The 144179-nt window shown below is 34.6% G+C and overlaps 7 protein-coding genes across 9 annotated transcripts in view; 2 read left to right on the top strand and 5 right to left on the bottom strand.

Moving 5' to 3' along the window:
* Nucleotides 1-1013: 1013 nt before the first annotated feature.
* Nucleotides 1014-10103, bottom strand: LOC111049119 (vesicle transport protein SFT2B). Its single transcript, XM_022335126.2, has 5 exons — nt 9852-10103; nt 8866-8939; nt 7306-7475; nt 5226-5343; nt 1014-3268 (listed from the first exon to the last, which is right to left on the bottom strand). The coding sequence occupies exons 2-5, from the start codon at nt 8935-8937 to the stop codon at nt 3140-3142; spliced, it is 489 nt and encodes a 162-aa protein (XP_022190818.1). The 5' UTR covers nt 8938-8939; nt 9852-10103; the 3' UTR covers nt 1014-3139.
* Nucleotides 10104-10144: 41 nt separating this feature from the next.
* LOC111049118 (RWD domain-containing protein 1) lies at nt 10145-26179 on the top strand. The gene is made up of 6 exons (XM_022335124.2): nt 10145-10368; nt 10493-10562; nt 15196-15401; nt 18222-18365; nt 20096-20279; nt 25880-26179. The coding sequence occupies exons 2-6, from the start codon at nt 10493-10495 to the stop codon at nt 25960-25962; spliced, it is 687 nt and encodes a 228-aa protein (XP_022190816.2). The 5' UTR covers nt 10145-10368; the 3' UTR covers nt 25963-26179.
* Nucleotides 26180-30123: 3944 nt separating this feature from the next.
* LOC111049117 (phosphatidylinositol transfer protein alpha isoform) lies at nt 30124-33401 on the bottom strand. Of its 3 annotated transcripts, none has more exons than XM_022335122.2 (2): nt 31968-33401; nt 30124-30607 (listed from the first exon to the last, which is right to left on the bottom strand). In XM_022335122.2, exon 1 carries the CDS (start codon nt 32799-32801, stop codon nt 31992-31994), a length of 810 nt encoding a protein of 269 aa, XP_022190814.2. In that variant the 5' UTR covers nt 32802-33401; the 3' UTR covers nt 30124-30607; nt 31968-31991. The 3 variants fall into 3 exon arrangements, with proteins under 3 accessions (XP_022190814.2, XP_022190815.2, XP_039277001.1); XM_022335123.2 differs by having other exon boundaries at nt 30124-30610; nt 31968-33385; XM_039421067.1 differs by having other exon boundaries at nt 30124-30622; nt 31968-33366.
* Nucleotides 33402-38236: 4835 nt separating this feature from the next.
* On the bottom strand, nt 38237-66481 carry LOC111049116 (mitochondrial tRNA methylthiotransferase CDK5RAP1). The gene is made up of 9 exons (XM_022335121.2): nt 66001-66481; nt 65227-65451; nt 60418-60628; nt 59632-59777; nt 58661-58866; nt 56384-56668; nt 55000-55149; nt 39358-39495; nt 38237-38395 (listed from the first exon to the last, which is right to left on the bottom strand). Exons 1-9 carry the CDS (start codon nt 66287-66289, stop codon nt 38279-38281), a joined length of 1767 nt encoding a protein of 588 aa, XP_022190813.2. The 5' UTR covers nt 66290-66481; the 3' UTR covers nt 38237-38278.
* Nucleotides 46269-53729, top strand: LOC120349856. Its single transcript, XM_039421068.1, has 2 exons — nt 46269-46713; nt 51904-53729. Exon 2 carries the CDS (start codon nt 51910-51912, stop codon nt 53482-53484), a length of 1575 nt encoding a protein of 524 aa, XP_039277002.1. The 5' UTR covers nt 46269-46713; nt 51904-51909; the 3' UTR covers nt 53485-53729.
* Nucleotides 66482-96246: 29765 nt separating the features above from the next.
* On the bottom strand, nt 96247-119480 carry LOC111051069. Its single transcript, XM_022337494.2, has 3 exons — nt 119249-119480; nt 115387-115487; nt 96247-101861 (listed from the first exon to the last, which is right to left on the bottom strand). The coding sequence occupies exons 1-3, from the start codon at nt 119277-119279 to the stop codon at nt 99705-99707; spliced, it is 2289 nt and encodes a 762-aa protein (XP_022193186.2). The 5' UTR covers nt 119280-119480; the 3' UTR covers nt 96247-99704.
* Nucleotides 119481-131093: 11613 nt separating this feature from the next.
* Nucleotides 131094-144179, bottom strand: part of LOC111051065 (serine/threonine-protein kinase ATR-like) — a 14046-nt gene continuing 960 nt past the window's right edge. Inside the window, 2 exon segments of the mRNA XM_039421069.1 lie at nt 131094-133875; nt 140391-140630. Coding sequence (XP_039277003.1) covers nt 133699-133875; nt 140391-140630 — 417 coding nt within the window. The 3' untranslated portion in view covers nt 131094-133698.

The raw sequence follows: 144179 nt of genomic DNA on the forward strand, positions 1-144179 counted from the left end.
CGTAAATGCGCAACATATAAACATGAAGATAATAAAATATAATTTATAAATAATAATAATAAATAAAAAGAGAAATGCAAAACCGTCGACTTGAATCTTAGACCTCACTTCGCTCGGTCAATAAGTAGTGCAAACTTATAAACGTAAACGATGCTATATTGTATATTTAAGTTAACATCAAGGGATGTTAACAAACTATGCTTTTAACCGATGTTAATAATATGGGATGTTTTTACGCCATAAAACGTTATATTATTGCTCCTCGGTATATCCGACCGCCGCCGGTCCCGTGAAGATTGGATATGAGGGGTTCTAATGTATTTTCAATTCCAGGGCCCCGTTTCTAGGACACTAATTGAAGCTAATGAGCCATTAAATCTATAGATTTAATAAGTGTTCAAAAAACAGGGCCTAGATGTATTAAATATTTTGTTTTATTTTGCAGTGCGCAGTTGGCAAACAATAACTATAGTTTTGGTTGTTTCAACATAGATAATCAATCTTTGGATTTTCCTAGCTTGATAATTGCGGTGTAACTACACCCAAGTCAATAAATGATGGGTTGTGACAATTTCAAGTAGTTTTCATTCAATTATAATGATTATTACTAACGCCCTATAATAACTTATGTACAAACAAAATTGAAGGTTGCAATTATTTCTTGATAATTGAAAATGAAGTTCCATGACTCAAAAATGACGTTGAATTGTTTTCCATGTGTTGAACTTGAAGATAACATTGCGAAAACTGAGAATATTCTTGGAAATTAATTCTTTTCTCGGAGTAGTGGATACCCTCAAAAATAACTTATCGTATCCCAACTACAGAAGGTTCTCTTTCATGTATTTAGTGCTCAATTTGCGAAGTACCTGAAGTAAATTATCTCTACTCGAGTGATCCCGTTCTCAGGCACAGTGTCTATTACTACCAGTTGTACAAATTCCAAGAGCTCCAAGCCTTCAATTACTGTATATATTATTTGTTGTAGAAGAAAGAATGACTGTCTCACAACATTAGAATTAATATTGCATTTTATTCAGAGATAGGATGAAAATCAATAACATAACAATACATTATTAAAATACGTAATTCTAAATATTTTAACGTTCATAATACCATAACTTATAAAATGAATGATTGACTTGTTACATGATAACCATGATAGTAGTCCTATCTATCAATGTAAATCATGCTAATATTAACATTACATTTGGTAAGTCAATTACATACTGCTGAATCAGTTGCATTAAAATAATAAATAAGTATTTATCCGTAGTGTAAATTGTAATCACCTATGCTATAACTAGCCTTTCATTTTCAAAAAAGAAATACTTATTTTGAAAAATGATACTCCTATATACTTTTGATGAGCACTCAAAAAAGTAGCATGTCTTGAACTGAACTCAATTTGTTTGTACTCGTAATAATGGCAAAATATGGTTTGCAGAGCACTGTAGCTAAATTCTTCTATCCGAATCCTAACAACTGGACTTCTAGCCCTTTATGATACTGTACAGTGGGAGCTGGTTTGAAGCTTGAATGCACTCATTTAATAAGCATACTTAGGCTCGGTAGCACAAAGTCCTGTTAAGTTTTAATCATGATTGAATGCCACGAGAACAAATCAGAAAAAGCTCCGATTGGTGAAGCCGTGGAGTTTAATCAAGATTAAAATCTAACAGGCTTTTGTACGACCGGCACTTGAACAAAGAGAATCATGAAACGTTCCAGAGACAAATTATTATAGACTACTAGATTATACTATAAATTATAATGATTTTAAAAATACAATAATTTGCACTAGAGGAAAAATTGTATCAGCAAATAATTAGCAAATTATTAATTCGATTTCAATACATACGGTACTCGAAACTGATAATCTATTTTATTTCCATTTACATCTATCAACTCATATTTCCATATTTTTGATTCCAGATTTTGAATTTATGGGATCTGGTTTGATTTCAAGACTCACCACTTTTGCTGAGTGTACTAAGTAGAGTTATAAACTTCCAATTAATAAGAAGAACTATATATTATAATATTTTGTAATTATTTACATCCTTATTAAGTACAAAAATACAATTAAAAGAGATTTATCATTAATTTGGTTTTTGAACTACCAGAAAAGGCACTTTTCTTTGGATGATCCAATGAGAGGGACACCAATTCGGTTTAAATAGAATATAAGGTATCGATAAGTTCTTTACACACTTCATACTAATGACATTCTAATGGAAGACAAAATCCCCATAAAATACTGAAACTCTGACCAAACAGTCGAATATATGAACACTTTGAATACACATCACCAAGCACTTGAAAGCTGTTATATTAAACAATTATTATTTAAAAAAAACAAATTATGATGATTAGACCTTGTGTAGCATAAAATTAATAAAACTTTTCAATGAATAAATCGCAATTTCATGAAAAAGCCATAATATTGTAAAAGAAAACAATCGGCTATAGGTAAGTTGTACAAAAATCGAAATTAAACCACCGTTAAATGACGCATAGCATTAACGTCAGTTTCATTCATGATTCTCGTTGCCTTGGTTCCGTTGGATTACATCATTTTATACTAATTAGTTCTGATTGGATTTCTGTGCAACTCGTCTTAAGAGTGTTTCCATTTGATACAAGAAAAAAACTAAAAACTGGATGAAGCCCATACACTATGGAATTCAAGTTAGAAGACATTAATACAAAAACTATAACTAAATAAATATTATTCCAGGTTCCAATGTCGTTTTAATGACAAAAATTTATGTTTGACAAAAAAAAAACTTAATAAAGAGATTACAACTTCTAAAACCTGAATTGCATCGGAAAACAATAAGTTTATACGTCATTAAAAACATTCAGATTATTTGGGATAAGTCGAAGTAGAAGAAAGTTCATATAAGTATTATAACTCCTTGCATACCCTCGACCTCTTCCAGTTACATAATCTCTCAGTATTGCATGTTTATTTTCAATTCGCCAGCCCCGGTTGCTAGATAATATATGGAATAATTACATAGCTCTTGAATAAGTCACAGAAACAGAAAATAGTCGAAGTAGACATAAAAGTATTGATGTAAGGCCAAGGAATGTTGATAATTGGTTAATATTTTGCTAAACCTACTGGAGATTATCATACAACACAGGTATTCAGTGTCTTCTTCACAAGATCACGAGCATAGGGTATGTAAGACAGTGAATACCATGTCATTGCAAGCCACTGCAGAACGAGAAATATGAACGTCAGTCCTGCATTCTTCAGCTGCAAACAGAAAATCCCAATATTTACTTTGAGAAATTGATACATTACACAATTTTTATAGAATCACTGTAATAATTTGTTAATTAATAAATTAATATTCATCACTAAGTGAGTAAATATTATAATAGAGAAAAGATAGCATACGATGATATCCTATGGAATAGGGTGTTTATGTTCCAAATTTCAATATCTTATGCTTTCTTTTCTCTATGGTATTATTCAGTGAATGTAATTAAATGTAGCAAATGAAGAATGGAAAAACAATCAGGTTCACATAACTACTACAGCTCAATCAACTCAAATTGTTACATGACTCAACTATCTTCAATTCATGTATTGATTCAGAAACATCAGAATGAGAATAAAACTTCACTTCCACTTTTACTTTACTTCAGAATGCAATAAATGTTATTTAAAAAAAGTTTATTCTCATCACCCAAACGTTTAATTCTGAAAACAATTCACAGTACTATTTGATCTGAACATTTGATTTTTCTAAGAGATTGATGTTTAGCAAGAAGAAAACTGAAATACTCAAGAGTACAGTATTACTAACTACCTCCTTGGCTCTACAACCAAGGGTCTTAGCCATGGCCATCATGGCCATGGCCTTTACGCCGATGACTTACAGATTTACATACACTTCGACTTGGACTATTTTACTGACACAATGGACACAATGAATAGTGATCTCGAATCTCTTACAGACTGGACTTACAGACATAGACTCAAAATCAACGAGACAAAATCCAAATCAATAGTTATTGGCTACACTAGACTCATTTCTCGTAGAGCTGTAAACTTCAATGACGGGCCTTTCATTCAAATAAATGGCAAAAATCTTATTTACAGTGACTCTGTTAGGAATTTGGGACAGACGATGAACAAGACTCTTGACTGGACTGAGAAAATCAACACTACCTGCAATAAGGTAATTGCTGGTATTCATTCTCTTAAAAAGGTCAATGACTGTATTCCATTTCATGTGAAAGTAATGATGGTCAAGTCATTGATCTTCCCGTATTTCAACTACTGCGACATCGTAGTCAATGACATGACTGTTGTCTTGTCTGGGCGTCTGCAGAGAGCACAGAATTATTGTCTTAGATTCATTTATAATCTGATGGGGGATGAACATATCACTCCATATTTTCGTTAGTTGGGTGTGCTAAAGCTCAGGCCGATGAGGGAGTACCACATTCTGTTACTAATGTATGAGTTAATTCACACTAGAAGCCCGGAATATCTTGCTTCACTATCGTTGAACGGAGTGTGAGGGGAACCAGACAGGGATCTCAATTATTGGTTATCCGTAATCATAGAACTACTATGTATAATAAATCGTTTCCCGTGATAGCTTGTCGCATCTGAAATGGTTTGCCCTCAGCAGTATTGCTGATCAAGCCCGGTTTGGCGCGGCGGTGTTGCATTGGCTGGGAGCTGGTGATTAGGGTGTGGGTCGGATCAATTTTTAATTTATTTTCTATGTTTCTTGTTCATTATTTTGTTAGCAAAATTATTAAATTATCTTGTTTTTATGTGAACTAAACTATCTTTTCAGCTTGGTGTGCAACGTGTGTGAGTGTGAGTGAACATTATTTGTAAGAATTGTAGTAGTAATTCACATTTGTAATTAGGCTATTATATTTTTTGAAGGATTATTTAAATTTTTATTTTTGTAATATGTATCTCTTTCTATCTTTAGAAGTTTTATTTTTATTATTTGTTTTATGATAAGTTTGATTTTGTAGTGTGCACTTTTTTCTTGTATGAAATGTAATGGGTTGTAAGGCAGAGAGGAACTAGAGTCCTAACTCCACCCTTAATAAAGGCAATTAATCAATTCTCATACACATTGTTCTTACACCTTTCAGAGTAACATATATTATACAGTTAGCCAATATATTTTATATTTGTACAGTATATCATATATTTCGTGAGCTTGCAGATAACTTACCCCTATTGCTGCATATAGAGTCAGGAGAAGCATAACAAGCATCAAAACAGTGGCTATAATCCTCGTTTCTGCAAACATCTTTTTGATCTGATTCACTGGACCCATCAGGAAGCATGTACTGTGGATGAGAGATTGAAGTTATCAAGTATACAGTGAGTTGTGAGCATGATTTTCGTAAAGAAATGAGTTATTCTTTTTGATTACTTCCAATTCACATAGTTCACATGGCAATTGAAAACGTTTTCCTATTCTGTTGAGATCAAGTTTTGTAAGTAGGACAATTTATTGATACTATAAGTACATCACAACTTGTTATATTTTGTGTTCAAGGAGAAAATGAGAAAACGAAACAATTATTGTGACAATTACTCAATTTTAAATTTTCATAATTATTCTATCTTCCATAAAAGAGTTTCTCACTCAAGTGGTATTCAACAATCAGATAAGAATTGGAGGTTTATCGATATATAGATTACTTCAATTTTAAAGAAATAAAGGACTATCCACTACAAATAATTGGTTGAGATTTCTACGATATTTGATTGTATGAATTCATGACTAGTCATAAAACTATGATTTCAAATACGATTTACTACTCGGCTACAAGCAGGTGACGGTCTCATAATTATATGAAATTATTACATGCGAACCTGTTGCTTCGAAAATAAAAAATGTGTTTTCGCATGCATTACAAGTTTCTATGGTTATTCTAACACTCGTTACTCACCGTTGCAAGTTAACTGCAAATCAATGTAAGCATGAAAATTATTGAAAGGTTTCACATTCATGTATCATTAGGCCTATCTGTATTTCCGTTTTTCTACAGTTTCACTTCTCAAATCTACAATATCCTATTCTGAACTTATGTTGATGATTTCAATGGATTAATAAATAAAGCGTCAGCATGAAATTTCGTGAGAAATTCCATTACTTTTATACATATTATTCTTTACAGAGTTTTAATTGAACCTTTATCATCAACATATTTATTCAGATAGGTAACTTGACTTAGTTAATTCATAAGATTGTAATATTGATTGACTCTGAGTATGATTTACAAGAATGTAATATTTTACTTCTATGCTGCGTTATAATAACAATATTTGATCATTGACATTAGAATTTAATTTCACAGAAAATAAATTTTTCAAATCGAAAAATTTTGGAGTTTATTCATAGTTCCATCCGTAGCAGTTTAGAGTTCCAGTTTGGAGATGTTTTCTAATTGTAAGTTTTACTTTTTTACGAATACTGGAGTCTAGAGGAAGCTTTGACCAGTTGATATCAAATTTTGAACACTTTTAAAACAATTCTTAGAACAATTCTACATGTCATGTTCTTACGTCAGCGAAATGACTCATTTCTTCGTACTTTTGCAGATAGTTAAATTGAAAGTAAAAAAAAATTATTGTTAGAATTTATTAAGATTATCAAATATCATTACCTACATACGGTATTAGGTGTAAGGTATTAGGTGTGAGGAATTAAGTGAGCAAAAAACCAACACACGGTAATCAGCTGTATTGAATGAAATTTAGGAGAATCGAGAAAAATAGTTTTTTATTTCATCCTTTTACATGATAAATAAAAATCTCAATATTCGAATTGGATGAGTCATGAAAGATAATAGTTTATATTACGGCAAAGAATTTTATCTATAAAATAGTAAAGAAAGAATTAGCTTATAAACGTTCGGGATAGGAAATTCACGTATGACGTAACGTCTGAACTACTGGACTGGTTAATTTGAAATTTTGCATGTAGATTATCAATTTACAGAGAATGGTTATAGGCCTATTTTAAATACTTCAAGATTTCAGAAGGTCAAGTTTTTAATTAAGACACTTGCGGATCATACCTGCTAGTTATGAATAATATAGATAGTGCGTATTCCTGAAATTAGATGATCCCGAGTTCTTCAGTCCGATAAGCCTATTGATACTTCTTTTAAAATGAAGTGATATTATTGGAAATGCCAATTGAAATGTATATTTTAATTCTACAGGAAATTCTATGATTAAGCAATTTCTGTTTGGAAAATTACAAATTGCAAAAAATGATATTAGCAAAGTAAGCATACCTTAACATGGATACAATGTTGCCAATAGTATAAAAGAATGCGAAATGTGCGACTCCACGATGCAGGAAGAGAGACAGTGACCCCAGTAATGAGATAAATATTCCTAATACAAAACAGACAGCAAATCCTTTGACTCTTGTAGACCAGCTTAGACTATTCGCTGATAAATCCTGCAACATTATTGAAAACCCAGTTAAAATTTAAAATTTCCACAAAACTATAAATTTAATTATATTCACATTTAATTATAAATTAAAGTGCTCACAAATTATAACTATTATAATAACTCGTACTCTTGGAGAATTTCATTTCTGCTAGAAGGGAAAAGTTCCAATACAAAAATTGAAAAAATAACTAAAAATTGGAGATTTATATATCACTGACCATCTAGAGATCGCTTCTGAATTCAATCATGTTTTGAATTTTTAGAAGTTGTTAGAATAACACTGCCATCAGTTCACATGTACAAACTCATTATTTTCACACACACGAACATTTCCAAACATAAGATACGTGCCGATGCACACAACTACATATAACACACGAGGAAAGAACAGACTAGCCACACAGCAACACAGGTTACGACTTTATGACAAGATGCCAACCTGTTTGGGAGCGAAATTACACAATAAGTTACCCCTTCAATTGCGAAACATGACTGACATGAATAAATTTAAAAAATAACTTAAAATAGTCTGTATAGTCTTCTCATATTCAAGGCACAGTACAGCGTAAAAGAGTTTATTATGAATGATACATTGTGTTGAGTATGTTATATTGATATTGTATTTCGTTGCATTCACATTTAATTCACAACCTACATGTTATAATATGTATTAATATCGATTTTAGTATTTGATTAGTTTGTAGATTCATAATTAATGTTAGATTTCAGTGACGATATTCAACTGCATGATGTTTTCGTTTTGCTGTGTTGAATAAAGAAAATATACTATTCTAACATCATATTGTATGGCCTGGTTCTCTGGGATGGAGCTGCGGATGTTGGATGTGTGCTGCTCATGCAGAAAAGAGCCCTGCGGGTCATCTGTGGCACTGTGGGGCTGAAAGACAGGCTCATTTTCGCCCTCTCTTTGTTAGAGAGAGGATATTTTTACAGTATTTGCTCTCTACATTTTTCATCCCCTTTGCAGGACACATACGAATATAGATGAGCTTGCCACCAGGCAGAATTTTCATGCCTACAATACAAGAGAGAGCCATAGATTGACGTACCGTACCAGAGGCTGAGCAGGACACGAACTGGCCTTGCCCACCTATCCACAAGACTTTTCAACAAGCTACCATTAGCAGCATGAGACCGTCCTTGTGGTATCTGTGCTTTATTTATGAAATGTGCTTTACAAAACTTAAACATGAAGTTAACAAGTTTTACAAGTTTTCATTACATACTGAAACACTTTACATGAAACTTAAATACTTAATTAATTATATTTCTATTTGTAGATTATTTCTACTGAATATATTAATCAGAATGAATTACAGAGTCTTAATTATTTTCTATAGTGCAAGTAATAGAACATCAAAGATTCAACTCACAGGTATTATCCCAGTTGTGCTATCATCATCAGCATTGTCATCTCCGCTCAAGACCCTTCTCAACTTGTCCATTGCTGTCACAACAGACAAATAAAAATCAACAACTGATAAATTTGACTAGAATAAAAATATACAGTGAGATTTTTGGTAGGCCTATAAAGTCAGCACCCTATTAACATTGGTGTGCTATCAATTACACCCATTGGTTAATAACTCTATTTGTTTATAGTTCTGCGCCATTTTCGTACTATTTGCTATGTAGAAATAAAAGTTTATTTTATTTAAACAAATTTTATGACTCCATCAATCCTACATGTATGGGTAATGGAAGAATCAGAAAGGTGGAAGGTGAGTAATGAACTAACAGATTATTTAATCTGAATTAGAAAATTTTATCAGTAAACTATTAGATATATTTTCTTAATGAATATAACTTATATTTGAGATATAATTGATCGTTATTATGAAAAATCAACAAGTAATATTATATCATTCCAAAATGACTTTCATCATAGCAATCTACTATAAAAGGCGGTGAAAAAGACTGTCAACTATACAGTAACGTCCTATAATATTACCAGAGACTTTAAAAATGTGTTTCTCACTTTTTAAGGTTGATTTCATGATTCTGTAATATAAAAAGAGAATCCTGTGAGTTATATAATCAAGAATCATAAAAGATAACATTTTATTAGTGAGCGAGAACTTGAAATAGTATTTGTAAATTATTAAGAAATTCTAAATTCACCCATATAATAGGCTGATTAAGAAGTATTTTAGTTTACAAGAAAATTGTAATAAAATCAACATGAAAATAAAATGAGATTATAGGTTAGTAACCCATCACCAGAATCATCTTGTTTTAAAAAGGATTATAGAAAAAATCAATTGTTTAATTTTTGAATAAAATAAGTAAAGATATAGTTGCAATGTCTGAGAACCATCATCAATATAAAGTAACTACTGTAACAAACTGAAATATTTACCGTATTTTGCAACCTAACCTAAAATCTTAGAACAAGCTGGTCGAAGTTTTTTGTAAGATTTTAAAATTATTTGTAAACCAATTTAACAGGTCTACTTTGAATTAAAAGGCTGGAAATTTGAATTCCATAATATAAATAATAATAATAATAGAGTAGGATTTTATGAATTCAGAATATTTCTTAATAATATTTTAAAACGCACAAGTATAGACAAAACAAAAACAACAGATGAGGAGATGAGTGATGACAGGGAGTAGGGACGACATGAGATAAATTTTAGCCTTGAACAAAACAGCTGATCTACAGATGATAGTGAACAACTGAACTTATTTTGTTGTAGATGTAGTTGTAATAGCTGAATATTTGAGGTTATGAACTGAACATTTTATGATAATTTAAAAAAATGTTAATATCAATGTTATCTGTTTACAAATCGGTTTTGATATCAGAAACTTGTTAACAAATTGCTTTTGCTAAAGCAATTTTTAGTAACGAATATTATTGAATCCATCCAATCGTAAGTTCAATCAACACACTTGTAAAGTTTGGTTATAACAGCAGCCACAATTCACGTGTCCTATATTTTAAGTTGGATATTGGAGATAAATACCCCTCTTTTTAATGAATTATTAAAATTTCAGATGGATCACAAGGAAGAGCAAAACAATGAGATCGAAGCGTTGGACTCTATATATTGTGGAGAAATGGAGAGTGAGTACCGCAGCCCATTGTGTTTCATTTATTTCTCAACATAAATTTTCAGGTAGTTAATGATAACATGGAAATAACTTGATTGAAGCACTTCTTTCTTCAAGTAAATCAAAATTCATTTACTCATAGATATTAGCTTTGGAAGCTAAGTTCACCTTGTTTGGGACTCTCAAAGTTATTTCTAAAGTGAGAGCTTGTACTTGTACCTTATAGCCTACCTTCTTTTCCATCCCACGCTTGTGGAATCTATTGCTTTTTTTACAATAAACATCAAACATCAAAACCACTAATTTATTGAGATGGCAGCGATTGAGTAAAATCACACTTAACAGTCTTTACTCTTAACAGGCAGGTCGTTGTATAGGTACAGTACAAAGTTAGGGAAGGAGTCCTTTTTCTTCTTGGTTCTGCTGCATGTTAAGTCAATTTCAAGACTTCTTGTGGTATGTGCATGGAGACCAGCTCTTAGCATATGACTGTCCTCGGTGTTCTTGACATGCAGCAGGCTGGACAGTATAACCTGGTTAAAGACCGTAAGGATTCAAAGCTCAACAAGATTGGCCTACAGTGCTCACGATGCCCCACTGAGATGATCACTCGATCAGAATTGCTTTCTTCTGGAGCATCAGCACACAGCAGTAGTCCATACAAAATATGAGAATGGAAAAGGATGAAGTACACTATAACCTAATCCTTTCTGCTGAGGAAAGCTCTGAGCCTATGCAGTAAGTAGACTACCCATGCCAGCTTGCTGCAAACTATATTGATGTGGCTTGCCCATGTTAACTTTGAATCAATAACTTTTTACATCAATAAATTTAGAACAATTTTATTTTTTCCAATAAATTAGAATATTTTTTCTTAATAAATTAGAATAAATTTATTTTTTCAATAAATTGAAATAAATTTAGAACAATTTTATGAATTCCCTTAAATTCCCAAAATTTCTTGGCCTCGGAAATATTCCCGGAAATATTGCCAAATCATAAGTTCCTTCCCACTGGGAATATTCCCGATCCACATCACTAAGTCTGGGTTAACAAATTTTGTTGATTCTTCTTTATATACATGAGGCAGAGATGTAGGAAGTGTCTGACTACTGTCAGGATGCCCAGCTTGACAAAAATGGTCTTACAAAGTGCATGATATTAGCTTGCAGTTATAATCCTAGCAGCCCGTTTTTGCAGCTTCCTTATGTTCACATCCTTGGCTAAATGACCCCACTTGAGTAAACCATAGCATATATGGCAGTGGAAAAGTGCATATACACCATGACCAGATATGACTCCGTCACATGTTCCATCTGCTTGAGCAACAGAAAACAGATTCGAGACAGTCTCATAGTCACTTGCTGGATATGGCTAGCCCAGCTGAATTTCGAATTCAAGACAAAGCCCAGCAGATTCACAGGTTCCTGATCATGAGGAACAAACTGCAGATGATGTTTTGTGTTTTGTTATCATTCAGTTGGATACGATTTACCTGGAACCATGAAGCTGAAGGCTGCAGATGCTCCGCCTACCTCTCCAATACCTGCTGAAGGTTAATGCCAGTTGACAGCAAAGAGGAGAGTTGAGCCATTGCTGTCCAGGTCATTGATCATTATGATAAACAGGACCGGCCTCAGTATTGAACCCTGAGGTACCCAGAAATTTACAGGGAGTGGACAAGAAGCAGCTTCTCTCAATGACACCAGCTGTACTCTCCCAATCCAAGATATGTCCAAGATTAGAGCAGAGTTTGGGCTGTTTAGAGCCTTGATCAGTCTACTCTTGATCAGTATATGGTGGTTAACACAGTCAAAATCTCTGCTCAAATCACACAAGGTCAGTGCCAGAGACTCACCATCCTCCAAAACTTGACCAATCAGCTCAGCCACTCGAATTACTGCATCAACAGTCTACCTCCCTCTGCGAAAACCGAACTTCTTACCTAAGAAAATGTTATTATTTTATCTCGAAGAACTTTTCAAGTTATAATAATAATATCGAGTGACCTGGCTGGCTCAGGTCTGGCGTCAGAGTTTTCAGGTCGCAACTGATCGATTTCAGGGTCTCTGACATGACCTAACGACTGCTTTTTAGGCAGCCGGGACCGATGATTTAACGTGTCCATCTGAAACACGGGATTGGCCCGTGATAGATATCTTGCCCGGGCCGGGATTTGAGCCCGGGCCTCTGAATCATAAATCCAGCATCTGATCCACTCGACTACGACCACTCCTGTTTTTTCAAGTTGAGGCTTGATAACTTCAACCACCTTTCCAAAGATTGGAGTCATGGATATTGGCCTGAAGCTCTGATGATCATTCTTCTTGTAAACAGGAACGGTTTTTGAGATCTTCAGAAAGTCAGGAAAGATAGCGGATCTCAGGCACTCATTAACTGCTGCAGCAAGAGATTCTGTGATAGCATCCACCACCTCTCTTAGCATGAAAACGGACATTCCATACACGTCAGGGCTCCGGGATAACTTGAAAGAACGGACAATCCTCCTCAGGGCAGGCGGAAGAAAGACAGACGAGCATGCACTAGTGAACTCGTAAACGAGCCCAGCAATGTAGAAGGAGTTTGACATTGACGTACGTCCCCTGCATAGCAACACTCAACACTGGATGCATACCCAAACTGCTGCCTGTGTTCCCTAAGAGTAAGACTGGAATTTCCATAGAGAGAAACTTGGTAACTTGTTTCAGTCTCATTGAAGGCCTAGTAACTACTCAAAAAGACAAGGAGAGTTGATAATTCATAACAATTGGCTAGAAACTATAGTATGTTCAAGAAGGCAAGAGACGATCTAAACAAACATGCGCTTATTAGAGTAGATCATGGAGCAGCAAGGCCGATTTATAGTAGCCATCTTAGTCATAGACCAAACTGAATATTCACAGTACATTATTCAGTGTATAAGCATTGTGAACTGGTCACCTAAGTTGAGCAGTAGACAGCTGTTATAAGTAGCCTAATCACTTTTAGGCTGGTTGCAGACGAACCACAATCGCATGTGGGATGTGGGACCGACATACCACAGAACAAAGGACTAACGTAGAGAGTCTTTCACACTACGTTTGAGAAAACGCTCATTAGTGCGATTGTAGTATAGAATAGAATAAAATGACTTTTTTATTTATGTTGACGTGGCGAATTATGTCCACTTAACCATGTCGTTAGCAAACAATGCAATACAAAATATGCAGAGATAACAAAAAATGAAGCAAGAAATGACAAAAAAAAGTAATAAATATGAGAGATCAATATTGAATAATAAAAGTCTTTTAAAAAATAAGTGTTTTTCAATAAACTCAATCACTTCACTGCTGAAAGAAAAAGCAAAAAATAAATTAAAACGAAATAATAGAAAAGCTACTGAAGAGAACTAATACAGTAAGAATTGGAATCAAAGATGAATTTGTTTATTTCATGTATAGTGAATATGGATATGAGGAAAAAGAACCTGTGTAGACCTAACAGTATTCAATACGTGGGAAAGAGAATAGAGAAAAGTGGGGAAAATCAGATAGCAAATAAGAAGATTTTAAATAGGAAAATTTTTGAAAAGAAAGAGGATAAGATGTAGTTACCAAATCAATACATATTTTTCAGAATTGCAATGCAATACGTTTTGCAGAATAAATGTTTTATGGGGGAAAGCTTCCCCCAGAAGCTAGGGGAAGCGAGGTGATCAAACCAGTGGTACCACAATCGCAAGGAAAATACTCGATACCTTAGCGCGCAATGCCATGTGGACAATGCATTCCATATGCGCTGCGTAGTAGTAGCTCCCACATCCCATGGTTCGTCTGCAACCGGCCTTAGACTTGTATTACATTCAATCACCAGACTAAAAATCTGTTTTTTTTCAGTCACGAAATAAAAAATTAATCAATCAAAATCAATTTTAATTGAATTGAGGCCACCGGTGAGTTGCCTGATAACAATCTTTGACGGCTAGGCTAGTTCAGAAACCAGTGAGGCACCTGAAGAGTAGCCAAAATCTGGTGACAGGCTGCATGGATTCTGGCTGATCGGGCTGGCGATCCTAGTGTAATAAGCACAAGGAGCTAATGCCCTCCGACCCGCTCGGACATTTGGTGACACACTAGAAGTTGCCGGACTGGTGACTTAATGGAATACGAGCCCTATTAGCACACAAGCGACTTTTTTGCTTTTCCTTTTGATTAACAGACTATAGTCCAGTAAATATAGACATGACAGATAGGAACGTGCTTGCAAAGTATGTTGTCCTAGATATGAGACCCTGAGAATATCAAAATCAGAATTAAAATATACTATGCACTACATATTCGTAACCAATGTTCTATATACATTGTGAGACTGCAAGACTGGACTAATACAAACAACGCACTCAAGAATTTTCATTAATCCACTTTTATACTCATACAAGTTAAAAAAACTTCATTTTTAATAAACACTGGTATATTAGATCAATTTCGTTACGATATAAAATTTATGTGACTAATCAAATTATCTCTGCCGTCATGAATGAATAGTTGTTATTGAATTATATCTGCTGAACTTATTACATTATATAACTAGTTTAGAATTTGAAATTTGTTCTCCTTATCCAAAGTAAGTTAGATATTAACTCAATACTATTAACTTGATTTTTGCAGTTATAACGACAGAGCCACTGTATGTGTTCATCATTCCTGTCAAATCTGACAACTATGATGATGACCAAGAGGCCGGATTGCTAGCAAGACTGAAGTTCGAGTACACTCCCACTTATCCTGAAGAAATTCCCACTATCAGTTTAGACGGCTCTGAAAATCTAGAAGAACTACAAGAACAAGAACTACTCGACCACTTAGAGCAACAGGTAAGTTACTTACGCATTCATTATTAGAATGCATTGAGAACTTGTTTTATTTAGCTCACCTTAGAAATAATCAGCACACCGAAAACCCAAGGAATCGCTTCTCTCAACTCATACTGAGAAACACAAAATACATAACAATTTTACTCAAATCAGGTGGTATGTGTAATTATATTGAACTTGATTGTGTAATATAAATTGGAAAGTTGTGTTTTGAGTGCGTAAAACAGTATATATGCTCTTGGCTCGCCGTCTGCTAGTAAAGGTGGTTCCTGTATTATTATATTAGATAACTGATGCTGATAACTGATATTGATTCTTGAACTATTCATAAATATATCTGTCTATCAATTTATTTATTCATCTTATGCTGAAACATAAAATTAACAAATAATAATGATAATTTACCGAGCGAAGTGAGGTCTAAGATTCAAGTCGACGGTTTTGAATTTTTCTTTATGTTTATATTTATGTTCCGCATTTACAGCGAGACGCGGCAATAGATTTTCATGAAATTTGACAGGTAGCCTATGTTCCTTTTTGAATTTCCCGTCGACGTATATATTATAAGGTTTTTTGAAATTTTGCATTTTAAGGATAATACAAAAGGAAAAGGAGTCTTCTTCGAACGCCAATATTATCGTAAAAATCAGATTATAGAATTATTCATCATAAATCAGCTGTCGACTGGATTATTAATTGAATGAAAAAGACTAAGAAATTGACAAAAAAACACAGATTTATTGATACTTAGAAAGACCGGTTCCGGTTATTACACCATTGTCAATCTCTGATAAACTATATTATTCTAGTTATTAATTGCATTCGTCATTGCATGAAATTAAGAAGTGCATTTAATAGTGCATAATTGCAAGCAATGACGCATGCAATTGATAGTCCACACGACCGGTCTTTCTAAGTATCAATAAATCTGTGGTTTTTTGACAATTTCTTAGTCTTTTTCATTCAATATGAATAATTACCACAATATCAACTTCTCAACTACACAAAAAGTGGATTATTAATATTGCATGAAATAAAATTGATATCTCAATGTAATTATTATTCAAAAACCTCGTACCTCTCCCTTGATGTTCACAGCAAATAAAAGAGGAAAGCTGAAATTCTCTACAATTTGAAGCAACATGGCTATTTTACATTGTGCTTTGAATTTTAGAGAGGCTATTGATCGGTCACTGTACATTTCAATATAAGAGTTTTCAAATTATGAAAACACTGACACAATATTGTTGAATAAGCTGTAAGGAATGAGTATAGAAATTTCAGTTTCAGATATTTCACTTGATTGTAATAAATTTATAATAATTTATTAAGAGATTAGTCACACTTTAGTATTATGTTTACTTATGTTTACTTGACACTTTAGTAAAGTAAGCACTTTAAACAGTAGGTGGAGGAAAATATTATTTTCTGATTACTGTGTATCATGTTTTTTTATACTCCAAGCAATTCATAGGTACTGAATTTGAACGTTCATGAGAATTTCACAGATGATTATTATAATAATGTACCTTCGAATATAATGAAAATCTTCATAATGGCAAGGAAAGTTGTGTGAGTGCGCCACACCAGATTTTTCTCTCGACCTTTCTCTGCTTTCAAGTCGGGCTGACCTGTTGTCAGTATGTCTTGAAGGAGATTAGCTCTTGATTTTAGCATTTTTGATACACCAACCCCAACAGCCTTCAGCCATTTTCATACCGGCATTTCGCCGACACGAAGTACAGACAGGATTTACTCTGATGCACAGTATATGAGGAGGCTGTGTTTTATATCTGCGCGAGATCTACTGTTCACAGAACTACTAGTATTAATAAAAATAATCATTTACCAAGCACCTACTAATAGCTTATCGTGTCCGCTTCTATAGAAACATCAACAATAATATTGTATACGGGTATACCTATGGAATGTAATAGACTCTTGTGGATTACATGTTAGAGCTAAATATATTACTAGAGATAGAAGCCAATTAGACTAATAATCACAGACTTTCAAGATTTTACCATCAGTGTTGTCAGACCACAGCTTACAGAACGTTTACTCGCTATCATAGAATAGTTGGATGATTTGTTGGAGAAAAGGGTTGAAAGAAGGATGATGAATTCTCAAAATATTGACTTATTTTAGCATTTGATGGATTCAACTCTGGCCTGCTAACTTGGAAACTTGTTTTCAATTATTTTAGCCTTTATGTTTCTAAGAATTAGACTGCTCCCCAAAAGCAAAAATATTATAACATTAAGGTCAAGTCACAAGTTAAGTAGATTACTAAAGAAGTAAACAGATTGATAGATAACTTGAAAGAATTTCTGTATTGGCAGAGTAGACAGTGAACAAGCAAATTGAACTGAAGTTAAAATACCTAAAATAGATGGAAACTTGTTGAATACAAGTTAGAAGTACAGGAAACTTTTATGTGAAAATCTTGATCAACTCATAAAACGTATTCCACCTTATTTTCTCATAAGATGACATTTCGATTTTGACAGTCACTGCTGATTGCCCAACAAGTATTTCAAATGCCATTTCCAAAGTATGCATCAGTCCAATGTGTGGATGTCGACTGATCCAAGAGACTGGACAGTCTGGCAGTCGACATTCATTCACGGTCAGAGCTTTGCAAACAATTATTTTTCCAATATATTCTTGTTCAGAGTCTTAAATATGCATTTGTGAATATGAAACCACATGAAATGAGGAGTTTTGGTGGAAGAAACACTTGAGAAAAACAATGACATTTATTGGCACATTCTAAAAAAATTCACAGATTATTCAATGCTAATGTACAAATTTTTTCAGGCTCAAGAGAATATCGGTATGGTGATGATATTCACTTTAGTGTCAGCCGCGCAGGAGTGGTTGAACACTGTCAATGACGAACTTTGTAGGCAGCAAGTAGAGCGTGAAGAATTGAGGGTAAAACAGGAAGAAGAAGCAGAAAGGGTAAGTAAACTCCACTCAACATGTAAAATATTGAAATAAAAATGGCTCAGAACTCAGTATTTTAAAGGAGAGTGGATAATGCTCACATAACATTTTGTTGGTGTTGATGAGAAATGAGATTATCTGCCTATTACTCGCAGAATTATAAACAGTCTATTAAGGTAGTAAGGTTGAAAAGCGTCAAGTGACAAGCCAGTTGTGGTGAAAATTTCCGAAGAATTGGTTAAAGCCGGAGTTGGAAAGTGAGCGAGTGTGTGATCGTCAACTAGCGCACTCGCTAACTTGTTGGCTTCTATCTGCTGGCTAGTAGCTTGTAAACTTTCCACGAGTGATCAACGTTTCAAACTAGCATCTTTAGTTTATCCGCTACTATTTTACTAGCTAACAAGATCAAACTCCAGCAAGTGGAAAGTAGAATTGACCAGTTTCTACTTCTTCCTTGGTTTAGTAGCTATTAGCATAGAATATGCTCTCTTATAAGTATAACGTACGTACAATTTTTCTCTGCTATTAGCTAGTATCTCAAGTAGATACTTGGTTTAGTAGCTATTAGCATAGAATATGCTCTCTTATAAGTATAACGTACGTACAATTTTTCTCTGCTATTAGCTAGTATCTCAAGTAGATAGCTTGTAGTAGTAGTAGTAGTAGTAATAGTTGTTTGCTAGTAGTTTGCTAGCATAGTTAGACACATAGCTAATTTATAATCAACTAGCCAGCTAGTAGCTACTCAATTCGCTTTGTGTGATCAATCCTTATTGCATTGATTTAATACTTCAATGTCATAGAGTGATTGATATGGTAACTATTCCACTATTAATTTATTATGTTCATATCATAATTTATATAGCTTAGTCAAGATCATTATTCTATGCTTGGAAAAAACTGAAATCGTGAATTACGATGAACTAATAATATGTGGATATTTTCTGTGACTTCAACAATTCGAACTAATGTTGATTAGTCTATGGTAGTTTCCAAATATTGTCAAGAAGCCTGCATACAGTTTCTATAGTAGCCTCCACTAGATGTCGCGGGAATGCAGAATCGCAACTGTCAGAACTCGAATGTAAATGGCATTTCTAGCTCCATGTTCCCGCGATAGCTAGTGGAAGCTATTATTACCCCCCTGTGCAGCGTGTTTTATTGTTATGAATATTTGTTAAACGAGAAACCAGTTTCTGTTCTTACACCATGAAGCTGGGTACCCACATATCAGTGTCAGTGAAACTGAAAGTGACCGGCACAGTGGAAATATCATTCTCATGAGTTCAAATTGGACTATTTCCACTTAGTATGGCCGAGCGAGTGTAAATAGTCGCATTAGAAGTTGTGGGAATAATATTTTCACTGTACCGGTAACTTCCACTGACACTGATATGTGTGAATCCAGTTTCTCCTATTATCAATCTTCAGTAAACTAAGACTTGAATTAATTGTCTTATTGTCTTCACTTTGATTAGGCAGATACATTTTCCGTTCAGTATGTATGCTTTGTTCTAACTCATACTGATATTGATGGAATCGAAACTGCCTTTTCGTTCTTTCAATAGATGAGTGGTGTGACTATTTAAAATATTTCATTTGATAGTGTAGTAAATTTTAATATCTTCGAAAAATAGCAGCCTCGCTACTACTCAGATAGGTACTGTATAAGAACTTTCTACAATAGATCAAGTCTTATTAAGCGAATGATTAACAATAGCCTATTGTAATATGATTTTTTTCAGAAACGTTTTGAAGGAACTGTGGTAACCGTAGAATCATTTCTTGCTTGGAAAAAGGCGTTTGACCTGGAAATGGGCCACTGTCGAGATAAGGATAAGGACGAAAAGAATAAAAAGCTCACAGGGAAAGAGCTATTCTTATGTGATAAATCTTTGAACCAGTCTGATTTGAAATTCTTGGAAGAAGGTCTGTTTCATTTTTTCATATAATTTTCGTATGACTTATTAATATCTTGAAATGAGAATATTTTTGAAACGGTTTGAGTTTTCAATGAGCGGTTTTCTCCATTCATTTTCTCTTAAAATTATCATGTATTAATCAACCTTCCCATTTCAAAAAATCTAAGTTGATTCAAAATTGCGAATCCAAGATGGTACACAGAAATTTTATAGATTTTTAATTCACATAGCATCCCCAATCAAACCTACTGTCAAATTATCATCCTTGTAACGGAAATATTAAGCTGCTTCCATAATTTTCACCAATCCTGTATGTTTCAACAATGTACTCCTAATAACCATACGATACGAATATATAAGATTGTTTTCTTACTTGAATTCATTATATATTATATTATACATAATATACTCGTTCATCTATCAGTTTAAAAAAGTTTTTTGTCCCAATATTGAGTAATCATCATCATCATCTGACTTTTACGGTATAGGCTTGACTGCCTGTTCCGGTCTTTGAAATAGCCTTTTAACACTTTTAATACTGTTGTACTTAAAAACTGTTGATATTGAGCAATAGTAACATTTTTTTGACATGTAGAAGTTATTTAAAACTTCAAATAAGCCATGATTAACCAAAAAACATTTATATTTGGTGCAAATCCTGTTGATATTAGTATTTTATTAGTAGTGTTAATATTAGTTATTAATATTAGTATATATCATATAATATTTTATCAGTCTTTTTATTCAGGTACAGAATGTTATTATTAAAATTAGTCACTTCTAAAAAAGACTCGATCTACTGAAAATACAATTTGTCAGTATACTTTCCTATTATTACTGAATGATGAAGATTTCTTAATAATAACTGGTGCAGTGCACCAAAAAATAGTCGATCTCTCCCAACCTATCAGAGAATGTAAACATAGGTCATCATATTAAAAGTATACTAAACAAAGTTCCATTTCCTAAGTCCATTTGATTATAGCGATAAGTTCTACTCAAGGTTAGTTGATTACTAGACTTGTTATTATCCGCTCACCTTGTGTTAACCTCAGTCAGCGTGACGGATTGAGAAGAAATGCTATATTTTTCAGAATTCATTTAAAAAGACTTGGCTCAAAGCAATTTAATAATTCTTGTTCAGTAAAGAACAAAATACAGTAATTAATTTGGCATGAGCTTTGAAAAACATGGGTATTCTTTGAACACCGAAATTAATTAGCCAAATTTCCAAACATCATTAGTTGAATTATTCAATAAAATATATTGAATCTATGAATTAAGGCTCACGGTTTCAATAAAATAGAATTCTTCTTATTGAGAAATTCATCATATTTTATCCATCCATTATGCAGAACTAGACCTACCACAAGCATTATCCAACCAGCTATACTTGGTTATTATTACTTTTGTCACCTGAGTAAATACTCAGTAAATAACTTAGAAGCTTGTTGGGTGTTGTTTGATTAATTTTTATTAATTAAATCAATAGATTGAACAGCTATCACAGGCTTTCCTATTGATCAAGATCCTATCTATTAAATGTACTTTTGAGATTGTTAGAGAGCCTGGTTATTCTTATATCACACATTATACACGGTGGGGCATAAATAGACTAACGATTTCAAAAGCATATAAAATTGTTTCTTCTATGAAACCTCAATGAAAATATAATTCGAATTCATATAAAAATCAAGTATCATTAGAACCCCTTCTTTTCATTATTCCATGCATGATTACGATTTTTGCAGTTATAAAGATAGACAGCGTCACCGTTTTCTTCCAAAATAATGGATAAATTGCAGTGCAATCTCACAGTGCACCAATAATGAGATTCACGTTATAAAGTCAGCACCTGATTACATTATTTTGCTATCCTTGTCTGTCATTAGACAACCCAGTTAGCTCTATCCTTTTCTAACTCCTCTCCTTTGCCAAATCGTTTATAGGCTATGAAGAAGTATAATGAACTAACGCAATTTTATTAATTTTCAATAGGCTATCAATTATGAAAGCATAAAAATATAATAGTCGTTAATAATATAAATTAAATATACATATGTAATATAATAAATATAACATGTATATTAGTTATCTGCTTAATATATTATATAATTGATCATTATTAACAAGAATCAACAATTAATATTATATCAGATAGGCTGATACTTGATACTTGAATCACAGCTATCTACAATAGAAGGCAGTGGAAAAAAATGGCAACTACGAGGTGTGGCTATAAAATAACGGGATTGATATTGTAAAATATTGTATTTTCATTCTATACATGATTACTTATTATCACCTTGAATATACACCCTATCCCTGCAACGCTCTATGCGAATTTTCCATAGTTGGAATTAGTGCTGGAAGTTATCTTCTGTGAACTCTTTCAGGACTCTTGCCGCTTTCTCTTGAACAGCTTCTACGGACTCAAATTTCGTACCTTTTGATGCAGATTTCACCTTAGGGAATAGATAAAAGTCACATGATGCTAGGTCTGATGAATAAGGTGGATGTTCTTACACTGGGATGCTGTACTTGGTCAGGAGCCGCTTATCAGATAACACAAAATGAGCTGGCGAATTGTCTTTGTGCAAAATCCATGATTTGCCCTTGCACATCTCGGGTCGTTTTTACTTTCCTTGCCCTATTACCATAGCTAAGGAAAGTATTGCTTTCCGAAAAAAATTAAGGTACCCCAATTTCTAAATTTCTATACGTTTCAAGGTTCCCTGAATCCAAAAAAGTGATTTTTTAGTATTGGTGTGTGTGTGTGTGTGTGTGTGTGTGTGTGTGTGTGTGTGTGTGTGTATGAGTGTATGTGCGTCTGTGTACACGATATCTCATCTCCCAATTAACGGAATGACTTGAAATTTGGAACTTAAGGTCCTTACACTAAGAGGATCCGACACGAACAATTTCGATCAAATGCGATTCAAGATGGCGGCTAAAATGGCGAAAATGTTGTCAAAAACAGGGTTTTTCGTGATTTTCTCGAAAACAGCTCCAATGATTTCGATTAAAGTTATACCTGAAATAGTCATCGATAAGCTCTATCAACTGCCACAAGTCCTATATCTGTAAAAATTTCACGAGCTCCGCCCCATCTATGCAAAGTTTGATTTTAGATTCTCAATTATCAGGCTTCAGATACAATTTAAACAAAAAAAATCGAGTGGAAAAGATTCAGTATGAGAATCTCTACAACTAATGTTTAGTAACATTTTCACCTAAAATTGAAAATAAGCACAAAATTCGAGAAAATGTGATTATCCAATCGCAAACTGTTGGCAACTGTTGATTCTATTAAATGAATCACTATGAAGAGATAGCAGACCTCGTATGTCTCCAATGTTATTGTCCTGTCACCAGCTGGCTCAGATCTTTGTTTATAAGTAGACTTGATATGCGCGAGAACACTAGCGTCAGGTGATAAATTTTCATAACGGCAAGGAAAGTTGTGTGAGTGCGCCACACCAGATTTTTTTCTTACTCTTTCGCGTAGTTTATCAAGTACCTCAAGGTAGTAATGTTGATCAATTGTTTGACCTTCAGGAACCCAGTGAAGGTACACAATCCCATGAATATCGTAAAAAACAATCATCATTGCTTTACATTTTTATGCTATTGACGCATGCGCACTCGTTCCACTGCAGCGTCAGTAGTCCCATTATTTAATAGCCACACCTCGTATGTTGTCCTATCATGTTCACTGATTTTATGACGTGAATCTCACTATGGAAGCATAGCACTCAGGAACAGAATGGTTTGTCACATGGAATACAATTTGGTTTTCATGCTCAAGTGAGATTCACTTAGAACTGTCAGCGCATTCCTAAAAAACAGTTTTCCATTCGATCAATACTGACAGATTCACGTGAATCTCACTATTATGCTTCTACATCTTTTCCAAATGTAGCCTATTTGAGAAAGTATCAATTTTGTAATTATTGAGAATAGTCAAATGTAAATGAGAACTGTAAATTGTATTTGAAAAGTTAACAATATTGTAATATTGAGAATAGTGAATTGCATTTGAGAAAGTATCATTTCAATTTGAGATGTCAATTGTAATTTTTTGCACCACTGTTCATGATTGGTTCATTATGATTGTTGTTATTTTATGTATTCATATTCATTCATTGTAGTTTAAAGTATTCATTTGTATATTTTTATTGTTATATTGTATCGTGTGTGTGTAAATGAATGAATAAATTGTAAATCAAAAATTGAATTATTGAGATATCAAATTAATAACTCAGCTGCTGTTGTTCACGAATTGAAAGGATAGGATCGCTTTCTGCTAGAATGAATCCTGATGTTAAGGTAGAACGATGACCATGACCATATGGTGGTGAGCCGGTGAGTGGAATAGTGTAACTACAGAATAACTATATAGAACGGCCGTAGTAGAACACATTCCACAAGTGGATAGTCTTCTCATTCTCAGTTGATAAATTCTCATTTACATTTTCCTGTTTCTTAATAATTGAGAATGAGAACTGTGTGTTGAGTATATTGAGTTTTGATAATAATTACAACTCACTATTTTCAATTGTATGTGTTACTTATGAAATACTATTGAATGTTTTCATTATTTACATATGATGTTTTCTCAATTACAAATGACTATTCTAAAATACAATTGATATTTTCACAAAATTGATACTTTTTAAATTAGAAAAGGTGCCGTGTATATAGTGAGGTCCAGTATACCTAGAATGCAATGTATTCTCTAGGTACCTTGGTAAGGTCCATGTCATAATAGGAGTGTTTGATTAGCAATGGTATTGCTATCCTTTTCTATCATTTAACAAAGCAGATAGCGCTGTCTCTTTCTCGCTTCGTTCTGTTGTCAGATCGTCTTTTAACAATGTAGAATTAATAATCAATAAACAAAATTTCATCTCAATCATTAAAATTCATAATGAAATTATTGAAAAATATAATTTCTTGCTTAATAAAATATAATTTATTATTTTAAACGAGAATGAACAGTTAATATTACATCATTCCTTGTCTATCATTCAACTAAGCAGATAGCGCTTCTTACCTCTTTCTCGCTTTGTTCTGTTGCCAGATCGTCTTTTAACAATGTAGAATTAATAATCAATAAACAAAATTTAATCTCAATCATTAAAATTCATAATGAAATTATTGAAAAATATAATTTCTTGCTTAATAAAATATAATTGATAATTTTAAACGAGAATGAACAGTTAATATTGCATCAATGAACCTGTATCAGCTACCGTCTATAGAAGGCATTAAAAAGACAGCGGATTGGCAACGTTCTGCTATCTTTCTCCACTGCCATTATAACGTGGATCTCACTATAGTATTGATGTGATGTATCCATCTTTATGTACTCCTGTTTTAGGTAGGTAAGATTCTTTTCAGCGACAGTTCTATATTTCATTACCTATTTATGGTTTTTGGAATGTTTTATTGTAGTGATATTAAATTAGAACTGTCAGCATTCCTTATGAAGAACATCTCTCCATTCAACCAAAGCTCATAATTCAAAGTGAATCCCTCTATACATGGCTACACATAGAACACAGTTGATAAATACTAAAATACTTACTTTGATTCTATTTACAGGTGGAGATTCAGTCAAAGTGGATGAATCATTGTTCGATGAAGACTTGGACGAGTTGGATCTTGGAGAAGAAAATGAAGATTGAATATCGTGTTTTATTCAAGAGAAACATTATTAAACTCAATTTATCTTGAGAATTGAACTCTTTGAAAATTCACTTTGGTTCTGTGAGCTTACATATAAAAGTGACTGCAAGTGAGTTTTTATCTTAAAGCAATAATATATACACTTATTAAGTAATAAAAGTGACTGCAAATGAGTTTTCATCTTGAAGCAATAATATATACACTTATCGAGTATAACAGCGGTATTTTTTCCTGTTTTCAAAAATTTACAGTACCGATATCATCTATAGAGAGAGTAGGGTTGTGTTTGTTCGCATCAAAACATGTCATCTTGTGGATTGCATACCGGAAAAACGGGAATGATTTAGATCTCCAAACTTTGTTGATAGATTCTGATTCTAAAAATATCAATCTCGTGCACCTCGAAGGCCAAATTTCAATTTTCCTAATTAATTTACCTGTCTCAACAGCTCCCTGGGCAACCTTGATACACAAATGTGCAGTGCCGAGATGATCTTGGGCACATTCTGCTTGTCCAATATAAATCATGTACCGTATTGGCCTAACTTGGCAATTGCCATTTTTCTCCTACAGTATTGTGTAGCTCGTACCTGAACTTGTATTTCTGTATGGGAATTCAGCGTCCTGTGTAGAAGCAGTCTAATGTTATCAGTTCCATTGCTATAGCCGTAAGTGTAAGGGTGCTTACAGACTTACGCGCCACGTACAGGCGCATTTCGCTTCTCATCAGCGGAAAATGTTGTATTTGTAAAGAAACAGTAAGATACAGATATAATAAGCATAGCATCAGCTGATTAAAAGTGAAATGCGCGTGTTCATGGCGCGTAAGTCTGTACGTACCTTAGAGGATAATTGAAAACACTATCAGATGTACTGTGTCTACATTAGAGAATGTTAATAACGGATGAAATAGTTCTTCTGTAAAATTACGTGATAATGAAAAAACTGTTCTATTTCGACATGCTAATTAATTGAAGTTGTCAGTTTACTAATACAACCAAATCTGTCTACTTAATTTCAGTAAAAGAAGAAATGAACCCTTAGTGTTAACATACTTCTAATAATTACTATTACTTTTCATAATTTCATTCTATCCGTAAAATGCCATTAGTTCTCATTTCTCTCTCCTTTGTAGAATTGATATAGTAGGCCAAAACGCCAACTATGTGATTTGTAGTGTTACTGCAATTTAGTAGCTAGATACGCCATTATAATTATATGGTGTTATGTCCTTTGTTAATTCCTTTGAGTTGTCCAAATCTGCCAAGTTGCACAATACAACTGACCTCGCATCTATCTTACTTCTTTGCGCACTGGAGAAGCTGTTTCCATAGTTTTTACTTTCCATGCCCTATTACCATAGGTAAGGAAAGTATTGTTTTACGAAAAAATTAAGGTACCCCAATTTCCAAATTTCTATACGTTTCAAGGTCCCCTGAGTCCAAAAAAGTGTTTTTTGGGTATTGGTCTGTATGTGTGTGTGTGTGTGTGTGTGTGTGTGCGTCTATGTACACGATATCTCATCTCCTAATTAACGGAATGACTTGAAATTTGGAACTTAAGGTCCTTACACTATGAGGATCCGACACGAACAATTTCAATCAAATGCAATTCAAGATGGCGGATAAAATGGCAAAAATGTTGTCAAAAACAGGGTTTTTCGCGATTTTCTCGAAAACGGCTTCAACGATTTTGATAAAATTTACATCTAAAATAGTAATTGGAAAGCTCTATCAATTGCCACAAGTCCCATATCTGTAAAAATTTCAGGAGCTCCGCCCCATCTATGCAAAGTTCATTTTAGATTCCCAATTATCAGTCTTCAGATAAAATTTAAAAAAAAAATCAAGTGGAAAAGATCGAGCATGAAAGTCTCTACAATTAATGTTCAGTAGCATTTTCACCTAAAATTGAAAATAAGCTCATAATTCGAGAAAATTTGATTATTCAATTGCAAACTGTTGGCAACTGTTGATTCTATTAAATCATTCACTATGAAGAAATAGCAGACCTCGTGTGTCTACAGCGTTATTGTCCTGTCACCAGCTTACTCAGATCTTTGAATAGTAGACTTGAGATGCGCGGGAACACTAGCGTCAGGTAATCAATTTACATAACGGCAAGGAAAGTTGTGTGAGTGCTCCACACCAGATGTTTTTTAGTGCGAATGATGCCCACATCAGCTTTTTGCTTGTGAGAGGGTAATGGAAAGTGCGAGGGTGGTTTGATGAGATGGTCCATCCCTACCGATGGGATTCGAACCCATGACTATGTAGCGCTAGCAGACTGAAGGAAACAACGCCTCAGTCGTCTCGGCTATCCTGGCCGACCAATTCCATTTATTCATAGACGATATACCGAATGTTGGTCTTCATCTTCACGACACCCAGAATGACCTCTGATTGGCGGAGAATCAGTTGTGGTGAGAAGTAGGACATTCTGAGTGTAGCGATGATAAATGTCGGTCAGTGTAAAAACGACCAAAGTATAATTGCCTTCAACTGAGACCATTCTTAGTGAACAATTCACGTTCGTTTGTTAGATTGTAAGAGCCGTTTCGCATTTCAGTTAGCCGTCTGAGATTGGTATATGTGAACACTAAACTTGAAGTTAAGGCGTGTTGTTCTAGTAGCATACTATTACGCTAGCGTGAGCAGAGAAGTGTAGGCTATTTCCTGAAAGAACTTTTTTGCTCACGCGAGCGAAAAATAATACTATAGACACAATAATTGTCAATTGATAGCCTTAAAAATAATCGTTATTTATTTCTTTAGAATGATATTGGATAAGGAAACTAAAAGGTCACACATTATTCATTAATATAACGAGAACCTATTTTTAGATATTGATAACGGCATAACAACCAAAACTATAATCGCCTTATCTTATTGAATTGTTTGTGACAATTTCAAATCTTTCAATTTTATAAGGATTCACGAAAACAACTTTGATACTAAAAATTAAATATGTAGATTCATATTAAGCTGCGTTTACACTAAAGTTATTAACAAAATGTTAATAACTTAATCCTTATAGATTCTATTAGATTGAACATAACTCATCATACACATGATGAACATATGTGTTTGTCAAGTTCAGAATCTAAAAGGATTAAATTATCAACATTTTATTTATAACTTTGGTGTAAACGTAGCTTTAGTTGATGGGCATACGCATACGACAAATTTTGTCTTGCATCGTTCGTAACAAATCACTCAAAACAGCCCAAAATTTGTCAATTTGTCAATGCTCCTGTTCAACATTTATCTTAGAAAATTATTAGAATTGTAATGATTTTAAGGATCTCATAGTAATATTGTAAATGCTCATCTTACACAATCATGAATGTAATAGAACATTGCTTGCCCAGTGTGTAAATGTACTGGCACAATCATTAAAAAAGGTTTGTTATAGATGGTTCAGCCACGATAAAAATCTTGAAATTGCAGCCGTCTTATGAGGACCAAGCTTTTTCTCGTGACTTGACCATCTATCACACTTACAAGCATGTCCGGTTCCACCAAGCTCGGTCAAGACATTTGAACATGGCCAAGCAGAGTAGGCTTTACATCATATGCACTGGAATTATCAATAGTAACTATAGCCATAGAAATCATATGTTTCAGTGTAGTCGTTGTAAACCGTACCTGATGATCATGTTCAAATGACTTGACCGAACTTGGTGAAACTGGGTATTAGTGCTGTGCGCATAATTTGTTTCGTTATCGTCCTAATTAATAGCAAGCAAGGTACCAGCTTAGTCCTATACGAGTGAATTACTTGAGTCCGATGTCTTGCACTTCAAGAGTGAAAATAAAACTATTTCTGTAGCTATTCCGAAGAGAGACAACCCCTCAGTCCTGTAACCTTCAAATTAATTGAATCATTCTCAAATGTTATTTTTTTACAAAGCATAAACATGGAATTAGATAATAATTGTGAAATGTTCTTTTCAGGCCTACATAGGACAAACATAAAATTCGTTTTTTATTCAAAGAAATAGTGCAATACACTTTAAACTGTCATCATGCCTTATAAACAACACCATTCCTACCCATTCAACCAATGCTGACTGTTTGAAGTGAATCTCACTGTAGAATGTATAAATTATTAGGCTATGGATGAAGTGAAAGGTTAGTTGAAAAAAGTATAGCAGCGAGTTACGTCCTTATATACAATAGACTTTATTTTTTTTTGTATACAGTAAGTTAATTCAAAAAGCATGCCCACATACAAGAAGAAATGCATCATGAACCACTGGAATTATTAACAGTATTCATTGTATTCATATATTTATATAATAAATATTTCAAGTTTTAATCAACATTTACTAAATTCTGACTTTAATATTTGATATTTTCAACAGTATGACTGACTGGGACAAGGATGGGACTCACATTCATGGTTATAGTTACAATTATTACGGGAGATTTTTAGGGGGTCTGTATAATTTAGTGTAGTATAGGTTACAGAAGAATAAAATGGACTTATTTAATTGAACATTTAGAGTTGAAATAACTATTGCACGTGTATAGAGCGAATGCAAGCGACGCTTTGTCCGTTATGGAATATGGACACATAAGTTACAGCACTTGGAGCGCAGATCGAAATTAGACAACATCTGAGCATCGCCACATACAACTGCTGCTGCAACAAACACTTCATTAGTCATAAACAATAGTTGTTCATTAATAGTGAAAACTCCATTCAAATATATCATACAGACTGGGTCTATTACACTGGTGAAAATTAATTCAAATGAACAAGTTATATACCGTAAATATTAGTAATATGAATTGTTTTTTTCATTTTTTGGGGGGATAATATTATTGAATAACTTCTAGGTTTATTTTTAAATTTTAATGCCAGTAATTTATTTAATATATTGTATAATATCAATGATAAACAATAAAAATCTCTTAATTATAAATAAATAGGACTATATCCAAATAAATAATTAAATTCAATACCGTAGTTTAAAAGTTGTAATAAATGAATATAATATTGGAAGTGAAGAAAAATAACGTAGGTTTCATTTACCAATAAGGCCCGGATGTACAAAAGCCTGTTAAATATAATCTTGATTAAATTCTACGAGAACCAATCAGAATGGTATTATGAAAAGAAAGCTTATCTGATTGATTCTCATTTAATCGGGATTAGAAGTTGACAAACTTAAGAGTGTGAAGTTTGTCATCATAGGCCTAGTTATGAAACTAGAGAGAATTGTTGATGTGAAGTGGTGTGTGAGTAATATTAGTTATTGTGATCCATGTTATGTTATTTAGTATAATATAATAGTGGCATTGTGGATATAACACTACTTAACACCAAGTGTATTGTTAATTATCTTATTATAATCATTACTTATATATCATAACTTTTTATAGTTCTAAATGATATTTTTACATCAAAACAACCTTCATTAGCAACAAAATTTTTTTGTCAAGAATAAAGGTGAGAGATGAGTAGTAGACCATTATTCGGCAGTTCCAAACCACCCGGAATCGATTTTGCGTTATTGTCTGTTGGCAGAACTGGCTTCAAGCACACAATAAGGTTTGAAACACACGAGGCGTTTCTTCAGATGAGTCGGCACGGCACAATAGTACAGGAAGCTCTCCGATTGGTAGATCTTGATACGCTAAACCAATCAGCCAATCGGAGAGCTTCCTGTCCTGCCATGCCGACTTGTCTGAAAAACGCCTCGTGTGTCGCAACCCTAATTACTTGTTAAAAATTATGTTAGTCCTTATGGAATAAAAGATATAACCTATGGGATTTCTGCACTTTTCTTTCTTTAACTCATCAAGTTGTACAATGACTCAAAAAATAATTCAAATTATCTAGCTAGTATTGATTTAAAAAGCACACGTTTTATAAGTCAAGGTATAATATTATTATAAATATGAAAAAAAACACGAAAATTAGGTAGCCTATTACGTTAATGATAATTAAAACCAGGTGGGACAATAGTTGTAAAAACGAAACAAACCGTACTCACCTAAACAGCGGAAGATGTAGTTTATTAATCAGCTTTCATTCCCCTAACCTCACCAACATTTCGTTGTTTGTCCAGCTCCTCCCTGGTTTTGTCTTCAATGGCACGAATGTCGTCCATTGTGAGGCCATGCCAACGGTCCAGCCAGCAAAACACCTGACGATGGAAAGTGGTGAACAATCGCCGTTCCGATTTCTGGATAAAGCTCTCCACTCGCGATTGGAATCCAAACCATTTGAATTCGGCCGTCACTAGCTTGTAGCATGTCATAACTGGAGTAACCTGGTTCATCCATTTCCCGGTCAGCGGACCTCTCCCCGTTTTTTCCGAGCTAAAAGTGGCAGGATCCTCATCTTTTTTATAGTCGCCTTGACTTATAGGATCATTTGCAATATCAATCATCACAACATCCCTCTGCTTCAACTTTTCTGGTGGTAACTCATGGACATTATCCTTGTCGCCAGCATCAGCAATGTGGTAAGACTCAATAACAATTGAAAAGTTTTCTTTCATGTAGCCAGGATTGGTGATGACAGTTTTACAATAGGGGTACGCATTCCAAGCCTCCTCATGGATTTCCAATGCTCCTTTGGGAACCAAAAGCCTGATTATTGCTGGTACTTTACTTGCTAAGTGATAGATCTTGTATGTATATTGGCCTTTACTGTACCTGCCACCCAAAAGAGGGTGGTTGTCAAATGGCTCATTTTTCAGTACTTCTACCCCTTCACCGCCACCGGTCTCGTTTTTGCTGGCCTCTGCAACCGAAAACAACTGACCGACCTGATACTCTTCCACCGTCAGGGGTAGGACCACTCTGTATTCTTTAATAAGCATTTTTAAGTGAAACTTTGAAATGTATTTCAAATTCTAGTCAACACTTTAAAATTCAAGTAATTTGATTACTAAATTAGATTTAAGCTCTTATAGAAAGAGAAATTTTATCATAATTTAGTTACTGTTTGTCACAAAAACAATTTCAATTGTGAGTTAGGTTTCATTCAATAACTATCCTATACGGATAAAAAACACGAAATATACTTCCACCTGTTCCAATATAACACTTAGCGCGCAAACTAGTCTGTTTGAAACACAGAATTTGTACAAATAGTTGCCGATGGATGCACAAGTATAGATCACAAGTACTAGGGTGCCGTCTGCACTATTGATTTTGGTTTCCCAGGTTAGGTGTTGGTAACTTTCGTGATAAAATGAAGTTGAACTAGTGAATCACAGACACTCAAAGACGAATAAAGTTGAGAAATTAGCAATGTCCTTGTAGAATGTAATACCAATTCCTGCTCAGTCACTATTACATTGAAATTAATAAGCAGGTTATCCCAGGTTGAGGGTTAGGTAGGTAAACCAGTATTTGACATAAGACAAGACCCAGCTGTTGAAATCCTTGGGAAACCGAGCAAGCCTCAAGTCAAGCCAGCTGTGATCGAAGATAAGCCTACTCATCAATATTAATTTCCGGTAACAGTTATAATTTTATATGAATGACAATTATGTTTTTAAATTCCATTTGAATATTTTTCCTCTACTTTATGCATTCATCGATGAAAATACAATACTTCAATTTAAGTATAAATTTTTTTACTCTTTATAATATTTCTTATTTGTTGAACTTACAGTTAATATGACAGTCAAATGAGAATGCAACTCAGATTTCTTTGTTGATGTAATTCCGCCGCAAAGCCGAAATCCACGCACTACTATACGGTATAGAATTGTGCTAATATTTTTGTAAGCGTTAATATTGGTTGCTGCTGGATAGGCTTTGCATATCCAATATACTTACTTGATACTTACTTGATACTTGTTGTCGTCGACCTTGACCGGGTTTACCAGACAGACTGTGTCATTAAAATAAAGGCTCATTAGCTAATTCTGCCAACGAGTAAATTGCTCTATCAATCAACTTTTTCCTGACGAGAGCGCTGAATCTTGCACGTGATGCACTTTTTACTTCAGTTGGGAGTCCATTGTAGAAGCCCAAGGCAGCTGATGGGAAGCCTCTCTGAGTAGCAGCCAACCGACATCGGGGAACATCCAGGTCAGTTGCATGGCGTGTATTGTAGCTGTGTATCTGATTTCTTGTTGACAGCTGCTGCAGGTTGTCTCTGACATACATCAAGGAGGACAGGATGTATTGGCTGTGGATGGTGAGTATCTTCAGTTCCTTGAAGAGTGGCCTGCAATGCTCCCTGTAGTCCGCAAAAGTAATGGCCCTGATTGCTTTCTTCTGCAGGAGCAGCACATCATGGCAATAAGGCGCGTGTCCCCACAGGAGGATTCCATACAAGATTGATTGATTGATTGATTATATGCCTTTATTAGGGCGGAATTAGGACTCCTGGTCCTCTCTGCCACACAACCCTTTACAAAAGAAGACAAATTTACATAAGAACAGAAAAAAATAGATTACATATTATGTAATAAGATTACATAAGATTAATATATAAGTAAATAAAACTATTAATCAAAATACAATAACATATAATAAAAGAGAATTTTAAACTTTATTTATTTATATAATTGGAAACAATATTTCAAATTCCACTAGATAAATCTATAGGAAAACCTATCAGAATGAAGATCTAATCAAGTTGCCATTCACTCACACATGCACACAAAACAACCCTAAAAATAAAGATTTTACAAAGTATAATAATTATCAAAACAATATATTAAGATGAAATATTTTTGTATCTGTAGTTGCATAAAAGGTGGAAATGAGTTAAATTCATGTAGACTGATACAATGTAAATAGACAATAAAATAAAGCTGAACCCGACCCAAGCCTAATCTGCGCCACCAGATCCCAGCCAATTCAATACTGCCGCGCCAAACAGAGCTCGATCGCCAATACTCTTCACAGTTGGAGGCAACAGATTCCAGATCCGACAAGCTGATACATGGAATGATTTATTATACATAGATGTTCTATGATTTGGAATAACCAATAGTTGGGAGCCCTGCCTGGTACCTCTCACACTACGATCTCCAATAAAAACAAATTTATGTGCCAAATAACCTGGGGTTTTTACATGCAAAAGGTCATGAAGCAGCATCAGAATGTGATACTCCCTCATTTTCTTGAGTTTTGGCACATGTAGTTGCTGGAAAAATGGGGTGATATGATCATCTCTTCTTAGATTGAAGATGAACCGGATGCAATAGTTCTGAGCCCTCTGCAGTCGCTCAGACAAGGCCACAGTCATGTCATTGATCACAATGTCACCGTAAGAGAAGTATGGGAAAATCAATGACTTGACCAGCATCACTTTCACATGAAGTGGAATGAAGTCACTAATTTTCTTAAGCGAGTGGATACCTGCAAATACCTTATTACAGGTGGTGTTGATTTGTTTCGTCCAGTCGAGTGTTTTGTCTATTGTCAGTCCCAGATTTGTAACAAAGTCACTGTAATTCAAATTTATGTTGTTTATTTTGATGTATGGTCCATTATCAAAGTTGAAACCTCGGCGAGTCATGAGTTTAGTGTAGCCAATAATTATTGCCTTGGATTTCGTTTCATTAATTCTAAGTCCATGTTTCAAAGTCCAGTCCGTAAGAGTCTCAAGTTCACTATTCATATTGTCAACTGTAGCAGTAAAGTCGTTCAAGTCAAAGTGGATGTACAATTGCAGGTCATCGGCATATAGGTGCTGTTTGGAGAATCTGAAGATATTGGTTACATCATTTATATATATACTGAACAAAAGAGGCCCAAGTACAGACCCCTGGGGAACGCCCCTCCCTAAAATGTGATAGCCAGATGAGAACCCATTGTACTTAACAGATTGGCACCTGTTACTCAGGTAGGAACCAAACCAATCCACTACATGAGTGGAGAACCCCAAATTCCTCAGTTTTTTCAACAGGAGAGGGTGGTAGACGCAATCGAAAGCTTTACTGAAATCTATCAGCATTCAAGATGTGACTATGAAAAAGGGAGTGATAAGCTGAGACCAGGTAATCCCTGGAGACAATGTGTCTCAGTTTTCTTATAAGGAATATAACCCTGGAAAGTCTTTTGCAGACCTCAGCCACATGTTGACTCCACCTCAACTTGTTGTCAACCCAAAAACCCAGCAGCTTCACAGGATCAGACTCCACTGCAGTCCTCTTGAGGGAACATACCAGAAGGTTAGTTTTCTCCTCATTTAACTTCATCCTGTTTGCAGTAAACCAGGACTTTGCTGCATTTAGTTGTTCCACTGACCTTTCTGCTGCCTCCTCTGTTGTTCGTCCTCTAGCTATCAGTGTGGTGTCGTCCGCAAAGAGGATGGACCCCTGGCTGTCTGGGAAGTCATTCATGAGGAGTATGAAGAGCAGGGGGCCCAATACAGAGCCTTGTGGCACACCATGCTTCATATTTCTAATACTTGATGAGGCTCCTTCCAGTGAGACCACTTGTCTTCTGTTTTCCAAGTAGCACTTGATTGTGCTTAGAACTGTACCCTGAACACCATACTTGTTGAGCTTCCTAATCAGTATGCCATGAGGCACACAATCGAAAGCTTTGCTCAGGTCGCATAAAGTAAGCGCAAGTGAATCACCACTCTCAAAAGCATCCTGTATCTTTTTAGATAATGACAGTAGAGCGCTTGCTGTTGAGCGACCATTTCTGAAGCCATGCTGAGACTGGGACAGAAGGTTGTTCTTCACAAAAAAGTTGGTAAGTTGCAGCTTCATCTCAGTTTCAATCACTTTTGACATTATTGGCACTATTGAAATAGGCCTGAAATTGGATGGAATCTCTGTATTTCCCTTCTTGTGAATTGGTAGTGTTCTTGCCAGCTTCAGTGTGTCTGGGAATACTCCCAACCTCAAACAGTGGTTAACTGCTGTAGCCATTGGTTCTGCTACATGTTCAATGGTCTCTTTCAAGACAGAAGTGGATAGGCCAAATATATCCTGTGTTTTGGAGTTTTTCAAGCCACTGACAATGTTTCTGACTCTATCCGCATTGATACTTCTCCATACATCCATCTTATGAACTGTATTTGTAACATTCTCCACAGGGTCCATGTCAGCTTCATCTAGATTCTTCAAAACAGCAAAATAGCATTCACAAAGTAATCATTGAAATTGTCTGGACTGATGTTTGATTTAACTTTGGGCTTTTTGGGGCGATGTTTGTTTATGGCCTCCCACGCTGCTTTACAGCTATTTGGAGCCGATTCAATGGTATTAGCAGTGTATACTTTCTTTGCCTGCCTAACCATTTCTCTGAAGATTTTGTTTTGTCCCACATAGAGCCTATGCTTTTCCATTTTCTCCTCTGGGGACACTGCTGATTTGTACAAGTGATGTAGGAGTATCACCAAGTTCTTCTGTCATTCTTCTGAATATCATGATCAAGGACCAGGGTTCCCCGGATAGATCTAATGAGCGTTGGTTGCTGCTGGATAGGATTTGCATAATCCAATATCATGATCAAAGACCAGGGTTCCCTGGATATAAATCGCATGGCAAAATTGAAAAAAAAAACTCAATTTACTTAGATGGTGGCGTCACAGTAGACCAGCATAAAAAATCATCAGCTCAGACCATCGTCAAAAAATCTTCCAATAGAACAGTAGAAGCTTCTCTCAACGAGCCAACTATCAAGGTACCTCGATAGGGTGTTCCTGAATGCAGAAGGTGCGCGCCCCTCTCACTGAGTATGTGGCAGAGGGTACGCGACTAGGTGCCACCCAGACTACTTGTCCCCTTTTAAAACGGGTTTTTAGGGGACAAGTAGACATAAGCCATACGGTACCCGTCTACTTGTCTCCTTTCTGAGGAGGTGACAACTAGTCGGGGAGACACCCTGTCGCGAGGGTGCGAGGTGTCAAGTTTACGGTCATGACTAGTTGGCACCTCCGGTCCAGTAGGTGTCAAGTAGTCGGGGTGACAACTTGACGGCAATGGTATATTTTTACGAGGGTACAGTAGTCGCCTATGGCCAAAATGACCAGGTGTCAAGTAGTTGGGGTGACAGTAGTTGAACACATCCAATAAAATTCCTGCAGAACTCCAACTCCTGAATTTCTCGAGTACCAACTATATAATATATCATTCTCTATGAAACTGTTTTAAGCTCAATGCCAAATAATATTAGTGGTTGATTTATCCCCGTTCTTTTCTTAATCAATAGTTTAGTCTGAGTTCTAAATGCCTGATTTCCTTACGTTGCTGGCAACGGAATACATACAAATTCGGAAATTTCTGGTGAATGTGGGTGACTTGAAGTTGGATTTTATTGAGAGCACATGAACAACATTCAGCAATTTGAAACTTTATTTAACGACTAAGCTATATTAACTAATTATAGACGCATTCCTGGTAACTCTTTGTCGCAGGCTCTGATTGAAGTGTTGCAGTGTTGTACGATAGAGAGGCACTCCTTTCAACGTTTGACTAGTGGAATCTGTTATCTGAAAAATTAAAATATTATTATAAGAATGAAATTGGAGACCCTTTCTTCTATAGAAGTAGAATTACTGATCCAAACATCATCGTATACCTACGTCATGATTCTTTCTGATGAAAATAATGATCGAGTTAGACCAACACAGGTCGAGTTACATCCACAGAGATCCTCTTTACTTTTCATGTTATGAGGATTGTTCCAGAATTAACTTACACTATTTTTATAACCATGGTAGCTGCATAGCTGAATATTGGATTGCTCGTAACTGACGAATGAATCATTACAACTGCATGAAATGTTTACAGCACTGCCACTAAACCTAGAGGAGAATCGATCACACAAATCGATTGCAGCAGTTCTTGCAAGTCACTACGCATCTTTTCTACCATACTATCATTTAAATCTTCTTATGATCTTCATAGCAACTGAATGTTTGACCGGTGAAAGTCCGGTGTGTCTGGAAGCAGCTGCTACCGATAAAATATCGACAGAGTTTTTCCGGCTGTACAAACTCAGTCTGTGTGCAACAAGCCTTAGTCAGCCTACAGTGGAAGAAAGGCACCACATTTAAAATCATTTAAAAAGTTTTACAATTATAACAAACTATGGCCTAAGTTAGTTTCTAAACACGACAACAGATCTGCTCTTTTTCATTCTTGTTGAAAGGTTTGAGCTTTTGAACAAGAATCTAAATTAGTATCAACTATCACTTTTGAAATAGAGCTTGCATGATTTGTAAAATCCGGATGCGTTTCAAGGCACTGGACCCATTACCAGCTTACAGGGAATACCCTGATACTCAGCATCCGCGTCCAAATTTTACAAAACAAGTGTACTGTTAAAGTGAAGTTTGATTCTACATAAAATTGTAATCTTTTTCAAAATGTCAATCTACAATAGGCCTAATTCTTGGAAATAGCTCATATTGCTTTAGAATAATTCGAAGTGGTGAATAGTTTGACATACCTCTACAGCAACATAGTTTCCCTTCTTAATCTGAGTCGAACTACCACTTTCATTGTCGGGAGTATCAGTCAACGGAAAGATCACTTTCTGATTCCAATCATTCCTGCCTTCTAGATCATTTTCTGACCTTTTACTAGTCTGAAACATTAAGAGATAGTTAAATAAACAATGAATTATTCATGTATATATAATAATCATCAATCATTCAATTTATTGATATTGGTGATAAATTGAATTACGATATAGAAGGCAAAAATTATTTAATTTTCCAGGAGTTTAAGTTGTCCATATTAAATATTCCATAACTTGTAATAAAAGGCTACTGGAATGCATATTCATGGAAGTGGATGTTACGGTAGAGTGTAATAATTTTATCATCAAGAAAACTTTTTCGCACAGTTTTATATGTGAAAGGGTTGACCAGCAAAGGTATTCATCTATTCAATGCAATGCCCACATTTAACCTGTCAAAAGCTTGAAAAACTGAGAGTTCAGTTGAAGACAGAACTGGAAGGACAGTGTTTCCATTCGATTCAGGAGTTTTTCAATTGCTTCAGTTCTAGGTGATTTTTCTTAGACCTTCGAAAGTATGTCAAATGATTGACAAGTCCTTTGAGAGGATGCCAGTGGCTGCTAAATTATGATTGTATCTATCTATCTATCAAGACTGTCTACCAAAATAGTAATCATGTTTTAAAGTGCGTGTAGAAAATTTAATAATTATTATGCCTCATTAAATGAAAAAAGCATAATTGAATGAATGAATGAATGAATTTTATTTGCCAAAAACAAAATACAAAAAAGCTTTACAAAAAATAAATATAAGTATATGCTACTGCACTTAAACCAAGATACATACATTTATTTAATTAGATATAATAACGAAATGATATCCTTTACATTACAAACAATAGTTTTAAAATGAAGATTCAATTTATGATCACATGCATAAGTACAGTAGGTGAGGCAAAAACACCGGCAAAAGGAAGATTCCTTGTGCGCCAGTGTGAGTCGTAAATCAGCTTAATCAGGGATGTAATATATAAACTTGAATCTAGCGTATGAAGTGTTCGAAAATATAATTTATAATATGAAGGAGCTAATTTATATATAATTCGCAAAAGAAACGAAGGTTTTTGGATAAAGCATTGTTGCACTGTAAGAAATAAGATGGAAGGGGCAAGGTAAGATAAAGAAAAAAGACTATTTACTATATTATAGTGGAAAAGAATATAGAAGTGGACACAGAGGGACTGGTGATATAATTCTTGGTGACGCTAGAAAAAGTGTCCTAGGATTTGAACCAATCTCAGAGAGAGTTTGTAAGCCGAAAGTGTCTGGTAGGAATAAGTAGAGTGATTTTATTCCTTTAAGGCACAATACAACATGCTATTGGAAATGTCAAATTCAAATGAAATACAAACAATATAGCTTAAATCACAGATACATAATAGGTATGACAAAAAAAATCTATGAAGGTATTAATGAAGGAGCTGAATGGAGGCAGAGGACAAACCGAGAAATAAATGATATTCTCCAGGGTAGAGACATAAAGACCCAGAGGCTACAATGGATTGGGCACCTAGAAAGAATGGCTGGACAGAGAATGCCCAAAAAATGTATAAGGGTAGTGGTCTGGCCAGAGAATTCGAATTGTAGCACCAGAATGCCAGACTGTAGTTCTGCCAATAGCAGGCTTGTGTTTGCGCCGGCGCAGACCGTCCTGCTGCTTTGGCCTTGTCGATGTTTTTTTAAGTTTTGTCTGTCTTGTCTCGTCAGCCCGTTTTGCAAGACCAAAGTTGTGTTTGTCATGCAATTTTCGATCGGAAATTTCTTGTAAATTGTTTGAGTGTCGTGTGTGTGAATTATGAATATAACAGCGTAAATAGTATTGAATTGAATTAATTTGAATTTATAAAGAATCCAGTTTGAGCTTTGTTCAAAACACAGTGCATGGCCTGCAAGTTGAACGCGAAAATGCAGCCCGGAAGCAAGAACCTATCTTCCCAGATTTCATCCCACCCTGAACCTGACCAAAACACCTAATAAAGGCTTCGAAGGGCAAGTAGTCAAGATTGGAATAAATTTGGTGAGTTTTGCTCTTTTTTATTGTTCATTAATGCAGAGTTTAACTGTACAAATAACCTGGCTCAAATTGAAGATTAAATTTTGCCCCTTGTTTGTATTTGATTATTTAAATAGTAAATTACAGTCCTCTGGTAGCTCTAGCCTGAGCTTTGTTCAGAACATTCTATGATCCTGCCGAGCTGGGATAAATTTAAATTTGTAATTTGTTGATTAATTTACACACATTGGATTCAAGCAGTTTTGTATTTGTCCAATGTTGGCATGTTGAGAATGGTCTGATCCATGCTCAACTTAAGTTTGTTGTAGCCTTGTTCTAAGTGCAAGGTTTCTTGTCAATTTGTATTTGTCTGAAATTAAATTTATTTCAGTTAAAATTATAATTTCCTAAAACTGGGCTCATTGTGCTCTTTTTCAGGAATTTGTTTGTTTGTTGGAATTTGTATTGTCCATTTTTTATACATGTTAGTGAAGGTTAATCACCAGCATGATTTTGTTTGTTCAATTCAACAAGTTATCATTTGTTTGTGAGTTGTTGGAAGAACATTATCTAATCATATAGTTTTGTTCTCAGCAATAACTTATCTTGTGAATTGATAATCAAAGTTTAACTTTGATAACTTACTAGTCGTGATTCTTCCTTTCATCTAGTTTTTGAACTCATTCTTGTTTTATTGTCTGTTGTTTGTATTGTCGGGGCTGAATTGTTTTGTGTATGAGTTCAAGATTTAGGAGTTAGGAGGAAAAATTACAGAAACAAATCAGGGTGCATCGCGCTAAACTGGAACAATATTGTATGCCAGATTGCAAAGAATTTATGACCTGTCTAAAAATGTCTCTGATCCAAAAGTTGCTGAGCAATTTTCAATCTTGTATCCTCGGGTGTCTCAGACCATTTCGGATTATGAAAAGACAGAATTAGTGGTTAATGAGTTGGAACTTGAGTTGAATAAAGATCATGTTGTAGCATTCAACGACTCACACCTAGATCTGTTTCAGTATATTGAAGTAGCGGCTAACACTCTCAAACAGAAAGAGGTGACTGTCGCTATTGCTCAATCTTCGGCAGCTACAGCAGCTAGTGCACAGCCGGTCGTGTCCGAGTCGGTACTGCCTAAAATCGACCTTCCGAAATTTGATGGGAACCAGACTCAATGGTCGGTGTTTTATGAATTATTTAAGGCATTGGTACATGACAACAAGAATTTGAACGATCAGCAGGAGGTCCAATATCTTGTAAGTAGACTTACTGGACAAGCAGCAAATATTTGTCATCATTTGCCACCATTGGCTAACAATTATCAAATAATTTGGCAGGCATTATTGACCCGCTATAACGATCCACGGGCGCAAGTCGATGCCTATTTCAAACAAATTTTTGAATTTCGTCCAATAAAATCAGAATCAAAGGCAGGTTGTATGGCGATTTTGGATGGGTTTTGCAGTTCAATCAATGCATTGAAGAGATTGCAACTCACTGATTTGTCAGACTCGATATTCCTCTATCATGGCTTGAGATTGCTGGATCCAAGTTCTCGTAGAAATTTTGAATCGGCCGTCCGTGACAAGGCTATGCCAACTTATACCGATTATGTCAAATTCATTGAAAAGCAAATTAAGACTCTTCCTTCTGATGAGAAACAGACTGAATCGTTTAATATGAAGCACAAAAAGGACAATAAATCAAAGGTGTTTGTGGTTCAATCTAATAATTCATCTAACTATGCATCTAGTAAAAATCCCAATTGTCTGAAGTGCTCGAAACCGGGTCATCGGTTAGTAGATTGTGCAAGTTTCTTGAAAATGACTCCTTGGGATCGTTATTGTTTGATTAAAGGAAAGTTTTGTTGTTTTCGTTGTCTTGATGTGGATCATTTGAGTAGAGATTGTCGTAGTAAAACTCAGTGTGCTCAATGTCGAGAATCTCATCATTCTTTATTGCACTTTTCCAGATCAAGTTCCAATGAAGGTGTTGCGTCCTCGTCGAACTCCAAGGCAGGTGGCACATCACCTATTAGTTGTTGTTCTACATCCAACGATGTAGAAAATTCGACCGTTGTGTTGTCAACCGTCACTGCACATGTTCGAGATTGTAATGATCAGCTTTGTGATGTTCGTTTCTTGGTTGACACCGGGAGTCAGTGTCATTTTGTTACAGCCAAATTGTGTCGGCGTTTGAGACTACCATTCCAGCCCATGAAAACCGTTGTTCGTGGATTCGGTGGTGGTACTAGTGAAGTTCGAGGTCGTACTTGTGTGTCGATTCAGTCGAAGTTGGATCCTACCGTCAAGTTTTCGATGGATGCCACAGTGGTAGATAAAATCATCAACAAGTTGCCTTCTTGTGAAATCGACAGATCCAAACTTCATCATCTTGAAAATCTCACACTGGCTGACGACAAATTCTACCTTCCTAGTAGAATAGATGGCATCATTGGTGCGGAGTTAGTTCCTCACTTGCTATGTGGGAGTCCTAGTACAGGTGAATCGCACGAATTGATGACTGTTAATAGTGTCTTTGGTTACATTCTGATGGGGAGAGCGCCGATTCTCACTTCAACAACGAATGTGTCGAATTGTTTTACAGCCATCTGTAGTCCATTCGTTAGTAGTCCATCGTTGGATAGTTTTGTGGAACGTTTTTGGGAGTTGGAATCGTGCCCTGCACCAAGCTGTCAACTGAAACCGGAAGAGTTGGAGTGTGAGGTAAATTTTCGGAAGTCTGTACATTGTGTGAATTCTGGTCGTTTTGTTGTTGCCTTGTCATTTGCGGAGCCGCCCAGCAGCTTGGGAGATTCGTATGCTGTCGCCGAACGCAGACTGCTGACTTTGGAGAGACGATAGAGCTTGACAGCAATACTCGTATTTCATATCATGAAATATTGATCGATTACCTACGTCAGGGTCACATGTCGTTTGTAGCAGATCAGACAGACCGAGGTGGTTACTACATACCGCATCACGCCATCGTGAAAGCAAGCAGCACTACCACGCCCATCCGAATTGTATTTGATGCTGGTTCCAGAACATCATCTGGTTTGTCATTGAACCAGGTTCTTCATGCTGGTCCCAAATTGCAGACTGACATTTTTGTTTTGTTAGTTAATTTTCGTTTGTTCCCAATCGCACTAACTGCCGACATTAAACAAATGTATCGACAGATATTAGTGGAGGATTCCTGCCGTCGTTATCAGCGTGTATTGTGGAGATTTTCGCCGGAGGGTCCAATCGAAATTTATCAGCTCAATTGTGTTGTTTTTGGTGTTTCAAGCTCTCCATATTTGGCGCTTCGCACCGTCCACCAGCTTGTAGAGGAGGATGGAAATCGTTTTCCAGCAGCCAAGGCGAGAATACCAAGAGACATGTTCATGGACGACTTAGTCACATCTGTCGCCACAGAGTCAGAGGCCGCGGAGCTGTATCATCAGTCCAAGCAGCTATTTGAGGGAGGAGGTTTCTCGCTCACAAAGTGGACTTCAAATTCACCATCAATGTTGGAGAAATTCTCGGAGGAAGAGAAATCGTTTTCGTACAAGGATTTCGAAGCAGACAACTCCTTGGCTATCTTGGGATTGAATTGGCAACCTAGTACTGATCTGTTTCAGTTTTCAGTCAAGAGTGGTGAGGTCGTCGCTACTAAGCGTTCTATTCTGTCAGTGATGGCTCGTATCTATGATCCACTTGGTCTCTTGTCACCGATTACATTATTTCTAAAGTGTCTTGTCCAGAAACTGTGGAAATTAGGAGTGGATTGGGACGAGAAGCCGCCTGAGTCTATATGCACTCTTTGGGAGAATTGTCAAAAAGAGTTGCCTCTATTGTTGAAATTTGCTGTTCCACGTCACGTTGGTTTGTTTCAGGATTCTCACATCAATTTGATTGGTTTTTGTGACGCATCATTGTCTGGTTATGGTGCAGTTATCTATGTGAAGTCGCAGAAGGAGAGTGAGGAGCCAAGAGTTGTATTATTGTGTTCAAAGTCCAAGGTAGCACCATCTAAAGTTATTTCAATACCTCGTTTGGAGTTGTGTGCGGCACTCTTGTTGGCAGAACTCATGAATTCAGTAGTCACTATTATTAGTGAACGTTGTCATGTGTCTCGTATTGTCGCACTCTCTGATTCTACAGTCACCTTGTGTTGGATTAATGCTCCATCCGCGAAATGGCAAACTTTTGTTGGTAATCGCGTCGCAAAAATAGAGGATTCTTGTATACAGGAGTGGATGCATGTTGCCGGAATTGAAAATCCCGCTGACTGTTTGTCTAGAGGTTTATCACCAGTTGAGCTTGTGAACTTTCCGTTGTGGCTCTCAGGTCCATCATGGATAGCAGAGGACGAATGCGATTGGCCCGTCCGAACTCAAATGGAAGAGATAGTGGATCCACCGGAGGCGAAAAAACCGTCAGTGTTGACAGTCACAAAATCTCCTGATTGTAACAGCAATGCAATATATTCATTGATTGGTCGCTGTTCGGATTATGGTCGTCTTTTGAGAATTGTAATTCTTGTTCTCAAATTTTTACGAATCTTACCCCAATCAGAAGAATCAGATTTCGATGTTGCTGAGAGGTATCTATGTAAAGTGGTACAGAAGACACATTTTTCATCTGAATTTGTGCAATTAGAGAAGGGAGAAGATTGTTCTATGCGCCTACGTCGCCTGTCTCCATTCATTGATAGAGGTGTGATTCGCGTCGGCGGTCGTTTGTCTCATGCTGGACTTGAATTTGAGACTTGTCATCAGATGATCTTACCAAAATCCGACGCTTTCGTATCGATGTTAATTGATTATCATCACACGAAGAATTGTCATGCTGGACCTTCGTTATTGTTGTCCTTAGTTACATCTGGTAACACCTAATATTATTGCTGACGCTGTATTCCATTGTAATGCTCGATCATAGTACTTTTAGTCAGTCTACTGCCAAACTTCACCGAGAGCACTTCTCTCTTTTTCGATGTATATTTTATAATTATGTGTTTGAAAATAAAGTTTTCTTTTTAAAAAGGTGTTTGGTTACCCCAGAACTATAACTGGCGCCCGAACTACCTTCCTTACGTTTTTTCGAGGTTGTTCATTTAACAACAAGTTTTTTTCGATTCGCGATCTTTAATTTCGACTTCGTGAAAAATCCGGAAAACCAGTGAGTGAGGTGAACCCTTCAAGACAAGTTCTCTGCGTACCACACCTGCGACCTTCGAAGTTCAACCTGGCAGACAACGAAGACTCCTTCCACAAATTTGAGACGGAAGTAAAACTACCATCAACTGTAAGTACAGATGCGAACATTTTCTTCACTTCATCTTCTACACTCATTCGACCGTCAAAATTAGACCCTGTGATCATGTCAACCAAATCTATCCCGAAATATTTGCTGGACTATATTCCAAAATTCGATGGAACTTCCAATAAAATTCCAAAATTTATCAAATCTCTCCAAGACATTTTCAATCTGTATTGTAACGATAAAATTGAACAATCACAACGCGAAGAAAATCATTGGCTGTTATTTACTGCCGCCCTCCACAGTTTGGAAGGTGCTGCAGACGATGTTGTACAAAATTGCGAGTGTTCCAACTTAGCTGAACTTATTGAACTTTTAACGAAAAGCTTCTCTGATAAACGCACGGTCCCTGACCTAATAGCCGAAATTGCTGTAATGAAATCATTCCAATACGAACACCCCCTCGACTTCCTACAAAGACTCAGTGAAAAACGCACCAGAGTGGTGACCCGCTATAAGCTTGATGGTGTAACCGGGGATCTCCTGAAAAATCTTCTCGAACAACTTGATACAACTCTTGTCCGCACGCTCATTCACGGTGTTCATCCAACACTCGGAGCTCATCTTCAGGTATACAAACTCAAGAACTTGGACGACGCCCGCGATACCCTGCGCAGTGATTGTAGCATTGTTTTGAAACAATTAAAATGTGCAGAGCCCGTAAGTGACAAAAGTGCAGTGAGTGAAAAGCCAATCAATTCTCAGTTCCAACCGCGGAATTTCTTTCAACCGCAACCAGTGTTCAATCAATTCCGACAATTCTCTCCTCGGAATTTCCGCCAGCAACACTTCAATCAGAATCGGTTCCAGCAACCCTTCACTACTCAGAATCGGTTCCAACAACCTCATCAAATCCATTTTCAACAGCCTCAACATTCTAATTTCCAACAAAGTGTAGTTCCCTCTACCTCTACTTTTCAGCAGTCGCAATTTCAAAATTTCCAACCGAAATCTTTCAATAACAATTCTCGTAACTTTTCAAACGGAGCACGAAACATTCAACAGTCTCACAACTGGGACTCGCAGAATACTGTCTCCATGCGTACTGCTTCTACTAATAGAAATGCTAACAATTCGGCAAGAAACAATCCTTTCCAGGACCTTCACTATCTTGATGAATCAAATGATGATATCAATCAAGTAAATGCATCGACTCGTATTCAATTGTTGCAATCGCAACTCAACAATCTAACATCAGCTGTGAATGAAATGGCAGATCATTTTTTAGGGTGTGGCCCCAATCTGGCGGAAACCCCCCCAAACAGCTTGAATTGAATATTATTGATAAATCGCTACCCTATTTTGTCGATGATGTAAACAGAAAATGGCTTGTTGACACTGGATCGATGATGAATTATGTACATCCTGCAATTGTACCGCCAACTGTAGCTAGATATAAGGAAAAATTTGTTGTAAAAACCCCGGCTGGTACAAGTGGTGGACATGAGTATATATTTTTTGGTTCATCCACATTATTTCCGAATCTTTCTAGAATTAAGATGTATATATATGATTTTTCCGACAGGTACGATATTCTTTTAGGTAATGAAACTATGCAACAACTCAAGGCCCATGTAAATTATGAGACTAACACGTTAGATTATGGCAACGTATCAAAACCGTTATTATCTGTAATTAATTCTAGTAGAAAACAAATTGAATTGAAACCTGGATTTAATGTAATAACTATCCCAGTTAGGTCTATTCCCACTGTAGGACAGGGATTACTTAAACCTGTAAATAATTCTAACTATTGTATTGAAGAAGGTATAGTTGATATTGTTAATGGTGAATGTACTTGTATAGCTTTCTCTCATGAACTCATGACCATCAGTCCTGAACCCATGGAAATTGAGGAAGTAGAAACGATTCTTGACTCGCATAATGACTCAATGACCACACGTCCTGAAAATTTTGCATTGATAAAGAAATTGATCCATGAAACTTTACGAACTGACCACATGAATGACGAAGAAAAAAGAGAGATATACGATTTAATTATCAAATTCCCTGCGATAATAAAGCTTGATAATATTCCTCTTGGTTCAACAAACTTATTAAAACATAAGATCAATACTGTAGATGACAATCCTGTGTACACACGAAACTATAGGTACCCACAAATATTCAAGAAAGACGTACAAATCGAAATTGATAAACTGCTGCAAAATAAAATCATTCAACCCTCCAACTCTCCATACAATTCCCCAATATGGGTTGTTCCAAAAAAACTAGATGCTTCAGGAAAAAGAAAATAAGAATGGTGATAGACTACAGGAAACTTAATGACAAGACAATAGCTGATAAATATCCTTTACCAAACATTGAAGATCTTTTCGGTAAAATTGGGAGAGCCACTTATTTCTCCACAATAGATTTGTACTCAGGTTTCCATCAAATCGAAATGGACCCAGAATCTGTTCCTAAAACTGCTTTTTCAACGGAAGATGGTCACTACGAGTTTCTTAGGCTCCCTTTCGGGCTGAAAAATGCACCCCCATTCTTTCAAAGAAATATGAATATATTGTTTGCTAAAATGCCGAATGTATTAGTATATATGGATGATATAATAGTATTCTCTGACAATTTAGAAGAACATTTGAAACATTTGAAATCTGTTTTCAAGAAACTACAAAATCACAATCTCAAAATACAGCTTGACAAAACCGAATTTTTCAAAAGAGAATTGTTATACCTTGGCCACATTGTTTCAGAACGCGGTATTCAACCCAACCCAGCCAAATTGCAGGCCATAAAGGATTTTAAAATACCTAAAACCGAAAAACAAATCAAACAATTCTTAGGGTTAACAGGCTACTATAGGAAAATGATACAGAACTATGCAAAAATCGCAAAACCTCTGACTCAGGCATTGAAAAAGGATGTAAAGATCGATATTAATAATACAGAATATGTAAATGCATTTGAGAAATTGAAAACAATGTTACAGAACAGTCCAATATTACAACTCCCTGATTTCTCTAAACAGTTCATTGTCACGACTGACGCGAGCAATTATGCTATAGGAGGGGTATTATCCCAAGTTTTTGAAGGAAAAGATCTACCAGTAGCGTATGCTTCGCGAACTTTGAATAAACATGAGATCAATCTCTCCACCATAGAAAAAGAGTTATTGGCTATTGTCTGGTGCTGTAAATATTTCAGACCTTATTTATACGGACGGAAGTTTCTCATTCAAACTGATCACAAGCCTCTCCAGTGGCTTCATAGCATCAAAGAACCGAACTCGAAACTCATTAGATGGAAACTATTATTAGAGGAATTTGATTTTGATATTATTTACATAAATGGGAAGACCAATTACGTAGCGGACGCTCTGTCTCGTCCTAATAATGTTCACATGATGGAAAATGAGGAAGATGATTTTTTAGGTTTTGAAGATGGCTTTCGCGGGTTTGCGAATATTGCTACTGACCCCCACGAAACTGGTCTAGAAGATGGCTTTCACGGTTTTGATAATAGTGCTCACGACCCTGATCATGAATTCGATGATATTAACGTGGACGAATTGCTGCGATTCAATACTCGTACTGAAGCTCCCTCCATAGACGTTAGTTCCCTTGATGAAATTCTCCAACAAATAGATAACCCGGCCGAAGGAACTGATAATGATGATATTATAGGTATTGATAATAGAAATGACGGCGTTGTAAATAATGATGCTAATGAAAACATTGTGCGTGATATTGATTATGAAAATGTTGTAAATAATAATGAAAATGGTAATGAACGTGAAGATGATAATAACAGTTTAGCCACAATACACTCTCAAGAGAGTTCCAACGAGCAAGTAACTATTGCTGATGACGATAAGATTCTGAATGTAGAACATAACCAATTAGTACTTGAACGAGGTGACCAACCCCCTCGCTTGATTAAGATTTTTGATAAAAATAGATTGATTATTTATTTTAGGAATGCTAATGATTACGATGACATGAAGGACAAATGTATAGAGTATTTGAAACCGAATACAAAGTATGGAGTTTTCTGCTCGCGTGCCGGAGCCCTATACGATGAGTATGAACGGATTTTTAACAATTTCAAGAACGTACTGCTAGAGACTTTTGATTCGATCAAACTTAAACGGTATAAAAGAATGAACTTAGATGTGACACAAAATGATGAACAAAAACGGGTAATCTCTAATTATCATGAGGGTAAAACATTCCACCGTGGTATCAATGAATCTTATAATCAAATACGACGTATATATTACTGGCCATCAATGCTACAGGATGTGACTGGTTACATTAATAAATGTGCTGTTTGCTTAAAGGTTAAATATGACAGGAGACCCGTTCGAGTTGACTATAAAATCACACCCACTCCTGAAACACCGTTCGAAAAAATACAGATTGATTGCTTCCAATATGACAAAATAAAGTTTTTAACGATGACTGACTGTTTTTCCAAACGGCTAACGGTCCATCCAATAAAAAGTTTGAACCAAGTCGATATCCAAGAATGCTTAAACGACTATTTCTCTGCTTTCCCCATACCCAAAATTGTACAAATGGACAACGGACGTGAATTTGACAATGCAGGCCTACGTGATTTCCTGAGACTTTATGGCATTGAACCATATTACGTTACTCCCGGACAAAGACTCGCAAGGTTTGGTAGAAAGGACTCATTCTACACTTATTGAAATTCTGAATGCCATTCAACTTGAAAATAAAACCAACACTACTGAAACTAATATGAAATTAGCGGTAATTGCCTTCAATAATACTCTAAACTCTACCTTGAAAATGTCTCCTATGGAAATAACATATGGAATATCGAATAACCCTTTTGTAAACGGAATAACAGAGAGATTAGTAACTGAACAACTGTCCCAACAGTATCTTGAACGAGTCAACCTAGTGCATAAAATGATTAAGAATAAAATTGAAGAAGAAAAACAAAAACGTACTGAGAAATTGAATGTTAATCGTGAGAAGAATGTTGAAATTGAAAACGAGCCACACATAAAATCGACATTTAATAAGAAAACAAAACCGAAATTCATCAAAGTAAATTACGATACAACACAGCAATTAGCTAGGAATCCTAAAGCTATCCAAAAACGCCCTTTTAAATTGCACCCTAACAGAATGAAACGGCCTAAAAAACCGGTGAAGGGTAAGAAAAAGGATTTATTTGTTACAGGACGTGATGGTACTGCCCCTAATTCTCCTGTTGCTGGCCCCAGCAACGTCTTATAAGATGGTAGATTTGAGCAGAACATCTGGTATTGCTCCAATCAAGATACAGAATTCTCATATAATTAATGAAACTTTTACCTATGTTCATAATATTAATACTAGTTATTTACGTTTAGAATTAAGTAATATTGAAACATTTGTTGATTTTCTCGCTAAAAGGAATAATATTGATAAGAGTCGCTTAAGTATGATGAAATTGAATTTGAAATACACTAAGAATAAATTGAATGAGATTCAATCCGTTAATTATAGGCAGAAAAGAGGTCTTTTTAATGGTTTAGGATCCGCGATTTCGTGGATCACTGGGAACATGGATGCTGATGATAAGGAAAGATATGACAAAATTTTGCAGACAGTCCAATCTAATGAATATCATCTTAGTAACAATGTAGACAAGCAATTTGCTGTAAATCAGAAATTAATTAACGAATTCAATAATGAGATGAAAGTAATCAGAGCGAATAATCTAAAAATCAGCAATTACTTTAATTCTTTGTTCAATGAATCCAACCGAATGGAAATGAATCAGCAATCCTCTTTGTTATTCGACTCGCTCCTGCTTCTGAATAATAAAATATCTGACATTGTAACTAGTCTCGAATTTTGTAAATTGAAAATACTGCATTCTTCTATTATTTCTCATGATGATCTTTTTCTCCTACAAAAAAACTCAAATGTCAGCTTTATTTCAAATAAAATTAGTGTGTTATGGAAACTAAGCAAAGTACATTGTGGAATATTTAAAGACCATATTTCATATTTTGTGGACGTACCGCTATTGTCAACTGTTTATGAAACGTTTTTTCTATTGTCTTATCCTGTCATTGTCGGTAACGAAATTTTAACAACTATTGCACATCCTTCTTTTGTTCTTCGAAATGACAAATTATTTTCTGGAAATTGTGAACTCATTTATGATGATTATTATTGTAGTGAAGTAAGCGAACTTAATGATAAATGTATTGAGCAATTATTAAATGATAGGAATCTAGACGGATGTAGTAAGGTAGTTTTGAAAGACGGAGATTCTTTCATAAAATATGTAGAAATAGTTGATAGTTTTATATTATTTAATTTTAGTACATGTATGGTTCTGAATACTGATGTGAACAAGAATATTACTCTTTTTCTTAATAAGAAAACGCAATTGTTGAAAATTAATAGCTCAGAAACACTGATTGGTTACTACAAACCAAATATATTTTGGGAAAACGAAATTGTACTTCCAACTGAATTTGTAGAAAAAAAACGACTATCCAACCTCAACTTTGATCAAGTACATATTGCTAATATAAATTTTCAAAAACTTGATGTTCTAGATGAGTTACCTCTGACCGATAATCGAAACCTATGTATTATTCTTTTGCTTATTTTTACTGTAATTTTATTGATTGTTATAATATTTCTCAAACGGCTATTTATCTGGCACAAACTTTGTAACCTAATGTGTTGTAAATCTGAAGTTGAAAATGATACTGTACAGCGTGAACCAGAACAAATATGCCCCAGACTACCATGTACTTAGTTTATAATACTTAAAATATAATATATGTTTTTTTATCTCTTTGAAGCTGAGGGCAGCTTCACTCTTAGGGGGGAGGAGTTACATCTGGTAACACCTAATATTATTGCTGACGCTGTATTCCATTGTAATGCTCGATCATAGTACTTTTAGTCAGTCTACTGCCAAACTTCACCGAGAGCACTTCTCTCTTTTTCGATGTATATTTTATAATTATGTGTTTGAAAATAAAGTTTTCTTTTTAAAAAGGTGTTTGGTTACCCCAGAACTATAACTCTTGATCAGACAGAAATTCTGGATACTGTCTGCTCGCTCTATTATTCGTATTTGTGTCTTTAAGTGTAATTGTTGTTTCCGTATTCGACCTAGTAACAAAATTATATCCACTCCCAACTTAATAGTGGTTGTGATTGTTGCATTTTTTCTTTTGTGTTGTTTTTTGGTGTTGGTGTTTTGTTATTTTTGGCATGTCTGGATTTTTCCTTTCCTTGGTTTTTTCAGTTTTGTAACTTGGCTGAAAAATAGTTTTTCAGAGGCGGGGGTATGGTCTGGCCAGAGAATTCGAATTGTAGCGCCAGAATGCCAGACTGTAGTTCTGCCAATAGCAGGCTTGTGTTTGCGCCGGCGCAGACCGTCCTGCTGCTTTGGCCTTGTCGATGTTTTTGTAAGTTTTGTCTGTCTTGTCTCGTCAGCCCGTTTTGCAAGACCAAAGTTGTGTTTGTCATGTAATTTTCGATCGGAAATTTCTTGTAAATTGTTTGAGTGTCGTGTGTGTGAATTATGAATATAACAGCGTAAATAGTATTGAATTGAATTAATTTGAATTTATAAAGAATCCAGTTTGAGCTTTGTTCAAAACACAGTGCATGGCCTGCAAGTTGAACGCGAAAAAGCAGCCCGTAAGCAAGAACCTATCTTCCCAGATTTCATCCCACCCTGAACCTGACCAAAACACCTAATAAAGGCTTCGAAGGGCAAGTAGTCAAGATTGGAATAAATTTGGTGAGTTTTGCTCTTTTTTATTGTTAATTAATGCAGAGTTTAACTGTACAAATAACCTGGCTCAAATTGAAGATTAAATTTTGCTCCTTGTTTGTATTTGATTATTTAAATAGTAAATTACAGTCCTCTGGTAGCTCTAGCCTGAGCTTTGTTCAGAACAGGTAGATTGGAGGAAAGAAGACAAAGAGGCAGAACAAAAAATAGTTGGCTAGATGAGGTGGAGGCAGATATTAGATTGATGAGGGTTAGAGGTTGGAAGCAGAAAGCAGGGACGGGACCCCGTTTGGAGTGGAGGCGAATAGTTGAAGAGGCTAAAGTTCACGCTGAGCTGTAATGCCGAAAGAATAAGAAGAAGAAGAAGAAGAAGAAGAAGAAGAAGAAGAAGAAGAGAAGAAGAAGAAGAAGAAGAAGAAGAAGAAGAAGAAGAAATATGATTATTTTTTTTAACAGATACAGACTTATTAATGATAGTAACTCAACTCAATGAAAATATAGTGATACGAATGTAATACGAACCCCTTCAACTAGAACGAGATGAATCTGTCCATGGAGTTTTTTATTTTCTTCGGTTCTAATTTTCCGATAGAGATTGCTCATTTCCGTCAAACGGCGAATTTTCACCTTAGGATCCACATCATCTTTGAACTTCCTATGTGCCGGGGTTTTCTAAAAAAAAAGAAATTAGATTGAATCACATTTATTGCTAGAAGAATCGAAACTATTATACTACGGAAAAGTAAAATAACAGCATTTTATCAGCCCCACTAAACGCAGAGACATGCTCCACAAACATGTTCCTCCATCCGTTTATCAATTCACAAAAAAAATAGTACGGTATGTCATTCCTCATTCATGAATTCATACGAGCCAGTTAGTGAAAGACAAAATCATAATGTAAAAATTCATTGGTTGTATCAGAATATTTCAGAAAAATCAAATGATAAAATAATGTCAATCATCCTCTTTTTACTTATCTGTCACATCTTTCACAGTAAAATTAATGCAATTAAGTACAGATCGTAAGTTCAATTCATTCCAATTTAAAAAAATATATAAAAAATATAGCAGTTTTTACCCTTTTTCCCACTTTTACCCAGAAACTATTCATCTCATATTGAATTTAAGGAACTGTTAGAACTACCAATATTTTTTCAATCTGTTTTTAAAGTGTACAGGTTTCTCTATAGAATGTTAAGAAAGCTGTCATAAAAAATACAGGGTTCTCTATAGAATGTTAGAAACTAATTGATGTTAATGAAGTGTTTGAAATTCAATGTCTATGTCATTCTCTTGTAAATAAATATCCAAGCACAATTTCATCAAGAACATTTATTTACGTCTATCTGTGCGGTTTAATTATTTCATTTACAATCACATATCATAAGTATAATATATAATATGATTGGGAGAAGACAACAGGCATAGCCCAAAACTATCTTCTCGCAAATTTTTACAAATAAAAGTTTCAAAAAAGAATAAGGTTGAGATTTCACTTTTCACTTCAAAAAGTCCAATTTCCACTTCAAAACTATGACTTGACTGAAAAATTTAAATTTTGATATTTAAAAACTAATTAAAAACAAAAATACTCCACTCAAATCACTACAAATTGGAAATTTTTGAGTAATTTTGCAAAATTTTGAGCCAGAAAAGAAACACAATTTTTTCTATTTTTGAACATGAATAGTCCCAGATAAATCACATCAACACATTGAAGTCTCAACAAAGTAACTACAGGTAGTAACAGAATATTATTGTAATACTCACTAACCAATACTTCAAAATGTGTTGCCAATTACCTAATGAGAATGTAGTTTATCTACCTATTTGGAGCTCAATGAGAAAATAGTGAAAGATGCAGATTCTGAAGGCATGATCACTAGTAGTAATATCAACCAACCTGTCGCAAGCTATATGCAAAAAGGTAAGCGTTGGTGAATTTGACCTCTTCGATCAACTTCAGGGTATCTTGAAACTCCTCTTCAGTTTCACTACAGAATCCACAGATAAAATCACTGGACAGAGCAACGTCTGGAATAATACTTCTGACATTTGTGATGAGATCTAGATAGGCCTCGCGTGTGTAGCCCCGCCTCATCATCTCCAGAACACGGTTGTTGCCACACTGCACCGGCATGTGAAGGTTGTTGCAGATATTCGTTCGTTCTGCTATCAGATGCAGTACCTGAAACCAGTCAAACCAAATTGAATAAGAATGACATTAAAAACAAATACTATATAGTAAAACATTGAAAATTCTAAATTCGAATTTTTGTCCAAACTTTTTCAAATTTCAAGATTTTTATGAATAAAATCAAAGTTATAATAATATTATTTTTTAATATAGAATAATAACACATTTTCCATGATCCCGTGATTTTCGAGTTAGTCTGTGAATCAGTTATTTGCAAATGAATATTAAAATCAGCCTTTTGGTTAGTTAATATTGGTGGTAGCATCTTATAAAGTTAAAGTTTTAGAAGGATTCAATGAAATAATCATTATCAATATTATTGAATCAGTTACATTAATTGACTTAAATAAAGAGTTTTATTGTATTAGAAGATAATGTTTATTTATTTATTTACATCAATAGAAAAATTACAACAACATATAGAGGCTTACAGCTTTATGCCAAAACAAGCCTCATTGAAAATCAATTGTTTAGACAAACTGAAACTAAATTAATAAGAAAGAAAAAATGAAAAATAGCAATAAAATAGTTTGGAACAAACATTATAAATAGAAAATAACACAAGACATAATAGTAAATAGACTGAAGAAATAATAATAAAAAACAAAATAGACAAATTTAAAAAAGAGAATAGGTAGCAAGCCTATTTTAAGAAGAATTTAAAATTTGAATATTTATGGTCTGCAAAATTGATTAAGTTTAAGCATTTATAATTCAATAGCTTGATAACATTTTTCACAAGAATTGCGCAAATTATCAGCCAATGCAAAGCAAAAAAAATTAATCTAGGTCTATTTAACGGAACAAAGATACTGAAGAGTTCTATAATATTCGGAATTTCTCAATGATTATTCAATATTTTAAATAGAACGATTAATGATATGAAATCTCGCCTGTTCTTCAATGACATAGTTTGAAAACTGACTCTCAGACACCTCATAGAATAGTCATACGGGCATGAATGTCCATACTTCTTGTGATACATGAATCTGAGGAATTTATTTTGTTTATTTTTAGATGTTGTATTTATCCATAATTGAAAGAATATAAGACGTTGATGTTGTCAATACCACTATATTATTTGTTCAGAATCACTTTAAATGCACAACCAGATTGCATGGCAACGCCTGCCAAATTAATCCTACCAACATTTTTTTATCATTTTACTTCCCTTTCACATAACCTAAAATTTGAATTTCCTGTTGCCTGTTCCTTAACAACATCAGTTCATCATCCTTAACAATCAACATCAGTTCAGCTGAAGATGTGGCAGGTTTTGCCATGCAATGTGGTTCTGTAATTTAAATTGATTTTGAACAAATATAGTGGTATGTACCTTTGTCTATTTACAGAACAATAACTTAATCTTGATAATTCAAAGTTCAGCTATATTAATATACACAATTCATGGTCTACATAAATGGACAAATAAAATTTAATCCAACTCTCCAAAGGTTATACAATTCCCTTCTTTCATACTGTAGCAATGAAAAACCAACCAAACCTTTTTTAAGAACAATAAAAATCAATTAGGCTACTTTTAGAGTTAACATGGAAATGTATCTCAATAATTTTGTACGAGAGGTATTCTAATATGTATGCTACTTTATTTAAAGATATATTTATTTTTTTTAAGTGAATGGTGAAGTGATAAAAAATTGATAAGTGAATGATAATGATTTGTTTTTATATTATGTCCACTTAAGCCTATAACTTAAAATGTAAATAGATAAAACTTGTGCTTTTGATGGTTCATTTAATTTTTAGCGGAATTGGAATCGAACACGATACCGGCAAAGAAATAGCAGATGGTAGTAGGCCTACCGACGGTCTGGACTCCAGACCACTAGACTATGTTTGCAAATAAATCATCAATACAAATAATCAAGTAACCACTAAAACTTTACTTTGCTCTTTTCCATTATCAGTATGAAGCTGACGATTATTTGGGTTAGGCAATTTGACATGATCTTGAATATTTACCTCATCGGGGAAATCCTTGGGATGAGGAGATATGAATCGTATTCTCATTTCAGGATTGACGCAAGAAACTCTGTCTAGCAGCTCGGCGAACCTCAGGCCACCCTTTTTCGACTTGTACACTGTGCCAAACCCTTTCGCCAGATTTGTGTCGCTGTTCATACTAAAAGTGCTAACACTGGTATCTCTATAGCTATTCACGTTTTGTCCTGCACAAAGAAATAGTATAGAAACAATCATATGCTTACAAAATTGATAATAATACAAGTTGAATGAATTTCTTAGAGAAAAAATATAGGATATTGGTATTCCCTAATAATTTACTATTCTATAGGTGTATAACTCAATAAGTTTCATGTTCAAGTATTAAAAATTGTATGCATGAGTTACAACATATTTCCAAGTGATAGCTAAGATTTCATATTCTATTATCTGATTCTTTTTTTAACAGTCCTTTTCTGGAACAAAGAGTTCTCAAATGATTGTTCATAAAATGATATACATTGAGGTTTTCAAGCAGACCCAGTAATTAATCCTTGGGTAACAGAAGAATAGTAATTTTTACTGACATTCTAAATATCCGTCTATATTCATTTATAATATGAAAGCACTCTGAAAGTTTCAATGGGTTTTCTCTAAACAAAAAAATTACGTTATTTTTAATTCACATGGAGTGAAATTTTAAAAATAAAATCATGAGTTGAAAGAAATAACTGAATGAATTGAAGAACCTTACTAAAGGTTAATTTTTGTATTTTCAAGATCAAAATCTCCTCTAATTGGAGGTATTTATTTGAAAGGTTGTTATTTACAAACAGAGAATGATAGTTGAAAATGACAGAGCCCAAGTCATGATATATTATGTTAAGTAGATGACTGATTTATTTAAGTGGTTTATAAAAGAAGTTCTTTTGAATGAATTGATCCTTTCTATCTTCCTTATATCCTTTGAAGATTGATGATTCAGAACCTACCTAAAAGTGTAACTTCCTTTACTCCTTCATCGGAGAACTTCTGTACTTCGGCAACAATTGACTCTACAGGCCTGGATCTCTCCCTCCCTCTAGTGAATGGAACAATACAATAGGTGCACATGTTGTCACAGCCCCGTTGAATTGATCTGTAAATGGAAGAAAATTATAAACTGAATAATCTTAAATCAAGTTTGCAATTTATGTCGTGTTCAACTTATTCTGCATGATTGTTCTTTGACGATATAAAAGCACAATAGCCTATCAATTTGATCAGTCTAGTTTTATTTACACAGAATCAGAACATGAGTTATCATCGTCAGTTATATGTGTTGGACAATGATGGCCATAAGAATCAAAGCTCAAGTTTTTTTTTTTGTGAAAGAAACTATCTTAGTAAGAAATAACTATCATTTTTATGACAGTATATTTTATGAAGCTATTTATCATATTTAAATGACATTACTGTGCTCAGCTGTTTTATTGGAAACAGTGGAAAGTCAAGAGAAATAGTTCCAGTTGCATCAAGTTATTAAATTTATTGAATGGGCAATAACAATGATGTCGCTTATTTGCCTTCCTAGTTTCTTCCAAAATTTGAAACTTACCATCTGTCAATGAATAATACGATACAATATAATGTCAATGTATCCATTTTCAAAACAACTTGAGTATGTTTTGTTCGGCTAAAGAAATACAATTATGTTATTGATTATATTTTCACATGACCTATTCAATTTTCCATGGTGAAAATGCAGTTGTAAATAGAATATTGTAAGGCCAACTTACACAAAAGCGGTAACTGAGTCTTCATTCAACCTGGTGGGCATGACGTCAGCATACGTCTCATCCAATGAGAGGAGCACGTTGACTGCGCTCTGATTGTTTTGAGTCAATGCTAAGAGTCTGGGGAGGTCCCTGTAGCTGTCAGGTCCAGCCACTAGATCTACACTTTTCTCTTTCTCAATCAACTGATGTTTCAGTCTCTCAGCCATACATCCTAGAATCACAAACGAAACAAAATCAAGCAACTATACAGTCTGTTCTGGGAACAAAGAGATGTTATAAACAAGCTGCGCATGTAAGGGTGAATATGTAGCAGCAAGACCAATTCACAGTAGCCTGATGTCTTTGATTTCCCATACCATTCACGCGCAATATCATCACTTATAACGTTTCCTGTGTGTAAACTTGAATGATTCTTCGTTGGATTTATACTGAACTATATTGCCGTTTGCTTGTAAAACAACGCTAAGCAACTGGCACTTGGCGGGAGACTCGAGTGAGGAGGCCATGTTTCTGGGTCTATAACTCGGCAACAATAATCTAAGATCTGGCCACACTGATTACAGGCGTTTGATGAGGATGATAAGCTGTTCAGCTCTATAAAAATTACTTCCCTACCGCTGTCTGTATCTTATGATTTGTGATCGGAGATTAAAAAAATGATCCTTGTACAATTTCGTTAATTGCCCATGTGAGAAGGAGTTTGGACTCTGTTAATATCGCTGTGTAATGGCATTGTGCCATTACTGGCGGCTACTAATGAACGCTAAAGCCCGGCCTAACTGTTCCTGTGCGCAGGGGACTTCATGCACGAGAGCACCTTGATAGATGATCAAGATGGCATCGACAAGTGAACGCGAGTATTTGTGTGATGTATGTTTAAAAAATGTTGAAAATAATTAAAATACACTAGAATGTGAAGGTTTTTGTTGTAATTGGTATCATATGGAATGTCATGCAAAGTTATCCATAAATAATTACCGTAACATTCATGACATAGGCGAAAAAATTTCATGGTATTGTAACGAGTGCAATTTCAAGGTTAAGAGCATGATCTCAAAGCATGAAAAAACACAGTGTGGAAGTCAAAAAGATATTCAATTCAGAAAATTTTTTGATAAATTAAACGAAATAAGTGAGAATTATGCAAATTTAAAGAATAGGGTTAAAATTGTAGAAAGTTTACAATTTTTGTAATTAAAGCCCACAACAAACAAGTTGTATACTGCAGCTAGTGCAGCTTCGTGATTATTCAAACGTTTCCTACGATATTAGTGAGAGAGTTGAGACAAAATTAAAATCCATTTCAAATTTTAGATCTGAGAAAACAGAGTTACATCCTGATAGAATCGTAAATTTAAAACGTCAAACATCGACCCAAAACCCGTTAAATAATCGTGTAAATGATGCAGTTCTATGTACGGGAAAAGAAACGGGACTTGGAATTTCTAAAAAGATTAAAGATTGGCCTACTAGTAAAATTTTTCTAACTAGAATTGATAAAAGTGAATCTATTGACTCGGTAAAAAAATTTTGACTGATAGAAAATTGAATGCATTGAACTTCGAACAAAGTTTGAAAATTACAAATCATTTAAGATTGTAGTTCCTACCAAATCTGTTGGATAAATTGCTTAATGCTGATTTCTGGCTTTGGTTCGAATTTTTTTTTTGTGACAAAAACACCAATTGTAGACATTCGTGTTTTTTTAGGGAGACAAACCCATTAGTATCAGCACCTGTGATTAGAAGTTGTGAAGCCATAAAAACCAACCTTGTTCTAGTTCATTGGAAAGCACAGAGTGTTAGATCTAAGCAGGGTATTTTTCTTTATTTGTTGAAGATCAGAAGCTCTATATATAGTGTTTATGTGAGCATTTCTTGACATTGGGTGAGTCAGATTTCTACTCAACAATATCTGTTCTTACAATTGCCTATATTTTTTGTAGAACTGTGACCAGATGTGGTGGCTCTGCTATTTACATTCGGAACAATATGGACTGCACCGAAATTGATGTTTCTGTGTTTTGTATAGAACTTGAATTGGAAGTTGTGGCTAAGATAGTGCCCACTTACGATATTATAATTGTTCATTTATACCACAATCCCAAAGGTAATTTTGACAGGTTTTGTGACCTATTTGAACGTTTATTGTCTTTTTCAAATCTACACCACTCCATATATAACATAGTGGTAATTGGTGATTTTAATGTGAATTTTATTGGTGATAACTCAAAGGCAAGATATATTATCGAGCTTCTGAAATGTTTTGACCTGTACTTGCACCGAGCCCACCAGAGGAGTCTCCTGCCTGGACAATGTTGCTTTGAGCTTTCAACCGATGTTTGCAGCACAAAAGTCATTGAACTTCATGGTGATGACCACTTTGCACTTTTATCAAATCTTACACTGTGTGGCTCATCCATGGTGAGTGATAAAACACCTACTTGGCACCAACTACATTTTTACTATATTATTGGCACATAAAACTATATTTTCAGATCAAGGCCAGTAGGCCTACATGAAAATACATAGATCCTATTTAAGAATGATATGGCCAGCATCCCCTGGGATGTAGTTCTCCAGAACCCTGATAACTCTGGATTATTTGGGACTTATTATTTAATTTTCATGAGAGATTCAACTTCTTTTTTCCTGAGAAACAAAAACCATATCGCTCTCAGCAGCTTCAGCAGAAACAGGGACGAATGAGAAGTCATCAAGAGTGATACACTGATGATATATAGTGGGCTGAAGGGACTTATGCTTGCTCTGGAGGATAGGTGTGAACATGGCAACGATGGCGACAGGGAGAGATACCGACGTGCTAGCCTAGATCCATTTATAAAAAGTATATCGAGCAGGCTAAGAAGCTGGCAACTGCTGCAAAGATTAAAAATGCACCAAATCGCTGTAAGGCGACATGGTGATAAACTCACATCGGTCCTTGTCAAGGAGACAGCTTGATTTTGCGAGCCTTCAACAATTTTTTTGAGTCAGTGGACAGCATCGTGAATAATCTGCCCACAGTTGCTGGTGATCCAGTTGAGCTGCTAGCTCGTCTGTGTTTCTTCCGCCCCATCACTCACCTGCCCTGAAGACGATTATTCGTTCATTCAAGCCATCCCGGAGCCCTGATGTGTATGGCATGTCTGTATTCATGCTTAGAGAGGAGGTGGATACTATTGCGGACCCCCTTGCTACAGTAGTTAATGACTGCCTAAGATCTTCCATCTTTCCTGAAAACCTCAAGAACCGTTCCTGTGTATAAGAAGGATGAACACCAGAGCCTAAACAGCTTCAGGCTAATATCTATGACTCCAATCTTTGGAAAGGTGGTTGAAGCGGTAATAAAACCACAATTTAAGGAGTTTTTTGAGAGAAACAACCTTTTCTCAAGTATGCAGTTTGGTTTTCGTAGAGGGAGGTCGACTGTTGATGCAGTGAATCGAGTGGCTGAGAAAATTGTATCAGTGTTTGAGGATGGTGAGTCCTGGCACTTACACTGTGTGATTTGAGCAGAGTGTTTGATTGTGTTGACCATCACATACTAATCAAGAAGCTTCGCTATTATGGGGTTATGGACTCTGCTCTTGACATCTTGGAGTCATACCTGACTGGGAGGACAAAGGTGGTGTCATGGGTGGAGCTGTTTCATGTCCACTCCCTGTCGGGTTTGGGGTACCTCAGGGTTCAATTCTGGGGCCAATCTTGTTCATCTTGCAACTCTCCTGTTTGCTGATGATACATCATTGCTGTCATCTGGCATTGACCTTCAGCAGGTGTTGGAGAGGTCAGCGGAGCATCTGCGGTCTTCAACCTCATGGTTCCTGGTAAATCGTTTCCAGCTAAATGAGAGCAAGACACAAAACATCGTCTGCAGTTTGTCGCGAAATCTACCTCATGATCAGGAATCTGTGAAGCTGCTGGGCTTTATGCTGGATTCAAAGCTCAGCTGCGCCAGCCACATCCAGCAAGTGACCAAGAGACAGTCCAAAATATGTTTCCTTTTGCTCAAACTGAGAGGACATGTGACGGAGGCACATCTGGTCATAGTGTATCATGCACTTTTTCACTGCCATATCTCCTATGGTCTACTCATGTGGGGTCACTAAGCTAAGGTTGTGGAAATACTGAAGTTGCAAAAACGGGCCGCTAGGATAATTACTGGAAGCGAACATGTTGCTCATTCCAAGCCCATTTTTGCTAGGCTGGGTATTCTAACTGTAATCAGCCACTTTCTCCTTCTCTGCCTCATGTACGTGAAGAAGAAGAATGAACAAAATTTGTTGACTCGGATTGATGTGCATCACCACAACACTAGGCATCGAGAGCTGTTTGACGTCCCCAGGGTGCGCCTCCAGAGATCGCTGGTATGCTTTAGGAGTTGAGCACTACGCTACTTCAACTGCAGGCTGCCTGCAGTGGTGAAGCAGCAGTTGGACCTCAGCGTGTTCGAGAGTTGTGACCGTTTTACTGAGAACCAGGGCTTATTACGATGTCCACGAATATGTAAATGATGACCTCTCAAATGTTATCAGGCTAAAGTGCCATTAAGTTGAAGAGCATGGTCTTGAAATAAATCTTTTTCGATCTGAACTTGATCACTGCCATCTTGATTAATTGGTGTTTTTTGTTTTTAATTTTATTCATGACATGACACCATCGATCCTACAAGTGTGGGTAGTGAATAAAGAAGAAGGTATAAGCACGAGTGGGTCGGGGACCATAGAAATAAATCGTTATAACGTGAGGTTGAGTATGTAATTCTGTGATTCTAATGAATAAAACTTGAATAACTCAGTTAACTTACCTAAAACACCAATTTTCACATTGAGTTGCCTCTTCTTCAGTCTGAGATCTGCAAGGCGGCCCCAAATTCTATTTTCGGCCCCTTCTCGGATTGCGCATGTCATTAAGAGGATAACATCCGCTTCACTAATTGATTTGGTTTTCTCAAAGCCTGCTGCTTTCAGTATCGACCAAACTATATCAGTGTCGTTGACGTTCATCTGACAGCCATAAACCTCAAAATAAACTGAAAAAAATAATTTTCAATACACTAATTACCGTTTACAAATAATCATCTAGTTAGGCTGCTCTATGATGAGCATCTAATTAATATTAGAGCTTTGCTTGCCCTCTTCAAAGTTGCTACTGCCTTTCTAAAATTTCATAATATCATACTTAGAGAACCATTGCACAATCATAATTATACATCATTTAAAGGTGAGAGAGAGGTCAAGCTCCGGGGATTTATCGTGGATTCAACGCTATCATGTGAACAACAATTTGGCCTACCTACTGTATGATCCAGGATAATATTTTTGATCCGGAAACTGACGAAGAGTCATGTGCTTACCAGCTACCTGTACAGCTTACTACTGCTTTTACGGAACAAGGTTCACAGTTTCTAGGAGAGAGATGATTTGCTCACATAAAATACTAGAAGGCAAGGTAATATTTACCTGCCCTACGTCAGACTGTTACGGACGCATGATTGTTACCCCATCATCATTATATTACTATAGTTTGTTTATATTTGAAAGCAAATAGCGTAAGAATAAAAAAATGAGTTTACTTTTACCTTTACGGTTCCATCCATTCCATGCATTGACATCTACATATGGTATGTCATCATCTTCATGTTCAGGACTAAGAGCATTGTCGGTCAACTCAGAGGACTTTGTTTGCAATAAGAAATGCTTCAAATCTGGACCATTTTTCAATCGAGTTTTGGGTAAATTTTTATTTTGAGACTCACAATTGACAATTGAAACATGTTTTAAATTTACCCAACATGAAGAGAAAACTAATTTTGGCATAAAACTAAGTTTTGATGAGAAAATCCTTTGCAAAACTGGTAAACTTAACATTGTGTCACCAAGAAAAATTACTGAGATGAAATGAAACAATAATAATAAGGTTTTATATCACAGTTTTTGAAAATGAAATCTTATTCACTTTTAAACTAAAAAATATTATTATACCAAAGAATAACATTATTTTCTTTCATAAAAAGAACCATAACCTAAAAGCAAACTAACCTCTAAACCATTTCAATTAGCTCATAATCAAAACCCAACATATAGAGTATTGACAAGTATTGATAAGCTGTTTGCGTGCCGGCAAGATATTCACATCGTGAAATGAATGTGGATATTCCATATTCCAATTAAGTAAAAGGATAGGTTAGGGAGGTAAGGTTTCCGCTTTCAAAATGTTGATTATATCAATATTTTCTAGGAGGTAATATTTTCAAGGAGGTCAATATTTTTTGTAGATTATATCAATATTTTGAGCACAGTTCTTAGTAGCCGTCATAACAAAAACCTCACATTCAAAGAACTGATTGAAAGGAAACGCTACCTGCGCATGTGTAGTACGGTGATGTGTTATGATCAGACACAGAGAAGAGGATCTCTTCTCTGTGGATCAGATATGTTATAACTTATAATGGCCACGTTATAATGGCAGTGGATGAAGATAGAAGAATAGCGATGCCGATTCTCTGCATTAATAATTATTAATTATATTTTTACACTGTCAAAAACATAATTGGCATCGTTGTAGACCTAGAAAAGGATAGTACCACCGACTTTGTCGAATGATAGACAAGGATAGCAAAATCAAAGTTCATCAAATACTGTCATTATAACCTCACTATAGTGAGTGAGTCCACATTAAAATAGCAGTAAAGAAAGATATAGTGAGGTCCACGTTAGAATGACAGTGGTTGTTCAACTTTGGAATTGCTATCCTTGTCTATCATTCGACAAAGCCGGTGTTACTATCCTTTTCTAGCTCCACAACGATGCCAATTATGTTTTTGACGGTTTAGAAATATAATTAATTAATGCAGAGAATCGGCATCGCTATTCTCCTATCTTTATCCACTGCCATTATAACGTGAACCTCACTATAGAAGAAAAACGTTGCCAGTCTCTCCATTTTGCCACTGATTGTACACAGCTGTTACTCAATTCATCTCATTAAATTTGATCTAATAATTATTATCATTTCCCTGATAAAATAATCAATTTAATGTCAAATTAATCAATAAAATATATTTTTTCATAATTTGATTCAAAAATTTGCTTCCATAACTAAGATCAGATTTTTATTTCTATACAAACCTGAAATGGCGGCTAATTTAAAAAGCTGTGATACACATCTTAATTTCGAAACAACAGAAATTAAGTTATTTGATAGGTATTCTATTCAAAATTCTTTTAAAAATGATAGAAAAATAGAAATCCTTTTAAAAAAAAGTAATTTCAATGGAAATAATTCTAAAATAACCTTTCAATATTATCTATACCGGTACGAATAGGTCTAACCTAAACGTGTTGGCTAACTGAAGCATGGATGAGGTCTAGGATGGTTAGTTATAGACTTTTAAAATGTCATTCCAGGTATTTTAATTTGTGTTACTCATACGGTAATGTCTAAAAAGTATTTCATTGTTTCAAAAATACATTTTAAATTAATTATACGACTTGTGTACCAAAGTATTTTGATAGAATGAAGAAAAAAAATGGCGGCTGAGTTACTTTTGTACAGTCACTGTCAAAAGTAAAAATAAAATATTTTGGCAAACTGACAACATTGCAAAACTAGAGAGAGATAGCGCTATCTGTTTTGTTGTATGATAGAAAAGGACAGCAACAGTATTGTCAATCGAACACTGCCATTATAACGTGGACCTCACTATAGCCTTGTTCCCAATCAATCACGAATTCACGATATTTATATCAGAGGCTGAATCGATATTTTTCTCAGTATTGATATTTCACATCAATAATTGAGGTCCACGTTATAATGACAGTGTTGATTTAACATTGGTGTTGCTATCCTTGTCTATCAATTGATAAAGCAGGTAGCACTATCCTTTTCTAGCTCCGCAACGATGCCAAATCTGTTTTTGAGAATGTAGAAAATATTGAGGCAGAGAATCTGCAACGCTGTTCTTTTATCTTTAACCACTGTAATTATAACATGGACATACTATATACTTATTGGTTTAATTTTAATAAAGCAGTTTTAGTTTTGAGTCTCTTTGTTTGGTAGTAAGTTTAGAAACACCCCCTGTGTTTAGTTCCGCAGACGTTCCAATAGGTAGGCTAATCAATATGAATGTTCATACTGAAGCACACTGCCAATTTATGACAGAATTGTGTGATATTCGAAGAAAGTCACTTGTTGCAAATCTTGAGATTTGACACTCAAAACTAAAACTGCTGTAACAGTCGTATGGGAATGCGTAAAATAGTCGAATTATACATGAAATGGAAGATAATTTAATTCTCTACTACAATCTCGTAATTAGCACATTCTTGTTCCATCAATTATTGAAAAGTAATAAGACTTGAAAGAGCGAAAAAATGGAAGAAAAATTGTTTTTTCGAAAATGCATGACATTAGAACATAAATATATCGAAAAGTATCAAATATATCGAAACTTCTATCAAACAAAACTTGTAGGAAATTTATGGAGCTTCATTTTTATGTAGTTGATTATGTGAATAGAACACATTTTTTCCAAGTTATAAGCATGTAATAAGTGGAAAATGCAACTTTCGAACCACCCTCATCCCTTCAGCACATGATGTAGTGATTGGGATTTTTGATATGCTCACCTCCAAACTAGTCTCATGCAAAGTCGAAAATTGTGTTCCAAAAATTCCCTCTAAATTTCATTGTCAACTGATCTATTGTTGCTGAACAGAAAATTTCACTCTCAGCACTTAAACTGGAGCAACAGTCGTAGGGAAATGCATAAAATAGTGGAAATATACATCAAATTGAAGATAATTTGATGCTCTATCAGCTCATAATCAGCACGGATTTTTTTCAACAATCTTTCAAAAATTATAAGGCCGAAAAGATGTAAAAATTGGAGGCAGAAGTGCTTTTTCAAAAAATAGCTCACCTTCAAGAGCGGATATCTCAAAAACCATGAGAGATATGGAAAGAATGTAAGGGACAAAACTTGTTGGTAATTTTGTATGCTTCAATTTTGCACAGAATACAAATGTTCATAAGATGCAAAGTTTCCGAGTTATATGTGAAAAAAATATACTTACCACCCCTTTAACACAGGGGGTAGGGGTGAGCACTTTTGATAAGTTAATCCTCTTACTATCCTTTAAAGAGCTGTGGAGTTGAAAATTGTGTTCCATACTTTTCCCTCTATACCTTTATTTGAGCATTCGTTGCCTGGACTATTAATAATCTATCCACCATAATTTCTTCGTACCCATTTGTGACAGCTATCTATTTAATTTTAATAATCTCAATATCAAAATCATAATGGCTCATAGGTTTTGTTAGCTTTCTATAGACCATGCTATTGAAAGCAGCAAGTTAGTGAGAAATAGGATGATAAGAATGAGAGGAAAAATAACACCAGAATGAGTTAGTTTTCTAAGAATAGAAAACTTGTCAAAACCAGCGCTATGATCTATTCTTGGATCTAGAATATTCAATACACGATAATAAAAGTATTATGAATGAGACTATGCTACCACTCAACGCACAAAATATATAAGGCTGAAAAGACAATTTATTAGGTATTAACATATTTTAATGAACAGCAGCACAATAAGACAATTATAGATGATTAGCTTAATTGAAATACATTGAAGTTACGATTAAAAGGTTAAGATAAATATACAACTAAATCGTCACAAACCTAAAAATGACTAGAAAAAGTTGGATATAAACTTGAATATTTTTTTCAGTGATTCAGCGAGTGCTTCCTCTACATAAATTCTTTAAAATGAACAAACGCTAGTGAGAGGATTTTCCATACAATCAATCATACTATAATTTTTAGCATAAGAAATACGGTATTTCAATACGTAGTTCAAATAATTATTGGTTTTGAAAAATCTTGATAATACAGTACAAATAATTGATTAAAATGTTTGAATACAACGAATATAAAAAAATAGGTAGGCCTAGTTTTAATTAGACTAAGAATAAGGAAAGAATAAAACACGAATATCATTACATAAGTAGATGTTATTGAACAATGCATAAATTAAAAATTCAATTTCATCCTTATTTCTAGAAAATGAGATTATAGTAGAATTTATTTATTAATTACAGATACATTAATAATTTGACTATAAGCGCATAGATTCAACAATCTGGTATATAGAAAAATAAGCATCTAAAGTTGAGATCTTGTTCTGTTACAATAATTATTAAGCAAGAGAGAGCACCATTAAGAATCAAACATTACTAGCTAATACATGTTTATGTGTAACACAAAAATTTATCACAGCAGCATACAGTCTAAAAATTTATTTCAATAGAATATTTTGTATTTGGACATTCTCTTTATTCTTACCTTATATTTAGTCATTATGTCTATTACAATCTAAAACTGTCTTCCAAATGAGCCAGATAGAAAATCAATACGTTCGAAAATATATTAGTAACTTAGAACGGTAACAATAGAATAATATATTTTATTCAAATGTAATTTCTTTGAAAATTAAGTTTGTTGTTACAAAGCTTTCGTTGCGAAAAATTCACAGTCAAAAAAGATAGAATATCAAAACCAACTTTTTTGTAATTTATTGATGGAATAAAAAAAATAGGAAGATTGATAGAATCTATTAGATGTTGAAATCCCAAGAAGGATTTCAATATTGTGAAATCAATACCGAATTTCAATAACTCATCTATATAACAATCACTTTTACTAGTTCCTTACTTTTGTAAAAAAACTAACTTTAAAACTTATTGTGCCTTTATTTAATTTGATTGTCTATATTCTACACTACAGTATCTATAATTTTGAGTCTGTTTTATGTGATATGCTAATTATTGTTTTTTTCACCGTTCTCATTTTTTCAAGGCTTCTGACTTAAAAATACTATTTAAATTAAATTCTTAAGAGTTCGATTTTCTTTTTTTTAAATTTCTCTTCAAATTCAAATAATTTCTTTGTACTAAATCTTATTCTAAACCTTAACTGTATTGTAGAGTACTCATCTAAGACTTTATATTCAATACAAAATTGGAAAAATAAAATAATCTAGCTTTATTCTACTAAGGTGCACAATCCTGTCTATCTTAACACGATAATATTTTAGTTGCATTTTCAAATGCATTTCTTTTCAACGTACAATCTATCAAATACCGTGTGTTGAAATACTATAAAAATGCTATAGTGTATAATGCTATAAAACTAAATCCAAGCCGTTAATGTTGAAGTCAACTTAAATGAAGATAACATATAAATCACAGTTTGATTTGCTGGAATTTCAATATTAATGCATTGATTTGTAACTGAATAATAGTGATAATAATTTGTATTTATCAATTTAACCAAAACATGCTTAGAGAAATTCTGCAAGAACAAAACTATATAATAGATTTTTCCTACAGTTACCCGAAAAAGTGCTCCTTCCCATCAAGAAACCATCATTCTGCACTCGCCTACGGCTCGTGCATAAACGTTTCTTTCGGTGCAGCAAAGTGGCACTTTGCGCACTAGTTGCACAAATAACTATTTCGCCACACTACACAGAAAGCAGCTGTTTTCCAGTCCCTACGTAGATCTGAAAGACATTGTTTGCAGACGACTCTCGTCTGACGTAAGAAACAGGAAACAGAAAGAGTACCCTTTCTGGCCGCTAACATGGAACTAAGAAAGGTGAAAGAATAATTGTCTTTAGCATTGGGAGCTAATGTATCGGATTTTCGGATAGATATTCCAAGCCAGGGCAGAGCTTGACTTGAATAGATGACTTGAATAGAACAGATCAATCAGCATCTAGGGATCACAGCCCCAGAACGAACATTAACAAATAAAAACGAACATTCCCGAAGTTAATAAGTCATCCGCTAGATCGGGCGAGTGTCAACTTTCTTTATCAGAAGTCGCCATTATTTCAGTTCGAATTTTGAATCAAACTAATTCAGCATTCACTTCGCAACCATTTTTATTCAATTATTTATTGTTGATTAGCACATTCCGAATTTTCAAAAATGCTTGAAGACGACGATGCCCCTGATATTCCAAGTGAAATTTTAAAAGAATGAGAAATCCTGACTGCAAATCTTCTACCACAAAAGTCAAGAGATAGGTACAATAACGAGTATTCTTTATTTTGTAAGGTTCCATTATTGAACCTTTGACATATCTTATAAACATGGCTGTCTGTGCTGGTATCTTTCCTAAATGTATGAAAGTCACTGTAACTGTCCCAGTCTATAAAAAAAGAGATAGAGCCAACATTGGTAACTACAGACCTAAATTGCGCTGGTACCTGTCATATCGAAGGTACTGGGAAGTGTGATAAAGAATCGTGCTGAGAAATATTTTGAGCAGAATTATTTATTTTTGTCATCTCAGTATGGTTTTAGGAAGAGTTTGAATACTATTAAAGCTGTAGAAAATGTTGTATCATTCATTGTTAATGGTTTTGAGAATAAGGAGAAAGTAAGTGCCTTTGAGCAGAATTATTTATTTTTGTCATCTCAGTATGGTTTTAGGAAGAGTTTGAATACTATTAAAGCTGTAGAAAATGTTGTATCATTCATTGTTAATGGTTTTGAGAATAAGGAGAAAGTAAGTGCCCGCCCTGCTCTTGGACCTCAGCAAGGCCTTCGATGTTGTTCCTCATTGAGAAGTTTTACTACTATGGAGTTCGAGGAAAAGAACTGTCTCTATTAAAATCTTACCTTCTAGACAGGTATCAATATGTTAAAGTGGGTAAAATTAAATCTAGTTGTAAACCAGTTCTACAAGGGGTTCCCCAGGGCTCTGTCCTGGATCCCTTCATATTTATTGTTTATATTAATGACCTTCCTAAATCAGTTCCAAATAAATCTGTCTTATACGCAGATGACACAACTCTTTTGTGCTCTAATAAATCTCCTACAATTAATTCAATAATGTCAAGTTATATGAGGGAAAGAGCTGACCTCTGGTTCTCTGCAAATAAGCTGATAGTGAATTAGGAAAAGACTGAATTAATTATATTTAGCACCAACTTGACCTGTTCACAGAGGTCAGTGAAGCTGCTGGGAATTCACCTGGATTCTAGGCTAACTTGGTCAAGCCATACTGATTCTCTCTGTAGCAGACTGAGTAGAGTGCTATTTTTATTGAAGAGGTTAAAATATTGTACCAGTTCTAATCTTGCTCTTACTGCATATTATGCTTTTTTGCACTCCCATCTGCAATATGGAACTTTGTTATGGGGTAATTCTTGTGGTGCGAAAGATGTTTTTTTTTTGTCAGAAAAGAGCACTACGCACAGTTTTTAATTTAGGCATGAGGGAATCTTGTAAACCTGTGTTTTCAGCTAGTGGTGTAATGACTCTTCCTTGTATTTTCATTTTGGAATGTTTAATGTTTGTGAAAGAGAATCTTAGTATTTTCAATTTAAGAAGAGAAATTCATGAATATAACACGAGATCTGGTGGTCGGATAGATTCGAGTCGGGTCAGGCTTGCTAGGACGCAGAGAATGAATGTACAGCTATTTAGGTGTAAAAATGTTCAATGTTCTATCATCTGAAGTTAGAAATATGAACAATAGAAGATTCAAGTCTATAGTAATGAAATGGTTGAAGGAGAGAGCATTTTACTCGGTTGAAGAAATGTTGAACTGCAATGCCATCATATTATTGTTCTCAATTGCTTTAACTTTGGTCTGTTTTCAGATTATGTGGCTGTGTGAATTTATGTATATTTTATTTTGTAGATGTACTATATGTATAATTATGTTCAATTGACTTTTGTCCATGCAACCAATGTTTGTTTATGACAATAATAAAGATTTGATTTGATTTGTAAGTGACGCAACAATAGAGACATAAGAAAAGTGAACGATGATGTTTTATTAGTTTATATGTCAGAATTGGCGAATAGGCAAAAAAATAAAACCTTCCACTCTTTGGAGTAAACTTTCCATGTTAAATTCGTGTCTGTCATTAAAAGAGAACATAGACGTGAATAGGTTTCAAAAGACTACAGTATTTGTAAAAAGACAAAACATTGGATACTAACCAAAGAAATCCAAGACTCTCACAATGGAACAAATCACCAAATTCATTCTTGAAGCTTCTGATAAAATTTGGCTCTTGGCAAAAACAGTTTTAATTTTTGGTATATTTGGGGCTTGCCAAAGAGATGATATAGTGTATTTGAATGTAGATGACGTTGAGGATAATGGGCGTTTTTTAATTGTATTCGTTTGAAACGGCAAAACACAAATCCCACGTACTTTTACTATTACCAATGATGGATGTTCATTTAATCCATGTGACATCTGTCGAAAATATGTGTAATTAAGGCCAAAAAATATCACAAATCCAAGATTATTTATGAACTTTTGCAATGGGAAATGTACAAATCAGAATGTTGGAACGCATACTATCGCTGCTATTCCACGTGAAATAGCAAAATTCCTTAATCTCCAAAATCCTAAAGACTATACAGGGCACTGCTTGTAGAATGGGGAGATGATGTATTAGCTTTAAAAAATCATGGAGGTTGGCATTCTTCAACAGTCGCAGAGGGCTACTTTGAACAATCTGTAAGACAAAAGGTTGAGATTTCCAAAAAATTGTTCAGTGAGACCAAAGCTGAGGAGCAACATAACAATCAATCTTGTCATCAGGATCACAATTATATAAATTAGTTAGTTTACCTGAGAAATGAATGGTTTCAATGGTAGCCAGGGGGTGGCTACTATCAGTTCATGATTGAGGCTACTACTGTGTAAGAATGAAGACTGTTGTTAGACATTGTTAGAAATAGTTTTCCTAGGCCTGAATGCTGTCCCTTCAAAATTGAGCCTTGATTCTTATAGAAATGGAGAGAGAATATTCATCATTATGTAACAAATAATAGCTTTGAGAAATCAAAACACAATTCCAATGATAATTCAAAAAACCCTATGAAACAGCTATGATCAATTCCAATATCATACAACGTATATTAAATATTTTTCATGAGCAGATTAATTCAATTTGTATTTCTTCATTGAAATTGAAAACACTCATACTCTCAGACTAAAAGTTTAATGATATGTTTCTTTATATTTTATGTTGTAGGTATAAAACAACTGATCTCCATCATGCCACCTGTAAAAGGAAATATGTGGTCATACACAGAGGAGAATTATGAAGAAAGCCATCCAGGATGTCCACAATGCAGTTTATGTTAAGAAGGCAGCAATTCAAAACAAGGTGCCAAGAACTACTCTTAGGGCCAAGATTAGTGGGAAATCTATACGGCAGCGAAGAATGGGACCCCTTACAGTGCTTTCAGCTCACGAAGAAGACATTTTAGAGCAGTGGGCATAGGAAATATCTCATGCTGGCTTCCCTGTGACTTCTCATCAGCTACAGAGCAGTGGTCAGCACATCATCAAAGAAAGTAGCAGGGAGACCCCCTTTACTAGTAGATTGCAAGCCAGGTAAAGAAATGGTTGGCATCATTCCTCAGACATCATCCAACTATTTCAAAAAGAGTAGCTGAGAATATCACCCTCAGCCGAGCATCAGTAACTGAAGAGCAGATATGGAGTTGGTTCAATAAAATAGAACTTTAACTGGAAGAAAAGGAATTGTTCCAAATTTTGAGTGATACCTGCAGCTGTGTTGGTAGCTCTATATGGAGAATGTCATGTGACATGGAATGGATCTTAGATGTGTAAATGAGTTGTTTGTCTTCATTTCAATGAATACAGTAACAAAATAACAAAGTATTTTACTGAGTTGTGTAACACAATATCTGGCAACGAAGATGAAATGTCTATGTCTGTGTTTTGTTCTGGTTACGTGAGTTTAATTTGTGTTCAAGTTACATAATGTCGAAACCACCTGTGTTTGAAACTGAGGTCGAGAACTTTGATTTATATGTAGAATGTCTCCAACTATTTTTTCATATTAACGATATGGAGGAAAGTTAAGAAAATATTATTTCTGTGTAAATCTTCAGCCTTCTATCTATGCTGAATTGAAAACTTTACTTGCACCTGTTACGTTATAAAAGGCTACTTATGCTCAGTGTGTGTGTATAAATATATCACGAAATGTAAAATTATTTCGGAACGGTATACTTTCAACCTTGGAAAACAAAAGATTGGTGAGTCTTTACAGGAATATGTGTCAGAAATCAAACGCTTAGCTCAAAAATGTCAATATGATTGTGATGATATTGATCATATGATCTACAATCATACGCTCACTAGTTACTAAGCAAATCAATTGCATGCTTCATTTTACTGTGTCATTAATGTTTGATAAACCTTGTTGATCTCAAAAAGGTTTCTTTTTTGTTCTAATTTAGTTTAATTTATCAAACATAATCATATCAAACTCAAAAGGATCACCTCTTGAAGCCTAAAGTTCTGGATTTGTACACAGACTCGGCCACGGTTCAAACGGATTAGGAACATTGGCACAAAAGGTTTATTAATCTCATTTCAACAATACAAACGACGGGTGCAGAAAAACTAAAAATACAAATCAATTTCATATCTCCAGCAGCATTCAAACGAATAAGTCACTGTGATACGTATAACGATGCTCTTAGTTCATTACAAAAATTGTTTAATAGGCCAGTTAATGAGATATTTGCACGTCATGTACTTCAAACTAAAAAAACAACAACCATGCCAATCTATTGACCAATTTATTGAAGAACTGATGCTTTTAGGAAAAAAATGTAAATTTAAGGCAGTAACAGCAGAACAGAATAATGATGATTGTGTGAGAGATGCCTTTATAAGTGGTTTGCTGTCTCAAGATATTCGACAACGTCTCTTGGAAACAAAATCTTTAGATTTTCATGAAATAGTGAACCATGATAGAACTTTAGAATCAGCATACCGTGACTCACTTAGTTTCGACTCATCCTCATTGCTACTCAACGCCGCACAGCCAGTCATAATATTAATAATTCAAAAAGTCTTTATTGACATAAACCACAACAACAAAAAATATAGGCCTATATAATAACTTGATCAATTTTCTACAGCAATGGCATTCAGGCCGTCTGCCAGAAGTTAACTACTATTACAAATAATTCATTAATGAAATAAAGTCAGGAGAAAGATTGCATTATTTATACCAGTTAATAAAAACCCCAAAGATTCCTAATCACCTTCACATTCAAGTGTTGAACTCCTCAATCAGCTGAGATCGGTACCTCCAGGCTATTCTAATGAATAATCCAGGCTATTCTAATCAAATTCTCTCAGCTCTCTCCGTTCAATATATCAATAACTTATCGATCGTTTAGCTCTCGCACTCCCTATAATTATATTAAATCTGAATTCCGATAAAATTGAACACTTTTCCAAGAAATGGATAATATCTTGGCACAGCCAGTAGCCAAATCCTCAGTTGCGAATCTCAGACTCAGGCTGAGCATGTTATTGCACAAGCAACTCAATCAAGAAAAAACTCAAAGTATGTGATTACTGTGGCTTCAACTCACACTTCAGAAATGAATGCCTTGCTCGCAATATATTTTGTAAGAAATGTGGAATAAAAGGGCATTATGCAAAAATGTGCCGATCAAATCAGACCCACAAGAATAATAAACTAGTATCAGCAGCAGAAATCTGCAATTCATCACCTCCAGGACTCAGTACAGCTACTGTACCGGTATTGTTGAATGATTTTAGAGAAGCTGCGCTAATTGACACAGGCAGTACCAGTAGTTTTGTTAATAAACAACTTGCAAAAGATCTGAAATTGAAAGTTTACCCCTCTAATGAACATATTTGTATGGCTACTACCTCTCTCCGATCATCAGTTGTTAGGCAATGCTCAGTTAACCTCTCAATTCTTGGCCACAAGCACAAAAATGTGATTCTCCTTGTTCTCAATGATCTCTTCTGTGATGTATTACTCGGTCATGATCTATTTTCTAATCATTCAGATCTGTATATGTCTTTTGATGGAACAAAAGACTCACTAAAAGTATGTGGTCTTGCCGCTGCTCAAGTCAAACCTGCTTCGCTGTTTCAGCACATTACTCCAAACACCAAACCCATTGCTGTAAAATCAAGACGTTATAATCAAACCGACATGGAATTCATTACTCAAGAGATAGATATTGGGTAGGCCTACTCGGACTTTCAATTTTTATGTACATTCTGATTCTACACAGACATATATTATTCTACTAGACGAAAGATGACTAAATAAATTTGAACTAAGACTAATAATTATTGAAAACTATTTTCATTGTATTAATTGTTTGAACAGCGAACAGTTATTACTCAGTGAACCTGGGATGGATGAGCTTGGATGGATTAATGGAAAAATATCAATAAAATTCAAGATTCTCAGAAAATAATTTGGATATTCAAAAGGAAATCCGATTTTAAAGAGTTGATATAAAATATTTTTGACCATCTTAAATTGTTCTAGCCCTACATTTTTATTGCTCAACATCGTCGTTCTATTCACCCTATTCAAATAAAAAATAAATATTTATCTCACCCTATTCATTAAAAAAATATATATTTACTACTCCTTTCGGTTCATTAAAATTGCAAGTATGCAAGTTGGGCGAGTAATATCTTCTCTCATTTTAAAAGAAAAAAAGGTAATACTTGATTATAATATTGTACAATGACATCAGCAGAGCTAATACTATACATACATAAGGTATCGAAAATATTTTAGATATTAAGTTTCAAAACCATCCATAAAATCCTGACATTTTGAACATTTTAAAATCCTGTTTAAAAGTTCTGTATTTAGCTTGTACCTTTTCAAATGTTTTATATCTGTACCTGAGAGTTCAAGGTTGTTAAATCCATTTTTTACGAAATTGAGTTAATACTATATTATAGGGTAAACTATCCTAATATCGACCACCCACCAAATATAGGACACTTTCAACTTTGACCGTGAATGATAAGAGTACTCGGCTGCTCACCTCTATGGTTCAATTTTTTCGTTGTTGATCGATTTCTTAGAAGTTCGCGAGAAAAAAAAAATTGTTTGCTGATTAAACATTCAGATATAAAAATTAGAGGTTAAATTGAAGCGATGCACCGGCACTTTTGCTAAGGATCTTGGTGATTTTGCTAAGGAATCAGAAGAGTTTTATTCTCAAGTCATTAATAACTTGAATAGATTTCCTATCAATTTCATGCCTTGCAAATTGCATATCGGAGATCCAGAAAATTAAAAATGGGTGTCCGGAATTCGACTGACAAAAATATTTAAATTTTCCAAATATCGACATAGGGTGTCGGAATTTGGCCAAAACTTGTTAATTTTATAATCCACTTTTTTATTTATTTATCCATATTTCAAACTTGTTTTAAGACATTTTCGATGTGATTCGATTAAGAAGTAGGCCAAAATTCGGCCGGGCTACAAGGTTTTGTAGACCAATAAACAATGGTTGAAATATCGGTATATTTGACTGCGTTTTTACAATGAGCTACAGTATAAAAACTTCAACTCAGAATCAACAATAAAATAAAAAAATATAATATTTTTCACGCCGTTTTTAGTAATTGAAGTAATTTTTTATAATGAAAGACAAGCATTTTTGACCAAACGTAGTGAGGTCTATGTTTCAACTCGGATTTTCTTTTGTCTGTCTGTATGTAACGCGATTACGGCCAAACCCGTTGATAGAATTTGATGAGACTTTGCAGGAATATTCCTTTTTCAACTGCGCGTCGATGTATACACAAGGTTTTTTTGAATTTTGCATTTTAAGGATGATATGAAAAGAAAAGAAATTCCTCCATACTCTGATATCACTATATATATCATCTACTTTGAAGATAGGATAGGTTTATCACTCCCGTGTTATCGGACGGGCACGTTAAACTGTCGGTCCCGGCTGAAGTATGACAGTCGTAAGGCCCATTGACGGCTTAAATTATATATTCAGGCGGTGGGACCTTCCCGCAAGGGACTCCCCACCAACAAAAGCCATACGAATTTACTTTTATTAATCAGACTATAGACTTATTCATAATCAATCAGCTGACAAGTGGATTATTCATTGCATGCATTACACAGATGTCTGGCTGTGTCTATTTCTATATAGTAGAGTTTCAATATTCTTTATGATGCGTGCCCATCAGTATCAATATTCTCACATTTGAGAATATAACAAACAAATAACAATTTTCAAGAGTAAATTATGATTCAACTGTGAATTGTGATTCAACTGAATCAACTAGAACTGGTAACATCAGATACTTGTGGATGAGAAAACTGCGTGAGGTCTACTGTTCACAGAACTACTAGTAAACTTTGTCCAAGTTTACAAAATTTAGTAGGACAATAGAGAATACTTATATGACTGAGATTTTGCATGACTCCAAGTATAAGCTTTCATAAGCTTATGATTAAATAAAATTAATCAATGTTTTTCTTTTTCAGATAATGCCTGCCGTTAAGCCTCCTGCAAAGCACCGACGTTATGGAGAAGATGATTTGCAGCAGGCAATAGAAGCAATCAGAAAAGGGACGACTTCTATTAGGGCAGCAGGACAACCAACACTTCGGCATCCCTAGGATGACTCTACATGACAGGATGTCAGGAAAAACAACAAATCAGTGGGCTCTAGGAAGGCCATCCCTGCTATCATCAGATGAGGAAAATCGTTTGGTGACTTGGATTAAAGACCTAGCTAAATCTAAGTTTCCTGTCACAAAAGATCAGCTACTCTCTAGTGAAAAAACCCGTTTCTCAGTGCTTAAAAGAGACAATCCATTTTCTACAAATGCTCCAAATGATTAAAGTTGTTTTTGAAAAGACACCCAGGGGTGTCTCTACGAGTCCCCCAGGCTCTAACTTCAACCAGGGCCACTGTTTCTGAATCCAGAGTGAAACAATGGTTCGATGAAGTAAAATGTTACCTTCGTGTAAAAACTCATGGATGAGATTGAATCACCCAAAAGGCTGTTTAATGCTGAAGAAACCGCCTTCTTTCTCTGACCAAAGGGAGGAAGGGTCCTGGCTGCCAAAGGAGAAAGAACAGTGTACCAACGAACAGGGAATGATGAGAAGGAGTGCATAACTGTTCTAATCGGTGCAAATGCAGCTGGGCAGATACCACCTCCCATGGTGGTCTAGCCTTCAAAGAATGCAACCTGCAATAGCCAAGACATTTCCTCTTGAATGGGCTTTAGGTAAAACGGAGCCTGGATGGATGACTCCAGAGTCTTTTACGAATATATTACCAACGTCTTCGACCCCTGGCTGATTGACAATGATATTGAGCTTCCAATCGTTCTATTTATACGAGGTGGCTGAGAAAAGTAATGAGATTGGTAACACTGCGGGAGATCTGGCAACATTGTGTCTACCGGCCGACGCTAAACCTGTTTGTTTATCCCTTCCACTTCCTTAGTCCGAGTTACAACTCCGTACAGTTAACACATTAGTTTTGACAGGGCCATTAGTAAAGTTGTGTTTTCATTGTGTGTCACAGAAATGGAGAATCAGAATTTAGAGCAACGTTGTGCAATAAAGTTTTGTGCTAAACTTGGTGAATCCGCGAGTGTGACTTTTGAAAAGTTGAAACAGGTCTATGGGGAACAGTGCTTATCGAGAGCACAAGTTTTCCGCTGGCACAAATCATTTTTGGAAGGCCGAGAACACGTTGAAGATGAAACTCGCTCAGGGAGACCTTTGACTTCAAGAACGGATGAAAACATGGATCGTGTGAGGGCGCTTGTGAGATCAGACCGTCGTTTAACAATAAAGATGATCAGTAAACAGCTAAATTTAAACACTTTCACCGTGCATCAAATTGTGACAGATGCGAAAGGTTTGTGCCAAATTGGTGCCGAAAAATCTCACAACTGAACAGAAGGACAATCAAAAAAATGTGTGCGTTGATCTTCTTGAGAGGATTGCTAATGACCAAGAATTCTTCAATTGTGTGATCACTGGTGATAAATCCTGGATATTTGAGTACGATCCTGAAACAAAGCGGCAAAGTAAAGAATGGCACACTTCATCAACTCCTCGGCCGAAGAAATGTCGTATGAGCAAATCAAAGATCAAGACCATGCTAATTTGTTTTTTGACAGGAAAGGTATTGTACACAAAGAATTTGTTCCACCAAGTGTTTTATAAAAGTGTCCTTGAAAAGTTGAGGAAAAGAGTGATCCGTGTGAGACCGGAAATTGCAGACAAGTGGATGCTTCATCATGACAATGCTCCGTGTCACACGGCCATTTCCATCCGTGAATTTTTGAACTCAAAACGCATTACTGTTGTTCCTCAACCCCCCTATTCACCTGATTTAAGTCCTTGTGACTTTTTCCTCTTCCCGAAATTGAAACATGTCCTAAAAGGACGTCATTTTGGAACTCTGGAGAACATTCAAAAGACTGTGATCGACCAGTTAAAAGCCATACCAATTGAAGACTTCCAGCGCTGCTACCAAGAGTGGGAACGACGACTCCGCCGATGTATAGCTGCCCAAGGGAACTACTTTGAAGGGAATAACATTGTTGTTTGAAAATAATAAAAACTTTGGTTAGTATGAAATCAGTCTCATTATTTTTCTAACACACCTCGTAGATGGATACACCTCACATATGTCATTACAGCTTAGTGAATTTTACCGAGAAAAAAATATTCAGACAATTGCATTGCTTGCAAATGCCACACATATCCTCCAACCTATAGATGTAGCTGTATTCCATCCTCTGAAATCTGCGTGGAAGAAAACGGTATGTGAGTGGAGGATGTTGAACAATGGGAGAAAAATGAAGTAGGAGGAATTCGCTCCAAAGCTTGAAGTTATTAATACCAGCAAAAAAAAAAAAACAATATACAAAGGATTCAAATCCACTGAACTTTTGTCTGGTGTTTATTTTTGGTACAAGGCATGTTACAAATGGCAACGGAGTACAATATTAATTTGAATTTTTCCGCTGAGAATATAGCTAACTGGAAGAGTGAAATGTCGAAGTTGTTGGATAAGGTGAGAGAGAATTTCAAGGAAGATCTTTTAAGAGGTACAACAGCGGCAAATTATCATACTCATTATAGAACACTGCATTTAAGTCTAGGATCTGCGAGCTATATAAAAAAGCTGTGTAGCCATACGCTTGTAAAATGGGTGATGAAGGCAAGATGCGGATTAATAGATTCAAACTTTAAACCGTGGTTGGAAAATAGAGACATGCGCTGCTCATTATGTAACAGAGGGGAAAACGGGGATATTTTCTATTTTAATATCAAACCGAACTATTAAATTATTGAAATACGTCAGTAATTAAACTCTTGAATTAATCGCCTCCTATAGTGCCAAGCATCTCTACAAAATAATGCCAGCTTCACCCAATCCTTGCCGTTCAATAAATCAATAAATGTTTCCTGGTTAAGCTCAATAGCTCCCAAATATCTACATCTCCACTCTGATAGAATGGGACATACTGCTAATATGTACAATAAGTATTAGCTTGATAATGTTCGTAGTTTTGTATTGTCACAGGAATGAATGATGCAAACGGACAGAGCGAGCAGAGCAACAGAGCCGCAGGCACACCACCATCCGAGTCGAAGGAGGCAGTCACCTCGAAAAGATCACAGGAGACGAAACTGCCTGAGAGTCAACTCAACAGTTAACAAAAATCGCTGGATGTTAAAAAGTGACCATTCCATTATGTGGTGGGGACTATAATGATTAGCAAGTTGAAACGTTATGTGGGAGAACTTTATTATTATTATATTTCATTGACAATCACAAATCATAATTAATATATAATATGATTGGGAGAAGACAACAGGCATAGCCCAAAACTGTTTTCTCCCAAATTTTTACAAATAAAAGTTTCAAAAAAGAACGAGGTTAAGATTTCACTTTTCACTTCAAAAAGTCCAATTTCCACTTCAAACTAATGACTAAACTCTAAATTTAAAATTTTGATATTCAAAAACTAATTAAAACAAAAATATTTCACTCAAATCTCTAAAAAATTGGAAATTTTTGAGTAATTTTGCAAAATTTTGAGCCAGAAATTATGGTAGCCTAATGTGTTAAGATGGACTCTGCTTTGCTCTGTACCAATAATTTATTGTTTGTACAATTAAGGAGCTGGGAAGAAAAACGACCCGAGGCCACTCGTGTCGTTTTTCCGCAACACGTTTCATTCGCTCCGCCATTAAATTGTGAACAGATTGGTATATAAAATGTTGTTGTATCTTGAAAAATGAGTGAGTTGTGAACATTTTTTGTTTGTGTGGCAAGCCTGAAATTATTCAGCTGACAATCTGTGAGCCAGCAGCCAGTGAAGCTTCATATTGCATGTCTATTTGCAGGTTATGTGAGTGAGTTTAAGTTTTGAAGGAGTCACATTGTTTTGAAATAGCATTATTTATACTGTTTTATGAATATCTAAGTGGAGTGATTATTATCTTGATTTATTAAAATGACTTCTGAGGATAGTGCTTCTGAAGATGAACTCTTGGTTGATTGTGACCCTCAACTAAAATCTGCAGATTTGGGTAGAAGAAAAAGTATTAACCCAAATAACTGGACGAAGAATACCATGAAAAAGAGAAGAGCTGAGGGTAAGTCCTATATTAAGACTTCCAATGAAGGACTCATTCATGTTGAAGGAAAAAAGTTTGCTCTAGTGAATAAGTGCTGCCCAAGACGCTGCTTTCAAAATTTGTCAAATGTAGATCAACGTAAACTGTTTGAAAATTTTTATGGACTTGCAAATAAATCTACACAGGACCTGTACCTTTCCAGTTGTATGATGGCAAAAGAAATAAAAACACGACAAGCTAATGTAGAGACCAAACATGTAGAAACATTATGGGAATACAACATTAAGGTCCCAGAACTTGATAAAAGAATTTTGATTTGTCGCCAATTTCTTGTGACTCTTTACAATATCACACCACGAAGACTTCGCACAATTCAAACCAAGCTGAAACAAGGAAACATCGATTTTAAGGAAACAAGAGGGACCCATGGTAATAGGCCTCACAAAACTGACGAAACTGTTTGGAAACTTGTAGAGGAACACTGGGCATCAATTCCCAGTACACCTTCTCATTACTGCATCACAAAGAGCAAAAGAATTTATTTTGATAACACCGATCTCACTATTACAACACTGTATGGTATGTTTCAAGAATATTACAAAGAGAAGACAAATGAAATTTTGAAGATGAAATGTAACACCTATGCTCAGTATTTCAGAAAAAAATCAATCTATGCAATAAGAAGACCTCGTACTGATACATGTGATTTTTGTGAGAAATTAACACTCAAGATAAAAGGTGACCCAGATGACCAGCAATCGAAAACAATGTTGCAGTTACATCAGAGAAAATTCCAGGCATACAAAACTTTGAAAAATGATTTAATCAACAAAGCAAAAGCTGGTAGAGATATTCTGGTTTTGGAGTTTGACTATGGGCAAAATCTCCCTTTACCAAAGCTGAATGTGACATCACTTTTCTACAAGAGACAGTTATGGTACTACATTTTCAACATCCACGATCATAGCAATGAGACAGATGTCATGTATACATACTTGGAAACTGAGAGTTCAAAAGACCCTGATATTGCATTCTGATGGAATAATGAAAATGTGTACTAAATATTTCAAACTCAATTTACGCAAAACTTGATTTCTTGACTCAGGTCGTTTTTCCACCCAACTCCTCAATTAGACTAGATTCATAATTCGAATGTATAACTATGATAATCTCTCTCCTTGAATTTTATGTTATAAATTTTTAAAATGTAATGAATATAAAAATGTATTAACCATAATTTAACGATATTGTCAAGATTTAAATTTTATTTGATTTCAACTTAGGTTAAAGATGTGCCAGTAGAAGTATATGCCACATCTATTTCATGCGGAGGGGTGATGTAACAATTCAAACACCCCGCTTTCATAGGTTATTAATTATTAGAATAGCGGAGTCATCACTTAGGCCACCAAATTGGACTTTTGAACCGGTGAGCTGAGAGACCGCGTAGAGGCGAAACTAGAGGAAGAACGTTCCGAGGCGCGCTGGAGGAAGGTTGTTCGTGAGATAGTGAGATGTAGTTTTAGTAATATGATTGAGGAGTGATTATGTTTAGAGAGGGGGTATAGATGTTTGTTATGGGATTTTTTTCAATAGAGTGAGATTGTTTTGGTGAATTTGCGTATTTATTTGAATTATCCTATAGAAGTAGCAGGGCCCAGGACCCTAAAAACCTGGTGGTGGCAGCGCTACTGGAGAGCACTGTCATGCTCGCCACGCACGCCACACAAGCAATGAAAGATTATGATGTACCAAGCAATAAACATTACTTACAAAGGTTGTTAGGTTTGGTAAATTATTTGAGGGATTTCATTCCAAATCTTGCTAAATTTCCAAGTTTATTACGCTATTTACTGAAGAAATATGTTGAGTTTCAATGGATGAGTGAACATACAAATTGTTTGAAGTCAATGATTTGTGAGGCTCCATCTTTACATTCTTTCGATCGTAATAAATAAATTATTATCCAGGCAGACAGTAGGCCTAGTAGTAAAGATGTAGGTTGTGTTCTACTTCAGGAAAGTAAACCTATTTCTTTTGCTTCCAAAATTCTGACTGAAAATGAATGTGAATTTTCACAAATTGAAAAAGAATTTTTGGCAATTTTATTTGCCTGTAAACGTTTCCATTATTATGGTATGAATATTAAAATTCAAACTGATCACAATCCCCTCCTTGGTATTATGCAGAAAGAAATTCATAAAATTACTCCTAATCGTTTACAAAGAATCAAACTGCAATTATTATTGATGTATGATATTCAATTGATTTATACACCAGGTAGTAAAATGATTATAGCAGATGCTATTTCACGTGCTTGCTCTAAGACTGACAGTCAGGAAATTAATCACCAGTTGGTAGAGTTTATTCATACTGTAGATATAAGTGATGATGATATAAATAAAATAAAGGATGGAGTCATGTACGATGAAATATTGCTGGAACTTGAAATACTCTGCAGACAGTCTTCGCCAAATGGTAGGACAACATTTGAAGAAATGCTAGATTCTATTTTAATAAAGGCTTTGACATTATTTTGGATGATGAGATTTTATATCTGGATAATAGAATAATGATTCCAAAATCATTGCAAATGTACTTTGTAAAAAAAATTTACCAGGCCCACTTAGGAATAACTGAAACAAAACAAATGGCAAAATCATTATTCTACTGGCCTTGCATGGATCAGATGATTGAAGAGATAATATTATAAATGTTTAATTTGTCGAAAATTCAGACCCAACAATGCTCATGAACCTATGATCATTGATGACATTCCATCATTGCAATTTGAGGTGATTGGATTAAGTAACGTCCAGTCCACATTATCCAAGAAGCAATGGTCTCAGTGAAAGATATTTTGGCATCTGCACAAGTTTTTTCAAGGAAATCTAAAAAAGGCAAAATAAATTTGCATTTGATTTTGTTAGAATACCGTAATGCACGCCTATAATTGGAACCATTAAATGCATAGTGTATCATATTTGATACACGTTCATTTTCCAGTTTGTGCTGCTCTCTTCCATCGATTTCTTGAACTATTATCTGTCTCAGATATCAGACACTATGTAACAAGCTCTCTATAGTTTATACGTCTATACAACTAGCTTCAATAGAAAATTAACCTCCAAAATAGAGTCGTGCGCTAACTTGACAAACTGGCTGTAAATGCTCATTTTCCAGGCTCTGTTTTAAAGGTTTTTCCAGTGGTTATCAGGAAGAAAAATATTTCTACAATCTTTGATGTAAGTATAATCATTTTGCTGCTTATATTCAATACTTAATTCACTTCCTGACTGTAATTCTGAAAAAATACTGACGTATCAAATATGATACATCATGCATTGAAGAACCGCGGTTCTTCTTGGCATCATTATTGTTCTGGTCTGCAGTAATATTTTACAAATTCAAAGAAGAATCTTTTTGTAATGCTCTAAATTTTATATTGGAAATACATAATCTTTTTAACCAACTTGTAGTTAACATTATTGATTCCAATACGGTAATATGCTAAGTTACATGAAAGCCAGTATGAGTTCAGTTATGATGTCCTGCACTTAAAGTTGAACTTTTTTCCTCTTCTATGTCTGCCAATCATATTCGTATTATGTAGTTGGAATATATTTTATTCTAGGTTGAATGAAGGATAATTTCATATAATAAATTATAACTTTGTTATCCTCTCTTATTTCAGGCAATGGAGTCATCTGTGGGTATACTGCAGGATGATGGAGATCCAGTACTTGTGAGTAGTGAACATTTATTCCAGTTACTAGACATGCCCTATGAGAGTGAGGACGAACTTGGAATGCTACTAGATGATGACAACTTATCAGAAATTGAAGACCTGCCAGATAAAGTTATATTTAGTAGAGTGACTGAACTGAACAAGTTTTTGAATAACTCAAATAATGATGCTTCATCCACCCCATCTACTTCTACTTGTGGACCATCTATTTCTACAACTACATCTGCTGAAACTCATGGTGCAACTCAGTCTCCAAGAGACAGTGGCTCTGCTCCTAATTTTCAAAAAACCACACGTTCATCTTCAAAGAAAAAAAACAGTAAGCCTATTCCTGAGAATACAAGAAAAAATGAGAAAAAATTGAATGAAGAAATTGTTTGGAGGGAAGGATCACTACAAATTCAAGATTTCGACAAAAACTTTGAAGGTGAGACAAAACTTCCAGATCATCTTGTAAATTTGGATCATCCTTATGAAGTTTTTAGGTATTTTTTGATGACGACTTTTTTAAAAATATTATTGAACAGACACTGCTTTACTCTACTCAGAAAAACCCAGATAAACCTTTGCTATTGACTCAAACTACTCTACTAAGATATTTTGGCATCATTATTGCCTCTTCTCTTGTGAAAGTGTCCAGTGTTAGGGATTTGTGGGATCCAGTTTTGGGAAATGAACTTGTAAAACAGACAATGAGTGTGAATACTTTTGAACGCATACGATCTTGCCTTCATTTCAATGACAATTCAAAAAATAAACCATTTGAAGACCCCACTGGGGACAAATTATTCAAAATAAGTCCAATAATCGAGCATCTGAATGATAAATTTTCCAAAGTGCCTATGAGAGAAAAATTATCTGTTGATGAACAGATTTGTTCTACCAAAATCAGACAATCTTTGAGGCAGTACAATCCACGAAAACCCAGTAAATGGGGCTACAAACTATTTGTGCTCTGTGATGATGAGGAGTATGGCTACAAATTTGAAGTATATTCTGGCCAAGAGAATATAGTGCTGAATGGAGAGGAAGATATTGGAGCTAACTCTAATGCAGTTGTGCGTCTCACTAGAGGTGTCCCACAAAATTGTAATTACAGTGCATACTTTGACAATTATTATACCTCATTACCACTGATTTCTGCATTGAAAAAAAAAAGAATTTTCTCACTGGGGACAATACGAAAAGACCGGATTCCCAACAACCCATTTCGTGAAGAGAAATTGAAGAAAAAGGATGAAAGAGGAACAGCAGAGGAATTCATCACTGAATATGAAGATTGCGCAATTTCTACTGTTTTCTGGAAGGACAACAATTTAGTGAATGTTGCATCTAGTCTATGTGGTGTTGAACCTCTTGGGAAAATCCGGAGATATGACAGACAGAAAAAAATACATATTGATGTGTCATGTCCTGAAATAATCAAAATATACAACAAACACATGGGTGGGGTGGATATCATGGATGCACATATTGGGAGGCACAAAATCTTTATGAAGAGTAAGAAATGGTATTTTCGATTATTATATCACATGATTGACTTGAGTGTGGTGAATGCATGGGTCCTCTACAACAGAGTGATGAAAAATAGACAGATGTCAACAATGTGCCAGAAAAAGTTTCGGTTAGAGCTAGCTCTTACAATGTGCAAGTTCGGCGCAATGGAAACCTCAAAACGTGGAAGACCTTCAACATCAACAACAGGAAGTGTAGCAAAAAAGAAGAAATCATCAGTTCCAGCACCACCAGCGCCCGTTCGTTTTGACAGAATTGATCACTGGCCAGAGTTTGAGGATGCAAGAGATTGGTGCAAAATGCCGGGATGTAGTTCTCATTCAAATATTATTTGCAGAAAGTGTAAATTGAATTTTTGTTTGATGAGGAAAAGAAACTGTTTTATTGATTATCATACCAAACAATAAGATGATGACAATTTTTAATAAGGTAAGACAATTTGTTCTTGTATTGAATAAAAGAAATTGATAGAAAGTTACTTAATTATTCTGAGATGACTTTACCGCATGATGTATCAAATATGATACAGATTTTCTTTCTCAATTTTCTGATGGAAAACAACTAATTTAATTTTTTTCATTATTTTTCCTCAAATCCTGAGGTAAATTTATATATGACATCATTTTTCAATTGTTTTTGAAAAATCATGCATTTAACCAACAGTTAGACTAGTGAAGACAAATTTACCCATATCTGAGAATTTACAAAAGTAATTCCAAAAGTGGTGACAAACTTGAATAAAGTACTCTCAGAGTTGAAGAGCAGAACAAAGTGCTGTCATGATAGGACAGCATTGACCAGAAATAATTATTGAAATGTAGGTTATTTTGTTATGCATCGAAGTAAGAAGAATAATTCAGAAATGTGATGCTCCATTGTTAGAGCTCTCAAATCGGGAAATGTTCTAAGAAATATGATTGATATAAATATTTCAAAGCATTAAGATTTCAGTAATATTTGTGTGAATAGACCTGAAAATAATAAACTATGTCATGGAAAGGAACAAATAGCTTTCAAACCATCTTATTAGGATAGATATCATAACAAATCATTTGGCTTTGAGGTCTCTGGTGGGTCCAACTACCTGAAGGTAGTAATGCTACAGGTTGATGGGATCAGAAAGGGTTGGCCTATTGTTTATAAAGGTGGCAATATTTCTTCCTTCATCCTTTTTCTATTGTTCTATATTAGTTTGGAAAGTATTACCATTTTCTCGATTTTGAGCCTTCCCTGTTGCTGTTGACTATAGAGAGCACGTTTCGGAGTAGATATTTTGTGGACCCATGAGAGGTCCGTACCGCTCGTATTATTCAACCCCGTACTCGCCAATATGAAACTGCTATAAAATTACACTTCAAACTTTCATTACACCACACAATTCTTATTTCGAATCAAATCTTGAGTTTCAGTATCTAGTATAGTTCATTTGACGAGAAAATAAAGTAAAAGCATTAAGAAATCATACTCTCTAGAGATCTATCTGTCTACGACACACACATAATCTTTTACTTTTACCATAGATACACACACAATCGTTTTCTTTTACCATAGACAGATAGACCTCTAGAGAGTATGATTTCTCAATGCTTTTACTTTATCTTCTCGTCAAATGAACTATAGGTAGGTTAGTAGGTAGTTGAACGTCTCATACTTCTCAACAACTTGATTCTGAGCCAAATAATTCCCTGGACAAAGTAATTTTACTTTTGCTGTATTTTTACTCATGTAGTAGCTGAAATGCATCAAAATGGTGAATGAGATAAGCCAATATGAATTTCGATAGCTTAATGATGTGATTAAGGCTCGCTTTCCCCAAATTACGCACAACTTGAGCTAGTTTAAATTAAGCCTCACTATTCCAAAGGTATTAGCGGTATTATTTTCTTGTTCTTTGTTAATATCATATTATTAGCTATCTCTTAGAAACAAGCATTGTCACCTGAAAGTTTTTGTAGATAGCTCTGCTATATTATCTATAGATAATGCTAAATTATCTAGTAAAAATAGATTGGAGGGGGGGGGGGCTTTGTAATAACACTAGTAACAATTATTATCATAGTCCTTAAACTCCTAAATCCATAGGACTACTTGCCAACGTAGCCTAGTACTCCACATTACTCCAAATCGTGCTCTCTCTAGATGACAAATTACTTTTGGGTCCAACTTTCATACTAGCAACCAACAATGGGCATTCATATACCTAGGAACAATAGCTTACCCTTTCCAACTACCTGTTGCTCTGTCCAAGTTTAAAAATAGACTTGGACCCATCACAGATCTTGAAGCCAATAATTTGAAAATGGTGACACAAACAAAAATGGTAATAATGATGATGAAAGATTAAATTTTAATGAAGATTGTAATAAGAAAACTTATGAAAATACTTTTGTAGGGCAGGAAGATTGATGAAACCCAAACAAATATTGGACTTATAATTTGTTTTCTTATTGTATAACTTGGTGTACCATTATGTTGAGTTATGCTTAGTATACCATTTCTTTCAGAAATATTGTTAAATGATTTTTAAAATTCTTTTGAAAAGGGAGGTGTAATAATGATGTGCTGACTGCTGACTGATATAAGGAGGCAGTGGAATAAAGAAGGCTTCTTGAATATAGTACAGAGTTATTATTGAAGTGAACCTTTTAAAATAAAAATATATTAAAATTTGTGTTTGTGGACTTAGTATGCACAGAATAGTGAAATCATGCGCCAAAGTATTGAGCAACATGTTTTTAAACAACTACTGTAAATTGAAAAATGAAAATCAGCTGTCCAAATTAAATCTTGCAAAATGAGCACACTCAATAAATCCTAAAATGAGAACATTAGCGGTCAACATTTGTAGCTGGTTTCATAGTTGTTTGATAAACAGTTTATTGGCATGTTTAAGTTATTGAATCCGGTTATTTTAGTGAATATGAATCAATCTTAGTATTACAGTACTTTTTATTTGTATTACTTTAGTCTTTTTATTTTGTTTCAGGACAATGGCGCTTGATGAGACCGAAATCAGGCGAATTCTTGAGCAGTTGGAAGAAGAAGAAGAGGAGGTTCGACAGACAAGGAATGTTGAAGATGACATTGACGGCTCTGACATTGGAGGAGAGAACGAGGATCTGGAAGTGAATGGGTATGACAGTACTTCGGAAGTTTCAGTAGATAATGATGCAGAAGAAATGGACATTGATGATATCGGTGAGGACTTTTTCTTTTATATTGGAAAAGACAACGAAACAATTTGGAGTTCCAGGCCTCCCATGCAAGCAACTACAAGAGTACCCGCAAGGAATATCATCAAAATTCTTCCTGGCCCAAAGCGCATTTGTCGTGATACTTTGAAACCAATTGATGCATTTCTTAAATTTATAGACTTGGATATCATTGATACAATAGTAGACTGTACAAACACGTTTATTGCTACCAAAAGAGAGCAAGAAGAATACTCCAGAGATAGAGACTGTAAAGATACAACTCGCGATGAGATTATGGCTGTTTTAGGTATTTTATACTTACTTGGAGTAAACCATGGTAATCGTGCAAACTGCAGAGAACTTTGGAAAGACGATGGAACATGTATGATGTTTACAAGGGCCACATTCAGTTACAAGCGCTTCCTTTTCTTGATACGATCAATCAGGTTTGATTATTTGTCTACTAGAGTGGTGAGAGAACAGACTGACAAGCTAGCGGCAATTCGACAAGTTTACAGCTTATTTTTGGCAAACTGTAGAAATAATTACTCTCATGGTGAGTTCACAACCATTGATGAGATGCTATTTGCTTTCAGAGGCCGATGTGGATTTGTCCAATACATGCCAAATAAACCGGCTAAGTATGGTATAAAATTTTATAGCCTATGTGACAGCAAAACCTTTTACACATCAAATTTTGAAGTGTACTGTGGCAAGCAGAAGCCAGGGATCTATGATGTTTCTAATAAACCTTATGATATTGTACAAAGACTTTCTCAAGACATTCAACATTCAAACCGAAATATAACAATGGACAATTACTATACAAGTGTTCTATTAGCTGATGACCTATTAGAGAAAGGATTGACTATCACTGGCACACTCAAAGCCAATAAGAGAGAAATTCCTCCTGAATTTATTTCAAAAACGCGGGAAATAGGGTCATGTTTGTATGGGTTTCAATTTGATAAAACCCTGGTCTCCATGCAGACCAAACGGAAAAAATGTGTGCTTGTCCTAACAACAATGCATGATTGCGAAGGTACTGATGAGCTAACAAACAAACCACTGATAATAACAGATTATAATGCGACCAAGGGTGGTGTTGACACAGTTGATAAAATGTGCGCTTCATATTCAACTGCACGGCAAACAAGGCGATGGCCACTGAGAATTTTCTTCAGTTTTTTGGATGTGGCTGGCATCAACTCGCAAGTGGTATTTTACCATAATAACAACTCTACCAAACGCCGTCGTGAATACCTCTCTGTTTTAGGGTTTGAACTGTTGGAGGCTCATTTGAAAACACGAGCACAGATCAAGACTCTACCAAAGGACATTCACCTTTTTTTAGAAAAATATCGCGACGAACAACAACCAATAGCTGCTCCAGAGACAGAAAAAACTGTTGGTCCATGCTTTGTATGTGGAGGGAAAAAGTGCAATCGTACGACGGTGAAATGTAATGATTGCAAAAAGTTTGTTTGCAAAAAAAATTCCAAGCACATTACAACATGTGAAAAGTGTTTATGAATCATTATTGTCAAGGTCACAACATTATAATGTCTTCAAATATTCATTTGTTATTTTTTAAGAGACTATCCCATTTTTTTCAAGTTTAATTATCAATTATTATATGTGCCTTGTATGATGTTTTTTGATATTTTGACAATGCTGAAATTAAATTATTCTTTTTAATGTGATCAGTATTTGTATTCAATTCAATGAGTAACAACGTCCAGTGGAATAAATATACCATGATCACTTAAATGAAGCAAAGACCCGTTATCATCTAAAAAGAGAAGATAAAGTTAGAGCTAAAGCTGATGATGAATTCATTGTACTAACAGGTGATTTGGAAAAATGTCTTCCTACACCACATCTATCCAATACACAGTCTTTTTATTTGCGCAAGCTATGTACTTATAATTTTACCATGCACAATGCTACAAATAACATATCACATTGTTTCATGTGAGATGAAAGTAAAGGAGCCAGGGGGGCAAACGAAATTGCATAATGCATTTTGAAGTGGATGGCATTACATTCCAATTCTTCAGTCAAGGAACTGACTATATGTTCTGATAATTGTCCTGGACAAACCAGAAATATAGTTGTGGCAATGTCTTATGCCTATTTGCTGCATAAATTTCCAGCTTTGGAAAAAATAAATCATAAATTCTTATTCTCATATGGAGGTGGATGTTGTGCATGGACTCATAGGATGAAATCAAATTCCACTCCATCTATGGTTATCCTGACTCCAGCTGGTTGACAGAAACTGATTTCTTCTATCAATGAGAAAATCAAGGTTGTGAATATGGAGATCATAGACTTTCTAAATTTCAAGAAGATTTTCACTTCAGACAAGTCATTTCTTGTGGCTAGGAAGAAGCCTAGAATAGCGATGGCGAGGATTTCCTGATCTCGGAAGTTGTTCATTTGCAATTTCGAAAATAATAAGATTCAAACAGCTTAACTCATTCCCACTTTTTAAAGCAAGATCCATCCTGCCGTTGAGATATCTGTATGTCTTCAAGGTTCTGGCACTATTTTATAAGAAAAGTGGTAACCATGGACCTGATGTAGGCCTACCCTATTACACTAGGAATGCTGAGAGGGGGTTCATAACATTGCCTCGTTCTCATTGTACTTTGTTTCAGAAGAGCTTCGTTTTTTTGGGCCCGAAATTTTTCAACTGTCTTCCCACTGAAGTCAAAAATGTAGCTAGTATTGCTTCTTTTAAATCTAGATTAAGATTGTGGTTGATGAATCGTTCACCGGGAGAGATTGAGGATCTTTTTGGAATTTTAATCTGAACTTTATTCACGCGTTCTTCTTTTTTTTTGATACACCATTGGAAGGTGTAAGCTATGATTTAACAAAATCAGCTCCATGTTGTATGAGTGTGTTTGTGTGTGTGTGTGTGTGTGGTTTTAATTATTTATTATATTTACTATTTGGTATCATTCATGTTCATTGTCATTATTATTTTATTCCCATTATTTTCAGTTTATAATATCTCATGTGTGTACGCTAAGCGAATTCCCTATTTTATTTTCAATTGTGAGATATGCTCCTGTTTGCAGACAAAGTTCACTCTTTAGCAAACAGTATTGTATTCTTTGACTGTACACTAAGCATTTTTGTTGAATTCAATATTTGATTATTGTTATTCTGTAATGTACTTGTCATAGAATAAAGATTTATTTATTTATTTATTTATTCTATAAAACTTCTTTTGATGATGTGGACATCAAAAAAGTTCTTCTTTGTCGAAATAGTCGAAGGAGCAATAAAACAATGCCAGAGACTTTGAACCCAACAAATGACACACAATTGCAAATCAGTAGTAAAAAACTCGAGGATTTGGAGACAGCACTACAGTTTTTGCCAAGTGAAGCACACTCTTTCTATAGATCATTGGCTTATCAAGAAATGCCAGATTTCACGGATGAAACAGAAGATTTGTTCATGATTCAATTTCATCATACAAAGAAGAATGATACATTACTTGAATGCATTTTTTTGAATTGACTATTTCCGCTTTGATTCAACTACGATTCACACAATTCCTACCATAACCTTGACAACAACTTACTTCATTATACACTCTTTAATATTGTTTACATTAAAGATACAGGGAAAAACATTCCTGACAATTTGGTAAGAAGGAAATAATTTTTAGTACTGACAAATTACAAAAACTGTAATATTTTTTTATGTTATATTTTTCTAAAATAAACTAACTGTTGTTTTTGTGGATTTAGGAAGGAGTTAACTTCATTCCTTGAATGCAGAAGAAAGAGAATAGCAGAGTTAATAATAGTAATTCCTCCACATGCCAAACCATTCTGGTTTCAAGAAGTAAATATTCTTGAATGATAAAAATATCATGAAAGAAAGCTATAACAGCTTATTTCAGAAAGGGACCTGAGTCAATTTTTATCTATTTTCAGTTTATGCTGGATTCAGTTACTATGGAGGTAGACACATAGTTTAGTGCAGAAAAGAACCCGATTCAATGTCTATATCACAGAGAAATCATATGACACATACTATGTTTATTGCAGAAAGGGACCCAAGTCAGTGACTGAAGTACTTTTATGCACTAAAGTAGCAAGTTGGTAAACCTGCATCTTGTCCGCTACAGCGCTACATCAAATTTGATGATGTTGTCAAGTCAAATATTTTTAGTCTACTGTACAGCATGAATACAAAGAATGAACAAGACCTTCACTTACAAAGAATGATTGAGTTAACAGACGTTAAAAAACATCGAGCTCGTCAACAAGATGCTAAATTAAAGGATAATACATTCAAGTATCATGTTCTTCTGCAAGGAATAAAAGTATTGGTGTGTAGGAAAGCATTTTTTAGACTCTATGATGTAAGTGACAAGCGCATCCGTCGCATCAGAAAACTTCTTTTAGCTGGAAAAACGCCAGTCGATTTGCGAGGGAAAAATACGAGTGGTAATAAAATACAAGCAAGTGAAACAGACAAGGTGCACAAGCATATATCTTCCTTTCCAACGAAAGAAGGACATTATAAAGATGTTTTGTACCTGAGTGAAAGTTTGTCAATTCGAAAAATGCATGAACTATTTTGTGAAATGCATTCTGAAAGTAATATTAAGTATAATTTCTATTACACGTACACGTACTTTAAGGAAAATTTTAATTTCAGATTTGGTCGGCCATCTAGTGATACATGTAACACTTGTGGAGAAAAAATGGAACGTATAAGAGACCCTAGACTTAATGAAAATGCAAAGAAGGTTTGTGCAGCAGAATTTATGTTGCACAAACGTCGAGCCAAACGATTTTATCCATCAATGGCGAATTCTAAAAAATTATCAAAACAAAATAATAATACTTTAGGTTTGGTTTTTGACTTTATGCAGAATATAGACTTACCAAAAGTTCCAGTACAAGAGATGTATTACCTCCGACAATTGACAGTGAACAATTTTTGTATTTATAATTTGAAAACAGATAATGCTCAGTTTTACCTATATCACGAAGGTCAAGCAAAAAAAAAAAGGAGCAAATGATGTTGCTTCTTTTCTTGTGGATTACATTGAAGAAAATGTCCCACATTCAGTTACTGAACTTCATTTATTCTCTGACAATTGCCCCGGGCAAAATAAGAAACATACCTTAATTCGGGTCCTATTAACTTTAACAATAATCAGCTGTGTGAATTAATTCTATCTGTGAACAGGAAATCCCAAAATACAATGAAACTTATAGACACTGAAAATATCAATATAATTTTGATAATTGGTGGCCTAATGTATTCAAGAAAAGAGTCGCTTCAACTGAAAGTGTAACTCTCTCATGGAGAAAGCGAGAATCTAGCTACATCAAAGTATCATTACTTTGAATATTCTTCTGACAAAAAGGGTAATATTAAAACTTCAGAATTCATCCATACTGATAATGCTGACAATGATTCTGCTTATTACTATTGTAATTTCAATGTCTCTAAAGTTGATCCGAATACAATACAACTTCCTCAAGCACTAATTCAGAAATGATACCTTTGAAAAAAGAAAAAATTGAAGACTTCAAGAAAGCTTTGAAGTATGCCCCTCATGAACATGATGAGCCTTTTTATCAAAAAATAATACATTTTTCAGAGCAGAATCAATAGAATATCAAAAAATGTGAAGTTATCTGCTCTTATATCGCTGTATTTGTGTCATGAATAATAAAATGTAATTGAATTTCTTATAGTGAGAGTTGATAATTTTATTGCAGAAAGGTACCTAAGTCCATGAAATACAGGGACAAAAATAATTTTTATACTTAAACTATCTCATAAAATAGGATATTATGGGTACTAACAGACTTGTACAGATGTAGTTGGCATAAAAAAAATCATCAGGTCGAAAAAATTCTGATTGTTCTATCCAGACAGTTTTTTGGAGTTCCTGAAAAATCACTAAAAGTGACTCAGGTCCCTTTCTGAAATAAGCTGTTCCTATGTTGGGCCAAGTTTAAAGTTTCTAGCTAGTGTGTTTATTCTTCTTACATTTTTTTAGGGTTTTTTTTGCTCTTCTGAAAAATCAATGAAATGGAGTAAACATCCTTGACCTCTCAGGTACACAGATATAAATTGGTGCATGATGAAATAGATAAAAACTACTATAGGTAATTGTGCTTTGAAATTGATGTTCTAGATTAGAATATGGAATAGCCTACTACAGAAAAACTCCTTAAAATATACCTCATGCAAAAATGGAGCAAGAAAACTTCTCAAGTTCCTTACACAATAAATAATCATGCAGCCTCATTCTGCAATAATTGGAGAGTTATTTTTGATAACGGTGAGTATTCCCATCATACAATCATCTACTTTGGTGCTATAAAATATTATTGCTTTAATACTGTTATCCTCATTCTTGGGACGTATCATAATGATACCCTTCTCTTTCAACATACTTGCGTTTTCAGTGGTAAGATTCAATCCAGTAATCTCATTCAACTTTTGCCAGTAATGACTGTCTGAGAATTTGTATTGTCCATGTGGTTCACTATACATATAATGATAACTCATGCTAGTTTCCATGCTGGGAATTCCATTTTTTGGGTGATCACACAACTTTGACATTTCAGTGTAATCGTCCATCATTTTTTTCATCCGTTCTTCGGTCGCCAAACGTTTGATTGCAATGCTAATAAAAACGCTTCTTACTTCGGTTTTTTCTTCGATTCCATACTTCTTGTTGAAATTTTCGTGATCGAAATCAGTTGAATTCGCATGTGCTTCATCTAGAGAATACAAATATTTACTCATTATTTCATCAAATTCTTCAGCTAAAGAGTCGCAAACAAATTTTGTCATGTTTAGAAATTCGATTGAACAATCCGCTGGATATTTAGAATTGAAATCACTAGCCAGCATTAGAATTTTCCTCATAGCTGCGTCATCTGCATCCTTGCCAGTACAATGTTTGATTGCTTTTTGAGCAGCCAAACACAGCTGCCTGGCTACATCAAGATTTGAGTCCAGAAAATGTTTCTGCGATGCCGATGTAAAAACAGATTTCCAATCTTCTGCATGGAACAATTCACGCAACTTATCAATCGCATGCAAAATCTCTTTCCCAAAACTTTTCCATATGAACTCTGAAATAGATATCATTTCAATAGCAAATTTGTTCCATTTCATTCCAGATGAATGAGCATCTATAAGGCCACTGATACGTTTAGCAATTGTTTCCAAGTCGGATAAATTCATGTTGGGCATAAAATTGATTATGGATCCCAGAACTAGTCTACGTAGAATTTCGTAGGTGTTTGTGTCGAAAAATTGTGTGATAGATTTGACAACACTGAAATCGGTGTTATTAGTGGAGAAAAAGAGGTTTGTGAGATCGTCAGAGGAAGCAATCTCCTCAATCATTCGATTAGCTAGGTCTATTGATAGCAAGGCATTGAGGAAAAAGTAGCAGGCACTTGAAAACTGCAAAATATCGGACATTTCTAGAGTTCCATCCAGGACTTTTACAATAACTGTGATAAGAGTATTGACACCGCTTATGCCACTGAACGCCAGTGAAGAGAAGTTGATGATTCTCATAGCTACAGCTTCACTCTGGGTAACTGCCTGACCAGCTCTGATCACTGACAGTCCTTTAGTGACACCGACCGAAGCGATGCCAACTGTAGAAGTGATAACATCCAACCACACTTTCCTCGATTTCGGATTCTTCAGACTCAAACTCTCTTTATGCACACCAATATCCACCAGCCTGTTGACACCTCTCCCCAAATCATAAGCACCAGAGGCTATAATAGTAGCTGTTGCGCCCCAGACAAAAGGTGCTGCAATTGGAATTGCCAGAGAAGCCAAACTAACCCCTGTTGCACCCAGGCCCAGCATCGAACTGGTAATATCTAAACCAGTCAGTATGTTTCTACTCATCTCGCTTGCTGGAGATTTACAGAAGCCAACATCCACAAAACCATTACTAGCCGAGTAGAATCCGTTCAACGGATAGCACATCACACATCTTGGTAACTCATTATTATTCAAAAAATCATTCCAACACTTATATGTACGACAATTAGCATCTACGAACAAAAAATCATCCAAATTCTCGTTGACATTATTCAACAGTCGAAACACAACTGCAACGTTGTCACCTTCCTTGCTATGCACATATATAAAAATGCATGCTAAGTGTGTTTCCTCAGAACTATTATCTTCCTTCAAAGAAATAATATGATTCTTCAATTTATTGATATGATTTGTTTTTTCTTCAGAATAATTTAAATCAGAGTCTTTAATTTCTGTGGGTATACCATAGAGAGCGAATCCTATTTTCCTATCGAGTAGATGATCGGGGACTATGTCCCAATACCTGTCACCCAGAGAGTTGTACTGGTTTTGTTGATATTTTCTGGCTCTAGTTCTCCAGTCCTGGTCAGGTGGTATGGAAATCTGAAAATAAAATCATAAATTTGATATTTCAATTGAATTATAATAATACAGTAAGATATGTAGCCTACAACCACAACTTAAATACTTTTTACATATTTGTCATCTACTTATTTACTTACTTTTTACTTCTTCGGTCCTCCCAACGGTCCTATGTCCGAGGAGTCGTCATGAATTGTATTCTGGATTAGTCCAGGTGTCCTGTTGTATGTTCTTCAACATACTCCGCTATTGTTTAGTAGGGTCTTGACATGAGGTATGTCTTTAGGTTTTTCCGGAATGTCCTTGTAGTAGCTGTGGTTTTGATATATTGTGGCAACAAATTGAAAAAAAATGCTCCAGTGTAGGCTGGTGATTTTGCAGTCCTTGTGAGGCGGTGTTGAGGAAGGTCAATATTATTCCTGGCTCGTGTATTGTGCGTAGCCTATGTAGTTCACATCTCAGCATAGGGTTTGTCTTTCAGACCACTAGTATTGTCTCCATAATATACAACGAGATCACTGTCAGGATATTATGTTGAACAAAGAGGCTCTTGCAGTGATCCAGCATATATATTTTTCTCAATATTGTGCGTATAGCTCAGTATTCTATTGAGATTTACTATTGTTGCTGATCCCCATCCGACGCCATATTTGAGATGAGATGCAAAAAGTGCATATGGTAGGATGTAAATGCTGTCTTCTCATCTGTTATATTGCGAATTCTGCGGATCACATACACTGCCGAAGACAGCTTTTTACACAAGTTTATCTATGTGATTTTGCCATGTGAGGTTTTTGTCCACCATAGTTCTCAGCAATTTTGAAGTGTCGGCCTCGTATTGTTGTTTTCGATTTGAGAATGTAAGACACACTGTTTTTTTAGTGTTGATGGTGAGGTTTAATTTATCGTAGATCCCTTTGATTTCATTAAATGCAGAGTCGATTACTTCTTTTTTTGGACATTTCCTTGCTTGTGGGCATAAGTATTGTTTTGTCGTCTGCAAACAAAATGCATTGTTTATCAGACTCTGATTCCTTAGAAAAGTCATTATATAAATGAGAAATAGCAGGGGGCCCAGTATCGATCCCTGTTGTACGCCTCTAGTGACTGTTTGTATGGATGATCTATAGTTTATTACATTGCTGCTATTGACTTTATGTTCTACTTCAACATATTGTTGCCGGTTTGTGAGGTAATTTTCTAGCCAGGCAATTGCATTTCCTACTATTTGTAGTTTCTTGAGTTTGCTTTTTAATATAATATTGAAGTCTATGGTATCAAATGGCTTTTGCAGATCAATGAAGAGTCCACAGGGGGTTGGTTTCATGTTCTTCCCACATTTTTGTAATCTCATTGTGCAGATTTGATATTGCAGTCATTGTGCCGACGAGGTTCTTTCTGAATCCATGCTGTTGATTAACAAGTAGATTGTTGTTTTCAAGATGGGTTATAAGTTGATTATAGGCTGCCCTTTCAATTATTTTTGATGGTGTTGGTGGATTAAGATCAATTCAATTTCAATCAATTTTATTAAAACACACAAAACAAGACAAAACAAAATGACAAAGAATTACAAAACAAATAAAATACAATAAAATGTTACAAATATAAAAAAACCATAGGATTTGTGGTTGGGTGTGTTGGAGAAGAGAAAAAAAGAGAGGAAGATACCTAGCCAACTATGGTTTCCCATGTAATAGGCAGGCAAAGAAAAGAAGAGATAACAGATGAGGAAAAAAGGGAAGGGAGAAATTGGGGGGAAGGAAGAAAAACAGAGGAATAGGTACGCAAAATAAAGGCAAGCGAGTCCACTGAAAAAAAACTAATGAAAAAACAATGCTGGAGCAGAAATCTTGAGTCTTATATATCTAAATGTAAGAAGAAATTACTGTATGTCCAGTTTTTTACATCCAGTTTAATTTTTCCACTGATCTTATTGTCCATGAGAAAGTGATTTGGAATAAGGTTTATTATTTTAGTACCTACGTAAATTAACTGCCTCCTTATACATTCAAAATTAGTGTTATAGGCTACATATTTGTTAGCAGTGGCCCTTAGATTTTAATAATTAAGTGTAGAGTTTAATGTGAGAGGAAAATCGGATCTATATTTTATCAAGTATTCAATTACGGTTTTTATGTACAATTGACGTATTGTCATGACTTCAAATCACTAAAAACTATATCCGTTGGATAGAACCTTGGTTTGCTTAATATAGTTTAAATTATCAGTTTTTGTGCTGCAAATAATAAAATTCAGCAATATGACAGTTGAAATAGCCCCCTCAAACAACTATGCCATACTGCAGAATTGACTTGACTAGAGCATGATACATCATTTTCAGGTGGTTCTTATTAAGAATTCTGTTAATTTGGTAAAATTTAAAAGATAAATATCTCATTTTTCTACATATGTATTTAATATGAACATCACATTTAAGGTTTTCATCAAATATGATTCCCAAGTACTTAGTATTAGTGACTTTTTAATGGTGGGACAATCACAATTACCCAAGTTTAAATTGCACTGAGAATGTAGTCTCAAATCTTGATTATCGTTGAGCTGCCCTACTCTATTTGCAGAGAAAGTTATGTAATTAGTTTTTTTTCAATATTTAAACATAAGGTATTCTTATTTAACCACTTCTTATTTAAAAACATATTATTTTCAGCTATGGTATGAACTTCATTCCATGAATTACCATGAAAAATAGCTGCAGTATCATCTGCAAATGATATCACAGTTGAGTTCAGAAGTCTTAAATTTAAAAAGTCATTTACATAGAGTATGAAAAGGATGGGAGGAAGTACAGTACCTTGAGGAAGACCATAAGAAGTTAAGTTAGTTACACTAGATTGATCATTTATGATTAGGGACTGGGTTCTATTACTCAGATAGCTTTTGAACAATTCAAGCGAGACTCCTCTGAAACCATAGGACTCTAGTTTATTGAACAAAGTATTATGAGGTATTGTATCAAAAACTTTGCGTATATCCAGGAAGACCGCATTAGTTTTTTTATTGGAGTTTATTTTATCAGTTAGTTTATACAGTTTTGGAAACCGAATTGGTTCTTGTTGATTATTTTGTTAAGATTCAAGAAAGAAACAACTCTTGACTTTATTAGTTTCTCCATTATTTTAGCAAGGTTGCTGATAAGACTAATCGGTCTATAATTACAGGGATTAGTCGGGTCACCTTGTTCGAATAGAGGCTTTATTTTGGCTGGTTTGAGGTGCTCGGGAAAATATCCCTCTTAATCTTCATTAGCAATCGGTCTGTAATTTCTGGGATCGGTTTTGTCGCCTTTTTTCAGTTTAGGATAGATCTTTGCCATTTTCATGAAGGAAATTGCTTGTCTAAAAGACGAGTTAGCAATGACAAAGAGTGGCTTTTTTAACTCGCTCTTGCAATACTTCATTATTTTTCCTGTAATTTCATCATATTCAGCTGAATAACTTGGCTTTAGGTTATAAAGAAGGCAGTCAATGTCTGATTCTGAAACCGTGGAGACTTCGCTAAATGGTGGATCATGAATCACGTCATCCTCACTATTTGTATCATTCATGCTTGACTTTGCTGGTGGTTGCGTGAACAGAGTATTGAAGATGTCACTGATATGTTTGGGATTTGTTATTTTTTCGTTTTCCGAGTTCAGCACTAGGTTGTCTTGTACTCTGTAAAGTATCAAATTTGGGTAGATAAAAATCCCTAACCGAAATAGTAATAGGTCTGAAAATAAAGTAACTGGCTAATATCGCCAAATAGATAATAACTAAGATTAGATAGCCTCAGCTTGTTCTGGCTAAATGGTACAAAAACCTAAAAAGGATTTGAAGGAATTTTATTGCTCATAAATAGATTATTATATAAAATATCTGAAGATTGAGGTTAGGTACATGTATTCACGGATCGGTGACCTAGAGATCGATCAAACCGAGAAACGTAGAATCTGACCAAAACCCCTTGGCAGAGCTTTATTGCAATCAGATGGTGTGCAATGTGAAAAAACATCTGATCACGTGGCTAATTATTAGGTAGCATGGAATTAATATTAATGTATAGAATATTAGCTAGCATGTAAAGAGCATAACAAATAAACCAAATAAAAATAATTTAATGTATTCAGGAAATAAGAGGTACCAGGCGCATGAATACCGAATAAAATTTGCATGCACCAATAGTAAAACGGCAGTTAATAGGCGGCAATTGTAGGCCAATTCAAAAATATTTATATATATTTCTATAAATGTTCGGAATCTATGTTGAATTGTTGTATAGTCTATGTTATCGATATGGCTCGAAAGCAAAGAAATTATTAATCGTACAATCTAAGTAATATTTTTGTATTTTTTGTAAGATCTATTTGAACCTAAATGGCGGAGGACTAAGATATTCAAATTTTATGTTAATTTGAAAGTCGGAAATAAGATTTGTAAAATTGAGAAAGGAGAACCAGCACTCGCCAACCAAATGCCACCAGGAGAGGACCCCAAATATTGTAGAGCGTAGTACCTTGATAATGATTTTGTAAAAGTTAAAGTTAAATTAAATTATTAAATTTCTTAAAAGACTTCGTGATGCTATTGTGAAGCAGAAGTCATTTTCATTTTTAATTAAATTTATAACCCCTTGGAGGAGACGATTCCGGCTACCATATTCCCGGACCACATGGAGTTGGATCGACATCGGCGGCTTACAAGAAGATTTTCGACACGTGAGTGATAAATTTGAATTAGTGATGGGCGCCCTAGTGCTTCGAATTAATCTAATGATCAAAGCTAGCTCGTCGAAAGGGTTTTTATTATAAATTAAGAAATTAATAAGAGTAATACTTGCGCAAGTAAAATTAGTATTAAAGGTATTTTATTGAAAGAAAAATATAGATCAATATTTCAGAAATTTCTATTAAATCAAAGAAGTATAAAATCTAGGCTATTAAAACATATGCATATGATATTTAATTTTTTGCAATACAATTTGCGATAGTTTGTTACAAATCTAATTCATTAGATGAATGGCTCTACCTATTCCGTCAGGTGCCGAATCTTGCACCCTGAGATAAAAATATATATTCGATACAAAGAAATCTACTAAGTACTAGAGATTTTAATATATATATATTTGGATTATTAGTGGCTAATTTATCAAGCTGATCTTAAAGCACACATTTTTAATTGAATTGTCCAAGTCGACAAGTATTAGCAAGCGCATATCGCAGCTACATGCAACAGAATGCATATGATTTTAAGATAAAGGCACATGGTAATGATTCGTGCCATAAATCTAGAATATAAAGTTTAGCCTGTGATATTTTATTGATTTCAATTATTGTTCTATTTTTATATTATATTTTTTTTATCGCTCTTTATATATTTCTTGCCTCGATTTATTTTTTGCATTATTTGTGTAATATATGTATGAAACGTTTATGGTGTGCAATTTATTTATTATTCCTCATCACTATTGTATGAGTATCATATTTATACATATTTATTTTTTATTGAATTACAAGAGTTATAGGAGAAGCCCATACCTAGGCCTATCAAGATTTTTTAAGACTGAATACTATTAGAAAACCACGACCTAATTATATAATTATATCAAATCTCATGCTTTACCGACTGATGCCAAGCAGGAGGCTAATCGTTATTTAAATATAAAGAATAACGTGACAACTCCTAGCTTTTTTTTGTTTCTTTCATTGTTGATTATCTTCCAGAGGATTTTCGGTTTGTTGTCTGTCTGTTCAATTCTACCTCTTATCTGTAGCAATTTCTTTTCTCTCACTTCAGCGTCGTGAGCCTCTTTTGTTAGAACATTCTTCTTTATCTTTCAGAGAGCCTGTTGCCAAGAACTGGTTATTTGCTTGAAGTAATTTTTGTCTCAATGTCATTGTGTTATCGTCCCAGAAGATATTTTTTTCTGATGTAGTAACTTTTTCAATTCTCGAGGCATTACACTATCCATACTTATCCGTATGATCTTCAGAAAGTTATTATATTTGTCATTTGCTTGTGGAGAGTTTGTCACCGTTGTCCAGTCATCTTGTTGAAGTAATGTCTTGAGGTGATTCAGATTTTCTGTCGAGAAGTTTCGGGTGTGTTTATATAATATAGCAGTTTCATATTCCACTTTACCAGTTATTTTGCAGATGATAGTGTGATGGTCAGAAATTTGATTTGGATATGCTTTAGTTTCTATTGATTTTGTTTGCATAAATGTGATAACATCCATCAATGCTAGTGGTTGAGTCTTGAGTGATTCTTGCAGCTGGCAGCCAGTAAATTTGGCAACCATGTTGAGTCAACATATTTTCGAGGTCCTTATAGATTTGGCTCTCTGGTTTTAGAATGTCTATGTTGGTGTCACCGAGGACAACTACTTTGTAGCGCTTTCCAGAGTATTTTTGAAGTAGACATCCAATTGTGGATAAGAATTCATCCTCTGTCCTAGGATATGAAGACCGGAAGGTGCCAATAACGATCAGGTTCATCTGTACTTTCACCGTAACCGTTTCAAACAGCTGTTCTGCGGGTGCATGTGGTTGAACTAAGTTCAATTTCTCAATGCTTAATAATTGTAGGTTACTTCTTTTATACATGGCAATGCCGCCCCATAGAATAGTTTGCAATAAGATTGTAGCCAGTAATATTGGTATTTAGCAGGTCTTCCTCTCTGAGCCCATTCTCCGAAAGAAAAACAATATCCTGGGTGTATAGATTCAGTTAAACTTCTCCAGTTTTGATTGTAGTCCTATTTGTAGATTTAGGTGGTAGATGGTGAGTGATTTAATTTTCCTATTGTATGTCCGTGTTATAGTTGTTGGCTGTTTTTGTAATCATTAGTGTGTGGAGTGTAGTGTCTATCGAATGGATAATACTATACTGTATAGACAAAGTCTCCTTTTACGAACGGCATCATGTAGGTACAAGATGAAAAGTCACATCTTACTCCCACACCAGTGCAGCAATGTAGATTTGAGTGTGACAAAGTACTTTGTCATACTCCGATACGCAGCCTAACAACACAAAATGATTGGTACGCTTTATGGAGGTTCAGTACGACAAAGTAAAAAATAAGTTGGCAAACCTGTGTGGTTAGACAGTTTATAGACCAAATTGAATACTCCTCTCCTCGTCTAGTTGCCGTGAAACAGAGGCAGTGAGTCTGTCTATCACACGACAGGTGAAACACAAGTGGATTTTAAACTAGATTTTCCTTTGGAGGTCGACTATTCATTGAATTCAGTTCCTGATTTCAGCCAGAATATTGGAAAAGTGCAGAATGAACTTATTGAGCGGAATAAAAAAGAAGTAGATGAGCTTAAATCAATACAGAATGAGGTGAGAAAACAAAACGAAGCTATTCAGAGGAACGCCAAACGGATGGAAAAATTGAAAAATGAATTGACTAAATTGTCTAAGAGCATTCATGACTTGATGCAGCAATCTATATCTAGGAATGTAACAGCATCAAATGTTATGGCGTCAACAGCAGAGGAGGTAAAACATCACCCCAAGCTAATGAGCATTTGGTCGGATAGTTATGGTAAAGGTTTAAGAGAGCTACTAAAACCACGTTTACCGAAAACCGTGACTTGTCTCTCTCATGTTTATACAGGAGCACCTTTTGAATGTATTGCTGATGGGATGTTATCCAGCTCTGATCGAAAGAGGTTCAAGTCTGAGGATTATTTGATAATAGTAGGAGGCACAAACTCGGCTCATGAATGCTTCACTGAAAGGGATCTAGAGATTTATATAACTAAACTGGTTGAGGTGGTCGAGGCATATGCACACACAAATATTTTGATTACGAACATACCTTATAGGTATGACTTGTCAGAAAAATCTAGAGAAAACGTGTCAATTAAAAAAATAAACAGAGTAATCCATTGTCTCCCAATGTATTTCCGAAATCAGTCAATAAGTGTCATAGGCCTATGGACGGTGCATAGAAGGCTACACACACAACACGGACTCCATTTGAATCAAAACGGAAAGAAGTTTTTAGTTGAAGAGCTAATTAAACACTTGACTAGAGAAGAAGCAGAGACTGAGTCATATAGAGCAGGAGATTCAAACACCGTATTAACGAGAGATACAATAACCCCTTCAATAAGCAAGAATGCTAGAGAAAGAATTCCAGTGATCGAGTTGTTAGAGTCTTCAAGAAGTAGAAATTTTTTAGAGGTCAGCGAGGCAGCAACATCAAAAATTTAATATATTTATGTGGTCAGAATACAGGAGAGAGAGAAGTAAAAGTTCAGTTCAAACTGCTTCATTATAATGTAAGAAGCCTGAGAAATAAAACAAATGAGTTAGCTGTTGAGCTAGAGAACTTGGAAGAGAATAGAGAGACATCGGGAATGATTGACTTTTTATGTTTCACAGAGACTTGGCTGAAAGAGATAAATAGTGTGAAAATTCACAATTTCCACCTAATTTCCTTTTTTAATAGACAAGATAAAGAGGGGGGAGGAGTAGCAATCTATGCCAGAGAGGGAATATCAGATGTGCCGAATTTTTTTTTTTAAATTATAACTTCTTCAAGATAAAATTTTATTAGAGTGCTGGATTAACGTTGTGATTTTCTCACGGTATCGGAGTAGTTTCATAATGTCATTCTGCGCATTACGTAATTAAATTCTAATATTTCCTCTATTGTTTTCCAATGTTCTCCTAGAGTACTTAGAATTGTTGTAGACGCAAAATCATCATAAAAAATCAGTTGAACGTCCATTCTATTGCTGAGTCTTCTACTTTGACAGAGGGATTTTTCCTGTATTCTTCCTTGTTAGTTTTATTCCTTTCTCGTTCTATTGAGGGAAATTATTGTTGTCCCCACCTCGTCCTTTGTAATTTGGTATTTTTTAATGCATAATATTGCCAGCCCTGATACCTATTTTTGAGCCTGATTCGGTCGACTTGGAGACCTGAATGAGAGACCGATTTTAGATTCTGTAGAGTACAGACATGTTTTCTGAGCTTAATTATTTATTGGCCTGATTGAATAATGTCTTTTCCAGACAGTTTTTTGTTCTCTCCTGGAGACTAAAATTATATAATCGGGAATCATGTATTCCGTCAGTTTTTAATCGCTTATCTTTTCTTCAATAACTTATTTATGAAGTATTTTATTTAATTCAGAGCGGTTGACTGCTGCACTTTATCATTATTGTATGCTATGGATTAGTGACAGTCGAAAACCCATTTAAGGGTGAGTAATGAATATTTTATAGTATTGTTGTATTGTCTTTATTTTAATAATTTTGATATTACAGGTAACAACCCCTGATTTAACAATTCTTCGTTTTTGAATATTTTATAATCGAATTTTTTATATCTCTGACCTTTTGTAATTGTGAGTAAAGTTTGAAATACTCACTGGTTGTACATCAACTGCAACTCTGTAACTGTTCATCATTCTTTTAATTAGTAATTTCTCTTGATAATCCCATTCATTATAGATTTCAAATTCTACAATTAAAACCTATAATATTCATCTAATTTTATATTTAATGTAAATTGTATGTATTGTATTCATTAGATGATTTCTTGAGAAATCATTCATTGAATACAATATTTAGTGTGTTATTTATTTTAGCATTACTAAGTAGTTGTGACTTGTGTTGCAGGTTTTTTTGTGTGTGTGTATTCTTGAATACTCATTCGAGGATCGTGCTGTAAATATGCCTTGCTGTCGAACGAGGGCTTACGAATTCGCCGACCGAGATGGCCGGTGATATCGGACATCTGACCTTGCCATGCGGGGCTGAAAGACGATCTTCGATCTGACGCCACTAGCCCGTTGCTTGGAGGCCATCACCCTTCATCCTCATCCATCACCCTCTGGACACCGGACTCGAGGACGACAGATCTTAGATAAGTACTTGATACCCCCCACTACAATATCAGATGTGCCCCCGTAAATTTGGTCTCTTAAAGACGTATTGTATTTGGTCTCTTAAAGACATGTGTATTCGGTCTCTTAAAGACAGATTGATTATTAGATTATCCATGTAAAGATGTATTTTGTAATATTCTCTATATTATTCTCATTATTATAAGAGCAGTCAGTCAACCGCATATCTATGTTTTTAATTCCAAGACCCTCAAACCACTAGAATTAGGATCACATTATTGATCAGATGAAAATCTGCAAACCTCAGGGTCTAGCACAATTTCAACAACTAAGCCTTCTCCGACAAAATCATTTGTCACCAGGAGATCGGCTTACAGCTACAAGACTGGAGTTAAAACAGGCTTGTGAGGTTGATTTTGAGGTGGCAATGATTCAACACATGAAATATGCTGTCATATGTATTTACAGACCCCCAGATAATAACTTCATGAGCTTCATCGACAAGCTAGAAGAGCTCCTATTCAGCCTGGCAAATAAGTTTGAAGCTTATATTGTTGTAGGAGATTTTAATGTAATTTTCTGGGAAATTCAAGTAAGAAGAAAAAGCTAGAGAGATTATTTTCAGTTTATGGTCTGACAAGCATCATAAAAGGTTGTACAAGAGTGACCGGATCTTCCTCTTCCCAGATTGATTTATGCTTCATTTCACCTATGATAAGGAATGATTATGTCAAGCTTGTTGAACCTTGTTGGGCCTCTCTGATCATTATGCTCAACTGATGAACTTCTCAATTCCAGTCATAAGTCACACCTCACAGGACCTCTACGCAACCAGAATATTTTCTAGCAATGCTAAACAACAATTTAAAGATCGTTTGAAGAGAGTCGATTGGTTAAGCATTTTCAATACAAATTATGATTCAGCAGATGAGAGATTCGATAAATTTTCAGGATGTATTTTGAAGTTTATAATGAGTCATTTCCAGTGGTTTACTTGAGATGTGTTAAGGGTAGAAAGAAATTGAAATGGTTTTCGCCTCTGCTTCGATACCTTTGTAATATTAAAAGAGATTTGCTACTTTTTGTGAAAAGCCGTCCTTCAGAAACATCGTATAGGAACAGTTAAAGCTGCTTGACAAAACTTAGTAAGTATCAAATAACTTACTCGAAAACACAGGATGCAGGGAATTTACTAGCATTCTCGAACAATAAATCAAAAATTATTTGGAAGTTAATAAAAAATGTGACTGCAAAAACCGAGATCAAAAGTCATCAAATTTCAGTAAATGGCGTCCTAGTTGATTCAGCACTTGACAAAACTAATATCTTCAACGATTACTTCATAAACACAATGTTCTGGACAAAACTTCAAGGGCTCTACATCTTCAATAACTTTGCTCGAAAATACTGACAGAGTAACCTCAACATTAGAGAATTTTCCTACTTTTTCTGAAGATGAAGTTTCTGCTACTGTCGAAGAAATAAAAAATAAAATGACAAGTGGCGTTGACAGTATACCCTGTGCTTTAATGAAGGAATGCTTCGAGCCGATAAAGAGTGTAATGACTCACCTTGTGAATGCGTCGTTCAGATCAGGAATCTTCCCTAAACGTTTGAAATTATTCCCCTTCATAAACAGGGTGCAAAAAATGAAATAGCCAATTTTAGGCCAGTATCAGTGCAGAGCCCCTTCTCCAAGATATTTGAGAAATTGGCACAAGAAACAATATCCAGTTACCTGGAGAATAATATGATTTCGTCTGAATGTCAATTTGGTTTTCGTTTGGGAAAATCGACAATCCTTGCAGTAAATGATTTTATTAACCAAGTATATGACTCACATGACAAAGGGAAAAAAGCTCTAGGACTCTTTGTGGATATAAAAAAGGCATTCGACAGCCTTAATCATGAAACTCTGATGGAGAAAATTCATTTTTATGGTATCAGAGGGTTGGCTTTTGAATGGCTGAAGTCTTTTCTTAGTGAAAGGTCCCAATTAGTTGAGATTGAAGAGAGAAATGGGGGGAACATCAACTACAAATATCGGTCAGAAATCCAGCAATTGGAAAAAGGAGTGCCACAGGGAACTATACTTGGCCCAATATTGTTCTCACTGTATATTAATGACTTGCCCGGAAATTTGCCCTCAACCGTAAACAGTGTATTATTTGCTGACGATGCTAATTTCCTACTGACAGGTGATACATTTGAAGAATTACAAATTGAATGAGAAGAAGTAATCAAGTGCATGAAGGAGTGGTGTGAGGCTAATGAGTTGACAGTCAACGTAAAGAAAACATCCTATATGAGCTTCAATATTGGCTATTTTGACACACCCAATAACTTTAATTTTGCTGTGGATTTGACAAGTATAATAATGCCAGTGGAATAATGTGGATTCTTGGGAATCAATGTTGATGTAAGACTGAAGTGGAACAGTCACATTGATCAGGTGGTAAAAAGGCTCAATGCAGTGGAGTTTGCAATATCAAGATTGATAAGGGAGGTGGACCAGAGAATAGTTCGAATAGCGTACTATAGATATTTCCAGCCAGCTCTAACGTATGGCCTGATATTCTGGGGTGCGGCACCCGCTTCATTGATGGCCTTCAGAGTGCAAAAACGGCTACAGAGAATGATTTTTAGGAAGCCACCAGGAACCCCATGCAGAGAGTTATTCAGGGAAGCTAAGATCCTGCCGTTGCCATGTCTGTATATCCTAGAGGCTGCATTGTATGGATTTTCCCGCAAGGACGAGTGGACTACAGGCGCTACCGTACATGGCTGCAGCACACGGGCAAGGAATATGCTGAGACTCCAACCTCATCGAACAAGATTTTTTGAAGCTAAGCCAGAGCATGTCAGTCCAAGGATCTTAAACGCACTAACAGTGGAAATTCTCGATACTTCAAATAGAAGAACATTCAAGAGACTACTGAGGAATTGGCTACAAGAGAGATGTTTCTACAGTTTACTGGAGTTTTTCTCATATACAGTGTGAGAAATAAACCTAGTAAAATATTATAATATAGTTAAGATGATGTCATCTTTATTTTTTGGACTTCAAATATTCACGGAGATTTTGATGACCTGACAGATTGTATGATTTTATTGTAATTGGCAAATGCGAAACATTTGATGTAAAATGTACATGCATGAATAAATATTATTATTATTATAAAAGCACCATGAAGACATCATTACAACAGAAAATTTCAAAATGGTGAATAACGCTACAACATTTTTTAAATTGAGATTTATTTAAATTCCAGTCAACATAGACATAAAAAGTCAATTTAGAAATAGGTAATTTTTCTGTACATTGAAATACTGGTTGAAGAGCTCTCAACAATAAATTTTACATTTTTCATTGAGTTCATTTAATTTCATTGAGTTTCATTGAGTTTCATTTTGATCCTTGAGTTGTCCTTATGTGAAATGTGACGACAATTTAGTTGGTGATGATGGTTGAATCTGAAATATGGTGTTTTCTACAATACAAGGAGCTTTGTTGTCAGGTGTACCTGGAAATCTATATGGGATAGAGCGCTCTACCTGATCTCAGATTGTAGAGCACAAAAATACGCCTAGAGGAATCTTGAATTATATAAAAAAAATCAGAATTACAATATATATTGCAAGCACCAATGTATATAGTGACTGGACTATTATAACTTACATCCAAGAAGTCCATGGCATCTATTGCAATAAGCTCATCGTCTTGCAAGGAGTTACGTTTTTCAATACTCAGTTTGTTCTTCCTGGCAAATTTATGTATCCCTGGAAAAAAATGTAAAATGTACATGCATGAAGTATCAATATAAAATTATCAATATAAATATTATCAAAAGTATCAATAAAAGTATCAATATGTAAATATTGGAATATAGAACTAAAAGAATAGAACTGAGTTTGGCTTCTCTAATAACTTTATTGTGACATCTTACAAGTAGAGTCAACTTTTATCCAGGCATCGGGGCGATCGCCCCTCCCCCCCACTTTCCGAATGGTGTTTGAAAACATCTAAAGTTACTCAAGTCCAGTCAATGACTTTCAAAGACATGAAAAAAAGGGGGTGTGCTTGAATTTTATATTGTAGTTCTGATTTTTCAATATATTGTTTGGATACATAAAAGAAGTCCAGAACCAATTATTTCATGCAAAATTTCCTCGAGCAAGATACACGATGGCCCAAAAACCTATTATTTTCAGTTCATTTTTCGCCAAGCATGACACAAAAATTATTTTTCGCATTATTTTAGAACATGAAATTCTTCATTGTCATCACATCAAGATTTCGCACCATGATATAAGTTCATTAGTTCATGTTCTATAAGAGTCACACGTTAGATGCTCTAATTTAGTGGAGAAGCGCTAATAAGGACACCTCAAGGATCAAAATTTCAAACACTTATAACTTTTAACACAATCATCCGATCTCACTGTACTTCGGCTCATCTCGTCAAGATAGTTCAAAATCATGCATCATAAGTCGAATTTTATCAAAAAATATAAAATTCATCCCTGCGTGTAGTTTAACCAGTATTTCAATACTCAAAGAAATAAATGACCAATAATCCAGAGTATATCGGTGACCGATTAGTATAAAAAAGGTCTTGAACTTAAATTTTAGAATTGAATTTTTCTCCTCTTTTAGTTGCTGTGAATGGAAGAATATGATCGTAATGTAAGATTCAATCATTAAAAAAATCAAGAAATCGAAGATACTCTCCTCATATCAACTGTCTAGGAAGTTCTATAATAGAAAACAGTGATTCAAAATGAATTTAAGGCGATTGAGCTCGTAGAGGATGGAATTGTCTACAATTTGGAATCAATCATGAGTTCCTATGATGTATCAGACTCATTTTACATACTCTTGATTAAAAGAAAAATTGCCGAAAAATGAGAAACTGAATTCGCTATTTTTAAAATCGGCAGTAACTTTCTAATGATACTGAAATCGAAATTATTCTTCATTGTAGTGGAAAAGAAAATATACTTTTCCACATCCACATTTTTAAACGTCATCCGAAGTATTTTAAATTTCATCCAAAGTATTTCACAAGATACACAGCTTTGAATATGGAAATTGGTCATTTTTTAGTAAATTGGAATACTGGATAAAGTAAACTCAAGAATTTATTGTCTATTTTCTAATCGAATTTTACTCATGATGCATGATTTTGCACCGCCTTGATGTGTCGAGAAGAATGAGCTATGGTACATTGAGATCTGATTATTGTGTCAAAAGTTATGATTGTTTGAAATTTTGGTTCTTGAGGTATCCTTATGCGCGCCTCTCCACTAAATTAAGAGCATCTAACGGGTGATTCACATAGAACATGATCTAAAGAGCTTATATCATGGTGCGACATCTGGATGTGATGACAATAGAGTTGCTGATGATGAAGCAAAAACTAGGGAGTTTTCCAAAATACAAGGATCATTGTTGTCAGGTTTACCTGAAAATCCGTAGGAAATAGAGTGCTACACCTGTAGAGCACAAAATTACGCTCAGAGGAATCTTGAATTACGATATACATTTAAATGGTAACAATAGGAAGATATTAAAGTTGTAGATCAAAAACTAAGAACATAGAAATATATGTTTTCTTAAAATTCTACATATTTTGGAGAATATTGCAACTCAGTACTCATTGAAGATAGAAAGTTCCGAATGATCTCAATTTATTAGGAATTTCATAATCTAAATAAAAGGCGGGAGCAAATTTTTCTGATCGATTACAGGATTTGGCGCAAATAACTAAGATCTGGAAAATGAACAGAAAAATACGAGGTTTTTGGTCCACTCTGTATCTAGCACAAGGAGAATTTCCCATGGAAATTTTGGTTCTGGATTTCTCTAATGTATCCAAACAATAGGTATATTAAAAAATCAGAACTACAATATAAAATGCAAGCTGCAATGTATAATTATAGTGACTAGACTACTACTGGAGTTGCAGAAATACCAAAGTATAAAATGACCTTGGCATTTAAATGAACAAATTTAAAACTCCAATCGATTTCAACAAATGAAGCTCTCAAATGCTGTTTTCGATTTAAAAACTTCAAAAATTTTCCGTGTGGTAGTGGTGTCGAGGGGGGGGGACCCAATCGCCCCCACCAGGTCAGAGTCCAAAGTCCTGGATCCGCGCCTGCTTTTATCTTATACCACGATAGTATCACCAGAAACATAAAAGAGCCTAGTTAATATTATTGATCTGTGATGCCTTGATGATCAAATTAAATCTCCTTTTATTCTTCAAAATGCACTTTACAATCAATTTTAAAAGAATTTACAAGAACACCCCAACAAGACTATATGTTTGTGTGTAGGGGTGAGTTCTAGGTAACCAACTGGATCTAGATCTATTGAGTTTAATCAATTTATAGGCTTCATTGGCCTGCATAATTTTCTAGTACAGAAGTAACTACATATTATTTGATAAATAACTAACACACATCAATAACATAGCCTATCATAATACCAAAACTTATAGTAGGTACTGTAAATTATAGTTATAAATCCATAACATTGATCTCAAGGAATAAATTTAATAGAAATGAAATAGAAATAATAAACATATTGAAGATTTCGTATACACGCTCGAGGACTATTTTCCGCAGACGCTGTCAAACAACGGCCTATGCCTACAGTAGTGGGCTATCTAGAGTATTTTGCTCTGGTTGTGAGGCTGCTGCAGCTGAAATTTGTTTCTTAGGGGTGTCCCAAAGATCTTTCAATGGAATTTTAAAGATAGGTAGTTCTGCATGTGTAATTTCAGAGTTCCTTTTGTTGTTGTTTGCTACCATTGTTACTCTTCCATATTTTTTTTTCATTTTTGATCTTCATCTTCTGTTAACTGTGATTTTTCATGTATATTTTGTTTTTGAAAGTTTTGCTTGTATTATTCATATTATCTGATATTTAAATATTGTATATTGCTTATACTTGTTTTAAGTTAATATGAAAGACTCAAGCCAAAGAAAAGTTGTAAGTTGGACTCAAATCTTTTTCATTAACTTCTTTTTCATTTGACTGGCAGTAGGCCTATAAGTTGCATGATTAAAGGATCGTAAATATTTATAGGACAAAAAAAATCAGTTCATTTTATGAAGAAAATAACCCATAACTTGAGGTTTATTGTTTTTTATAACAGCTTGATGATTTTTTGTGCAGGCTACCGTAGGTAAAATACTTTTTCTAAAAGTAAAGTTAGCCAATTTGTAATTCAAAAACTAGGATGTTCTATTTTGAAGGTAGGAAATGAGTAGGTACAAGCCTAGGCTGCATTAAGCAGTTAACTCAATTAAAAATACAATTTCCATAAATTTCACAACATTGCACTTTATACTTTGCCTACCTAACTTCAAGCCTTTGGAGTTTGATAATTTCGAATTAAAGGTTCTTTAGGTACAATAAGCTTATGATTTTTTAGCAATAAGCACAATGTTCTACACTTAGCAAATTTATTTCAAAATATGGTTTCCATAAAATAATAACTCATGATTGAAGATCTGACACCTATACTTACGAAAAAAGAAAGATGTGAAGCAACTATCCATGATTGAGAAATATTATATCTTTGTTTCAAGGATGAATTTAAACAGCATCACATTTTACTACCAACTAATTTGAAATACTATCATGTTATAGTTAGTAAGAAATTGTATTTTTTGTGACTTGCATCCGAATTGCCGAATGCACAACAAGCGTGACAGGTCCTGAGTGTTTAATTCTTTCTGTCACAGTGAACTCTAAACTAACTGGAATGGACTAGCAACACAAAAAAAGTGAGGCAGCTGGTAAAGATAGGCAACCCGCATTGCTGTGGGATTCGTTCATTTTGTTACGCATTGGCTCTTATGGGAGAATGCATTGCACAGTCTCAATTTCTATTTTATTTCTATATTGTATGTCTTATTCCACGGAAGCGTTATTTTTCCTTTATTAAGCAGTTCATTGTTAACGTTTTGAGAGCAAAAATAATGAAATAGGTTGAATATTAATAAAGAAAAGAATTTTTTTATTTGTGACTGCAGTAGTTTTAGTACCTATTGTCAACTTTTCACAAGCATGGGAATAACTTTGGGCCAGATTTAAGAGAAGCATATTATTTATTTATTTTTATTTATTTAACAAGGACAAATATAAACTGTCATGAAATGATTGGGAATGGAAAAACAGGCTCATAGTCCAATGTCATATTTTTCACAATAAAAGTAGGTAAATAAAATAAATTATGATGATTCAATAACACAGGATTATTAAATTATGTAATGATAGCAATATACTAGGTATTCTGATAACATTTCAAATCAGTGTGGGAGTTTCAGAAATGATGCAAAGAAATCTATGAAGAAACATTATATCAATTATTGTATTATAATTATGACCATATGATAAGCAAACAGTAAAATATGCTAAATAATAATTATTTTATAATCATAAATTATATAAACAATAATACACATATAATTATACACATTAAATTATTTTATAATTGTAAATTGAACGATTATTAAATTTATTTGAAATGGGAAGATTTCAAAAATTAATTACAATTCAGCTGATAGCAATATCATATTTTTCAAAATAAAAGTAGGTACCTAAAATAAATTATGTCATCTCATGATGATAACACAGAATTATTAATCATTATTGTAAAGCTGTGTTTACACAAAATTCATTAAATGTTTATTTTTTCGTACTTATAGATTCTATTAGATTATAGTATTATTCTATTAGATTCTATTAGTATTATATGCTGCTACTTACACTAAATTTATATTATACGTTATACATAAAATGTATGATACGCCTACCTACATAATATACCGTATACAAATTATGATAAATATACTATATTTATTGATGCTTAACACCAAATTTATATCCATAAATTACATCATACATAGAATGTGTGATAGAATGAATGATAGTCTTTGTAGGGAAACATTCACAATTTCTGCATAAGATATTATTTATTCTTTTTTGAATAAGGATTAATTTGTTCTTCAACTATGTTTTTTATTTTAGATGCTATCTATAAAGTAGGCCGAAATTTTCAATAAACATAGAAACTATCACAGTACGGTATAACTTACTGGGAATATAACCAAATGTGTTGTTTTATTTTTGGTCAAATAAACTGATCAATATAGAAAGAAGTATTGGAAATGTATGTAAAACAAAAAGATTTCTTCAAATTAATAAACAGAATAAAAATGTTTGATTTACCTGTGAAATGGTATTTCATTTCCTTTAACATGCCCATTCTTGCATCCAAATGCAACACAATACATCACCATTTTTCGGTCGTATTTTTATTCAATTCTACGCATTTCACGACAAATACATCACAATATTTAAGAGAAAAGGTTGTGATCTAATACTAATAGCCCTAATACTCATTAAAATCCGTTTTTTAACTTTAAAAATGAAAAATCGTACTCAAGAGCTGCAACAGCCTGCTTGAATGTATGAGTACGAGAGAGAAGGGAATCCCACACGGTATGCCTGTCTCACTCACTCCGCCTTACACACTTTTGGTTGTAGCTAAGCATTGGACAGCCCATTCCAGTTAGTTTAGAGTTCACTGAACACTGTATGCTTATTCCGTGCCTATAGCACACCTATAGTAAGGAGTAAGGTCATCTCTGTTTACAGTCGATCGACTCTCCCATTGAACAGTAGAGCCTTGTACACACGTCCGTACAGATTCGCGCGAACAATCGTATGTACATATGCCTCAACATTCACTGTACGTCCTTGTGGACGCGATCCACGTATGCCTCAGCATTCAAAAAGCTAACTGATTTGCAGACGACACGAAGACATGATCAATGTAGATTTTCCACAACATGACAACAATGGCCTCATTCCATCATTGAAGATAGTTATCACAAATTGCAGCAGTATCATTTTATTTCAATGACTTATATAATAAAATCAAAAATAAAACTTGACAAACAATGTTGGTGGGTTGAACGATTGTAGGTTGAAGTAAGGAAATAATTGCTACATGACATAATATTGACAATTCAATCTTTCTTAGGTTGTCAAAACATTATGTTGTTAATATACTGAATCTAATTCAACTAGTTATCTAAACAAAAATGATATCATCATGAGGGGAGCAATAACTCCACAAGAACGATTGGCTCTAACTTTGAGATTCTTGGCATTAGGCGATTCATTTGTTGGTTTCCAATATCTATTCAGAATCTCAAAAAAAGAAAAATTCTACAATAATTCCAGAAGTTTTGATGAACTAATCAAAGCACTTAACACTGTCTCACAAAATTGACAGTCTTCTTTAAGAAAATTAGCCATAAATTGAATCAAATACTAAATTGCTGCCCATTTTAAACTAGCTATGCTCATACACATGACAAAACAAGATTCTCCAAAAGATTACATTCAAGATTTACCTTCAAGGGAATACTAGTTCAAAGTTTGTATAAATCTCTCTATAGATAGCCTAGCTATCTAAAACGTATAATATCATATTGAAGATTACAATTTTAATTAACAACTCTGATTGATAACATGAAACAAACACAAGATGATTTGATAGCCACAGTAAAATAATATTTGAGCTATACTTTCTTGTAGGAACCCTGTAGAGAAGCTTTTTTCACTTAAATTATACAGTTCTAAATTTGTTAATCATGATACAAATAATATACTCCATGCATGTTTCTATTTAAATATTTGACAATCCACATATCCTACAATTTACAATTAGTTATTGGATCACAATTTGATTTGTCATTCATTAACCTAATTCATTGGAATTAGGTTATGACGCCTTCAATGTTTACGTTTTGCCTCACCCGTATGGCAAAATCGCGTCCACACGTACATTCAATGCTCGCCCGAGGCGCCTTTGAGCACGCCAAAATACCGACAGGGTTCCGGTTCGCCCACATGCCTCAGCGAACAGTGTCCACACGTGCGAATGCAAGCCCATACACGTATGCTCACCCGAGGCAAACGTACGTGTGTACACCGTTTAGATGTTCCCCCTAGAAAGATAGGAGAAAAGGGTTGTCAGATCAAAGCCTTGCCACCCAAACAGCTGATACTCGTATATCTAATGAATTTAACTGTTCATTATCGCTGAAAATAGTTAGTCATATTTTATTGGTCTAGAAAATATATTTTTTAAAGATTTAATAATAAATTTTTAAGATTGAGATTAAATATTTTGTCAATTAGTTGAATTTCTACATTGTTGATGAACGATGTGGCAACATCGCAAAGCGTGAAAGAGATAGCGCAATCTGCTTTGTTGAATGATAGACAAGGATAGCAACACCATTGCAAATCACACACTGCCATTATAACGTGGACCTCACTTTTGTGGAAGTTGACAAAACTCCCACCTGGAGCGCTGAAGGTGGTTTTTACTTTCCTTGCCCTATTACCATGGTAAGGAAAGTATTGCTTTCCGGAAAAAATTAAGGTACCCCAATTTCTACATTTCTATACGTTTCAAGGTCCCCTGAGTCCGAAATAGTTATTTGTGCAACTAGTGCGCAAAGTGACAGTTTGCTGCACCGAAAGAAATGTCATTTTGTTTTCAAATCACTTCCAAAAAATTCATGCAGTACCTATTATTGTATTTGAGACACTTCTGGCGCTATCATAGTTTCACAACTATTCTATTCCACACTCCTATCTCTTGCAGTTGTTAACCATATCTATAATAAAATAAAGAGTTGGCTTATACACGTACGGGATAGGAAAATTATGTTTGACCGCATCATCACGTCTGAACTATAGGACTAATTAACTTGAAATATTTTGCACATAGGCTAGATTCTTAATTAACCAAGGATGGTTATAGGCACAGAGAAGAAAGAGACACAACCCTTCTACTTTGTGTTATAGGCCTATTTTCAATTCTTCAAGATTTCATTACGTCAAGTTTTCAGATTATCAAGTTTGAAAATAGATACTTGCAAAGCATGGGTTCCTGCTAGTAATAAAAAAATTTACTTATACTCTTATAATTTGAAATAATATAATTTATAAAAATATTAGATATTGAAATGAAAATTAATGATAGAATAATCTAGATGGATATAATTATCAATTAATAAACCAATTTGGTAATTCAATAAATGATAAAAAATAAATTGATATTATTATAAATACTAATACTGAATATAAAATATTGAAATATATTCAATTATACATTTTTAATTTTATTTTTCATTCATTATTTTGAATTATATACTTTTTTATTTAAAAATTGATTCGTTGATGAATTATTTACAAATTGAAAATTATTCACATTTGCAAATTAATTGGTTTATTTCAATTATTTATTGAAATAAATTATTGATTAAAATTGAAACGTATTATTTTATTTAAAATAAATTAAGGTTTTTATTAATAACAAAATTACACAGAAAAATATTTGATGGATTTCAGGGAATTTTACCTATAATTAATCAGTTTTCATATTCAATGGTAACTGTAGGAGTAGGAAAAATTTAATCTTCTATATATATAAAAGCGAAATGGCACTCACTCACTGACTGACTGACTGACTGACTGACTGACTGACTGACTCACTCACTCACTCACTCACTCACTCACTCGCATAACTAAAAATCTACCGGAGCAAAAACGTTCAAATTTGGTAGGTATGTTCAGTTGGCCCTTTAGAGGCGCACTTAGAAATCTTTTGGCAATATTTTAACTCTAAGGGTTGTTTTTGAGGGTTTTAAGTTCGTCTTTTAGCATGTATATTCTTCTTCTCCCAATCTCTTAATTATAATTGAAATTTCCATATCATATGTTACTATAGAACTATAATCTAGAGAGAGTACCTCTTCGAAACAGTTGTTAACTGACAACTAAATTAATAATTTTGTCAGGTTGGCATTAAGTTGAGTTGACTTTGATAGGTTGGCACCAAGTTGAAGATTTAAATGCATTTATCGCGGAAAAATTGATTGGGCACTGCTACTTCAATCCTGGGAATATTATATTTCTAGCCGTCAGGCTCGCATCGCTCGCCATATCCGTTTAGCCAGACGTTTAGTCTGGACCCCCGACTGGATTGTCCTAACATATGATAAAAATGCTCAAATGAAAAATGCAGGCGAGCGAAGCAAGCCTGCTGATCTCATTCTTGGACGATCCAGTCGGGGGTCCAAGACGGATATGGCTAGACGGATATGGCGAGCGAAGCGAGTGCACAAAGTTTGTTTGCTGCACTCAAGAAACCTTTATTTGGAAGTGATTTGAAACAACAGAACTGAAAGTTTTCAACCTTATCATTCTACCTCCATTTGGAGAGGCTTTTGTTTGAGCCGAATGAAATCTTCTATCTTCTATATAGGAGATTCATTATATATATATATATATATATATTATATATATATATAATGAATGTCTGTTTGTGTGTTTGTTCCCTATGACTATTAAAATATCTGGTCAGAGACCATCCCCAATATTCACTCAACATATTCCCAAAGTTTCATGCCGTTATGTCAAGTATTTTATATGAAACTTTAGGAATATGTTGAGTGAATATTGGGGATGGTCTCTGACCAGAAATTTTAATAGGGTGGCTAATAATGCTTATTTATTAATCCATTTTACAGACCTATGTTTTCGAAATTGTCGGCCTAGCGGCTACCGAAGAACAGGAAGATGATCATGATTCAAGATCATATTGAGATAATAGGCCTATGATTTAGCATCTAAAGTTACCAGCTGTAATAAATACGTCACCCTATGATAAATTGTATAGGCTACTGGTATTACAACGGTAGTTTGGAGTTGAAGTGTAGTTGATTGATATCAGCTGTAGATAATGGGTCCTTAGAAGACCTACACAAATAATTATCACTCCCCTATCAATTAGTAACCGGAAAATGTTGGAAAAAAATTATTCACCTTATGGAAGAGAGTTTTTCATATTGCATTCATAAATGGCAGAATAATTAACAATTTTTTTTAAATTTAGCTCTGCTTATATTCATCCTAAAATGGAAGATGGAAAGAATATGTAATTCTGTGTGATTCATTGTACATCACATATTTCCTGGACCATCTATTGACAATCAACAACACTATGAAATCATTGAATTCATCTTTGAAACACTGATTTAATCTATCTATTTTTTTTTTAATTCAACACTTTACTGATAGATATTACTACCAATTGATTGAGAAGAATTATGTTTTGGGAATAATGAATGCTGCATGACTAAGCACATAGGAAGTCCGTATTCAGATGTAAATGAAAATATTGATTGTCAGATACATTTCATGATTCACCAAATAAAGTAAAGTGTGACATGAGATACATTGACTTTTTGGCGGTACAAAGTTCACCAGGTATGCTAGTTGTAAATAAAGCTTTATTATTAATAGTCAACACTGAAAAAAGACAGGCTCAATCACCAGGAATACTATAAATTCTATGAAGGACCAGTAAGCCATTAATTTTGAGTAGTTCAATCACTTCCATTATGGACACTGAATACATTATGGACAATCAATAAATATGAAATTTATTAGCTACAAAATAAAAAACTTTGATTAAAGTGACCCCGACAACTGCAATATGAATAACCATTTAGATCAAATATAAGAAATTACTCACATCTCTCATCAACTCATACTTTTTGTTCATAAAATATTAACACAAAAATATAAGTTATATTGAATGAACTCACAGCTAGTACCGTACTCAAGTATGTCTTTTTCTGGCCATGCTACAAATAAATGTAGGTTCATGTTTGACATCTCATTTTTGTAATCTTGTTGTCTATTGAGAAATTTTTCAATGTGATTTTTGTTTGCAATAAAATTTGAATTTGAAAAAAGAATTATCAACAAACTCCTAACCAAAGAAAATCTCTGTGCTCTGTTCTAATCGGAATGTAACAATAGAACAAACACATGGCAAGCTCGTGCTTTCAATCCAGAGAAAATTAAATTTGATCAGCTGATTGATAAAATTATTTTAAGCTTTCCAATGATTACAACATATGTTAGAATATCATGTGTCAATTATCTCAGTTCCATATGGCATTCACCTTACCATGTTCATAACCTTACTAAATAGTATCCTTTTTCATCCTTTGAAACCCTTAGAGGCGAAATATCTCAAATTCCGTTCTTAGTGCGCGTCTAGCATGTTTGAAGAGTATTTGTGCAGAGTTTTAAGTCTGTAGGCCAATTAGTTCGAGCTGTAGTGTGATTTTAAATGAAAATTTTCAAAAAATACCCTCTCCTGGACCCCTCTCTGCTACTGGTAGGATTTTTTCTGCATAGATCTAATTTTTTTTTGTAGCTGAACAAAAAACTTCCTTATGACTTTGCTGTGCAATGAGCGGTTAAAAAGTACAAAATTTTTTGGGGGCCCCAGCTCCCACAGAGGGGTAAATTTCTGAAAATCCTTTCTTAGTGGATGTTTTGAGGCTATCATAAACAATTGTGCAAAATTTCAAGTTTGTAGGCTTAGTAGTTTGGGCTGTGGTGTGATTTCAGTCTGTTGGGGCTTAGCCTTTTATAGATATAGAGATTAATTCATCAATTAATAATTCAAACAATATTAATTTCTAATTTTAATAATTCATTTTAAATATTCAGTTTGTCAAAATTACATGAATAATTGTTATTGAAGTTGAAAATTCTCAGCAAAAGTTCTCATTTTTATAATTATACAAGCATCAGAAAAGAATACATATAGAACAAATTCACATTCAAAATACACAGTCAACAACAATGTTGATAGCTGATTGGGATGGCTGCAAAATGGCTGCACCAACAAGCGCGCGACCTAGTGGAAAGATTCATCCAGCTAAAAACAGGATTCAGATATTTAGACTTATGGTTAACTCAAATTACCGAAAAATACTATAAACGAACTAAAAAATATTTATAAAATAACATAGACAACAGAAAATATTTTATTGTAGTATATTCTTATGTTATTTTATTAATTTTATTTACATGGATTTCAAACGGTAATTAACCTTATTTAACCTCAAAATTCGAATTTCATAATCTGTTTTTGCTACATTTCTCATTTCTTGGAGTTGAAATAATTATTACTGTCAATAGAAAAGAAACATTATTTATTATTGAATGATGAGAAGTTATTATTTAATTATGATTTAGATAAACATTACTATTGTTTTGGATTTCTAGATTGGGATTTTATCATAAATATGTAGCCATACAGCCATTGATGATTTTTATCTATCCACAGACATTGTTACCAACTTAATTTTGATTTTCCTGCACTGGTGCTCCATATAGCCTAATAAAAATTTTGTGTTGTCAAGCTGCAAATCTGTAGTTCGCAAAGTAATACTTTGAGCGGAAAAGTGATTCTTTGCGGCCTGCAATCAGTGCAGAAATGGTCACTTTTCAAGGTATCTGTAGGAAAAAGTGGTTTTTGGGTATTGGTCTGTGTGTGTATGATTGTATGTACATCTGTGTACACAATATCTCATCTCCCAATTAACGGAATTACTTGAAATTTGGAACTTAAGGTCCTTACAATATAAGGATCCGACACAAACAATTTCGATCAAATGCAATTCAAGTTGATGGTTAAAATGGCGAAAATGTTGTCAAAAACAGGGAGACTATGATCAATGACTATTCCAGGTATGAATTTAATCAAAATCGTTAAAGCCGTTTTCGAGAAAATCGCAAAAAACCCTGTTTTTGACAACATTTTTGCCATTTTAGCCACAATCTTAAATTGAATTTGATCGAAATTCTTCGTGTGGGATCCTTATAATAAGGACCTTAAGTTCCAAACTTCAAGTCATTCCGTTGATTGGGAGATGATATTTATATCGAGTACACAGATGCACATACACTCATACAGACCAATACCCAAAAACCACTTTTTTGGACTCAGGGGACCTTGAAACATATAGAAATTTAGAAATTGGGGTACCTTAATTTTTTTCGGAAAGCAATACTTTTCTTACCTATGGTAATAGGGCAAGGAAAGTAAAAATATAATTTCTTGCTTAGTAATAAATAAATAAATATATATATATATATATATATATAATATATATATATATATATATATATATATATATATATATATATATATATTTGATTATTTTAAACAAGAATGAACAGTTAATATTAGTCTAATCAATAAAGCTGTATCAGCTACCGTCTATAGAAGGCATTATAACGTGGACCTTACTATAAATGGCAATAATAATTATGCTGGTATTATTCACAACTTTTTGATAATTTTAGAGTTGAATAAAAATGATACTGTACCCACTGGACTTACTGAAAGCAACATGAACTTGACATACTGAAGTTACCTACCCGCTTATTCTTGATCAACCGAAATCTTGATAAAGTGAATATCACCCGGTTCAGTCATTTGAAAAAGGTTGAAATTGCAGCGTGAGGGCAGCCGACCTTTTTCTTTGTTATGTTTGTCATCGGTGAAATGTGTGGTTTCCTTTGGTTCACCATCAACAGCTTAACCTTAAGGTTCACCATGGTTCACCATGGTTCACCAGTCTGTCACTGATAAAATTACTCTCTATGCCGATGATTGTACCTTGCTATTTAAGAGATCAGATCTCATAGACTTGGAGATTGAGGCAAATAACATGGCAAATGAGGTTGTGCAGTTTTTTAATGATTCAGACCTCACTATAAATTCAAACAAAAGTCATGTCATCAGCTTTGATTATAAGTATCGTCCTTTTCACCCCACCATAACACTTGGTGAAACGAACATTGAAAGTTGTACTGTTGTGAACATGTTAGGTTTGTCGATGGATTCAAGCTTAATTGGGGGATCATGTGAACAAGATATCATTGAAATTGAGTAGGTCACTTTTTGCATTTAGAAATATTGTTAAACGTGTGCCTAAAACAACAGAAAAAAGTGTCTACTATGCACTGATTGAATCCCACATTGCTTATGGCATTGAATTATGGGGGAGTAACTTGAAGCAAAACATTCAAAGAATTTTTGTTTTGCAAAAGTCCGCAATAAGATACGTGGAGGGGCTCAAATTTCCACAGACATGTCGGGAGTCTTTCAGTAGCCTAAGTATTTTAACTGTTCCATCATTGTACATTTTCAAATCAATATTACATGTGAAGGATAGGTTGAATTCATTCCAAGTTAACTCAGATATTCATGGCTATAACACTAGAGGAAGGAATAACATTTCAGTTGAGAGACATAGGCTGAGTGTATTTGAGAAAACACCTACTTATAGGGGACAAAAGTTTTTTGTGAAACTTCCAGCTGATTTGAGAAGTATTGTTGAAGAAAAACAATTCAAAACAAAACTATATTATTTTCTCAGTGAGAAGGCTTTCTATGAGGTTGACGAATTCTTGTTAGAGTGAAAAAAAGTATTATCTAAATTTTGCAAATTTAATGAATTGTTAAATGTTATTAGAGTTTTATTTTAAGATTGATATTTTATGTTATGTTATTTATCTGTGACGTTTTTCAACTGTATTACATTGTTTTTGTTATACTTTTGTTGAGAATAAAATATTATTATTATTAATATTATCGACGGTGAACAAGCTTTTATTCAAACACTTTATTTTTCTCAAGAAATTATTTTCTTAAAATCACATATTCGAAAACGGGGCTTAGTCATAGTCCACGTTTAAATTAAATTTCGAAAAACTAGAAAATTGAACACAAAATAAAATAAAGATAAAATAGTATAAAGTTCAGCTATTTTGAATTATTTGGGAATGTTTCATTTCGTCAAGGAAAAACCTTTCTAATTATATAAATGAGAAAATAAAAAATATTTTGCTGCGACTACGCCCTGTTTTGGAATAGTTATTTGTGCAACTAGTGCGCAAAGTGTCAGTTTGCTGCACCGAAAGAAATGTTTACGCCCGAGCCGTAGGCGAGGGCGGAATGGTTTCTTGAGTGCAGCAGAGGAACTTTGCGCACGTATTTCACATTAAGTTTTTCCTACAGTTACCATTGAATATGAAAAGTGGGTAATTATGGGTAAAATTGCCTGAAATCCATCAAATGTTTTCCTGTGTAATTTTATTATTGATAAAAACCTTAATCCTAAAATCCTAAAGTCCCCTCGTTGTCCTTGGTTATAATATATAATGAATAATAATTAGCGCGTTGTGCTTCCTTGCACCTCTGCTCACTATAGCAGCCCAGTCACTGTTACCAACTTCATTTTGATTTTGCTGCACTGATGCTCCATATAACCTACTAAGTATTTTGCGTTGCCATGTTGCAAATCTGGAGTGCAGAAAAATTTTTCCCGCACTAGAGCGGAAAAGTGATTCTTTGCGTTCTGTAATCAGTGCAGCAATGGCCACTTTTCAACGTAACTGTAGGAAAAGCTAATTTTCTGACCTCAGCTGTTTAAATTCTAGAACTTAACCATATAGCCACCTCTAATACAGGTGGCTATGACTTAACTAAATCCCGAGATAGAAACCGGCTCTAAGACTTGAGTTAAATATAGAAGTGCATATTTTATAACAATAACTCATTAATTACACAAAATTAATCACAACTAAATTATTTATTAAACACATTATTTATAAAACTATAAACAATTAATATAATAATAAAAGGATATGAACGTATAATCACAGAAAATTATCTACATTTATTTTTTGTTATTTTTAGAATCAAACAAATGCCTTTTGTTAATGTCAAGGCATATAGGCCTACTGTTAATATTAGGACCCATATGATAAATAAGGCACGTATCAAATTAAAATTTTACTTCATATCAAGTTCAAGTGAAACAGATTTTCCCTTTAGCTAGTTGCTAAATCGCCTAAATTTAAATTTTCATATAAAATATCTATGACTAGGCCTACTCATTGCTATCCACATACATTGGTAACTCAATAATTAAAAAAAAATGCAACATACACAATTTTTAAATCAGTCTTATAAGGATACAAGGATATAGCATGTTGAATAAAAAGACTGGAGGTTTATCAAGACAACCAGAAATTTGTTTAAATATCTAGAAAATATCTCAAATTTTTGGTTGTTACCACATAGTCAATCTCAACTTAATTAACGCGAATTACAACCGAAAGCAGTAAGAAGATATTTCAATAGATTTTCGATTGTGACAAGTGAGAGTCTTTTTACTTAACATGGAACTACCACATTATTATCACTTCCACCACTGCACAAACATGTACACCGTGCCTCACGAAGAGGTTTGGTTACACGTTGGATTTTATATTACGTCCTATTCATGCACCGAACTTTTTCAAATTTTACACAGTTTACAAAGTAGGTTCTAAAAATATTCTGGGAAAATTTCATTTCCCAAACCTTCGTAGAAACGAAATATTTCGAATAACGGCGGCATATTGAAAAACGGTATTTTAAGAACATTAAAAAGGTTTTTTTGGTTTTATAAAATATTTTTATTGTTACACTTTAGGGCAATATGACTTTTAAATGAAAAAACTAGAGCATAGCCTAATAAAAAACCTTGAAATCCAAAATTATTCAAATTCAAATCCAACCACAACAAGTCACTGATAAAAGCACTTAAGATATGATTTGTAAGCTCTTACAAAAACTCCGCGGTAGGCCTATCCGGAGAAGTACCTCTTCTATTGATAGTTTTAGTTCCTTATCATTATTGAAACTATGGGTATAAACTTTTTCCTTCAAGTAACCCCATATAAAGTAGTTTTTATAGGAAGAGGATTAGAAAAATTTTAAATATGCCGCCATTTTGTTTCTACAAAGGTTAGGGAGCTGAAATTTTCCCAGAATATTTTTAGAACATACTTTGTAAACTGTGTAAAACTTGAAAAAGTTCGGTACATGAATGGGAACGTGATAATATGATAACGTGTAAACCTGTTCGTGGACACGGTGTAGAATGAAGGTTATATTAATTTTATCACAGACAATTTTCAATATTCTTAAATACGTGAGGCCTTATATACAATCTCAGTTCAAACGAGAACCGGAATGTAACCCATTATAAAAAATGAAACTTTATCTTCTAACGTTATCAAAGATAGTGCTTATGGGTCTCATTGAGCTAAAGTTATTTATAACTAAAAGCGGCTTGTGGTATCAACACCCTTACCTATTAAACTGGATTCCCACATACCATTGAAAGTGACTGACACAGTAAAATATTATTTCTATACGGTTAAATGGTATTATTCATACTCGCTAGGCCGTACTGAGTCAAATCAGAAGATCAGAACTCATAGTAATTATATTTTTACTGTGCTGGTTACTTTCACTGTCACTGGTTTGTGGGAATCCAACCTGAGGCCAGCCAATAACGTTACGTTTCGCAGAACATTTTCGTCAGACAAGCGAACAGTGTTCGGTAACAGCTGACCTGCAAGAGCACACCCAAGTCGGAAGCCATTGTTCCGGTTTTCGACAGTCAGTTAGTGGCTGGTCTAAAAATAAGGCACATTTTCTTAAACAATAATTTGACTACTTATAAATTTACTGCTTGAACAAAAGTTTTTAGCTAGCCATATCACTCCCATCTCCAGGGTAATGGAATCAGAACGTTGAACTGTTAGTCCCGGCTAGAGTATAACAATCGTTAACCATTAATGGCTTATATTTAGGCGAGTCGGGACCTTCTTGCAAGGGAGTCCCCACGAACAAAAAGCCATACAAGTTTACTCACTTTATTGCTTATTATACGAAACTAAAATCCATTTTCCAGTCACTAGATCGTGAATAATGATAACTTTGAGATTCTTAAAAATACTCCAATATCACTAGATTCTAATTATTTTTCTCAACTATTCTGGTAACTAGAAATTAACGTCCTTAGTAGAAAGTAAAGACCTAACCCTATTTGGAACTTTGTCATTTATGGTTACAATTTTAAACTATAACTAGTATTATTCGTACTAATTTATTCAGAGTATAGTAATTCAGCCATTAGGAAGGGTAACTTATTTTTGTGGCATAATTTAAAATGATGTTCACAGGTAAGCCCCCCAGCCAATGAACATTTGACAGAGATTGTCAATGCTGGTTGCCTCGGCAATCAGCATCTGAGTTTGGCCCTCGACCGATAGAACACGCTCGGTGAATACTTTGTCATTGTTCCTCACATGGCCGAGCAGTCGATGCTGGATGTTCAGTGTATTTTCTCGACCCTGAAACAGGCAAACATGTTCATTGAACAAGATTAATACAAAGCACGAATTAGTTTGATTCTCAGAGCTACAACATTAAGCTTCAAATCATTCAGATTACGAGGGTCATTTTTTCAACCTCCGATTGGCCATAAATAAAAGACAAATGTATACAAAAGAATGATTTTTTCACTACAAGTTATTTACGCTTATGATTATTCTCCAACATAAGTGCCGTGAAGGTTGAAGCATTTATTATACCAGTGGACCGACCAGCCAACCAAAACTCTCTTCATAAAATTCTGTCACCAAATAAGTTTAATAGGCTATAACGTTGTTTTGGAACTCCTCGTTACTTTGGATGGTTTGCCCTCAAAGTCATGTCATGTGTTTGGGGAAAATGTATTAGTTAGGTACTAGTGACCAAGTTAGGTTTGTGTGATGGATGATCGAAATTATCCAATTTGATTTTAATAATTATTTGAATTATTCAGTCTAATTCGAGCGTTCGAAAAGTGAGCATCGTTCAACAGTAGTATAGGAGTAGTGTAGTTAGTATCATTCATAGTGATTACGGAGTCAGCAGTTATTCGATTCGATTCAGGTCGGTTCGGTATAATTGTCAGCAATTAATCGCTTTAGTGAAAACTATTTTCTTTTTGGTGTGAGGTTATTGACATCGGGTGATAATATAAACGTATGAAAACACCAGAAAGACCGTCTACTTTTCTAATTCCGGATTATGAGGATGACGTAGAAGAAACAAATACGACTACATTGACCAGGATTTTGAGCACCATGGAAGGCGGATTTGAAAGCCTCTGCCAAGACTACATTAATGATGTCAAGGAAATCAAGGATCTTCATTCCTCCATCAAGAGCTGGGCGACGCAGGAGTTTGAAAGAAGAAAAGACCTGAGAGTAGATTATGATATATTTTTGGAATTATACAGCCGACTATCTGAAAGTCTCATAAAAGTTGAAACAAGGACTGCAACTCTGATGCATCTATCTCCAGCTTTGGAACACCAGAAAATAGCTGAATCTATTAAGAGCATCTCTAAAAAAGTAGAAGAAATAAAACCAAGGAACAAGCCGTCTTTTATGCTGAAATGCTTCAGCTGCCATCAAAGGTGAAGCCAAGGACAGATGGAGGTAAGCCAGTGAGGATTCAACCGAAAGAGGAAGTGATAATAATCAAGCCTGCGGAAGTGGAAGGAGATGAGAAGGAGGTGAGCAGAAGAACCAGAAGCTCAATTCGGTCTGAAATGTCGATCCAGCGGAACCTGAGAGTTAAAAAGTCAATTAACATCAAGGGTGGTGGAGTATTAATGGTGTTAGATTCAGAAAAAGACAAAAAAAGATTTTGGAAAGTATAGTATCGTGAAAATACAATGTATCGGAGCCAAAAAAGAAGAAGCCCAAAATTTTCATGCCAAGCGATCTTAATTAAGATGAAAATTTGAAAAATGTAGTCTCAAGGAACTACAGTGGAAAAATCACAGAATCGGAAATGTCAGCCGGTTTCAAGCCATTATTCAAGGTTGGACCAAGAAATAAAGAGACTGTGCACTGGGTAGCGGAGTATGATCCGGTAGTGATAAAAGCCTTAATAAACGATGGTTGAGTATATATAGAACTTTCATCATGTAGGGTGAGAAATTACATCGTGGCTGCAAGGTGCTATAAATGTCAACAACACGACCATGTAACTAAATATTGCAAACAAGAAAACACTACTTGTGCACACTGTTCATCAAGTGGTCATAATGCTAATCAGTGCCCTAACGCAGCTGTGAAGCCAACATGTTCAAACTGCAAGAAGCTCTCAACACCATCTGAGCACAAAGCGAGTGATCCCGCCTGCCCATGCCACATGAAAGCTGTCCAGCAAATCATTGACCGAACCAATTATGGAGTGGCTTCATGATATTCAACGGACTTTAAGAAGAAATCGAGTAGCAGTGCAACAACTAGTGAAAATTCAAATTGGAACAATTCTTAATAGTATTTCAAAACTGAAAGTAGTGAAAGGAACATCTAAAAGCCGATTATCAATCATACACAATTTCGGTGAACACACAGACATTAATATATCATTTGCATATAGAGCACGTGACAAAATTCGACTATCTAAAGGAATCGCGAAGCTATCAACAATAAAGATTGGGTAGCTATGGCAAATATTGCATTTGAAAACGTATGTGTGAAAAGTATCACTAACATAAACTCTCAGAGCTTCGTAATTGAAACAAATAATAAGAGAGTGATGGACGACTTGAGAGTGATATTAATGGCTATCAATGAATGTACTTCATCAAATCATGCACTTATTGTCGGCATTGACGTGTTCAACGACGTGTTTAGCATTCATATCTGCAATAGAATTGCTCAGTTTAGTAATGGAGACGAATCTTAAGTTTGTTTTCTATTATTAACACTCCAACTACCTTTCATTCCTGGATATACCTGCTGTGAATATAGGGGAGTCAACTGCTTCGACCGAGTGTCCGAGAGGGTTTCTTCCTGGTGTAACCAGTTCCGAGAGATTCATGATCAGTATGATGGAGCTGCGGAATCTGCTGCAGGACCACGATGAGGCCAACGGAAAAATATACAGACAGGTGCTTTCTTCTCTGACTGATAATATCTCCTGTCTTCATCAAGTGTAATCCAAAGTGTAGTGAAGCATGAAATGAATGTCTATGACAATCACCTGAAGTTCTACTTGTGGCCAACAACTATTGTGTATAGTATGGGATACTCCCTTGAAAACGGAGGTATGTACACGAAATTCATGAAACATAGTAGGACGTTTGAGACAAAAGAAAGATTTATTCTAGTAAATACCTCTGTTTTACAAAGCAGAGGTTTTAAATCTTTCATTAACGGGAGTACGAGAGTTACAAAATACGTCTGAGACATGACTGGATCATATTTTGCTTTCAAAAATGCCAATAATAGTTTCAGTTATTTGTTGGAGAATATTCTCAAAACGACAATTACAGATCATTATTCAGTATCATTCCATCTGGGTAATGATAAAAATCAATCCAATACGGCCGATAAGGATAAATACAGGGTCTGTATAATAAGTAACCGGACTGACCTCAGGAAATTTTTTATTGGCAAAATATGTACAATTTTTTATTAGATATCTTTAAAGTAGTCCCTATTGGAGTCAATAACACGCTGATACCCTGTAGTACTGGCCGTTCACAAAGAGTTTGTGCCACCCGGCCAAATTGTAAACAACCAGTACTACAGAGAGGTGCTCCATCGACTAACCGCCCGGGTTCATCAAGTCCGTCCGGGGATTGCCGATTCGTGGATCCTCTATCACGACAATGCTCCGTCGCACACCTGCCTGCTCTTCACCGAGCAGTTGGCCAAATAGTTGAGGGTAACGTTGCCACATCCTCCTTACAGCCCGGATATGGCACCACCGGACTTCTTTTTGTTCCCCAAGATAAAGAGACAACTTAAGGGGACGCGGTTTGGGACTCTGGAAAACGTTCAACGTGCTACGACGAGGGTTCTAGACAGCATAGAGGTTGCCGACTTCCAGGGAGCGTTCAGGGATTTGAAAATCCAGTATCAGCGTGTTATCGACTCCAATAGGGACTACTTTAAAGATATCTAATAGAAAATTGTACATATTTTGCCAATAAAAAAAATCCTGAGGTCAGTCCGGTTACTTATTATACAGACCCTGTATAATACCAAGACCTCTCTTAACTACAGTACTCTAATTAATCACTTGGAGAAGGAAAATTGGAATGTTGTTTTTGGAAGTCATGAGAGCATTGACACACTTGTTGAGAAATTCGTTAACTGTTTGATAAATATCAAAAAACATAGTAAAACTGTAATTAAAATTCCTCGTAAAAATCGTCCCCTTAAACCTTGGATAACAGAAGGTATAGTTAAATCAATAATCGTTCGTGATGAAATGCATGATAAAGCTGAAAAAGACCCTTATAATGTAGATTTGATAAACAAATACAAAACTTATAGAAACACATTAAATAGTATAATAAATTGTAGAACAAAAGAAGTATATCACAAAGCCAAAATAGTTCAAAACTTTGGAGATATATAAATGAAGCTATTGGTGAAGATAAAAAGGATGGTTGCAAAATTGGAGTTGACGCCGCTAATTAAAATGATTTCTTCACAAATGTGGGATCAAGGCAGGCCCAAAAAGTTAGGAATAATCTCACAAGCTTCCATAACAATGATATCACATCTGTTTTAAACTCTTTTTTCCTAAAACCCACAAATTTTAATGAGGTTGATCTACAATTAAGGAACTGAAAATTAATTCAAGACCAGGAATTGATAATATTAGTAATTCGATGCTTAAAAAAATAGCCCACATAATTTCTGAACCACTATTATTTTAAATAAATGTTTTAAGCAAGGCTACTTTCCTAAACATTTCAAAAAAGCTAAAATAAAACCACTTTTCAAACAAGGTGATCCCTCAGACCCAAGTAACTATAGACCAATTAGTCTTATCAGTAATTTAGCAAAAAATTTTGAAAAAATCAAGAGAAGACTTGTGATGTTCTTGAACAAGCATAATATAATAAATAATAATCAATATGTAAAAATACCGAAGATGCTTTAATTAAATTTACTGATACCGTCTCCCAGAACCTTAATTCTAATCTAAAAACCATTGCTGTTCTATTAGACATAAAAAAAGCTTTTAATACCATCCCTCATGATTCTCTTTTTGATAAACTCCAAATATATGACTTTAGGGGAATCTTCCTTGACATTATTAAGAGCTGCTTGTCTGATAGAACCCAATTCCTATCTGTAAATAACTTAATGAAACTAATACCACCGAACTCACCCCTTATGGACTCCCTCAGGGTACTGTTTTATCGCCATTACTTTTCATAATTTATGTAAATGATCTTTTAAGTTTAAAACTTAAAAACTCAACCATAATATCCTTTGCTGATGATACAGCAGCTATTTTCTCAGGAAGAACGTGGGCTGAGGTTCATGAAATTGCAGAGAAAAACTGCTTGAGCATAAAAAAGTGGCTAGATAAAAATACTTTGAGCTTAAACATATAAAAACCAACTATATTACATTTTCTTTCAATAAATTAGGACAGCCAGACAGAGAATTAAACTTGAAACTCCATTCAAATTGCAACCTTGACCCCAACTCCTGCACTATCATTAGTAAAGTTAAAAATTGTAAATATCTAGGTATCTATATAGATGAGAACCTGAAATGCGATATCCATATTAAATTCATTTGCAGAAGGATGAAATATCTCTCTTACAAATTTTATGCAGCTAGAAAAATTCTGAATCCAACTCATCTTAAAATGCTTTGTTTTACTATAGTACAGTCAATTATACAATACGGAGTAGTTATGTAGAATTATGTTATAATTCCCATTTGGAAGAACTGTTCATAATGCACAAATTAATAATTAAATCTATTTTTATTAAACCCAGATTTTTCCTGTCTAACCTTATATTCGAGGAATTCAAGGTTTTGACAGTTAGACAGTTATATGTTGAAAATGTAATTAAATATTTAATAAAAATAGAACCAATTTTCCATGCACCAGCAACTCATTAAATAGACATTACCGCTTGATACCTACTTCCAATAAGTATTTGATATATAATACTAATATTGAAACAATTAGACGGCAACTTATTTATCTAAGTACTATAATAATCAATAAAATGCGGATCATCATCTCAACAATGCTAAAATTACAAAGAAAATGAAGCAGGAAATCATTAATTGGATAAAAAGCAATTATTTTTTCAATCTTTAAATAATTGTAACCGTTTCCTGGATCGTTAATTCACATCCTATCTTCCCTTCCCTCAGCCATGCCTATCTACCTACCACCTTCTTCCACTTCCCTATCACACACCCTTCACTTTCAGTTATACACCCTTACCTGCCTATTACATGGGAAACCATAGTTGGCAAGGTATTTTTCCCCTCTCTCTTCCAGCACACATCATTTTAGCAATATTGTCTTTTAATGTGTTAATAGCATTGTTACTGTTATTGTTTTGTTGTATATTGCTTTTACTCATTGTATTTTTGTGTGTTGTGAATAAATTGAAATTAAAAAAAATTGCTGGAGAAGCCGTTTCGTTACATCAGCACTGTGAGGCTGAGTTGCCATAGATCACAACAATAATTACGTTTTTGCGTTACGTTATTAATTTAATTAATAATTAAAAAGACTCAAATGAGGCGACCATGTTTCGGGATCTATAACTCGGCAATAATTGACGATCTTAAATATTCAATATTGGTGTGATAAGTGACATATCTGTTTGCAGTGGACCTCAAATGATAATTGTTATTGACAATTGAGTTTCAACTGCGTGGAAAATGGGATTTATATTTTATCAAATACTGTATTCAATGAAGTATTTTTTATATATAATTGGCGTATTGTTATTACGTCAGTCACTAAAACCCATCTCGATTGGGTACAATGTAGGTATGCTTAGAATATAAATAGATAGACTTACACATTGGTTGGTCATCTCGGTGTACTCGTCTCGTTTGCAGTTGCGGTTCCACTCGAGCAGTGGGTCGTAGATGAAGGGTCGCACGACCGAGAGCAGCTGTTCGATGTGCACGCGCATGAGACGCACTGTGATCTCGCAGGCCTCGACGAACATGCCCTCGTAGCCGGTTGGGCCCATCGCCCACACCATGTTGTGCGTCAGTCGGAATGGCACCACTTCCGGGATCTCCATCCGGTCACCCTGCCAAACATCATTCATCACATCCACCTCTAACGCCAATCAATTGGCAACACTGTAAAAATATGTCATCTTCACATCTAAAAATGTTTGGTTCATATTAAAAAACTACGTTCTTAAATCACAGCTACCTCTAATTGAATTTCAAGACCAATAAGTTGGCAACACTGTAAAAAATTGTCATCTTTAAGCAGCTTTAAATTCTATAACAATGAAAGGAGAACTTGGTCTATTGTTCCAAAACTGAAGATTTCAGTCATTTCACACTCAACACTAAAGCTGCTGCAACAGTCGTAGGGAAATGCGTAAAAGTGTGAAATTATACATCAAATTGAAGAGAATTTGATGCTTTATCAGCTAATCAGCATGGATTTTTTTCACCGATTCTTAAAAAGTTATAAGTGCAAAAAAATGGAACCAAACGTGGTTTTTTCAAAATGTCACACCTTCAAGAGCGGATATCTCGAGAACCATAGGAGATATAGAAAAAGTTGTGGGATGAATATTGTAGGAAATTATGTAAGCTTCAATTTTGTATAGAACTGTCATGCCCGTAAGATGCATAGTTTTCAAGTTATATACGAGAAACCAAAAAATGTTACCTTTGAAGCACCCCCACCACCTTAGCACAAGGGGTAGGGGTGGGGACTTTTGATATGTTTACCTCCTCACTACCCTAAACAGAACTGCAGGGTCAAAGATTGTCTTCCAAACTTTTCCCTCTATAACCCTTCCTCGACTGGACTATATTATAGTAAACGCAAATTGGAGAGGCGGGTGATGATGGCTCCATTTATGAGTAAAAAAAGTTCAAACAGTTAATCTGCTTCGTGTTTGTTTACATTTAAATATTATCATAACATGACTTCTCATTAAAAAGTTGTTAGTGAGCTGTTGAGCTGAACAGACGTAAAATTGTTTTGCTCCCTTATCTCTCGGTTCGTTCAAGTCGGCAGCCGTCAAGTTGTATTGCGTTCAGTGTTTAACCTCAATACTGTAGTTTAGTTCGTATTTCAATATTAGTTTAAAATTATTTTGGTAAATAGTGTATTGTGCTTAAAACTGTAGTTCACGGGTGATGAATAATAACACGATTGGTAAATATTTTCGCCAGAACGATAGTGAAAAGAAGAGGCCAAGAGCAAAAATTTCACCGGAGCTCGTAAAAACTGGAAATAAAAAACGTGCTACAGAAGTGGAAATGGGAGATCAGGGCAGTATCGAGAATATGTTGGAACTGCTTGAAAAGCGACTGTGTGCAGTTATGGACAAAAAGCTTGCATTATTAGCTACAAAAGAAGATTCAAGTGGTTCGTGCAATCAAATTAAAGAACTTTCAACGGAGAATAAGGAACTAAAAGCAGAGGTGATAGCTCTCAAATTGAAAAATGATTTGTTTGTTAAGCGAATGGAAAATCTTGATAAGTCTGTATTAGTCATCTAGGGGCAAGAACTTAAATTTTGGTTAATAGAGCTTATGCCTTGGGTAGACGAGTAAATAATGGACCTATTATCGCCCACTTTCCAAACGATCGCGACATATTATAGCCTACTTAACGAAGAATAGTAAAAAGTTGAAGGGATCGAAATTCATAATACAAAAAGTTTTTTGAAGTCTATAATCTCGTTAAAAGTTATGATATTTTTGTATTGTTGGAAACGTTTATAGAAGAGGGAAGGGAAACATACATTGCTAATAATTGTCCAGGCTTCAACTTAAATTGGGAGTTTGCAATTAGAGATTCAAGTCAGGGAAGAGCGAAAAAAGGTCAGTTGATTGGGATTAAAAAAGGATTGAATGCAATAAGCATATGTAGTGTACAAGATAGAAAGGTCGAGAAGATCAATACAAGTGTAGATTTTAGCTATTACATAGTTCCAGTTTATCTTCAAGGATAGTGTATAGCAGGTTGCCTCGATCGCGTTTATATACGCGCATGAGATGGCATGAGCCTACGTCAAACTCCGACCTCTCGGCCGGCAAACGCCGGCTTCCCATAAGAATTACATACAAAGCACCGCGTCAAATATCAATTCCTCACATAAAAACCGCTGTATTGATAAAAAAATATGAATATGCGATTCAATTCAGAAAGAAACAAGCTTCACATCAATGTGTATTTTGAAAAAATTAATTTATTTCGAAAAGTGTAAAAAGTCCTTGAATCTATCACTATATTCAATCGGTAAGACCGATTCATATTTTTGTGAAAAGGCTGGTAACTTATTTGTTTTGGAATTATTTTGAACAATAATGAAGCGAACATATTTGATTTTATGCTGGTCGTCCAATAATATTTTTTCAAACTAGGTGTTTTTGTGAATGAGTTTTCATTTTCTCTCTTTGTATTATCTGAATTATGTTAATTAAGTTCTATTCTATTCTCATTGAAAATTTTTTTTTCAAGATTTTTAAATTCAGTCATACATTTTATTCTAACTGAATAATTTGGAATGGACATGAACAGTTCAAGCACCAAATTCAAGCCTTCACTAAACTGTTGTAATTGTACAACTAACGAGTATTTGTTTGCTTTTCTCTAAAACATAATACAACTTGATTTTAAAATTGTCATAATTATGATTGACACATCTCCAATATTTAAAATATCATAATATGCATATAATATAATAAAGCTTGAAATTAATGTACCAATTTCACTCAGAGATGGTGCGACCATCGCCCAAGGTCTATAAATACTAGTATTTATAGACCTTGGCCTCGCCAAATTGCGTTTACTATAGCTTTAGCCAATATACCTAGAATATGTTGTATTCTAGGTACCTTGGTTTTAGCTATAATAATAGGTTAACAAGCAGTATTGAATCACTAAAGTTCCTATTTATTCATATTGATAATAGACTGAATTGGTTCTCACACGTGGAGTCTCTAAGTAAGAAACTATCTAAAGGCCTTTATATGTCAAGAAGATTGCGTGGAGCTGTTGATGTTTTGTTAAATGATTATTAAGCTCAGATTGAACTGTTGACTCTGCCGACCGTCTATGTGATGAGTCTGCTTCTCTATTTACATCAGTATAAAATGGAGTTGGCTACCAACACTCTTGAGTCCATAATCATAACAAGTGGCATCGAAATGACATAAGAACTGAATACCTCAAGTACTCACGATCTCAAAAAGATGAAGGTTTACGGGATTAAAATTGTATAATTTCTTGCCATTATCTATTAGAAGTCTTTCTTGTAAGAGTCGAAAAAACTGTTAAATCTATCCTGCAGCAAGAATGGATTTATACAGTTACTGAATTTTATGAAATTGATTTTTGTATGTATGAATTGTGATAATGGTTTTGTAACTGACTTTATATTGTAGCAATTTATTAATTTTAGCAATTTTGTCTTTTTTTTTATTGTGTTATATTTATTTGGAAAAACATAATTGAGTAATATATTTATTGTTAGGTACTGTTATTTTGATTATTTTATTGTATATTGTATTTTTGTGTGTTGTGCTTTGCATTCACTAAGACAATTCTCTTTTCGAATTTAAGATGACCTAGAAACGATTTTAACAAATTTCTCACACTTTTT

This window comes from Nilaparvata lugens, chromosome 2 (assembly GCF_014356525.2).
Source record: "Nilaparvata lugens isolate BPH chromosome 2, ASM1435652v1, whole genome shotgun sequence".
Taxonomy (NCBI): Eukaryota; Metazoa; Arthropoda; class Insecta; order Hemiptera; family Delphacidae; genus Nilaparvata; species Nilaparvata lugens.

What these genes read in the sequence shown, in the direction of transcription:
- LOC111049119 (XM_022335126.2), bottom strand. Translation starts at nt 8,937, where the DNA reads ATGGACAAGTTGAGAAGGGTCTTGAGCGGAGATGACAATGCTGATGAT. An exon ending in GCACAACTGGGATAATACCT is followed by an intron (nt 7,476 to 8,865) that starts GTGAGTTGAATC and finishes ATAATGTTGCAG; the next exon opens with GATTTATCAGCGAATAGTCT. An exon ending in CTCTATATGCAGCAATAGGG is followed by an intron (nt 3,269 to 5,225) that starts GTAAGTTATCTG and finishes TTCTGTTTGCAG; the next exon opens with CTGAAGAATGCAGGACTGAC.
- LOC111049118 (XM_022335124.2), top strand. Translation starts at nt 10,493, where the DNA reads ATGGATCACAAGGAAGAGCAAAACAATGAGATCGAAGCGTTGGACTCT. An exon ending in ATATTGTGGAGAAATGGAGA is followed by an intron (nt 10,563 to 15,195) that starts GTGAGTACCGCA and finishes TGATTTTTGCAG; the next exon opens with TTATAACGACAGAGCCACTG. An exon ending in AGGAAGAAGAAGCAGAAAGG is followed by an intron (nt 18,366 to 20,095) that starts GTAAGTAAACTC and finishes GATTTTTTTCAG; the next exon opens with AAACGTTTTGAAGGAACTGT.
- LOC111049117 (XM_022335122.2), bottom strand. Translation starts at nt 32,801, where the DNA reads ATGCTTATTAAAGAATACAGAGTGGTCCTACCCCTGACGGTGGAAGAG.
- LOC120349856 (XM_039421068.1), top strand. Translation starts at nt 51,910, where the DNA reads ATGGTACTGCCCCTAATTCTCCTGTTGCTGGCCCCAGCAACGTCTTAT.
- LOC111049116 (XM_022335121.2), bottom strand. Translation starts at nt 66,289, where the DNA reads ATGTTAAGTTTACCAGTTTTGCAAAGGATTTTCTCATCAAAACTTAGT. An exon ending in GACTCAGTTACCGCTTTTGT is followed by an intron (nt 59,778 to 60,417) that starts GTAAGTTGGCCT and finishes TTCCATTTACAG; the next exon opens with ATCAATTCAACGGGGCTGTG. An exon ending in ATCTCGTTCTAGTTGAAGGG is followed by an intron (nt 39,496 to 54,999) that starts GTTCGTATTACA and finishes TTAATGTTTCAG; the next exon opens with ACTAGTAAAAGGTCAGAAAA.
- LOC111051069 (XM_022337494.2), bottom strand. Translation starts at nt 119,279, where the DNA reads ATGGATAGTTGCTTCACATCTTTCTTTTTTC. An exon ending in CTTCACATCTTTCTTTTTTC is followed by an intron (nt 115,488 to 119,248) that starts GTAAGTATAGGT and finishes ATTTTTTTCCAG; the next exon opens with GGATACATAAATTTGCCAGG. An exon ending in ATGCCATGGACTTCTTGGAT is followed by an intron (nt 101,862 to 115,386) that starts GTAAGTTATAAT and finishes TTTTATTTTCAG; the next exon opens with ATTTCCATACCACCTGACCA.